At 37.2% G+C, this 144,179-nt stretch overlaps 1 pseudogene; it reads right to left on the reverse strand.

The window, feature by feature from the left end:
* Positions 1–79,086: 79,086 nt before the first annotated feature.
* Positions 79,087–79,611, reverse strand: LOC149155100 (dirigent protein 2-like; annotated as a pseudogene).
* Positions 79,612–144,179: the final 64,568 nt, after the last annotated feature.

Raw genomic sequence — 144,179 nt, forward strand, 5'->3', positions numbered from 1 at the left:
CATACTTATTATCTGTTGCATCATTTTACACAATTGAATCTAGCTTCATAGTTTCTACTGTTGTTTTCTATAACATGCTTTGGCATGTCCTTTACTGAAGTTTATATCTGCATCTCTCCAACACCTTTCTGTGACCTTCCTACTTTCTCCATGTCACCAGACAATGTGAGTATTCTAATTGATGTTACGTGAGAGGCACACTAGCAAGAATTTCACTCTTCGATGTTGAAAATGTTGAATAGATTCCTTGTCAAAACAAGGCTTCCGGTAGAAGGCCTTATTAGCTCATCATTCACGTCTTCATCTTGTAGTTTAGTTGTTTAAGGAAATAGTGCATTACAAAGGCCTTGTTTGGATTTTATACATTTAACATCATCATCATTGGACACAGAAATAATTCCTATTAAGAAGCTTGTACATTCAATGGACCACTATTTATGATTCGACCATGGGTGCTTTCCTTCATACTTTATATGCCATATGCCCTAGATGCATTGTTGAATGTACAACTAAAGAGTTGCTCAATGCTAAGTGTGTTTTATTAGACATTTCAAAATAAAATCATTGATTCTCCATTTGGTCATGTCTCCAAGATTGTTTCTCTTTGTGGATTTTTTGACTCTATGCTTTGTTGCCATTGTATACATTTGTTTTGCTACTATTTAAGAATCCTAGATAAAAAATACGCACGAATAGTGTAACATAGATTTTCACATTGAAATAGTATATTATACTATATTATAGAATACGTTCCCTAAGGAGATGATTTTGTTGAACTCCAACTAATCTAATCCTCATCTCAAAGAAATTAATTTGTATGCCCATCATCCTATTCATGGTGTTTGTGAATGTTAGTTGTGCATGCTAATGTACTATAATCTCAATTCAATCCTAAAGTTTCTTCCTTATTAGCAAAGCATTTAGCTAACTGAAATAATCACAACATTTTCACAAATAATCTAGTGGAAATTATCTATGACATATTTTATTTTCTTTTTTGTCACATGATGACCCATCTCCATCACTATGTTTTATGGGAGGAAACATCCTCTTTCTGTGGGAATTTTCCTACAGAGCATGGGATATTTTTCCCTATGCCAAGGATGATTGAGGAATGTCCTTGTAATCCATCAACTATTATAGGGATGTTGAGCAGTCCTCAAAGTAGTTGGGAGACTGTTCTCCTTGATAAACTCTTCTAATGAAGGATTGGTGCATCAACTCATGCACTTTTGGGTGCCCTGTAAACATAACCAACAACCCTCCCTTTAGAAAATATAACATGCCTTAAATTTTTTAAAAGAAAAAATTAGAAATGCAGCCAACCTAAACTAAAACGTGATCACTAACCTAAACCCTAACGCAATAGCTAACTCAAGTTTCAATTAACTTGTGGCCTTTAGGTTTTTCCTTTCTTTATATAAATCATTACATGTTATTCCAATTTCAAAATTTTTGAATCTGAAAGAGTAATAAGTGTTCAAACTTCATATTGACTTTCTACATTCCTTGAATCTAAAATTGGTCACCAATTGAAGTGGATGCCTCGTTCTAGCAAACAGAACCAATGAGCATACATGTGAAAATTTGAAGCTAGTGATAGAGAACTTAGATGTTTCCAATCCAAAGTGCTCCCACTATAAGGATAATTGTGGCTTAGGTTTCCCTACAACATGTTCTATTTCAAGTAAACCATAGGTCAATAGTAGAAATAACATAAGGACTAGATCCCTAGGGATTTTATACATGCCACTGTGGAATAAGAAATGAAGTCCCTACAATGTTGTGGGGGGTTTTGATTATATGGAGAACATGTGTTAAGTATGCATTGTGGCAAGTTCTAAACAAAAAAGATGCTATAATTTTTTTTGTGAAGTATTTCCATGTCTAGTTGTAGCTATTTGATCAAATTACCATAACTCCCTTGAAATGATCTATTGACTCTTATGTGTCACCTTAACTTAGGATTTCACAGTTTTGAAAGCTAAATATGTTTTGCATTCTTCATTTGACATTCCTTTTAAGACCTTTCAATAATTGTTCAAAATTTCATGTTGCTTGTCATTCCCTTAATGAATATCATTTGATAAGTACCATGCATTGTACCTACAATATTCCAATGAATAATACTTGTTCGGATATGCTCTCTAGTGTCATTATTTTATGATCTAGATTCCAAAGCTATTAGCAACACAAGGAAACTAATTATTGTTAATACCAGTTTGAATATCATCTTGTTGTTCTTTGTTTTCTTCTTCCTTTTTATCCTACACAAATTATAATTCACTAGAAGGAAACTTTAATATGACCAGTGAGAATACACAAGAAAAATATTGTTTTATCTATTTCCTTCATCCCTTACTCTTCCATGTGCAATTTTCATGTGCCTCACATTGCTTGGGATACTAATGGATATGAAAAGAAGTTTGTGTATGATTTAGTGGGATTATTAGGTGTATGCTATATTTGACAGATATTAATGAATTTCATGCATTACCTCATATGGCATGCAAATTATTCTACAAGTAGACTGCATGGTAATTATTTCCATGTAACTTAATTGATGCCTGTAATAGTAACATAACTTACTTCTTGAAAGCACTTACTTATTGAAATTACTCTTGTCGATACATATATCTATCTCTTTAATTGGATGAATTTTAGGATTAAACAAGCAACTAAGTAGGATGGTCAGAGAAGCAACTTTTCAATCATCTCACTGTGCCATGGATGTGCTTTATGGATTATGCCATCCTTACTTCTTTAAATAGTCTAAAGACAACATAATGGAAAGGAATTTCCTTTTTTAGTGGTAAGAGTACAAGCTACTGAGAGGTCACTTTTCCTCTCTTAATATCTTCTCAACTACCATTACACATGGTCAGTGCTATACATACATTTATATGATATTCATAGACAAGATTGTGCTTCAACTACTTTATTATATTAGATTATGACATATATTACCAATCAAAATCCTATTTGATTTCTTTAGAAAGTAGCATCATGTTCCTTCAATTGTGGAGAAGTGCATTGCATATTTTTTAGTTGCATTTCATGTCATCATATGGGACATGTTGATGAGTGGATGAGAGTTGCAGGAATTAATAAGTAACTTTATTTTTCAATACAATTTTGTCTTGTTATAATTCCTTGTTGTTGAACATATATATATTTATATGAATAATGAAAATAGATTGAGAATCAACAACATATTTACTCTTACTAATAATGTTTGTGTGGCTTTCTCCAATTTAAGTTTTCCATTTTTTCTTTAAAGGACAATTTAATAATAGAGATATTTGTTTCCAGTTTTAAAAACAACCCATGCCTCGGGGGTCCTAAATTGCAAGGAGGAGAAACATATGATTAAGGATGTTGATGGAAGTAGGTAGGATGCAAGGAAATTTTTGTGGATATGTCATTTTCTAAACAAGGATAAATTTCATTCTCTCATATATATTCTCCATGTTGGATTGAAAATAAAGTTCTATGGTTAATGTTCCTTTGTACGCAAATACATGTATAAAATTCCCACCAACTTCCAGACTTGCTCTATTGGTCTATGCAATATTGTAATTGAACTAGATATGAGCTTTAGTAAGAAATCATAGAAAACATTTCTAGGTACTATGTGTGAGAAGTACCAATTCTTTGCCATATATATTGATGTATAAGATATGAAAGCTAATAGACAATTAAAATCCTACTACATTAAATGCATGAGAACTAGTGCTCCTATTGTTATGTGTTCAGTTGCAATTACGATCTCTCTCTGAAGAAAATAATTTAGGTCTTCATTTTTTCTTGTCCTTGGTGACATCAAACATGGAATGTGTCTTCTATTTATCTCTAATGATAATTCTCAGGTTGGGCATGAAGTTGCTTGTCTCCAATTATAATATTAAATCAGCTAATATAAATGATGACGCAATGTTAAGGTAAATAAATTATTCAATTCAAAATAATCTTGTAGTTGTGTAGGAAGCAACATATTTTATTTGATTTTAAAATTAAGTGTTAAATTAATGTAGAGATTAATTTGTATGAAATTCCAAAATGGATGATCACATTGAAGTCAATTTTATAATTTCTTGTATTATTTATTGTTAATTTATTCCAAAAAGTCAAAAATTGTTTTCCTGAATTGTATGAACTGTGGACTAATAATATTGTGGTCTCATATAACTATGAGCTAACAATATATGCAACCACAAATATATGTAATAGGGGTTTTTCATCCTTTTCATTATTTCAATATGCATGTCATCTTGATATGTAGCTTGTGCAAATGATGTGGCATAATTTATTAATGAATAGATTTCATTGTAGAATCTAGGGAATGGTAAGCTATTTGAGATCTAATATTTTGTTTAATACATTATAGTATACGAGGCTATCCTATTATTGTATCCTTTTTACTTCATTTCATTTTATTTTAGACTTAGCTTTGGCATTTTCTAGGAGTTTTGTTTGCACTACCACATTGTATAACTAATCTACAACTTGAGTTTTTTAGCATGTAACTTAGTTAGCATGATTGTGCCTAAGATTTCCTTGAATGTTGAATACTAAGTTTAGTAAGGTGCTATTTTCTATGTTGTCGTTTTATTTTCTTTGTTTATACAGATAATCTGGCCACATATTGGCTACTATTGCCCAACTGAAGAAAACTTGTTTGAGTTTCTTTTATGGGGAAAAATGACATTGACAATATTGTTGATGTTGAGGTATATATCATATAAATAATTTATAGTCTACTTTAGTTTATATTCCAGTATTCATCTTCTTTCATGTCTTATACTCTACATTGTATCTTATTTCTTTTTTCAAAAAAGGAACTCAGTATTGATGGTAAGAAGAAGGAATTGAAGAAAGAGGAGAGAAATAACATTGAAGTGACAAAATGAAAATTAAAGAGAGAGAGAGAAGAGAACTCATCTAGCAGTACCCATAGATCCAATATCCTGCATAAGACACACACATAGAGACTGATTGTCAAGTCTTCATAGTTGGTGAATTGACCTGCAATGTCTTGACAACACAATGGCAATGTTTTGAAGTGATGAATAAATATTTAATGTGTAAATTGTACTCCAACCAATGTTAAATTGGAAATTCATATTGTAATACTTGCCATTTTATATAATATAATTTATGCGGTTGAAATTATTTCTAGTTGCACTTGGTATTATTTAGTATTGTAATTAACATATGTAACTTTTCGTTTTCATCTTAGATGAACATGTACATTGTATGCCTTTTTTTTTAGTTTAGTTGCAAAATCATATTAATTAATTTATGTTGATTAATAATGAAGACATAAAATCAATCTAAAACTACTAAATTAGTAGTTTATGTTGATTAATGATGAACATTAACATATGTAACTTTGCGTTTTCATATTAGATGAACATGTACATTGTATGCCTTTTTTTTAATTTAGTTGCAAAATAATATTAACTAATTTATGTTGATTAATAATGGAGACATAAAATCAATCTAAAACTACTCAATTATTATTTTATGTTGATTAATGATGAACACAAATAAAATGAATATACGACTAAATTAGTTACGTATAATGATTGTTAATGAAAGTAAATGAAATGAATATAAACTACTATAGTAGTCGTTTATATAATGAATATGAAACAACCAAAAAAAGATAAATGGCTACTGCAAATGAAAAATTTGTGATTACAAATCACGACTAAATTTTGTATACATATGATTATTAGTAGCTAATTTACAGTATCTTATAACATGACCAAAATTTAGTCATGTTTATTTGGTCATTAATTTGTTTCAAATGATGACAAAAAATTGTATATATATGATTACTAGTAGCTAATATATAGTATCTTATAACATGACAAACATTTTGGTCATATTTTGTTGGTCATTAATTGATTTTTTCGGGTGATCATTTAGTAATATATTTTGTTGTATATTTGGTCGTTAATTATGACAATTAACGACTAAATAAATGACTAAATTAATGACCAAATTTATGACGAAATATACTACTAGACAATAAATTTGAGACAACCAATTAATGACTACGCTAAAAATAACTAAAAGTGGGTCGCCTTATAACATACTATAAATTAGCTACTATTGGTAACCCACCGAAAGCTAGTTGTTTATACGCAAATTTTAGCCACTTTTTCAGTAATTGATTAGCCATTTTGTACTACTGGATATGCATAAAAGGAAATAAAAAGAGAAACCATGTCTACAAGGGAAAAATTCATTACCTGAGTGATGCATGACCCTTCCACTTTCGAGCACCAGTATAACGAATTCACCCAATTAATTCGGCATGAATAGAAAATTGACACAGAAGAAATTTAAAGTAACCCATGGTCAACTAAAGAGAGGTTGCTAATTGTTAGATTGAACTCAAATAACCCTATCGTTTTTATACTCCCAACTATCCATAATTTTCAACGATAAAAACAAACAAACAAGAAAATAAAAAATGCAAATGTAGGAAGTTACCCTAAACCTACATAGGCCTAACTTGGAGCTATCTTAACAACATAAAGGGAAAAAATGTAGACAAGGTCATTGTATAATTATACAAAAATCAAATAATTGGATACATAAGAAGGGTTCTTCCTACAAAAATCCTATGTCATAAATTGAAACCCCTAATACTCAAGTGGATTCAAAACTAACTTCTGATAACATTCAAAAGGACCACGTTAAAAACTAGAACAATTACCTTAAGCATACAATGCCAAGTGGAAGAGGTCCCTTCAGTATAGCATAATAACCCTTGCTCAACCAACTAGACGAGATGGAAGCAAAAAGGAAAAAAAAATGCATAAACTATTGGTGATGACCCATCCTACGAGTCGAAAAAAAGAAACCTCTTACCCATCTATTTATTTGAAACAAAGAAATGAACAGTTACAGAAAGTACCTCCACTTGGCCTGTGGAGGAGTGTGAGGACCCTAGAGTGTTGAACGCTCGCAAAATAGTGGCATATCCTGACGCTAAGCTTTGGATAATGGTGAATAATATAGTGGTTTCCAAACCTAAAACAAACAATCCTAAGGAATGTTATACAAGGTGGACCAAAACGGCAATAGACGAGTTCATAACTTTTAGATTATTTAAAGTAGAATAGCATGGAGAAACCCAAAATATCTTTACCTCGAGGAATTGCTCAACTTTGGTGTAAGCGACCAATGCAAAAATAAGATAGCTATAGGTGTTAAAAAAGCCAAAATCATGTAACAAGTGTGAAGAAACCCTTAGTTTCCATGGTGGGCTCCATAGAGCGAATAATGCCAAAAGGAAAATATGAATCACAAACATCGAGGGTTTAGAGTTAGTGTCACTTCAAATTAACCTTAACCTTTGGATGATTACCAAGTATTATCTACCATTGAATAGGGGTACAAAAGGAATTCAGATGGCAGTCACGTGAATTCGCAATGTGTAGCGAGCTCAGAGCCACCAAATGTAAACTCAATAAATGATCAAAACAATGCAAGAAGACAAGGTCATGCCCTAGGTTGCATTTCATTATTCCATCATCTATAAATCATATCAAAATATACAACTCAAATTAAGCCAAGGTATAATGTCCAATGTTGAGTGAATGAGAACTAAATATAGTGTTTAATTAATTAACGCATTTAGTGGCAACGAGAAAATAACAAAAGTAACCACTAGTTGAATTGTATCCACATGGGAGCCAAGGACACCTTATAATTCTAAGTAGTAACCATAAAAATATATCCATAGTGGTGTTTACATATAGGAGTTTGAAAATTAAATATATATGAACGAATGTAATAAAATTAGGTTACTAAATCTAATAATGCGGCTATTGACATTATTAAAAATACATATAATAGTGTAATTAAAAAAAAAAAAATGGTGATGAAAATTTGTATGTGACATATGGTATCAAGCACCAGTATAAAAACTTGGCCTGTGGAGAACCACCACATTTGGAAAAATAGATATGAGAAAAAATTTGATTCAAGTTTAAGATGTGAATAATAATTATGGGTTGTGTGAAATATAAGCTACTTCCGAAAAGGAAGGTTACAACACAACATGGTTGATAACCCTAATCTATGTCATTTTTGGAGGAGGTCATACCCCATGAAAATTTAGTTTATGGAGATTACTGGAAGTCTACAGCAGGAGATAGCTCACCTCAGAACCAATAATGAACAATTATTGAAGGCTAGGGAAGAACAAGAAAGGATGACAAGATATTTGAATGAAATATATGGCCATAGAGTGATAGAAATAGGAGAATATGGAGAAAAGGAAGAACCACTGAAAAGAAAAAACCTAGAGATATGAATAGAAAATTCTGAGAGTGGATATGAGTTAGATAAAACTTATCCAAAGATATAGAATAAGAAGAATAAAGTGGAGTTGCAAGGGGAATTCAAAAAAATAAAACCCACTACATTTGACATTGAAAAGGAGCACGATGTGGAAGCATGGCTCCTCAATATGACAAAGTATTTTAAAATTTATAATTGCGAGAGTAATTTAAAGACCAGGTTGACCATTTATCAGCTTCAAGGGAAAGATTATCCCTAGTGGGAGGAGGTGAAAATAGTGCATAATATTGAAGAAAATATAGCCTCCTCAGAGGAGTTCCAGAAGCAATTCCAGTTTAGATATTTAAATCAATGATACTATGATAATCGAGCAAAGGAATTTCATGAGTTAAGATTGGGGCAATCATCTATGGATGGGTTTGTACCTAAATTCACTATTTATTTGCGTTATGTTCCCTACATCAAGTAGGAGAAAGAAAAGAAAAAATGTTTTTAAATTCCTTACCGAGCTATTATAAAGAAAGGATTAAGTTTGACAATCCTAAAATGATGGACAAAGAAGTGTTGAAAACAAGATTGTGCTATTAGTGGTTTAAAAGTAGAGGAGAAGGTTCAAAATAATGGCAAGCTCGGGACAAAAACAATTTTTCAGTAGGGACAAGAAAAAAAAACTATGTATCTTAAAATTTTTGGAAGAGATCACCAGCGGATGAAATTCAACAGAGGGAATTCAACTCATATGACACAATCTCAAACTGGGTCCATGCCCATGGAGATAAATAATAAAAAGACAAGCGGGGTCAAAGATAGAGAACCGGTGAAATGTTGGGGGTGGGGGGAACCTCATTTGTTAAGGGATTGTTTGCATAACCCTAGGTATATTCAAAATATACAAGGAATACATGAAGCAACAAAAATAAATGATATTGCAAGGAATATTCTGAAGATTAGTTTCGCATTAGAGGATAGACAAGTGAAGCATCAATCTACTAGGATCGAGATTGAAGGTATTATTTTGAACCATTTTGTCTCTACCTTAATTGAACTTGGGGTTAGTCTGAGTTATGCTAGTCCTCAAATTGTAGAAAAACATAAGATAAAAGCTGAAAAAATTAAGAAAACATGGTTGATACAGCTAGCAACCAACACAAAAAGGAAGGTAATCAGCCATGTGAAATAGTGTCCCATAGATTTAAATACATGTTCTGCCTAAGTAAATTTAAATATACTTCCCATAGGGTCATATGATGTGTTAATAGGTATGGATTGGTTAGAAATACATAGAGAAGTAGTAAACTATTTACAGACAGCAGTGAGTTATGTAAACCAAGAAGGACAACCACAGTTAATAAGAGGAATACCAAAAGCAATTCCAGTTAGACAAATTTCAACATTACAATTGAAAAATAATGCTAGAAAAGGGTGTAAAATATTTGCAGTGCATGTTGAAGCTAATGACCGCAAATAGAAAATCAAAAAATAGAAGGGCTTCCAATTATTAGAGAGTTTAAGGATGTTTTTCCAGAGAATATTCCAGGCCTTCCTCCCCATAAAGACATACATTTCTCCATTGATCTAGTGCTAGAAGCTAACCCTGTGTCTAGAGAACCTTAACGAATGAGTATTCCAAATTTATTAGAATTAAAGATGCAGTTGCAGGAATTACTCAATAAAGGCTACTTTAGACTAGAATTTAACTCTGGGGGTGACCAATGTTATTTGTGAAGAAAAAGGATGCCACTTTTAGAATGTGCATATATTACCGGAAATTAAATAATTTGACCATGAAAAAAATACATGTTTCCCTACATTGATGATCTGTTTGACCAAGTGAGAGGGGTAACCATATTCTAAAAAATTTACTTGAGAATCGAGTATCACTTGTTAAGAATAAAGAATGAAGGTGACTATAAGACAACTTTTGATACCAGATATGGTCACTATGAGTTTGTAGTATTTCCATTTGGTATTACTAATGCACCAACAACATTTATGTGTTTAATGAATAATGTGCTTAGCAGGTACCTTGATAAATTTGTGTTGGTGTTTATAGATGACATTCTAGTGTATTCTAAAAATGAGGAGGAGCATAAATAACACTTGATATTGGTGCTACAAACTTTAAGAGAACATTATTTATATGCTAATTTTAGTAAATGTGAGTTCTACAAGGAATTCATAAAATATCTTAGCCATGTTATTTCAAAGGAGGGATTGTCTGTTGATTTAGAGAAGGTTAGGGCCATTTTAAACTAGTTCATACCTAAGGATGTGTCAAATTCCCGGTCCTTTATGGGAATTATTGGATACTAAAAATGATTTATTGAAGTTTTTTTTTAAAACTGACGTGTTGTTAGGTCCCTATAATACTAGTGTATTCCCTTACTATTTTTGTCTTTGCAGAAACTTATTGTTATTTTTGTGCCCATGTTTTCCCCATATTTTTATTATTCTTCCCCATAGAAGCCCACTATTGTTATTGTTGTGCCCTTACACTATTATTGTTATGTCGGCTCTTATTATATTGTGACCCCTAAGACTCCTATATATATAAAAGAGATCTTGTCATTTGTATCATCCGAGAATTGTTAATTTTTTGTAATGTAAAGGAGGTTTCCCCCTTGAATAGGGTTATTTTGAAGTCATTGATCTATCTTTTCTTCTATTTTGTGAGCTGGTTTCATAACATTTGGTACCAGAGCTTTGGATTCTAGGGTTCGCTGCTTCAAACAAGTCATCGTGGAATTTTTGCTATAAAGTCTTTTTACCAAGTTTTAGAAGCTGAAATTAAAACACATATGAGGCAAAATCATGATGCACCTCGGGTACAAATTTCAAATCTTTTCTCGCTATATTTTCGGAGATATCATCCAAGGAAGTTAGGGTTTTTGCAGGCTCTTGAATTATATTGCAAACATGTGATTGGGGAAAATCGTTATAACTTTCTCTCTAAGCATAAGATTGAAATTTTGTAAAAGGGCATAAATAGAAGATGGATTGTAGTGTTGTGTGTATCATTTCCAGGTCCGAAGGTCAAAGCAGGGACACGTGGCACTTGGTACAATTTCACTCTACATAACTAGTCTATAATCAGGCCATCGTGGGAGCTTTGGAATAACTCTTTCTTAGAGAATGAAATCTTGATCTGATTTGCGAGGTTGGAAAAAGAACTTAGAGAGATACATCAAGACTAAATTTTAGACCTTGGAGATCCAAAATTACAGAGATACACCAGATTCAATATCAAGCTCCTACAAAGCGAAAAAATGGTGTGTATTCTTTTTAAATTTTTGCATAAGTTTGGTTTGAAAAATTAGTTTGAAGGAATTAAAAGGGCATAGTGAACCATAATTATCACTAATTGATGCCCCAAAGAAAGAAAATGGAAATACCTAGTAAGCAACCTGAAATCTCTAGCATGACTCATGAAGAAGAGGAAGACATGCAACATGATATATCATAATTATGAGACCAAGTGCAACAAATTTCACTTTCACAAAAAGTAACAAAAGCTAAGATGGATGGTTTAAAGAAAGGAATGGAATCTATTATGAATGGCGTGGAGGTTTAGATGAATGACGTGGAAGCTAATATGGATGGTGTGGAAACTAAGATGGATGGTTTAGAAGTAAACATTGAAGATTTGAAGAAATACATGGAAGGTTTGAAAGGAGGTTTGGCAAAGTTGCTACAAGAAATGCTTCCTAACGGAGAAAAGGTAGTAGAGGAAACTCATAATGAGAACAAAAGAAATGTTAGTCATGATTTCATAGACTCTAACATTGGATTGAAGACCCACCATGTTCCAAAGATCGATATGAGGAATTTTGATGGCAAGGATTCTATAACATGGATACTACAGATGGAGCAATATTTCGATCTCCATAATGTGCAAAGCACACAAAAGGTACGCATTGTGACTTTATATTTGGAACCCAATCAATTTGTATGGTATCAATGGCTTTGCTCTCATAAAAAAATTGTCACTTGGGAAATTTTTATGGAAGACATGATAGAACATTATGAGGATACAAAAAGTAACACCTTTTTTAGCCAATTGATAAAACTCAAACAAAAGGGTTCAATGGTGGAGCACATTGAGGACTTCCAAAAAGTGAATATAAGGGTAAAATATATTCCTGAGGAGCATAAGATTGATGTGTTCATAGGGACTTTAAAGGATATCATCCAACATGAGATTTGCCTTTGGGAACCTGATTCATTGGAGAAGGCATGCAGGTTGGCAAGAAAAATTGAAAGAAAAATTATGGCCTCAAGGAAGACTAACACTAACATTATAATTATGGAAGTGTTTTTTTTTTTCTGAATAAAGACTAATTCTATTAAGATTATAAATTATAGTAAAATCAAGTTTGCATGCAAGCTAAGCAGAAAAGCAAGGGAGTCGAAGGTGAAAGGCTATCCACCTCGCTCCAAATAGACAAACAAGGAAAGGGCCATAGAGAACATGGGAATACAAAAAGCTAGAACGAAGTAGAGAGATCTACCCTGAGAGGGCAATTACTACCTTACAACATTTTTTGCCTTTTGTCTTGCTTACTTTGACCCATCCAGAGAAATTGTAGCAGATGGGCAGAATGATGAGATTCCGTTGGACGCTCCCTCAGTCGGTCCGGCAAACCCCTACGGCCCTCAGATCTCTCAGAAACGTTCTCATTTATCTTCGTCCTCAGACTCTGATAAGGATATTCCACCGCCAGGGTAGAATAGTATAAATATGGAAGTGTTATTCGTCCTAGCCTTCCACAAATTACAGGGTTGACACCACAATAGTTAGAAGAAAAAAATACAAAAAGGGATTTGTTACAGTTTTAATAGCAAATACACTAAAGGTCATAAGTGTATTGATTCAAAACCCAGTTGGACTATTGAATCCCATATCCATTACTTTTCTTGTTAGCTTGATATTTTTCTTCTACTTATTAATTGATGTGTGTGTACTTCATCAAACCACTACCAAAACATAAGAACAAGAACAAAATATGTTGGCTCTTTGCCAGGGCCAAAAATTCTCTTCTCTTGAGAGGAAAACCCTTTCGTGAATTTCTCTTATTGAATGTTCTATTGATCAATGCCAAACCCTAAACCCTTGACTAGGATATCTTCCAAGCACAAGTCAAGTCCTCTCGTCTTTTGTCCACTTTGTTCCCCGGGACATAGGCTTTCTCCTTCCGACACTTTTCTCCCCAACTTTTTTCTCCTTATTTTTTTCTTGTATTGGGATAAACCTTCCATGGGTGAGACTTCTAGATGAGGTGTTCCTCTTATATCCCTTGCTTAAGTAGACTTCTTCAGTGAGATCCTTCTTCATGTATGGGTGTATGACTGTACTAGTGTTCTGTTGCCCTAGTATTCTTATGTGTGAAAGGTACCCTCAGTGACTTAGGGTCATTCTAACATCACTAGAGAGATAGGATCCTTCGCTAGGCTTGGGAGTCGTTGTAGACTTGATTTCTCACCCAAACAATGATATGTCATGTAATATTTACCAGATGTAAACATATCCTCTTCTTTTCCACATGTGTGATTGTTTCTAGCCCTAGAAACAATCCTCTTCTCCTTGGCCTTATTCCTTCTTCCTTTATTTGTGAGGGTCTCTTCTTCTCTCTTTGAGGGAGACCTTATAGGCCTAGTGACTAGCATAAATACCAATGAATCTTGAACTTAATTCTTCCTTCGGCTAAAACCGTAGTCTATCCTCCTTATCCTCGCATGTGTGACCATTTCTTAGCCCTAAAAATAGTCCTAACCTTCATTGTGTTTCCTCCTTTCTTCACTGCACTTTTGGAGACCCTTTAGACTTCCCTTAACATCCTTTTTCTTGGCTTATCTCTTCATTGATTTCATACCTTGATCTTCGTTATCTTTGGAGGAGTGGAAAACCTCTATATATAGAGGATTGTCCCTCCTTTAGGTTGACTTGTAGGATGACTAGCTGTCCTTAGGCCGACTTGACTATTTCTTCAATATTTCATTTGTTTTCCTTCTTGAGGATAACACAAAAACCCAGTTGGACTGTTGAATCCCCCATCCATTCCTGAATGGAAATGAGAGGTGATATAATTATACTTTATTACAACATTTCCAAAAATAAGACAACAACATGATTTCATCATGGTGGTTGTGGACACACTAAGAAAAGTATCACACTTTATACATGTACAGTCTACATATGGAACAACTCAGATTAGAAATATTTTTATGAAGGAGATTTTCCAATTCCATGAGATACCAAAAATGGTAATATTTGATATGGATGCTAAATTCACTTTCGAATTATGGAAGGATTTTTTTGGAGGAATGGTAACCCAACTTAATTTTAGTACTTCCTATCACCCCCAAACTAAGAGATAGACGAAGAGAACTAATTAGATTCTAAAGGACATGCTAAGAATGTATGTCATGGATAGACCAACTAAATGGGAATATTTCCTACATACCTAGAAGAATTTACCTATAACAATATTTATCAAGCTTCCATAAAGATGAGTTCCTTTGAAGCCTTGTCTGGTAAGAAATTCCACACACCTCTCAGTTGGAGCCAGCCAGAAGACAAGCTAATCTTAGGATAATATTCATTACAAGAAATGGAAGAAGTTGTACGAACTATTAGACAGAACATAAAAATTGCACAAGATCGAAAAAAATGCTATGATGACTCAAGCAATACTCACAAACAATTTCAAGTCAAAGAGAATGTATACAAAAGAGTTAAACTTAGGAAAAACACTTTGAGGATGGGGACCTGCGCTAAATTAGACCCATGGTTTTGTGGTCCTTTTGAAATTTTGGATAGGGTTGGACCAATGGCATATCAACAAGCCCTTCCTAGCCACATAAAATTACACAATGTTTTCCATGTATCTTTGTTACAAAAATATGTCCATGGTAATTCTCATATAATTGATTGGAACTTGATACAGGTGGAACCAGAAGAATATTTCATGGTAGAACCACTTCACATATTAGATCGGAGAGAGATATTGCTCCAGAATTGAGCGATCACTTAGGTTAAAGTTCACTCAAAGAATTATACACCTGAGGAGGCCACCTAGGAAATGGAGAACAAAATGGAGGAGGCATTTCTAGCACTATTCCAAAAGGAAGAGAATCATATTTCTAGCAACTGATGGTAATGTTCAATAAAAGGGGGGGAATATGTAACACCCCTCTTTTTTCTATGTTAATGTTGATTATCAATGGACATGGACTATTTTTAGATAGGATGGCTAGGGAAGCCATGTTTATACTTGTGAGATGACTTGATTAATGTAATTATGGTGATGTAATTAATCAGTTGTTATGAATAAATAATAATGTTGGAAATTACTCAGAAAAGGAGCACTAGAGTTAGAAGATTTTTCTTGCATGCTTGAAATAGTTGTTGGTGGTTAAAGTCAAGATGAATCTTCCCTAAAAATCTCGTAAAAAATCCCTAAGAGGAAATAAAAAAATGTATTTTTATGATGGGAGATAAATATTGTATTAAATCACTTAGTTAAAGAAATATACCAAGTTTGAGTTAAATAAAGCATTGTGTGAAAAAAAAGGCAAGATTTAAGAAAAAATGATAGAAACTTTTTCGAAAAAAAATAAAAAAAGCCTATGAAAATAGGTTGGTAGACCCAAAAGAGGGACATTTCTAAAATATACTAGGAAGAAAATTGATAAAAGAAAACCACTGAGAAATTAGTGGGGTTGTTGATTCTAAGGGCAAGCAAATCTTAGCTCGGGGGAAACTCGTAGGCACAGTTCATGGTCGAAAGGAACGTGCTCGATTCTTGAGTGATTTTTAGGCATCAACTATGGTTAGAATATTGGTTTCACTATTTTTTGTTATTAGATAAATTTGATAACTGTTAAATATATTCTTTATGTCCTATTTGTCAATTGAAATTAATTTTGGGTAGATGAATGTGGAATTTCTGAAGGTGTCTTAGTATGGATATTGGAATGAGTCTAGCTAATATGTGCATAAAATATATTCCTAAATATCTGTTGATAGCGGGTATGAATTATTAGTGTTGTTGATGTTTGCATATCAAATACTCTTAAATAGGTATGTATAATTGGTAAGATAGCCTAGAAAGAGACCTAGAATTAGAAATCATTGTATGTTGTAAATTTTTTTATACATGAAAATACATGCATTTTGTGTTAAATTGTTTTATCAAAATTAAAAGGAATTAAAATGTCTTAGGAATATTATCATTGTGTTATTTTGTTAAAGATTATTGTGCATGAATATAATAGAATTGAAGAAGTTAACATTTCATTCATATAGTGACATTCGGCCCTGCACTTGGAATGCATGGGAACACATTCCTATTCCTTTAGAGTAATATAGGAATTGGGGAAGGAACTCAGGCTATGTTCATTCTTAGTGTGGGTCCAATAAGCCATACAATTATCCATGGAAGCCGACACTGAGAATATTATGGCTAACTAGAAACAACATAAGAACATAGGAATAGAGGAAAAATAGCTACTATTGCCCGACCATGAATATCGTTAACAATTGACAAAATGTGCATGCAACCAGGTTTGAATAGAAGGAAGTCTTTCACTAATAATAATACATGTCAAGATTCAGGTATTTAAATTGAATGCTTCTAATGTTAGGTGAAACACATACAGACATAGACATAGATATATATCTATCTATACATATATATATACATACATACACACATATATATATATATATATATATATATATATATATATATATATATATATATATATATAGATATATATATATATATATATATATATATATATATATATATACATATATATATACATACATATATATATATATATATACATATATGTATATACACATATATATATACAGATATATATATACATATATATATATATATATATATATATATATATATATATATATATATATATATATATATATATATATATATATATAGATAGATAGATAGATAGATAGATAGATAGATAGACAAGAAAAGTGAAGACCCATAAAGATTTACCCTAGAATGTTAGTCATGGGACACTAAGAGCAGTGAGCATATAAACCATAATTAAAAAAAAAAAAAAAGACCTTCAAGTAGGTGTAGGCCTGAAGACCTAATATTGACGCTCAGAAGTGTGTCGTTCGCAAGACAATATGAAATAAACCAGAATAACCATAGGGGAATTGTGCTTAGTTTTTAACATAGATTGTCTAAAAATGTATCAAATGCGAAGGAGATATTTTTGGTAAAGAACAACAAAGTACAAATATTTTGATAATGCATCAGTCACAAATTTAATTATGTAGATTTACAATACCACATTTTAAAATAATTTAGTTCCAAAAATGGCAACAAATCCCATTAACAAAAGTAGACATAAGAGAGCATATTTTATGATTGGAACTAAATTATCAAACTGAAATGAGTCTATGGAAGCATAATTAGAGAAAAAAGTAAAATAATTTCAGTTTTTTTGCCCAGTCAATGTGTAGTTCATGGGGTTGCAAAAACCCTCTGAATAGAAAATAAATAATAACACTTTTCTCGCAGTAGAGAATCAAAGTTACAATATATAACTTTGAATAAATAAACTGGTGATATATGGAAGAGGAAACGATAAAATATAGAGTGGCACTCCACAAAATCATCATGATTATAGTCCTCAAGATAGAAAATAAAAATATCCTATCCACCCCTAGAATGGAACTCGTTGTGTGAGTGACTAGTAGCTAGAGATTACACCTTGTCAAACAGAAGAAATTTTGAAATGTAGTGCCATGTTAGGTCTCTATACTACTATTGTAGCCCCTTATTGTTATTGTTAGTGTAGTCCCATTATTACTATTTTTGTGCCCATTTTGTCCCCATATTGTTATTATTGTGTCCCATAGAATCCCACTATTGTTATTTTTTTTTCCCTTACATTATTATTGTTATGTAGGCTCTGATTATATGGTGACTCCTTAGACTCCTATATATAGAAAGGATATCTTGTCATTTGTATCATCCAAGAATTGATCCTTTCTTGTCATTTGTATCATCCAAGAATTGTTCATTTATGTAATGTAAAATAGGTTTCCCCGACGAAGAGGATATTTTTTAAGTTGTTGACCTATCTTTTTGTGCGTTGCTTGCATACCATTTGGTATCAGAGCTTTGGAATCTAGGGTTTCGCTTCTTGAAACAAGTAATCCGGGAATTTTCACTATAACTATTTTTCTACGAAGCTTCAGAAGCTAAAATTACAACCACTTGGAGCCAAAATATTTCTAAACCTTATGTACGAATTGCATATCTGGTCTCCCTATAGTTTTAGAGATATGATCTGAGGAATCTAGGGTTTTTGCATGCTCCAAATTTCCATCTCAAATAGGTGACCTAGGGAAAAGTGTCATAACTTTCTGTCCAAGCATCTGATTTGAATTTTTTTAAAAGTGACAGAAAGTGGACAGACTCTAGTTCTTTTAATATCATTTTCAGGCCTAAGTTTGAGCTAGTGACACATGGCACGTTGTACAATTTCACTCGACTAAACTAGTCCATAGTCGACTCATTGTGGGAGATTGGACATAACATTCTCTTGAAGAATCAAAATGTAGTTTGACTTTTGGAATTCGAAATAATTCACATAGGGCTACCAGAAGACTGAATTTAAGAACTTGGAGATCCAAATTTACAGAGATATAACAAATTCAATATCGTGCTGCTACAACACTATTAAAAAAGTGTGTATTTTTTTTTTTTTAAATTGGCATAAGATTTGTTGGAAAAATCTTTTTGAAGTGATTCAAGGGGCATAGTAAACCATAAAATAGCATTGTTTGATTCAAAAATGACTCGAACCAAGAAAATGGAAACACTTAGTAAGAAGCCATAAAGCTCTACTATGATGCTTGAAGAATAGGAAGAAATACAACATGATATATCAAAATTACGAGACCAAGTGTGACAAATTTCGCTCTCACAAAGAGTAACCAAAAATGAAATGGAAGCTAAGATAGATGGTTTGAAGAATGTTATGGAAGCTAATATGGATGGTATAGAAGCAAAAATGAAAGGCAACATGGAAGAATTGAACAATGGTCTAAAAGATGATATGGAAGTTTTGAAGGAAGGTTCGACCATGTTTGTACAAGAAATGATCCCTAATGGTCAAAAGGGATTAGATGAAACTCATTATGAGAAGAAAAGGAATGTCAATCGTGATTCCATAGACTCTAACTTTGGATTGAAAACCCACCATATTCCAAAGATCGATATGAGAAAGTTTGATGGCAAGGATCCGATAACATGGATACTATAGATGGAGAAATATTTCGATCTCCATAATGTGCAACACACACAAAAGTTATGCATTTCAACTTTATATTGAAAACCGAATCAGTTTATATGGTACTGATGGCTTTGTTCTCATAAACCACTTTTCACTTCGTTATTTTTTACAGAGGAAATGATAGCACATTATCAAGATATAAAGAGAAACACCTTCTTTAGCCAATTGATAAATATCAAACAAAATGGTTCAACTATGGAACAGATTAAGGACTTCCAAAAACCTAAATATCAAGGTAAATGGTATTTTAGAGGAGCATAGGATTGATGTCTTCATAGGGACCTTAAAGGATAAAATCCAACATGAGGTTCATCTTTGGGAACTTGAATCATTGGAGAAGGCATTGAGGCTGGCGAGAAAAGTTGAAAGAAAAATTATGGCAACAAGGAAGTCTACCACTCACCACTATAAAGATGGAAGTTTTTTCTCTCCTACCCTTTGTTGGGTGTGGGATACCCCAAGGGATGTTTTGGGGCTTAGAGCCCATATTTCGGTCAATCTTGTAATTCCGATGTGAAGTCTCCGCATTTTGTGGGTGTGGAGTGCGTAGTTTGTTAAAGAGTCATAGGGGCATGTGAACTTATAGCAAGCATAGTTTTCATTTCAAGCTTGTGTAAACATGAGACTGAATCCAAGCAAAGTTATCAATGGTTCAAGCTTGTGTAAAAATGAACCCATGCCCAATTTTTAACCCTCATGACCACCTTTTTTATCCATTAATTTGTACTAGATGAGCCTTGGTTGTTTCATTCCATCGCCACCATCTCTTTGGTCGATCATATGCTTTCACTTGGTTGTTTGTCCTTTCCTGAAGGACCGCAACGATGAGTGGTTTTATTAGCCAACCTCTTGACCATTACATGTTTTGAGCAGTTCCACCATTGTTGGAACTAGTTTCTATCCTTTATACCACTCATTCCTCCAGGACGAGTCACCTTTAAGCTATTTTCTAACTCGGAAAGATGAAAATATTGCTGAGTATTTTTCCCTTTTTTACTCGTTAAAGAGAATAAAAATGGGGGTCCACTTTCAGCTCATTTCCAACACTTAAAAAAAAAAATGGTTGAGCCGTTGTCATTTCGAACTCGTTAACGGATGCGCAATGTCATGCACCCAGTATAAATTTACCCCTTTTTTGGGCTTGGAGGCACTATTTATGAACAAGCTATTCCTTGGCTAAAATGGTCAAGCGGTTCTGTCAAGTATTGTTTTCTACCTTTTCGGGCTTAAGAGACACAAACGTAGGAAAAGCGACAATGAGGATAGTTCTTTTCTTATGTCAACCTCGTTAAAAAACTAAACGAAGGAGAGATGAGGACAATTCCTTTCTTGTGTCAACCTCGTTAAAAAATGAAACAAAGGGTTCGAAGCATAGTTCCTTGTCTTGTGTCAAGCTTGTTTAAAAATGAAACAAGGGTTTGGAGCATAGTTCCTTGTCTTGTCAAGCTCGTTAAAAAATGAAACAAGGGTTATGAGGATAGTTCTTTTACTCTCTCAACCTCATTAAAAAATGAAACATCTCCCATTTCCAAATTGAGTCTTTGATTCAGATCTTGTAAAATCCTAGTTGAGTCTTTCCAAGATCTCAAAATTGAACCATCATTCCATCCACTTAGTTGAATGAAATGAAGCTTGGGGGCATGTACCTAGATTTGAGTCATTATGCCAGGGGCATGCGAACTTATAGAAAGCATATTTTTTCGTTTCAAGCTTGTGTAAACATGAGACTGAATCCAAGCAGAGTTCTCCATGGTTCAAGCTTGCGTAAAAATGAACCCATGCCCAATTTTTAACCCTTGTGATCATCATTTTTATCCACTAGTTTCTACTAGATGAGCCTTGGTTGTCTCATTCCATTGCCACCATATCTTTGGTTGATCATATGCTTTCACTTGGTTGTTTGTCCTTTCCTGAGGGACCGCAATGATGAGTGGTTTTATTAGCTAGCCTCTTGACCATTACATGTTTTGAGTAGTTGCATCATTTCCAAAACTAGTTGCTACCCTTTAAACCACTCGTTCCTTCAGTACAAGTCACCTTTAAGCTCTTTTCTCAATCGTAAAATATGAAGAGATTGCCGAGTATTTTTCCCTTTTCTACTCGTTAAAGAGAATAAAATTGGGGGTTCACTTTCAGCTCATTTCTGACCCTTTAAAAACGAAAAGATGGTCGAGCCCTTGTCAGTTTGAACTCGTTAACAGATGCACAATGTCGTGTGCCCATTATAAATTTACTCATTTTCTGGGCTTGGAGGCACTATTTACGAACAAGGTACTCCTTGGCTGAAATGGTCAAGTGGTTCTCTCAAGTATTGTTTTCTACCTTTTTTAGCTTGAGAGACACAAATGTACGAAAAGGGACCATGTGGAGATTTCTTTTACGTGTCTTTTTCAAACTCTCTAAATATGAAAAGACTCCGAGCTTTTCCTATGTCGGAGTCGTTAAACCCTGATGACATTAGACTTGTCATTATGATGAGATTGAGCATCTCCTTCCTAGGGTTGGCTAAACACTGACTAGGTCGGATCTGTCCGAAGGAAAAGATTACATTATAAGCATATGTTATCCCCTTCAAGCTTGTGTTTCAAAAATAATTTGGGTACTCACTAGAAATGGTGGGGGAAAATTTGGAAGTAATCTATTGGTTGTATTAATTACGGCAGCTTGTCACTCTTGAACATTGACACTCTTTCTACTTCGTGTCAGGGTGGGATATCCTCACTTTATTGTTGGCATTTTGGGTTTTGGGTCATCCATTTTGCCTCATTCCATCTGATCCCTGTTGCATCGTCATGACCTTTGATCCCTTGGTACCAAAATTTTTCCATACTCCTGAGTCGTGTTGCTAATATGTTCAAGAGCTTAATCCTTCTGTAGTTTGTTCCCTTACACATCTTCCTCTGAATCTCTATTTCATCAACATTCATCTTGTTCCTTTGTCTCTTGTCGATGGTGCAGGAAATATTATGGCCCTCCTTCGACCGATTGCTTCCTCTCGACCTCAGCTTATTATCCGGGAAGTTGATCTAGAGACTCCTTTCTGGTGCCTTAATGGCAAGTTCTCTGCATTCGATGACAAGATTTCATCATTGGCTTTCGATCGAGTGATTTCACGGGTGTTCGACATCGTGGATTATACTAGCTGGTACCTTGAGGACCGTTGACATTACTAGTGGTATCTCTTTCACTTGTTAATGGTTTTCATCATTGATCGGTAATCAAGCCATTTTTCTAGTATGCTTGACTTCAGCACATCTATTCACATATTAGAATTTTTTCCATGATCGGGTTGGGATTCAAGACCCTGGGCTCAGATTAGACAAGTCCAGGTTGCGCGGATTGGTTCATGATTGTATACATGACTCTTTTGATTGGATGGTTGCAACCATACCCGATTTTTTCATATGGTCCTTTTGATTGGATGGTTACGTCCATACCACATATCATTTATGTTTATCTTCTGGATGGATGCGCCCATGCCTTATGCACATGTATTTCCTTTCACTATGTACTCATGTATGAAAGATATTAGTTGTACTTGAATTTGCAGGTTCTCCGCAAAGGTGTTCTGTTTCAGTTATGGATTTGTAAAGAATTTCACCGCTCCCACTCTCTCGGCCTTCATGCTTTAGGGGGCATCTATTACATAGTAATTTTTCACCGACCCCACATTCCCTAAATTCCGGACACTTTCGGTTCATGTTATTGACATTTGCCTTGTGTCATGTTGCAAATTATGTGTCAAGGTCTTCCTTATCATCTCAAGAAGATTATCTTAGTTTGCTACACCTGGAGCAGACCCTTTTTTACTTGTGTTTCTGGGTCGTTGCGGGACAGTAGTTGTTCCACCCGCGAAGATGGCCAAGATTGCACTAGCCCTAGTGAAGTCTTCACTCTATCTCTGTGTTGCACCAACGACAAGCTACTTTTGGCAAGTTTTTTAAACAACTCGTCGAATCTTCAAAGTATAATAGCTTGACGGGCGGTCCTAGGGTTGGTTGTTGGATTAGATGAGCTCGCATCTCTCTTTTGGGATAGTTGTTCCACATTTTGTGAAACCTCTCTCAAAGAGATAAGCTATTTCTCCCATCTTTTATGGAAGCTCCTCCTCCTATAAATACTTCCTCCATGATTGAGATCAGCTAGCTTCAGAGTCTAAGAATTCAATAGTAAGAGTAGAGAGTTTTGCTAGAGTGTCAAAGTAGCCTGCACTGTAACTTATCTTGGGATGGTTTTGAGTGGAGTTAACTTGATTATAAGAGTACTCTAGCATTATCCTTCGAGTATGAGAGAGATTTGTTCATATTTTGGGAGACAGTATGCGAGTGAATGCTTGTGGGGACATGCTGACAAGACCCTTCGAGGAGGCTTACGATGTCAAGGCTTGGTTGTAAGTTCTACTTTGATTTATATTAATACAAATCAATAGCTTATTTCCTATATCATGTGTCTAAATATGTAATGATAGCTTGAAGCTCCTTGACTCTTTAAATAGATAGTTTTTGTCGTACTCTATTACGTTCGTGGTTGTGTTCTGTATGTTGATTTCAGGTACAAGTGATTAGAAGAACGAAAGCTGGAGAAACACAACAAGACCTCCATCGAATGACGATTTGAAGGTAAGCCTTCATGGCATCAAATTTCTAAGGAAATTTGCTTTGGTATTGTCTTCATTGTGGCTAGACCAACTCTAGGGCTAGAGGGATTTCCTTTGTCCATAGAGGGAACTTGTGACACAGGCAAGTTCCCTCTGTGGACAGATGCAACCCCTCTAGCCCTAGAGTGGGTCTAGTTACAACAAAGATAATACCAAAGAAAATTTCCTTAGAAAGTTGATGCCATGAAGGCTTACCTTCAAACCATCGTTCGATGGAGTTCCTGTTGTGTTGCTCCAGATTTCATTCTTCTAATCACTTGTAACTGAAATCAACATACAGAACACAACCACGAACATAATAGAGTACGAGAAAAGCTATCTACTTGAATAGTCAAGGAGCTTCAAGCTATCATTACACACTTAGACATACGATATAGGAAATAAGCTGTTGATTTGTATTAATATAAATCAATGTAGAACTTACAACCAAGCCTTGACGTCGTAAGCCTCCTGGAAGGGTTCTGTCAGCATGTCCCCCCAAGCATTCACTCGTATACTCTCTCCCAAAAGATGAACAACTCTCTCTCCTACCCGAAGGCTAATGCTAGAATACTCGTATAATCAAGTTAACTCCACTCAAAACCATCCCAAGCTAAGTTACATGAGAAGCTACTTCCACACACCAGCAAAAACTCTCTACTCTTACTTTTGAATTCTTGGACTCTATAGCTAGTCGATCTCAGTCATGGAGGCAGTATTTATAGGAGGAGGAGCTTCTATAAAATATGGGAGAAAGAGCTTATCTCTTTGAGATGCTGCACAAAAGGTGGAACAACTATCCCAAAAGAGAGATGCGAGCTCATCTGATCTGTTAGCTCTGCTACATAATCCAACATTTGAGGATCAAATGTAGTCCTGATTGGGTTGTTTGCGCACAGAAGGATGCCCAGAGATAGATACAAAGTGCCCCAAAAGCCTTCAAAATCCTCTTAAGGCCTCCACCGATCGAAATGGTTGCAAAGGAAAAGCCCTTGGGAGGGCGGAAATACATTATCTGGAGGCAAAAACACTCTAAAACCATGCAAAAATCAAAATCGCAGGCTTAAAGGTCCGAATTCATATCAGCCGTTGGGTCTGGCCAATCGACGGTCCAGATCGCGTCGGCATATCGCAGTCGGAATAGGTGGGCAGTGGCAGCGACAAAGGAGACCTCGCCGATGAGCGATCGCCGATATCACATCGGCGAGTCGCAATGGAGGACTTACAAAGAGGTCTGGGCTTTTATTTTTTGCGATGAGCGATCACCGATATCGCATCGGCGTATCGTATCGGTGCTTTCAAAAGGGGTAGGGCCTTTCGCACATATATATATTTCCGACCCGATAAGCCAGACCCGATGGTGTTATAAGTTATTTCTGATAGATTATCGGGTCCGCAGTGATATCATTATCGGCGTTTTTAAAAGGGGCGGGGCTTTTAAATAAGACATACCTCCAACCCAATGGGTCGGACCCGATGGCATTATGAATGATTTCTCATAAATGTTCAGGTCCGTGCTAAGGCCTTTTCAATGATTTTGGGTGCATTTTCGTTATATAACGAAATATAAGGCAATATAAGGAAAACCGCTCAAGAAAACCGCCAGCCTTATCGGACCGCTTTTGCTCAGCAAGTGGGTTCCGTACAAGTGAGTTCGATGCAATAAAAATCTACCACGCGTCCTCTATGCGTTTCCAAAACAGCCTTTCTATCGGGACATAAAGGACAGTCAAGAAGAGGCTTTCGATATTCACCTCAACCGTTTGATTTCTTGAGGGCAGATCAACGGTTGATGGACAACAACCTACCTGCAGCAAATAAATGTTACCTGGAGTAAAAGTTTGGTTGACCAGCATTTCAGAAAAACGTTAAATGAAGTTCAATGGCATTTGTAAATGTGCAGAGGCGAAGCAGCATTGAGCTTGTGGAAGCAGAAGCCGTGAAGGGAACCATGCCTGAACCTTTTAGAGTCCAAATTGAAGCAGTAATGGGTGGGAATACTCAATTTGGCAGCGTTTTCACTGTTTATAAGAAAACAGTCATGATTGAGCCATTTTATTGTTCGACAACTGCATTTAATCAACAGTATGGCCGAGGAGGAAGCAGGACACCGCCGATCAAGTCAGAGCATTCAATGGTAATTAGTTTCACTCGTATTTCACTCCACCTACCCAAGGAGGACCTCAGAGCACCAGAGAAGGTCAAATCCATTTAAAACACAGTCAGATTTGTACCAGAGGCCCATTTCTAAGTGTAAATGTGGTTGGTGGGCATTTATTGGCTCCTCCACGCATGTTTAGTAGAGATATTTTGTAATGTAACACCATATATACCGAGAAGAGAGATGTAACCATGTTCAGGAGTGTTAGATGAAGGTGACTCTGTTGTAAGGTTCAACTTCTAGAGACTGTAACTACTTTGTAACCTGCAGCGTTTGGTCTTCATTTCCAGCTAATACAAGCTTCTTTTGTTGTTAATTGCTCACTTTCCAATTCTCTTTCTTGTTCTAGGTTGTGCCTATTTGCATTGATTCATGTTCCGTTAATGTTTAGCATTAGAGGGGCTGTCATCCCACCTCTGTGTTAGGATTTAGCATGTATCATTGAACGTGTATGCAGGTTTCTGTTGTTTAATGCATAGAGAGCTGTCATCCTGTCTGTGTATTAGAAACTAGATTTACAGACCTTTTAACTGGTTGCAGCCGGCCATCACAGGGTCCTGTGCATCTGCTGGTGTGGTCAGTCTTCTCCATTATCACCTTATCCTCAAACTGTGAGTAATTGGTGGTTAAAAGCCTTGTAGTCTAGGGGTGTTCACCCATGTCTGGGGTCAATCATAGTAGAAGTGGTTATCTGGCTTGAATATGCAGCATTTGTTTCATTCATCCACCATTTATCCAACTATTTTGTTGAATTTGTAATGTTTCCAAGCATCATCGATATGAAACTTAGGTGAGTTTCTTGGGGTGATAACATGATCCAACAACCAACTCTAGGACCACCCATGAACCTATTATACTTCGAAGCTTTGACAAGTTGTTTAAAAAACTTTCCAAAAGTAGCTCGTCGTTGGTGCAACATAGAGACAGAGTGAAGACTTTGCTAGGGCTAGTGCAATCTTGGCCATCTTCGTGGGTGGAACAACTATTGTCCTGTGATGACCCAAAAACACAAGTAAGGAAGGGTCTGCTCTAGGAGAAGTAAACTGAGATATGCTTCTTGAGATGATAAGGAAGACCTTGACACATAATTTGCAACATTAGACAAGGTAGATGTCATTAACATGGACTAGCAGTGTCTGGAATTCAGGGAAAGCGGGGTCGGTGACAAATTACTATGTAACAAATGCCCCCTAAAGCATGAAGGCCGAGAGAGTGGGAGGGGTGAAATGCTTTACGAATCCATAACTGAAATAGAACACCATCATGGAGAACCTACACATGCAAGTACAACTGATATCTCTGATACATGAGTACATAGTGAAAGGAAATACATGTGCATAAGGCATGGACACAGCCATCCAGAAGATAAACATAAATAATCTGTGGTATGGACGCAACCGTCCAATCAAAAAGACCATATGAAATACTTAGGTATGGTCGCAGGCATCCAATCAAAAGAGTCATGTATACAATCATGAACCAATCCGCGCAACTTGGACTTGTGTAATCTACGCCTAGGGTCTTGAATCCCAACTTGATCATGGTACAAATTCTAATATGCGAATAGATACACTGAAGTCGATCATACTAGAAGAATCGCTTGATTACCGGTCAACGATGAAACCATTAACAAGCATGACAAGGACCAACTATAATGTCAGTGGTCCTCAAGGCACCAGCTAGTACAATCCACGAAGTGTGAAGAATGATCTAAAGTCGAACACCTATGAAATCACTCGATCGATAGCCAATGATGAAAGCCTATCGTCAAATGCAAAGAACTTTTCATTAAGGCATGCAAGCTCCAAGGTACCAGAAAGGAGTCTCTCTATCAACTTCCTGGATAATGAGATGAGGTCGACAGGAAGCGATCGATGGAAGGAGGGCCATAATATTTCCCACATCATCAACGTGAGACAAAGGAACAAGATGAATGTGGATGAAATAGAGATTCAGAGGAAGATGTGTAAGGGCACAAACTGCAGAAGGATTAAGCTCTTGAACATATCGGCGACACGACTCCGGAGTGTGGCAGCATTTTGGTACCAAGGGATGAAAGGTCATGACGATGCAATAGGGATCAGATGGAATGAGGAAAAATGGATGACCCAAAACCTGGAAGGCTGACAATAAAGTGAGGATATCCCACCCTGACACGAAGCGGAAATAGGGTCGATGTTCAAGAGAGACAAGCTATCGTAATTAATACAACCAACATATTACTTCCAAATTTTCCTCAACCATTTCTGGTGAGTACCCCCATTATTTTTGAAACACAAACTTTAAGGGGATAACATATGCTTGTAATGTAATTTTTCCCTTCGGACAAATCTGACCTAGTCAGTGTTTAATGAGCCCTAGGAAGGATAAGCCCGGTCTCGTCATAATGACAAGTCCAATGTTGTCAGGTTTTAACGAGTCCGACATAGGAAAAACTCGAAGTTTGTTCATATTTACAAAGATTGAAAAAGACACTTAAAAGAAAACTTGACATGGTCCCTTTTCATAAGTTTGTGTCTCTCGAGCCCGAAAAGGTAGAAAACAATACTTGAGAGAACTTCTTGACCATTTCAGCCAAGGATTACCTTGTTCGTAAGTAGTGCCTCCAAGCCCGAAAAAGTGGTAAATTTATACTTGGCACATGGCGTTGCGCATCAGTTAACGAGTTTCAAATGACAAGGGCTCAGCCATCTTTTCATTTTTAAAGTGTCGGAAATGAGCTGAAAGCGGACCCCCATTTTTATTCTCTTTAGGAAGTGAAAAAGGGAAAAATACTCGGCAATATTTTCATCTTTTACAAGTCATAAAAGAGATTAAATGTGACTCGTCCTGGAGGAACGAGTGGTATAAAGGGTAGCAACTTGTTTCAGCAATGGTCGAACTACTCAAAACATGTAATGGTCAAGAGGCTGGCTAATAAAACCACTCGTTGTTGGGTCCCTCAGGAAAGGACAAACAACCAAGTGAAAGCATATGATCAGCCAAGGAGATGGTGGCGATGGAATGAAACAACCAAGGTTGATCTAGAAGAAGTTAGTGATTAAAAATGGCGATCACGAGGGTTAAAAATTGGGCATGGGTTCATTTTTACACAAGCTTGAACCATGGAGAACTCTGCTTGGATTCAGTCTCATGTTTGCACAAGCATGAAACGAAAACAATGCTTTCTATAAGTTCGCATGCCCCCGGCATAATAACTCAAATCGAGGTACATGACCCCAATATTCATTTCATTCAACTAAGTGGATGGAATGAAGGTTCAATTTCGAGATCTTGGCATGACTCGACTGGGATTTTACAAGATCTAAATCAAAGAATCAATTTGGAAAAGGGAGTTGTTTCATTTTTTAATGAGGTTGACACTGTAAAAGAACTATCCTCATAACCCTTGTTTCATTTTTTAACTAGCTTGACACAGGACGAGGAACTATGCTCCAAACCCTTGTTTCATTTTTTAATGAGCTTGACACAAGACAGGGAACTATGCTCTGAACCCTTTGTTTAATTTTTTAGCGAGGTTGACAGAAGACAAGGAACTATCCTCATCTCTTGTTTCATTTTTTAATGATGTTGACATAAGAAAAAGAACTATCCTCATCTCTCCTTGGTTTCATTTTTTAACGAGGTTGACATAAGAAAAGAACTGTCCTCATCTCTCCTTGGTTTCATTTTTTAACAAGGTTGACACAAGAAAAGAATTGTCCTCATCTCTCCTTGGTTTCATTTTTTAATGAGGTTGACATAAGAAAAGAACTGTCCTCATCTCTCCTTGGTTTCATTTTTTAACGAGGTTGACACAAGAAAAGAACTATCCTCATCTCTCCCTAGCTTCATTTTTTTGCGAGGTTGACACAAGAAAAGAACTGTCCTCATATCTCCTTGGTTTCATTTTTTAACGAGGTTGACATAAGAAAATAAGTCTCCACATCTCTCCTTGGTTCCATTTTTAACGAGGTTGAGACAAGAAAATAATTGTCATCATGACCCCTGTTCATGGACCATATGAGAACATGGCTCCCAAGAGGTCTTCACTAGACGGAAGGACCACGCTCTGAGAGGAATACATGTCATTTGGTACCGAAGATAGATCGGGTTCCAATGCCCTGAGTACATAATGTACTATACCATCTGTGTGATCATTAGCAAATGTGGAGATGAAACGGGTAGCCACATAATTAACCTGTGGTGGGGAAGCAGTTGCTTGCAAACAAGAGCTGATAGGGGATGACGGTTGTAAAGGAGCCGCCTAGTGACCAAGGAATGACAGTTGATCAATGGTCACTATTCGCCCTTCATGCAAAAAACAAACCGCATAGAAAACTGAAGAAGCAAGACCTCCCATGAAATAAACATAGTCACGTCCAAGGAGGAGATTAAAATCTAACGGACCTTGGACTACCATCACGTCTATATAGATGGTCTTTCCTCCCAAAGTAATAGGGAACTGTAAAAGGATCCCTAAGGGTTGACTAGTTCCTCCATTGAAAGCCAACAGATTCTGGGTGATAGGCACAAGCTATGGGGAGCCCAAAGCTTGCCAAGTAGTGGAAGACATGATGCTAACAGATGCACCTTCATCTAATATAGTGCCAGGTACTACCATATTATAGGCTTGTACTATAATTTGAAAAGGTATATAAGATGGGAGGTGGAAAGTAGTCAAGTCATTCCAATTGAAAGAAATGACAGAACTACTTGGTGGGGGAATTATATGATTGCCCCCATACTCTATAGGAATAGAAGAAGGACTCTCCTGAACAACTGGGATGGGAGGGTCACTCTTCGATTCGTGAGAATCTGAAGAGACGAGAAGAACATGAGTAGTATGATCACCATTCTCTTCTGGAACAGAGTGAACAACTGGTGGCAAAGCCAAGTTGTCACTCTTACTGACCAATAGGTGGTCGGAAATAGACATAAGGGAGTCAGGCTCAGGAAGAGTAGGATGGGCAGGAGATGAATCCAAGTCAATCTCTTCACCAATCAGGGGAGGGTTAGAAGAAAGCCTCTGGTAACCAATAGGGAGTTTGGGTTGAGGAGATGTAAGGTTTTCCAAAACTTTGGAAGCTTTATCCATAAGGGGACAAAGGTGAAGAAGATGCTCTCCTTCACATAACCTACAGGGAAATCTAATCTTCCCTTTCTTCTTACCATCACTAGCCAAGAGTGCAGCATTGACATGATCTCCAGAGGTCAATGGGGATGGTCGATCCAGATTTTGAGACCATACCTCTAAGACTCTGGGAATGCCAGGACAGTCTCGGAGGAGATGGTCACCCTTACACAACCTGCAAGGGAATTTGACCTTCCGTGGAGGATCAGAGGGTTTTCCGATAGGAGGTGCATTTGAAGTAACAACTGCACAATTGTCCCCTTGCTTAGTAGACTTCTTCTTCTTTGTATTCTTCTTCTTCTTCTTAACCTCCTGGTTACTAGATTTGAAACTTTCACCAGGCGAAGTAGAAGAGGAAGGTGAAGAAACAGGGGAAGAAGGCGAGGGGTTAACCTTAGAATCATCATGTCTTGATTCGAATGGAGGAGACAACAAGGCAGGAGTTGAGACACTTGGGATCACTGAGGTCAAAAATAACTAGGCAGGTAAACCAATGGTTAACCCAGGGAGGGACAACATTTCCATATAAGGAGCACCAGTGTTTCCCAAGGAAGGGAAAGGATGAGGATTCCCTTTCAAGGGGAACCCCTGACTGGTAGACTTCATAAATGTTTCCATTGGAATTGACTCTAACGAATTACTAAGGAAGTCAACTTTTACTAGGAATATTTTGTGGGAAGTTAATTTTAGAACACTGAAACAAAACTTTTCCTTTTCATGTTTTAAGAGTCGATAAAAGGACAAAAGGTGACTCTATCTCTTTTGATTGGAAACGAGCACAAACGTACAAGTGCTCGGATGATCCTTTTACTTTTAAAGAGTCGAAAAGGAACAAAATTGACTACTATGGAATTCTAGGCAAAAGGTTTACGAGGCAAGCATGAAATGCAAAATACCTCCCGGCGAACCAAGAAGTACGAGCAGGCTATCTCCATGAATGTTGTGTTCGGTGTATCACGTCTGCAAGGCGACCGAATAAGCTTCCTATGGATAAAAGGATTACAACCCAGTGGGGTATCCCATCATATACGTGATGTTACACGGAGCACAAATCCATACTAATACTTGTCGAATCATAAAAGGAGGAATCACCCAACCTTAGTGAAAACAACAACCACTAGGTTTAACGACGCTAGAACACATCTCTACCCTAGACCTCTATATGTAAGCATTAAGTTCCAATGCAATTTTAGATTAATTCAATGAATTGTATTTGTTAATCTTGAATTAAAATTTCAGTTTCAAGGCCCTACCGAATGTATCTTCCAAATCTCCTAGAATGAAACTAGATGAGTGAAGAAACCATTTCTTTTCAATGAATGACTAACTAAGGCAAAGTGAGAGGTTCATTTCAAAGCAACCAAAGCAACAAGAAAGCAAATGCATGCAAACCAACTAAGAGGAAAGAGAAATGCAAGCAACCTAATCAAGAAAAAGAACAACACAACTTTTGCTTTTCAATTTATAAATGGAAAGAACTTACTAATGCAAAACGTTGTTCATATTTCCTAACACTAGATGAATGAAGTATTTTCATTTTTTTCAAATGAATAGCAAGAAACTAAATTCAAAACTCGAAAACATAATAATTTTAAGCTTCTTCAAATGAAATCATTCAATGAATGAAGAGAAGCATTTCGCTCTAAAATCAATCAAAGACTTAAAACCAAGAAGATGTTTCTTTTTGCAAAACTGGAAAGATTTTCTCACTAACTGGGAAGCAATGTGATCTATGCCAAGTGAAGGAGGGGAACAAAACAACCATGGCTTGAAAACTTTGGTAACCAAACATCACGTACCGATCAAGAATATAAAAGAAGAATAATCATTAAAGAGAAGCCTCAAAGTAAGCAAGGGATTGTGCCAAACACTGCCCAAAGATCAAATGAGCAAGTAGCCCAAAAAAACCAATGTTTCAAGAAACCCTAAGACAAACAGACCACACGGTTTGAATGAAGAAGTTTCAAGGGAATAGAACTCGAGATTAGATATCCTAGTAATCAACAATTTGACACATAGTAAAAGGCAGAAGAGAAGCTTAAATGGACAGGACACACTGGCCCATCTGCAAGCAAAACTTCAAAATTAAAACCTGCAAGAATCGTTGCGAGCATAAAATGAACAACATGTGACGACAATAAAACATCTCACCTCCCTAACCAACGACTTTGGTGACATCACCACTGAAGTACACTAGTTAACGACACCGAGCCGATTTTAGAGTTCTTCGTGACTGTGAGGTGACTTAATCGTTCCAAACAGCAGAAGACGCACCTAAACGGATAACGCAGGTGTGATTATCTTCCCGACTGTTACAAAATAAACTGCGACGACCTTAAACCAAAGGAAAAAGTTCAAAAACTAACTTACGGAAGGCTAGACCTATCACTCAAGACAAAGGGAAGACTATGAAGAGTAGTCAAAACTACCCAGAACATGAAAGATCCATCCCCAAATGTAAAGGAGACAATAAACCAATAAAAAACTCAATCCAAGGGACAAAAAATAAATTGATCCCCAGTGGATTCGCCAACTTGTGACACATGCAAGTTCCCTCTGTAGGTAGAGGCAACCCCTCTAGCCCTAGAGTTGGTCTAGTCATAGCAAAGACAATACCAAGGAAAATTTCCTTACAAAGTCGATGCCATGAAGGCTTACCTTCAAACCGTCATTTGATGGAGTTCCTGTTGTGTTGCTCTAGCTTTCGTTCTTCTAATCACTTGTACCTAAAATCAACATACAGAACACAACCACGAACATAATAGAGTACGACAAAAATAATCTACTTAAAGAGTCAAGGAGCTTCAAGCTATCATTACGTACTTAGACATACGATATAGGAAATAAGCTGTTGATTTGTATTATCATAAATCAAAGTAGAACTTACAACCAAGCCTTGACGTCGTAAGCCTCCTCAAAGGGTCCTGTCAGCATGTTCCCCCCAGGCATTCACTCATATATTGTCTCCCAAAAGATGAACAACTATCTCTCCTACCCAAAGGCTAATGCTAGAATACTCGTATAGTCAAGTTAACTCCACTCAAAACCATCCCAAGCTAAGTTACATGAGAGGCTACTTCCACACACTAGAAAAAACTCTGTACTCTTACTATTGAATTCGTGGTCTCTGAAGCTAGTTGATCTCAGTCATGGAGGAAGTATTTATAGGAGGAGGAACTTCCATAAAATATGGGAGAAAGAGCTTATCTCTTTGAGAGGTTGCACAAAAAGTGGAACAACTATCCTAAAAGAGAGATGTGAGCTCATCCAACAACCAACCCTAGGATCGCCCATGAAGTTGTTATACTTTGAAGCTTTGACGAGTTGTTTAAAAAGCTTGCCAAAAGTAGCTCGTCGTTGGTGCAACACAGAGACAAAGCGAAGACTTTGCTATGGCTAATGCAATCTTGGCCATCTTCGCAAGTGGAACAACTATAGTCCCGCGACGACCCAGAAACATAAGTAAAAAAGGGTCTGCTCCAGGAGAAGTAAACTGAGATATTCTTATTGAGATGATAAGGAAGACCTTGACACATAATTCTCAACATGACACAAGGCAGATGTCAATAACACGGACCGGTAGTGTCCAGAATTTAGGGAATGCAGGGTCAATGACAAATTACTGTGTAATAGCACGGGATCCCCCAAGGGATGTTTTGGGGCTTAGAGCCCATGTTTTGGTCAATATTGTAATTCCGATGTCAAGACTCGGCATTTTGTGGGCACGGAGGTCGTAGTTTGTTAAAGAGTCATAGGGTTGTCCGCCCTTAATTTTTTTAGTGTAATGTCAGTTGTAGAGATCTACCCATGATTCGCGGACCATGGGATTGTATAAATAGAGCGAGGCTCTAAGTATAGCATAAGGAAAATAAAGAACATATGACATGTGCAAGATAGATCTGAAGTGTAAGGTCTAGTTTTGGGTCGTAAAGTAGGAGAAGGCTCTACAACTGAGTGCGTAGAGGACTAGTAGTTTGAGATGTGTGCATGGACCCCTGCAGCTGAGTGTAATAGATGGAAGTATTAATAAAGAGAAGTGTCCTACCATTTATGTGTATTCATTTCCAGTTTATGCATCTGTTACATTGGATATACATTACACTTTTAATGCTTATATGATACGCAAATGTGTATAACTATGTTGATTGAGTGAACGCAAGTTAGAATAACTATTTACGTGAAGATAAGTAAGTTCTGTTAAGAAGATAAGTAAGATACGCAGTGTAGTTTGGGGAAATAGTGTAGTTCGCTGCCATAGCAACGCGAAAGCATCTCAGCCCTGGTTAGGGCTGTGCGAAAGACGATTATAATAGATCATGATGGTATTGAAGGTTAGAAGAGTATGTGAAGCAACCTGCATGAAGGTAGGAATATTTGGACTAAATCAACATCACAGACATCTCAAGCGTGCAGAAACTTGGTTCTAGCATCCCCCCATACTGCTTCGAGTGAGACTTTAATCTGCGCTCCACAAGCTGATGCTGAAAGGGTTAGTAGTGTAGGGATTTGTTTGGCTAAATAACTCCAAACCTGGGTCATCTCCCATAAGCCAACAAATGGTTCCGTTGTTGGGACCGGAATCTGCATAGAGATGTCTGATGTTGTATCATTGGAATCCAACTAAGAAAGAAATTGAAACCTGCGACTGTCAAAAGAAGAGTGGCTAGAAAATTACCTATACACAGAGATCCAAGAAATCTTTTTCACGTCCTTCCCTACCGAGCTATACGAGTGGATTGTGCAGCTAGCAGATAGACAAGGAAGGTGGAAACTTGACGGTCCTATTGTGTGGACCCCGGAACTAGTGCAAAGATTGGAAGCATCAGAAGATAAGATCGTGCACGTCATTGATCATTGGCTCGATCGTATTATAGGAGGATTCATTATTGAGTTCGTAGTCAACACCTTAGTCAGCTATAGCGAGGCGGAGAGATTTTTTGTGAAAGCACCGCAAAGTAAGTACATAAAGTCTTTGAATACTTGGATTAAAATGCTATTGTACGAAAGTAGGGTTATGCAGTTACCTTCATGTTCAAGGTTACACGAAGTGGAAAATCTTACAGGAACGAAGGAAATAAGGGACCAGAAAATAACCCCTTGATTTCACCTCTGCGAGGGGACAAGGAAGAGCTCGTGAAGGTCTCACCGCAATGTGCCATACATTTGACAATGCAAAGAATTCCGCGAATACAACCTCCACCCACACCACCACCGGATTCACCGCCATCACCTCCATCTTCAACCGTACCAACTCCACCACCATCACGACTCAATATGTCAAGCACAATGAAGTTGCCTATGTTCAATGGTTTGGGAAATGAGGATCGAACCAATTCTGGTTCATTATAAAGGCTCTATGGGAAGCGGAAGGTTTTATAGATGACCATATAAGGAAGGTGACGTTGGTTGGTGCCCTACAGGATCATGCGCTGACCTGGTATATTAAGTACTCCAATGATAACCCGAATGAGAGAGTCACGGACATCCGAGCAGTGCTAAATAGAGAATTTATCAGGCCTATGTCTGAAGTGCAACCGATCATTGGATTTAAAGAAATCACAATTCTACTAGGAGTGACACCTTGGGAGCTAGATCAGAGTCTAAAATGTATGATTCATGAAGCCAATATGAATATGACGGATGGAAAGCATCGTGAGTGGTTTGTAGCTTCCCTACTACCACATTTAAGGAATGTGCTATCACAGCAAAAGATAACAAGTCTGGTAGAAGCTTTGGAGATTTCCATGAGGCTTCATGAGACCCCGATGTAGGATCCTAATTTGGGAGTTCAGCAGATCCATGCGCAGCTGAAGAATCTGTACCTTGAGATGCAGAGTTTGAAACAAGATAGGACGGTTCAACTAGAAGTGCATGAAGAAGTGTGGTGCATAAAATGCAAGAGCCAGGTTCATGACAAAGACCACTACCCAATTTTTACAAATTACTTCACACGAGGAGGGCCGATGCCTTTAAGGCTGGAAGCTCAAGCAAGACCTAGTACGGTGCGTTCTTTGTGGTGCGCGATCTGTTAAATAGTAGGAAAACATGCCAACGACAATTGTCACTTGTTAGAAAAGTATATGCAAAATTTTCAACAGTTGTTCTGCAACTTTTTTAGGTCGGTGGGACATGATGAGAGCACTTGTAGAAATTATGAGTTGATGATGGATAGAATGGCCACCTATAGAGTTCAAGCCGAAATGTGGCCCCTTGACCAGAATGCAGGAACGGTGGGAACAGGGTTTTAGGGGAACAAACGAGGCAGAGTGGTGAGCTCCAGTATTGCAGCAATGATGCTGCAACTCCTGGGACTCCCTACTTTCCTTTTATCAACCCAGTAGTTCGTAACAAACTTAGAAGCGACAGTGTTGTATGCACAAGTACTAGCTCTTACTGCAAGCTGTCACTTGATCAGCTGGCACAAGTTCACTAGGAGCTTAAGCCAACTTCTATGAGTTATCAAAAGAAGCTTTTAACTGTGATGGAAGAAAGCTAACTCGAAAGAGGCTATTCTACTTGCAGAAAGAAGATGAAAACTGAAAGGAAATGCAAACCCTAGCAAACCCTATTTTTACCCACTAACCCTACTTTTGCAAGAAAAAGAGATGAAACTACTAAGATGGATGCCATTGACTACTGAAAAGGTAAAATTCATGTATTCAAGCTACCTCTAAAGGAAAATGTGGAAAGATCATCATTTTGTACTTTTGAACAATTTTATGGAGAATTAGTATGCTTGTGTTTTAACTATTTGTGACTGTGCGGAGGTTTGGTGGCGAAGGGAGATGGAGTTGGCTTTTGCAAGAGGTTGGGGAGGTGTGGAGAGGACCTAAGGAGTCCTTATTACCCTTATAGGGACATCCACTATGATCATACTTCGAAAAATAACTCGCATGAATTTATACAGGAGGCTACAAGGGATCTACAGGAAGTTCTACAGGAGGAGGCTGAAAGTGGTTTTTGGAGGTTTGAAGGTGGAAAAACGGCGGGAAAAGGGAAATTAAGGCTGGATGGAGGCATCAAAGGGTCTAGGACTTTGTCAATGAAGATCAGACATGAAAGAGATGGTTGGATTTGTTCAAAGGTCAAGGAAGAAATTTTTCACAAGAACGTAGAAATTAGGGTAGTTTGGGAAAGTATGGCGAATGAGTGGAGGAAATATTGAGAGATGGACTAGAGCAGGTTGTGTGATGGAAGAATGATAAGCTAGATGGTTCTACAAGTGAGCTGCACACTTACTTTTCAAAACTGTCCCAAACAAGAATTAAAAAAACAGAGTTTTACCTATTTTCACCTAATTCTGACCTAAAAACCAGAAAAGTGTTGAACAGAACTTTGTGGATAGGAAGTTATGCAAGAAATCCATGGAAACTGAAGAAGAAAGCCATGGAAATTGAACAAGAATAGATCTAAGCATGTAAATACAACTGATATCAACTGCTCCAACTCGAAATCCCACACTAGCAATTGCATTGGAAAGCAAAAATAGTGTTTTGGTTGCAGCAAGAGTGCCTTGGTCTCAATTCATGGTCCCAAGGAGGGAGAAAGGAAATCAAGGCCTGCTTGGTAGCCTTTTTGTCGATCTTTTTCTATTATTGTAGCAAACTATCTAATCAACTTGAAGCAAGAACAACTATTCTAATCATCAAAAACAACGTAAGTAACAAATCAAGATTTAACCTAAACAACAGAAATTATTTCATGAATGTAAGAGAAAAAACATATAAATACACAAAGGAGGTGTTGGAAACTTGGGTTGTTCCCAACCCCAAGAGCTACAGCCCCCTAAGAAAGATCAATGCTGGTTCAAAGCTGGGTTCATCTTCATTGATCAAAAAATAATAGTTACATCACAAAATTGTCTACAAAAATAGCTCGAAAATGAGCTGAGTACAAGGCTGCACTAATGTGTGAAAATAGACTATCAAATCCGTAACCTACTGAGGCTTGAAGCCTTCTTATTTCTACAAGTGAGGACTCCCAACAGTCCTCCTAAACATTAGGAACTCGGCTGCCTAAAACTGTAGATAACAGCAACTTCACTAGACCTGCTTGGCTGCCCCTTGGAATCATCATTTGTGGTTGTTGTACTCCGAGCTCTTGATGGAGAAATAAAGGAAGGGGTCATTTAATGCAGGAGACGCCCCTCCTATAAGTCCTCAGCCCTGTTTCTTCGAGTTTGGATGCCAATCTACTCATAAATGCTTGGTCTTGGTCCAAAAATGTCCAAAAATCTGCAATAAACACTCATTAGACTTTGTGGTAAAGTGATTATCCCCATTCACTCAATTGACATAAATATATTCAAAAACATTCACAAAACTATGAAGAAAGGTTGATTAAATGAAAATAATAGGCATAAATGAGCCCATACAGTTACCCATTTCTGGGGCTCATCATCACCCCCCTGCTGAATGGGTTGCTCATCCTCTGAGCAACTAATCCAGTTCTTCATCTTTGATAGCTCTAACAGCTTCCCTGACATCCCAAGCCTTTGAGCTGATGTCCTCTTGTCTGTCATGAAAACTTTCTTTTCTGTCCACTTCCTCGCATTGCTTTTGTTCTTCCTCCTCCTTAATTCCTTCCAACAGTCCTAGCAACAGTGGAGGACTGTATCCAGTTGGCTTTCAAGTTTTTCATTGATTTTTTATATAAGGGCACCCTTCTCATAGCTTCTCTCATTCTGGTTTGGGAGTGATACTGCCTGAACTTTAGGCTATGGGACAAGGTATTCCATCTTCTTGTGTAAGCATGAAGGCAGTGATCACCAAACAGTGTCCCCATATCTTCAAAGTGAGAAATAGCTTGTGCTTGCCTTTCAACATAGTCAGGTGCAATCTGAGGTTGTCTAAAAAGTGCTGGTGGGCATATATGAGAGCTGAGGGATCTTCTAGTTCTGCCCTTATCATGAGGGGCTCACTTGGCTCCCTTGTCATAATCTTCTGAATTTCTACCGCTCTCTTTTCCTCATGGCTCAACCAAGAAGCGATAGCCATGAGTTGTAAGTCTCCTAATGCAGTGTTTGGATCCCATAGATTCATGTTAGGAAGTGCCAGGTTGTGTAAATAGAATTCTGCTAACTTGGCTTTATCTTCAGCTGAGCTACTATCACATAAACGCATAAGCTGATTATAATTCTGGAATGGGATTGTGCCCCTTTCGGCCAATGTTTTAATTTGTAATTGGAGCCATTGGTATTTAAGATACAATGCATAGGATCTAGTTGGTTGTCTACATTGCAAGGATTCCATTGCCCAGCTGGCCATGCAGGCCATTTGGGCTTCTTTTTCCTGCAACTGCTGTTTCAAAATTTGCACTTCATCTGCTGCCTGAGACTCTTTTTCTTGCAGCTGTTTCATTAGCATTTCAACATCAACCTGTGGCTCTCCCTCGTACTGTTGTTTCTCTGTTGCTTCATTATCTAATAGGGGACCTTCTTGCTGTTGCTACCCTCCCAAGATGGACAACCTATCTCCCTTATGAATTTCTTGTTGCTGTAATTGATTTCTCAGCGGTCCATTTTCTTCCTGTAGTTGGGCTCTTCTGCTGCTCTCTATGTGCCTTACCATGGCTAACTCCCCTCTCAATTCCTTCAGCTTGTCCTCCATGTGCCCTATGTCTTCAACTCCCTTAGATTTAGCAATTTGCATCCAGGTGTGGGTTTTGACCCTTTATTTTTCTAATTCAAAGAATAGAGGCACAACGAATTTTTGTGGGATGATCTTCCCACGTTCTAGCAGATTGTAATAGGAGCCTAAATTAGGCTGAGGGCTTGGTTCAGGTATTTCTTTGGCCTTGCCTTCCCCTTGTGACTGTTCTGCTACCTTCTCTTCTAATTTTTCAGTTTCTTTCATCTTGGCTAGTGTTTCCTATAGAGATGTTTCAGCTTCCTGTAGAACTGCTTTGGAGTCCATCAACTTGATTCTTTCCTTCCAGGTGGATGTTTTCGGAATTCCTCTCTCATAGGTAATAGAGATCTTGGAGGGAGATTCAGCCTTCTTTTCAGTAGGTGTATCCTCAATGACAATTAGCTCCTTTGATGGTGGTTGGGGCTAGCCCACTTTAATCCTGGTGCTCCTTCTGGATTTAAAATACATAGAGGTTTGCCTTTTTCTTTTTCCTTTTTGTTTCGCTGGAGTGCTTAATGCATCAAGCACAACTGCTGCTTCGCTTACCAATGTTTTAGGGGATGTTTCTTTCTGCTGTTGTCATCTCCTGCAGCCTTTCCTATGTCTACTGTTTTTGCTTGTGTCTCTGCTATCTCTGGTGGTGTCTTCTCTTTTTCTTGCTAGGTCACTACCTTGCCTATGGCAGTTTTCTTTTGGGCTTTCTTGGGCTTTTTCTTCCTAGCCTTTGTCCTTTTTCTCTTATGTCTTTTTGAGGTTGTCTTCTTTTCTGCCTTACGCTCAGCAGTAGTTTTGTCAGATTTCTCCTCTTCTTTCTGTTTCTCCTCTGTTTTTCCTTTTGTTTGAATATCTTGTGCTTCCTCATTACTGTTATTCTCAAGTTCTTCGGTTTGCTCCTCCTCTTCACTGCTGGTTGGGCTAATGTCCTGGGTCATAGTTTTGATGTCATCATCTCTGGACATATTCCTGAAAATTTCCCAAGCTATGGGAATGGTATATGTGTGTAAGGCATCTTCTACTAATAGTTTGATGAGACCATGGTGGGTCAGCTATTCTAGGACCCCTGCATTTAGCTTGGTGCCACATTGTATCAAAGACTGGAGGAGGAAATATGGGAGACTGAGTTTTCTACCTTGAGGTAGGTCCATCCCATATCTCAATTCATGCAACAACCTGAAGTGATAACCATAAATTATGCTGAAATGCCCTTCACATGTGATATACTTCATTATTTGGTAGCTGACTTCACTCCATGGAGGAGGAAAGTTTGTCCTTCTGACCCCATTTTTATCCTCTACAGGATGCTCCTCAGGCTAAAAAAATGTCTTCTTAGCAACCTATCCCAATGTTTTCTACTCCTCGCTCCAAGGGAGCCCAAGTGGAAGACTTGTGATTCTACTGATGAAATCAGGCGTAAGCTCTAGGGTCAGACCCCTAAAACTGACTATAGCATGTGTTTTCGAATGAGGTCTTAGGGACATCAAAAATTCTTCCATCACCTCCTCATCATATCCTTGAATTCTTTCAAAGAGGGGTATCTAGTTTGTCCTGGTGAAGAGGGCTACCACCTCAGGGTGCTCATACAATTTGCGGGAGTTAAAAGTTTCTTTTCTCATGAAACCTCCTGGAATGGTGTTGAGTGATTTTTTTTAAAAATGCTCATGTGAGAAAGCAGGGAAAATTGAAAACAGAGGGATAGCTGAATTTTGTCTTTTTCTGAAACAAGATAAGGAATTTCCCATGTGCTTTCTCCTTACACCATCAAATTGCAATATTTCCCTTGTTTCAAACTGCTCTTATCCTAAATTTGATTCTCTACTTTTGGAAAGAAATTTTTTTTTTACAGAACAGAGGATAAATAACACAGGGTTTTTTAAGAGACTAGACATATATGCAAATTTGGTTTTCTTCACACAGGCTGGTTTCTACGGTTGCATGTGTTTTCTTTACAGAAGAATTTGATAAAGGAGAAGACAGACTTTGAATGTAGAGAAGAAAATAGAGAATAGTGTAGAACTCAGGGAAAATATGAAGGCAGACTTTTAAGCTTCACTCTCCTTTCTTTTAATCCAATGCTGTGTTTTTAATCCACCACCTTATACAAATAAGTCATATGCAGAGGGGTTTCCCCAGCCTACCTCATTTCAAGCTAGAATTTTGACAAAAATCATGGGTTCTCTTTCTGCGGGGCTATTCTCTGCCCTTCCTGTAGAAATTTTCTCGTAGAAATCTTCCAGCTCCTATAGAATGCAGCGGTTCTCCTGTAGAGCCCGATAGGCGGGAGGGTTTTGAAAATCTGGTAGAAAACTGGTGGAGGACTACTGGTTTGCAACTCTGGAAGTGGTAGGTGAGTACTGCAGTTGAGAATGTCGTGAATGAAGAATGAAACAAAGGGTGGCAGAGGCTTCAACCACACTATCCTTTAACATTTGGTGTAATCCGTGGTGAGGAGGTGAGGTGGTCGGATGGGTAGGTCATCCCCATCCGGACCGTTGGTCCTAAATCACAGTCATAATGGTTCTGCATGCCACCTCACCACCATCACCTCCCTTAGGCCCATTATATTTCGCCACCACTACCAGTCCCGAATGTTTTTTCCCGAATTGACATACCACACGTGCTGGCTGCGTATCTGATTGACAGTTTGAATTTGACGGGGCTCATTTGAATTCCATGAGGGTGCGTAAATAAATGAGGGTGGCCAGTTAGATGGCCACCGATTCCATTTAATTGACCATTCCCATAGTTCATGCAATTTTGAAATATTATTCATGCAATTGAGGAATAGGTTTAGGCACTTACCTGCTCAATCGTTGTTGTGTTATGCATATTTCAGACTTTGGCACTTCATTTCCTCGTTGTTGTTTCTGCTTGTGCTCTGCATGCTCAGCCTCAGGCTTTTGCTAATGATCTTCCATTCAAGCATTTCTCCTTGCATGTTTCATACGTCTGGCTACACTGTCCTTGTCTCTGGAGTATGTTTTTCAAAGGGATTAGCTACTACAGGAATCCTGTAGGATTTCCTATAGATGCTTCTCCTCCTGAAATTCAAGCTAATATTTGAATAGGGCTAATACTGCTGAAGAAGGTCTTGGCTGAAAAGAAATCACAGCTGGAAGGTATCAGGTAGGAATGAGTAAAAATGCTGCTGCCTTTACTTGTCATCAATATTTTTTTTTTGGTTTGTAGAATGAAAGAAACAGAATTTTTGTATGTGGTTGTGGAAGGACACAAAAAAATGAGTGGAAATGTAGGTGTACAGGGATGGAATGGCGAAATAGGAAGATGGATGGTGGTAGGGAGGTTCACAGACCTCATAGACAACTTTCCAACCCTTGGGCACTTCTGTGAGATTGATTTGGGCCTTTCTGTAGTTTCTACAGGATCCTCTTGTAGAATACACAGAGTTTCCTGTAGGATGCGAAATTTTAGAACAAATGAGACCAAAACTTGGGAAAGCATAATGGTGATGGGGTGATGGACTGTGAATGATGCATGCAGCCTAGCCATGTATTTTTCCTCTTATGCGACCCTCCTGCAACCTGCAATGACCTTCCTGCAACATGCAATTTATTCAAAAGAAGTTAGGGTTTTCTTCTTCTTTTTTTTCTTTTTTTTCTTTTTTCTTTTTTTTTTGAAATAGTTGGGGTGCCTCCAGGAGGTTTTCACCCTCACTGCCTGCCTCGGGCACCTCCAAGCAGTTTTCACCCAGGGATATTTTATTCCATTTTCTTTTTCTCTATTTTTTCTGTTTTTTTCTTCTCTCTGTTTTTTTTTTTTTTTTGGTTTTTTGTTTTGCTCAGGGTGTGGGTGGAGTTGAGACAGGGATCTGCTCCACTACCAACATTGATTTACCTAGAGTCTCAATGAACTCCTACTTGGAAAGGGGCTTCTTGTAGATCTCCAATCAATGCCCATTGATGAGCATGGGGATGGCTTCTTCATCAATGGTCCGAATAAGGACTGAACCATTGTCATTCCATTTTTCTACTGTATATGGTCCCAGCCATCTTGTCCTTAGTTTGCCCTTGAAATCTTTGTATCTCAAATCATACAGCAGTGCCCAATAACCTGGCTAAAATTGTTTCTCTTTGAGGTGTCGGTCATGCCATATTTTTCTTTGAAGCTGGACTACCTCTGAGTGGACAAGGGCTTGCATTCTCTGTTCATCTAATCCATTTAGCTGAAGCAATCTCTGCTTTTGTGCATGGCTGAGATCTAGGTCCAGCTCAGCTGCCATCCTTAATGTGTTATATTCAAATTTTATGGACAACAAAGCCTTCTTCCCATAGACCAGCTCATAGGGTGTGAAACCTGTGGTGGCTTTCCAAATAGTGTTATAGGCCTAGGTGGCTTCAACCAATCGGTCTACCCAATATTTTCTACTGCTGCTCACTACCTTAGTCAAAATCCTTTCCAAAGCTTTGTTAGTGACTTCCACTTGTCCATTTTCTTGCAGATGATAAGGGGTGGAAGTTATGTGCTTAATCTTCTGATGTGTGAGTAGGTCTTTAATAAGATTGGAGATAAACTGACTTCCTTGATCTATGACTAATTCTCTTGGATAGCCAAACTTGTAGAAGATATTTTCCCTCAAAAAATCAGCTACTTTTTCTTCTATTGTTGCTTCGATTGCCTTTGTTTCTGCCCACTTTGTCAGGTAATCCATGCACACAATGATGTAAGACTTCTGTTTTGAAGGAGGGTTGATAGGACCCACAAATTCCATGCCCCACTTCTCAAATGGCTTGAAAGTCACTTGAGGCTCCAGGGGCATCTCATCCTTTCGAGTAGGTTTCCCCATCCTTTGACATCGGTCACATTGGCTGATGTATCTCCTGATATCTTGATGAAGAGTGGGCTAATAGTAACCTGCCTGCAGAATTTTGAAGGCAGTCCTCTTTGCTGCAAAGTGGCCCCCACAGGGCCCATCATGACAGGTTAGGAGGATGTCGAAAACTTCCTCCTTCCTGACACATCACCTCAAAATCTGATATGGGCCAAGATTAAAAAGATTGCCCCCAATCCAAGTGAATGGGGCACTTTTCCTCACGATCTTACTCTTCTCTTTTAAGGACAGGTGTCGCAAAAACTGCGTTGAAACCAAATAATTTGCTATATCAAAAAACCATGGAGAGAGTACTGAAATAGCAAATAGGTGTTCATCTAGCATTTGATCATCCACCATTCATTCTTCCCCTATAGGCAGATCTAGTCTAGACATAAAATCAGCAACAACATTTTCCTTACCTAGATTATCAACAATGGTCAAATCAAATTATTGTAATAAAAGTAACCATCTAATGATACGAGCATTTACATCAGGTTTATTCATCAAATACCTAATTGCAGCATGATCAGTATGTACGAATGTTTGATAGCCAGTGATGTAGTGTCTGAAATTGTTTAGGGAATGGACTACAGTCAAGAGCTCTTTTTCGGTTACAGTGTACTTTAATTCTGCTTTGGACAGGTTTTTACTGACAAAATATATGGCATACGGTAGCTTCTCTTCAACTTGTCCTAAGGCTACTCCTATAGCTTTGTTCGAGGCATCTATGTGAATGTGGAAAGGTAGGGCCCAGTTTGGACCTCTCAAGATTGAGGCAGTTATCATCTTACCTTTCAAGGCATCCAGAGCCTCCTGATAATTGTCAGTCCATATGAACTTAGCATCCTTTCCCAAAAGACCAAACAATGCAGAGGCTAGCTTACTGAAATCCTTAATGAATCTTCTATAATACCCTGCTAAGCCTAGAAAACTCTGAACATCTCTTACCTTTTGAGGAGGTGGGACCCTTTGAATGATAGCAATATTGTTGGGATCCACTTGTAATCCTTGCTGAGAAATTGTATGACCTAGCATGGTCCCTTTAGTCGTTAGGATTTCACATTTATCAGGACTGAGGGACAGGTTCAGTTCAATACACTTGGCTAAAACTTTCCTCAGGTTAGTCAAAGCTTCTTGGAAGTTAGAACCATAAGTGGTAAAGTCATCCATATAGATCTCCACTGAATCATGAACCAGCTCAGCAAATATGCTCAGTACTGCTCTCTGGAAAGTGGCAGGAGCATTGCACAACTCAAAGGGAAGGACTCGGTAGGCAAAGGTACCCGATGGACAAGTGAAAGTGGTTTTATCTTGGTCTTTCGGGGTGATTTGGATCTGGTTGTACCCACTAAACCCTTCTAGGAAGGAAAAGAACTTCTTCCCTACCAGGCCATCTAACACTTGATCTATGAAAGGCAAAGGGAAATGGTCCTTCTTGGTGGTCTTGTTAAGCTCTCGATAATCTACACAGATTCTCCACTTCCATTTTTCTTTGGCACTAGCACCAAAGGAGAAACCCATTCACTGTCAGAGATGGGGTATATGAATCCTACATCCAACAACTCTTGCAGTTCTTCTTTGACAATTTCCTCAAGGGCAGGATTCATCCTCTTTTGAGGTTGCCTGACTAGTTTACAAACCTCTTTAATGTAAATGTGATGTGTACAGACTGAAGGGTGGACTCCCTTCATCTCTTTATAGCTCCAAGAAAAAGCATCCAAATGGCTTCTCAATAAGCTACACAGCACTTTCTCCTGAGAGGTGGATAGGGATGAGTTGATCTTCAAGGTTCTTTCTGGGCCAAATTCCACATTCTTAACTTAGAGAGAGGTCGAATCAGCCACACAGAGATCAACTAAAGCGTTGGCTTGTGTTTCTTCCACCAACTCTTCTAATGGCAACACACTGGGGGGCAGATTTTGAATCAAATTCTTAATAAGATCGTCCTCAGTTTGAGGACCCCCCTTGGTAGCTTCCACTGTGCACAATGGTGTGTAGTAGACTTCATCCTCATCTTTCGACTCCAACCAGAGAGGTAAGTCGTGTTCTAGCAAACGTTGGGCAGGAGGATATAGGACTAGCTGTTTGGACAGCTGCCCATTCTTGATGGTCATGCTCCCAGCTTGACAACTGATGTAAGCATCTGCAGTAGCTAACCAAGGCCTTCCCAGGATGAGAGGATACCTAGTGAGCTTTGCCTTTGGCTGAAGAACCAAGAAGTTAGTAGGGTACTCCCACAAATCAATGGAGTCCATGACATCTTCCACAATCCCCTAAGGAGTCACAGTGGAGCGATCTGCGAACTGTAGTATTGTTGAGTTCTTTCTTAGCGAACCCTGAAGGTTGAGTTTGAGCATAGTATCCCTGGTCATTACGTTAAATGTAGCCCCTAGATCAATCAAGGTGTGGGGGATTATGGTGTCATTGATGTGGACATCGACTAGAGGACTCACAAGGTCCAGATATTTTGGACAGATTACCTATCCCAACATCAGGTCGGACAGTTGTCCTATGACATTGATAGTTGGGGCATCTCTCTTACGCCTGCCTGGGTGCCTGAAACACTTCTCCTTGATCAACTTGTTGTAGATTGCTACATGTTTTATGGCCTGGAGAAGTGGTATTTTTACACATAACTGTTTTATTTCTCCCAAAACTTCAGTTTCTTCTAGGGTTGGTTGTGTGGTTCCAGTTAGTCTCTCAGGAAAGGGTGAAATGGATTTTGGTTCACATTCATGTTTCTCTTCCTCATCCTCCTTAGGAGGAGGTTGGCTGTCTGGGAGGACATTCCCAGATTGTAGGTTGATCTCCTGAATCTCCATAGCATAGGTAGAACATGTTGTTTCTCCAGTATCCTTTGTATCCTTTGACCTACAGTAGTCCCGGTCTTTGTTGTTAAAGGCTTGTTGCATCTGAGCCCAAGTTGTGATACTGTTTCCAGGTAACCCCATGAACCAGTGTAGTGCTGCATCCTTGAGGGTAGAGGGAAAGACTTTCAATTTTTGCTCGTCTTCTGCATAGTCATAGGTTCGACAAAGGACAACAAACTCAAACAATAAGGTATCAGGGTCTTCAGTAGTTAATCCATGGAAGTGAGGTAAGGCTGAGGGACTTATGTTTTTCATCTTTGTGTCCCCATTGGTCTCTCGGATGGGAAAGGTACCTTCTATTCTCTCCCCATTTCCTCTACCATTTCTGTTTTCAGCCATGGTCTCAAGATGAATGGTGTCTTGCTCTTCTTCTGTTATAGGATCTTCGTATATCTCTGGAGGTTCACCTATAGGTTCTTCTGGATCACCGCCACCAATGAAGAGAGAAGGGTGACTTAGTGATGTGGTGGGGGTGTTGGGTAGGAATTTTCCTGAATTGTCTCTGTTGCTACAAGCCGTGAAAGGAAATTTCTTTTTGGGTAATTTTTTTGTTTCTTTTTTTTTTTGTACTTGCAAAAACTGAAATGGATTGAACAGAAAATTGCAACTAACTAAAATAAACCTTGCTGAAATGAAAATTGTAGAATTGAAATGAAAGCAGGAAAGGACTAATCTATTTTGCTGAAATGAAATTGCAGAATTGAAATGAAAGCAGGAAATAGCTAATCTACGCTTACTGAAATGAAATTGCGGAATTGAAATGAAAGCAGGAAATGTTTAATTTACTTTTGCAGAATTGAAATGAAAGAATGAAATTTCTAATCTAATTTTGCAAAATTGAAATTGCAGAATTGAAATGAAACAACTACTCTACTCTTGCTGAAATAAACTACTTAGTAGAAGGTTGCAGTAGAAAATAGAAGAAAAGCAGTAATCACAAAATACTCTGACGCTTCCCCGGCAATGGCGCCAAAAATATGGTGAGCTCCAGTATTGTAGCAATGATGTTGCAACTCCTGGGACTCCCTACTTTACTTTTATCAACCCGGTAGTTCGTAACAAACTTGGAAGCGACGGTGTTGTATGCACAAGTACTAGCTCTTACTGCAGGCTGTCACTTGATCAGCTGGCACAAGTTCGCTAGGAGCTTAAGCCAACTTCTATGAGTTCTCAAAAGAAGCTTTTAACTGTGATGGAAGAAAGCTAACTCGAAAGAGGCTATTCTACTTGCAGAAAGAAGATGAAAACTGAAAGGAAACGCAAACCCTAGCAAACCCTAGTTTTACCAACTAACCCTACTTTTGCAAGAAAAAGAGATGAAACTACTGAAATGGATGCCATTGACTAATAAAAAGGTAAAATACATGTATTCAAGCTACTTCTAAAGGAAAATGTGTAAAGATCACTCTTTTGTACTTTTGAACAATTTTATGCAGAATTATTATGCTTGTGTTTTAACTATTTGTGACTTTGTGGAGGTTTGGTGGCGAAGGGAGATGGAGTTGGCTTTTGCAAGAGATTGGGGAGGTGTGGAGAGGAACTAAGGAGTCCCTAGTACCCTTCTGGAGACTTCCACTATGATCAGACATCGAAAAATCACTCACATGAATTTCTATAGGAGGCTGCAGGGGATCTACAGGAAGTTCTACAGGTGGAGGCCGAAAGTGGTTTTTGGAGGTTTGAAGGTGGAAAAACGATGGAAAAAGGGAAATGAAGGCTAGATGGAGGTTTCAAAGGGTCTAGGACTCTGTCAATGAAGATCAGACATGAAAGAGATGGTTGGATTTGCTCAAAGGTCAAGGAAGCAATTTTCCACAAGAACATAGAAATTAGGGTAGTTTGGGAAAGTATGGCGAATGAGTGGAGGAAATCTTGAGAGATGGACTAGAACAGGTTGTGTGACAGAAGAATGATAAGATGGAGTGTTGTACAAGTGCGCTGTACACTTACTTTTCAAAATTGTCCCAAGCAAGAACTAAAAAAATAGAGTTTTACCTATTTTAACCTAATTCTGACCTAAAAACCAGAAAAGTGTTGAACAAAACTTTATGGACAGGAAGTTATGCAAGAAAGCCATGGAAACTGAACAAGAACAGATCTAAGCATGTAAATACAACTGATATCAACTTCTCCAACTCGAAATCTCACACTAGCAATTGCATTGGAAAGCAAAAACAGTGTTTTGGTGGCAGCAAGAGTGCCTTGGTCTCAATTCATGGTCCCAAGGAGGGAGAAAGGAGATCAAGGCTTGCTTGGTAGCCTTTTTTTGGATATTTTTCTATTATTGCAGCAAACTATCTAATCAACCTGAAGCAAGAACAACTATTCTAATCATCAAAAACAACCTAAGTAACAAAGCAAGATTTAACCTAAACAACAGAAATTATTTCATGAATGTAAGAGAAAAAACATATAAATACACAAAGGAGGTGTTGGGCACTTGGGTTGTGCCCAACACCAAGAGCTACAGCCCCCTAAGAAAGATCAGTGCTGGTTCAAAGCTAGATTCATCTTCATTGATAAAAAAATAATAGTTACATCACAAAATTGTCTGCAAAAAGAGCTTGAAAATGAGCTGAGTACAAGGCTGCACTAATGTATGAAAATAGACTATCAAATCGCTAACCTACTGAGGCTTGAAGCCTTCTTATTTATACAAGTGAGGACTACCAACAGTCCTCCTAAACTTTAGGAACTTGGCTGCCTAAAACTGCAGATAACAGCAACTTCAGTAGACCTACTCGGTTGCCCCTTGGAATCATCATTTGTGGTTGTTGTACTCCGATCTCTCGATGGAGAACTTGAGGAAGGGATAATTTAATGTAGGAGACACCCCTCCTATAAGTCCTCAGCTCTGTTTCCTCGAGTTTGGCTTCCAATCTGCTCATAAATGCCTGGTCTTGGTCCAAAAATGTCCAAAAATCTGCAATAAACAGTCATTAGACTTTGTGGTAAAGTGACTATCCCCATTAACTCAATTGACATAAATATATTCAAAAACATGCACAAAAATATGAAGAATTGTGGATTAAATGAAAATAATAGGCAGAAATGAGCCCATACAGTTACCCATTTCTAAGGCTCTTCATCAACCCCCCTGCTGAATGGGTTGCTCATCCTCTGAGCAACTAATCCAGTTCTTCATCTTTGATAGCTCTAACAGCTTCCCTGACATCCCAGGCCTCTGAGGTGATGTCCTCTTGTCTGTCATGAAATCCTTCTGTTCTGTCCACTGCTTCCCATTTCTTTTGTTCTTCCTCCTCCTTAATTCCTTCCAACAGTCCTAGCAACAGTGGAGGACTATATTTTAGACCAATCCTGTTGGCTTTCAAGTTTTGAATTGATTGTTTATATAAGGGAACCCTTCTCATAGCTTCCCTCATTCTGGTTGGGGAGTGATACTCCTTGATCTTTAGGCTATGGGACAAGGTATTCCATCTTCTTGTGTAAGCATGAAGGTAGTTATCACCAAACAGTCTCCCCATATCTTCAAAGTGAACAATAGCCTATGCTTTCCTTTCAACATAGTCAGGTGCAATCTAAGGGTTGTCTGTAAGGTGCTGGTGGGCATATATGAGAGCTGAGGGATCTTCTAGTTCTGCCCTTATCATGAGGGGTTCACTTGGCTCCCTCGTTATAGTCTTCTAAATTTCTACTGCTCCCTTTTCCTCATGGCTCAACCAAGAAGCCATAGCCATGAGTTGTAGGTCTCCTAATGTAGTGCTTGGATCCCATAGATTCATGTTAGGAAGTGCCAGGTTGTGTAAATAGAATTCTGCTAACTTGGCTTTATCTTCAGTTGAGCTACTATCACATAAATGCGTAAACTGATTATAATTCTAGAATGGGATTGTGCCCCTTTCGACCAATGTTTTAATTTGGAATTGGATCCATTGGTCTTTAAGATAAATTGCATAGGATCTAGCTGGTTGTCTACATTGCAAGGCTTCCATTGCCCAGCTGGCCATGCAGGCCATTTGGGCTTCCTTTTCCTGTAACTGATGTTTCAAAATCTACACTTCATCTGCTGCCTGAAACTCTTTTTCTTGCAGTTGTTTCATTATCATTTCAACATCAGCCTCTGGCTCTCCCTCTTGCTGTTGTTTCTTTGTTGCTTCATTGTCTGCTAGGGGACCTTCTTGCTGTTGCTGCCCTCGCAAGATGGACAACCTATCTCCCTTATGAATTTCCTGTTGCTGTAACTGCCTTTTTAGCACTTCATTTTCTTCCTGTAGTTGGGCTCTTTTACTGCTCTCTATGTGCCTTACCATGGCCAACTCCCCTCTTAATACATTCAGCTTGTCCTCCATGTGCCCTATGTCTTCAAATCCTTTAGATTTAGCAATTTGCATCCAGGTGTTGGCTTTGACCCTTTCTTTTTCTAATTCAAAGAATAGAGGCACAACGAATTCTTGTGGAATGATCTTCCCACCTTCTAGCAGATTGTAATAGGAGCCTAAATTAGGCTAAGGGCTTGGTTCAGGTATTTCTTTGGCCTTGCCTTCCCCTTGTGACTATTCTACTGCCTTCTATTCTAATTTTTCAGTTTCTTTCAACTTGGCTATTGTTTCCTGTAGAGATGTTTCAGCTTCCTGTAGAACAGCTTTAGAGTCCATCAACTTGATTCTTTCCTTCCAGGTGGATGTTTTCGGACTTCCTCTCCCATAGGTGATAGAGATCTTGGAGGGATATTCAGCCTTTTTTTCAGTAGGTTTATCCTCAATGACAATTAGCTCCTTTGATGGTGGCTGGGGCTTGCCCACTTTAATCCTGGTGCTCCTTCTGGCTTTAAAATACATAGAGGTTTTCCTTTTTCTTTCTCCTTTTTGTTTTGTTGGAGTGATTAATGCAGCAAGCACAGCTGCTGATTCCCTTGCCAATATTTCATGGGATGTTTCTTTCTGTTGTTCTTCTCCTTCATCTCCTGTAGCCTTTCCTATGTCTACTGTTTTTGCTTGTGTCTCTGCTATCTCTGGTGGTGTCTTCTCTTTTTCTTGCTGGGTCCCTGCCTTGCCTGTGGCAGTCTTCTTTTGGGCTTTCTTGGCCTTTTTCTTCTCAGCCTTTGTCCTTTTTCTCTTCTCCATTTTTGAGGTTGTCTTCTCTTCTGCCTTAGGCTCAGTAGTAGTTTTTTCAGATTTATCCTCTTCTTTCTATTTCTCCTCTATTTTTCCTTCTATTTGAATGTCTTGTGCTTCCTCATTACTGTTCTTCTCAAGTTCTTCGATTTGCTCCTCCTCTTCACTGCTGGATTGGCTAATGTCCTCAGTCAAAGTTTTGATGTCATCATCTCTGGCCATATTCCTGAAAATTTTCCAATCTATGGGAATGATATATGTGTGTAAGGCATCTTCTACCAATAGTTTGATGATCCCATGGTGGGATAGCTATTCTGGGACCCCTGCATTTACCTTGGTGCCACATTATATCAAAGACTGGAGGAGGAAATATGGGGGACTGAGTTTTCTAGCTAGAGGTAGGTCCATCCCATATCTCAATTCATGCAACAACCTGAAGTGATAACCATAAATTATGCTAAACCTCCCTTCACACGTGATATACTTCATTATTTGGTAGCTGACTTCACTCCATGGAGGAGGCAAGTTTGTCGTTCTGACCCCATTTTTATCCTCTACAAGATGCTCCTCAGGCTGAAAAAATGTCTTCTTAGCAACCTATCCCAATGTTTTCTCCTCCTTACTCCAAGGGATCCCAAGTGGAAGACCTGTGATTCTATTGATGAAATTAGGTTTAAGCTCTAGGGTCAGACCCCTAAAACTAACTATAGCATGTGTTTTCGAATGGGGTCTTAGGGACATCAAAAATTCTTCGGTCACCTCCTCATCATATCCCTGAATTCTTTCAAAGAAGGGTATCCAGTTTTCCCTGGTGAAGAGGGCCACCACCTCAGGGTGCTCATACAATTTGCGGGAGTTCAAAGTTTCTTTTCTCATGAAATCTCCTGGAATGGTGTTGAGTGCTTTTTAAAAAAAATGCTCAGGTGAGAAAGTAGGCAAAACTGAAAACAGAGGGATAGCTGAATTTTGTCTTTTTCTGAAACCAGATAAGGAATTTCCCGTGTGCTTTCTCCTTACAACATCAAATTGCAATATTTCCCTTGTTTCAAACTGCATTAATCCTGAATTCGATTCTCTGCTTTTGGAAAGAATTTTTTTTTTACAGAACAAAGGATAAATAACACAGGGTTTTTTCAGAGAGTAGACAGATATGCAAATTCGTTTTTTTTCACACAGGATGGTTTCTACGGTTGCATGTGTTTTATTTACAGTAGAATGTGAGAAAGAAGAAGACAGACTTCGAATGCAGAGAAGAAAATAGAGAACTATGTAGAACTCAGGGAAAATATGCAGGCAGACTTTTAAGCTTCACTCTCCTTTCTTTCAATCCAATGTTGTGTTTTTAATCCACCACCTTATACAAATAAGTCATATGCAGAGGGGTTTCCCCAACCTACCTTGTTTCAATCTTGAATTTTGACAAAAATCCTGTGTTTTCCTTCTGTAGGGTTGTTCTCTGCCCTTCCTGTAGAAATCCTTCGGCTCCTGTAGAATGCAGCAATGCTCCTCTAGAGCCCGATAGGCGGGAGGGTTTTGAAAATCTGGCAGAAAACTGGTGGAGGACTACTAGTTTGTTGCTCTGGAAGTGGTAGGTGAGTACTGCAGTCGAGAATGTTGTGAATGAAGAATGAAACAAAGGGTGGCGGAGGCTTTGACCGCACTGTCCTTTAACTGTTGGCGTAATCCGTGGTGAGGAGGTGAGATGGCCAGATGGGTACGCCATCCCCATCTGAACCGTTGGTCCTACGTCATGGTCATAATGGTTCTGCATGCCGCCTGACCACCATCACCTCCCTTACTCCCGTTATATGCCGCCACCACTACCAATCCTGAATGTGTTTTCCCGAATTGACATACCACACGTGCTGGTTGCATATTTGATTGGCAGTTTGAATTTGATGGGGCTCATTTGAATTCCATGAGGGTGCGTAACTGAACAAGGGTGGCCAGTTAGCTGGCCACCGATTCCATTTAATTGACCATTCCCACAGTTCATGCAATTTTGAAATATTATTCATGCAATTGAGGAATAGGTTTAGGCACTTACCTGCTCAATCGTTGTTGTGTTATGCATATTTCAGACTTTGGGACTTAATTTCCTCATTGTTCTTGCTGCTTGCGCTCTACATGCTCGACCTTGGGCTTTTGCTGATGATCTCTCATTCAAGAATAGCTCCTTGCATGTTTCATACATCCTGTTGTGCTGACCTTGTCTCTGGAGTATATTTTTCAAAAGGATTAGCTACTATAGGAATCCTGTAGGATTTCCTGTAGCTGCTTCTCCTTCTGAAATTCAAGCTAATATTTGAGTAGGGCTAAAACTGTTGAAGAAGGTCTCGACTGAAAAGAAATCACAGCTGGAAGGTATCAGGTAGGAATGAGTAAAAATGTTGTTGCCTTTATTTGTCATCATTTTTTTTATTTTTTTTTTGGTTTGCAGAATGAAAGAAACAAAATTTATGTATGTGGCTGTGCAGGGACACAAAAAAAACAAGTGGAAATGTAGGTGTACAAGGATGGAATGGCGAAATAGGAAGATGGATGGTGGCAGGGAGGTTCACAGACCTCATAGACAACTTTCCAACCCTCGGGTCCTTCTCTGAGATTGATTTTGGCCTTTCTGTAGTTTCTACAGGATCCTCCTGTAGAATACACAGAGTTTCCTGTAGGATGCGAAATTTTAGAACAAATGAGACCAAAACTTGGGAAAGGATAACGGTGATGGGGTGATGGACTGTGAAGGGTGCATGTAGCCTGGCCATGTCTTTTTCCTCTTGTGCGACCCTCCTGCAACCTGCAATGACCTTCCTGCAACCTGCAACTTATTCAAAAGAAGTTAGGTTTTTCTTCTTTTTTTTTTCTTTTTTCTTTTTTTTTTTTGGGATAGATGGGGTGCCTCCAGGAGGTTTTCACCCTCGCTGCCTACCCCGGGCACCTCCAAGTGGTTTTCACCCAGGGATCTTTTATTCCATTTTCTTTTCTCAGGTTTTTTTTTTTTTTGGTTTTTGGTTTTGCTCAGGGTGTGGGTGGAGTGGAGACAGGGACCTGCTCCACTACCAACCTTGATTTACCCAGAGTCTCAATGAACTCCTACTTGGAAAGGGACTTCCTGTAGATCTTCAATCAATGCCCATTGACGAGCAAGGGGATGGCTTCTTCATCAATGGTCCGGATAATGACTGAACCATTGTCATTGCATTTCTTTACTATATATGGTCCCAACCATCTTGTCCTCAACTTGCCCTTGAAATCTTTGTATCTTGAATCATACAGCAGCGCCCAATCCCCTGGCTGAAATTGTTTCTCTTTAAGGTGTCGGTCATGCCATATTTTTCTTTGAAGCTAGAATACCTCTGAGTGGATAAGGGCTTGCATTCTCTATTCATCTAATCCATTTAGCTGAAGCAATCTTTCCTTTTGTGCATGGCTGAGATCTAGGTCCAGCTGAGCTGCCATCCTTAATGTGTTATATTCAAATTCTATCGACAACAAAGCCTTCTTCGCATAGACAAGCTCATAGTGTGTGAAACCTGTGGTGGTTTCCCAAGTAGTGTTATAGGTCCAGGTGGCTTCAACCAATCGGTCTGCCCAATCTTTTCTATTGCTGCTCACTATCTTAGTCAAAATCCCTTCCAAAGCTCTGTTAGTGACTTCCACCTATCCATTCGCTTGCGGATGATAAGGGGTGGAAGTTATGTGCTTAATCTTGTGATGTGTGAGCAGCCCTTCAATCAGATTGGAGGTAAACTGACTTCCTTGATCTGTGACTAATTCTTTTGGATAGCCAAACTTGTAGAAGATATTTTCCCTCAAAAACTCAGCTACTTTTTCTTCTGTTGCTGCTTTGATTTCCTTTGTTTCCGCCCACTTTGTCAGATAATCCGTGCACACAATGATATAAGACTTCTGTTTTGAAGGAGCGTTGATAGGACCCACAAAGTCCATGCCCGACTTCTCAAATGGCTTGAAAGTAACTTGAGGTTGTAGGGGCGTCTCATCCTTTGGAGTAGGTTTCCCCATCCTTTGACATTAGTCACATTGGCTGATGTATCTCCTGATATCTTGATGAAGAGTGGGCCAATAGTAACCTGCCTGCAGAATTTTGAAGGCAGTCCTCTTTGCTGCAAAGTGGCCCCAACAGGGCCCATCATGACAGGTTAGGAGGATGTCGAAAACTTCCTTCTCCCTGACATATCGCCTCAAAATCAAATCTGGGCCAAGTTTAAAAAGATTTCCCCCAATCCATGTGAATGGGGCACTTTTCCTCACGATATTGCTCTTCTCTTTTAAGGATAGGTGTCGCAGAAACTGTGTTGAAACCAAATAATTTGCTATATCAACAAACCATGGAGGGAGTACTGAAATAGCAAGTAGGTGTTCATCTGGCATTTGATCATGCACCATTCCTTCTTCCCCTACAGGAAGATCTAGTCTAAACAGAAAATCAGCTACAACCTTTTCCTTACCTAGCTTATCAACAATGGTCAAATCAAATTGCTGTAATAAAAGTAACCATCTAATGATACAAGCATTTACATTAGGTTTATTCATCAAATACCTAATTGCAGCATGATCAGTATGTACGAATGTTTGATAGCCAGTGATGTAGTGTCTGAACTTGTTTAGGGAATGGACTACAACCAGGAGCTCTTTTTCGGTTATAGTGTAGTTTAATTCTACCTTGGACAGGTTTTCACTGACAAAATATATGGCATACAGTAGCTTCTCTTCAACTTGTCCTAAGGCTGCTCCTATAGCTTTGTTTGAGGCATCTGTGTGAATGTTGAATGGTAGGGCCCAGTTTGGACCTCTCAAGATTGAGGCAGTTATTAGCTTAGCTTTCAAGGCATCCAGAGCCTCCTAATAGTTGTCAGTCCATATGAACCTAGCATCTTTTCCCAAAAGACAAAACAATGGAGAGGCTAGCTTACTGAAATCCTTACTGAATCTTCTATAATACCCTGCTAAGCCTAGAAAACTTTGATCATCTCTTACCTTTTGAGGAGGTGGGACCCTTTGGATGATAGCAATCTTGTTGGGATCCACCTGTAATCCTTGCTGAGAAATTTTATGACCTAGCACGGTCCCTTTAGTCATTAGGAATTCACATTTATCAGGACTGAGGGACAGGTTCAGTTCAATACACTTGGCTAAAACTTTCCTCAGGTTAGTCAAAGCTTCTTAGAAGTTAGAACCATAAGGGGTAAAGTCATCCATATAGATCTCCACTGAATCATGAACCAGCTCAGCAAATATGCTCGGTACTGCTCTCTACAAAGTGACAGGAGCATTTCACAACCCAAAGGGAAGGACCTGGTAGGCAAAGGTACCCCATGGACAAGTGAAAGTGGTATTATATTGGTCTTCCGAGCTAATTTGGATCAGGTTGTACCCACTAAACCCATCTAGGAAGGAAAAGAACTTCTTCCCTACCAGGCCATCTAACACTTGATCTATGAAAGGCAAAGGGAAATGGTCCTTCTTGGTGGTCTTGTTAAGCTCTCGATAATCTACACAGATTCTCCACTTCCATTTTTCTTTGGCACTAGCACCAAAGGAGAAACGCATTCACTATTAGAGATGGGGTAGATGAATCCTGCATCCAACAACTTTTGCAGTTCTTCTTTGACAATGTCCTTAAGCGCTAGATTCATCCTCCTTTGAGGCTGCCTGACTGGTTTACAATCCTCTTTAATGTAAATGTGATGAGTACAAACTGAAGGGTGGACTCCCTTCATCTCCTTTTAGCTCCAAGCAAAAGCATCCAAATGGCTTCTCAATAAGCTACACAACTCTTTCTCCCGAGAGGTGGATAGGGATGAGTTGATCTTCAAGGTTCTTTCTAGGCCAAATACCACATTCTTAACTCGGAGAGAGGTTGAATCAGACACAGAGAGATCAACTAAAGCATTGGCTTGGGTTTCTTCCACCAACTCTTCTAATGGCAACACACTAGGGGGCGGATTTTGAATCAAATTCTCAATAAGATCGTCCTCAGTTTGAGGACCCCCCTTGGTAGCTTCCACTGTGCACAATGGTGCGGAGTAGACTTCATCCTCATCTTCCTCCTCCAACCAGAGAGGTAATCATGTTCTAGCAGAGGTTGGGCAGGAGGATATAAGACTAGTTGTTTGGACATCTTCCCATTCTTTATGGTCATGCTCCCAGCTCGAAAACTGATGTAAGCATCTGAAGTAGCTAACCAAGGTCTTCCTAGGATGAGAGGATACCTAGTGAGCTTTTCCTTTTGCTGAAGAACCAAGAAGTTAGTAAGGTACTCCCACGAATCAATGGAGACCATGACATCTTCGACAATCCCCTCAGGATTCACAGTGGAGCGATCTGCCAACTGCAGTACTGTTGATTTCTTTCTTAGGGAACCCTGAAGGTTGAGTTTGAGTATAGAGTCCTTGGTCATTACATTAATGGTAGCCCCTAGATCAATCAAGGTGTGGGGTATTATGGTGTCATTGATGTGGACATCGACTACAGGACTCCGAGGGTCCAGATATTTTCGATAGATTACCTATACCAACATCAGGTCGGACAGTTGTCCTATGACATTGATAGTTGAGGCATCTCTCTTGCGCCTACCTGGGTGCCTGAAACACTTCTCTTTGATCAACTTGTTGTAGATTGGTACATGTATTATGGCCTGGAGAAGTGGTATTTTTACACAAAACTATTTTAGTTCTCTGAGAACTTTAGTTTCATCTAGGGTTGGTTGTGTGGTTCCAGTTAGTCTCTCAGGAAAGGGTGGAATGGCTCTCGGTTCACTTTCCTGTTTCTCTTCCTCATCCTCCTTAGGAGGAGGTTGGCTATCTAGGAGGACCTTCCCAGATTGTAGGTTGATCTCCTGAATCTCCACAGCATAGGTAGGGCATGTTGTTTCTCCAGTATATACCTGCTAGGCCTGTCTGTTATTGGGGTTCAGGTTCAGTTGAGTAGGTATTTGGGGTTGTCTTGGAGGAGTAGGAGATAATGGTTGTGGTTGAGCAGGTGGTGGAGGCAAAAGAGTGGGAGGAGAGTTGTATTGGGGCCTCCACCCCTGATGAGGTGCATTCCACTGAGGTTGTGGCTGAGCGTGAGAATGAAACGAATGAGCAACTGGTTGAGTATGTTATTGACATGGATACGACCAAGGAGGGGGTGTGGACCAGGAAGGATGAGTAGGGCAACCCCAACAAGGCATCGAAGTGGCTTGATTGGGGTTGTAATAAGTCTAGGATGTCCCTTGCATTCCCTGCTAATAAGGTATGGGTCCATGTGGCCTCCTTTGGTTCATCAAGTAGAGTGGTTTAGTGGCTCCTTTAGCCCCTTGGTACATAGGTTTAAATCCGGGTAAGGATAGGCACTGATTTATAGGATGGTCTTCTTCACAGACAAAACACACTTCTACAGAGTGCAATGGACATTCGTTCCTAGGATGCTTTCTAGTGCATCTGGGACAAAAGATGGCCAAAGCCCTCTCAGCTTCCTCTTGCTTCTTTTGGATTCACAAGGTATCCATTTGCATGGAAATAGTCTGTCTCATCTCGCTTTTGAAATCTTCCATCTGATTTGCAAATTCGTTTTTAAGGAATGAACTAGATAAGGGGGTACTGGCTAAAAGTTGACTTCCCCTACCTCTTTTTCTGGCTGCCCTAGAATGGTTTCTAAACACAGTCTTTATGTCATCATAAGGTAGCTGGTAGATGTCTCCCCCAGCCAGCAAATGGAGGGTATCTAGAAGGTCTTCAGGGACTCCTGTGAGCAGAACCAACTTCAAAGATTCGGGGTCAAATGTGCACCTGACCCTTTTATAACTGAGTTAAAACCTCTCTTCATAGTGTTCTAAAGATTCATCACTTCCCATGGTCATTCGAAATATTTCTTCCTTTGTATCCTTTGACCTACAGTAGTCCCAGTATTTGTTGTTAAAGGCTTGCTACATCTGAGCCCAAGTTGTGATATTGTTTCCAGGCAACCCCATGAACCAACGTCGTGCTGCATCCTTGAGGGTAGAGGGAGAGAGTTTCAACTTTTGCTCGTCTTCTGCATAGTCATAGGTTCGACAAAGGAGAACAAACTCAAACAAGAAGGTATCAAGGTCTTTAATAGTCAATCCATGAAAGTGAGGTAAGGTTGAGGGACTTATGTTTTCATCTTTGTATCCCCATTGGTCTCTCGGATGGGAAAGGTACCTTCTATTCTCTCCCCATTTCCTCTACCGTTTCTGTTTTCAGCCATGGTCTCAAGAGGAATGGTTTCTTGCTCTTCTTCTGTTATAGGATCTTCGTATATCACTGGAGGTTCACCTATAGGTTCTTCTGGATCACTGCCACCAAAGAAGAGAGAAGGGTGACTTAGTGATGTGGCGGGGGTGTTGGGTAGGAATTTTCCTGAATTGTCTCTATTCCTACGAGGCATGAAAGGAAATCTCGTTTTGGGTAATTTTTGTGTTTTTTTTTTTGTACTTGCAAAAACGGAAATGGATTGAACATCAAAGTGAAACTAACTAAAATAAACCTTGCTGAAATGAAAATTGCAGAATTAAAATGAATGCAGGAAAGGACTAATCTATTTTGCTGAAATGAAATTGCAGAATTGAAATGAAAGTAGGAAATAGCTAATCTACGCTTGCTGAAATGAAATTGCGGAATTGAAATGAAAGCAGGAAATGTCTAATCTACTTTTGTAGAATTGAAATTGTGGAATTGAAATGAAAGCAGGAAATGTCTATTCTACTTTTGCAGAATTGAAATTGCAGAATTGAAATGAAACAACTACTCTAGTCTTGCTGAAATAAACTACTTAGCAGAAGGTTGCAGTAGAAAATAGAAGAAAAGCAGTAATCACAAAATACTCTGATGCTTCCCTGGAAATGGCACCAAAAATATGGTGAGCTCTAGTATTGCGACAATGATGCTATAACTCCTAGGACTCCCTACTTTACTTTTATCAACCCAGTAGTTCGTAAAAAACTTGGAAGCGACTGTGTTGTATGCACAAGTACTAGCTCTTACTGCAGGTTGTCACTTGATCAGCTGGCACAAGTTCGCTAGGAGCTTAAGCCAACTTCTATGAGTGCTCAGAAGAAGCTTTTAACTGTGATGGAAGAAATCTAACTCGAAATAGGCTATTCTACTTGTAGAAAGAAGATGAAAACTCAAAGGAATTGCAAACCCTAGTTTTACCCACTAACCCTACTTTTGCAAGAAAAGGAGATGAAACTACTGAAATGGATGCCATTGACTACTGAAAAGGTAAAATACATGTATTAAAGCTACTTCTGAAGGAAAATGTGGAAAGATCATCTTTTTGTACTTTTGAACAATTTTATGCAGAATTATTATGCTTGTGTTTTAATTATTTGTGACTTTGTGGAGGTTTGGTGGTGAAGGGAGATGGAGTTGGCTTTTGCAGGATGTTGGGGAGGTGTGGAGAGGACCTAAGGAGTCCTTAGTACCCTTCTGGAGACTTCCACTGTGATCAGACTTTGAAAAATCGCTCGCATGAATTTCTACAGGAGGCTGCAGGGGATCTACAAGATGTTCTACAGGAGGAGGCCTAAAGTGGTTTTTGGAGGTTTGAAGGCGAAAAAATAGTGGGAAAAGGGAAATGAAGGCTGGCTAGAGGCGTCAAAGGGTCTAGGACTCTGTCAATGAAGATCAGACATGAAAGAGATGGTTGGATTTGTTCAAAGGTCAAGGAAGCAATTTTGCACAAGAACGTAGAAATTAGGGTAGTTTGGGAAAGTATGGCGAATGAGTGGAGGAAATATTGAGAGACGGATGGGAGCAGGTTGTGTGATGGAAGAATGATAAGTTGGAGTGTTCTACGAGTGAGCTGTACACTTACTTTTCAAAACTGTCCCAAGCAAGAACTAAAAAAACAGAGTTTTACCTATTTTAACATAATTCTAACCTAAAAACCATAAAAGTGGTGAATAGAACTTTATGGATAGGAATTTATGCAATAAATCCATGGAAACTGAACAAGAATAGATCTAAGCATGTAAATACAACTGATATCAACTTCTCCAACTCGAAATCTCACACTAGCAATTGCATTAGAAAGCAAAAACAGTGTTTTGGTGGCAGCAAGAGTGCCTTGGTCTCAATTCATGGTCCCACGGAGGGAGAAAGGAGATCAAGGCTTGCTTGGTATCCTTTTTGTGGATCTTTTTCTATTATTACAACAAACTATCTAATCAACCTGAAGCAAGAACAACTATTCTAATCATAAAAAACAACCTAAGTAACAAAGCAAGATTTAACATAAACAACAGAAATTATTTCATGAATGCAAGAAAGAAAACATATAAATACACAAAGGAGGTGCTGGGCCCAACCCCAAGAGCTATAGCCCCCTAAGAAAGATCAGTGCTGGTTCAAAGCTGGATTCATCTTCATTGATAAAAAATAATAGTTACATCACAAAACTGTGTGCAAAAAGAGCTCGAAAATGAGCTGAGTACAAGGCTACACTAAAGTGAAAAAATAGACTATTAAATGGCTAACCTACTGAGGCTTGAAGCCTTCTTATTTATACAAGTGAGGACTCCCAACAGTCCTCCTAAACTTTAGGAACTCGGCTGCCTAAAACTGTAGATAACAGCAACTTCACTAGACCTGCTCGGCTGCCCCTTGGAATCATCATTTGTGGCTATTGTACTCCGAGTTGTTGATGGAGAACTCAAGGAAGGGGTCATTTAATGTAGGAGACACCCCTCCTATAAGTCCTCAACCCTGTTTCTTCGAGTTTGGCTGCCAATCTGCTCATAAATGCCTGGTCTTGGTCCAAAAATGTCCAAAAATCTGCAATAAACACTCATTAGACTTTGTGGTAAAGTGACTATCCCCATTCACTCAATTGACATAAATATATTCAAAAACATGCAGAAAACTATGAAGAATGGTGGATTAAATGAAAATAATAGGCAGAAATGAGCCCATACAGTTACCCATTTATGGGGCTCATCACCGAGGTGGAGGAGGACCTAGAAGAAGTCGCGCACAGTTGATTTGTTACAATTGCAGAGGGCCAAGACATTATGCCTGTGATTGCATGAATCCAACACACTCGTCATGTTTGTATTGTAGATTGTTTGATTGTGAGACAGAAGATTGTGCTACGCTGATAACGAGGATATGCGACAAAGGAATGCTACTGCCTCCCCCAACTCGGAACCTGCAGATGATGAGGTATGAGCTGCACGAGGAAGATTCAAATGTGAACATTGTGCTCCGAAGTGGAATCACGATGGGAGATCAAAAAGGAAAACAACCAGAAGATAATACTTGGGTTCGCAAAGCTCCGACGAAAGAAGCAGAGTTTGATTTGGAGCACACTCGGGAAACCTTCATGGAAGCTAAGAAGAGTTTCGTCGATGGCTCCACTTCAGGAAGCAAAGATAAACTAGAGCCAGAGATGGACCCATCTATGCTCAAAACATTCCTGGAAACAGGTATGAAGTTAATGCGTGACAGTAAGGTGGTGAAAGGGTTATAGGAACTCATCAATAAATGTTCTGGGACCGCACCACGAGAACTAGATGTAGTCCAGAAGATCAGAAAGCATAAGACAAGAACGGGAAGAGAGATGAGACTGACCGCGCATATCAGAGAATACGAGATGGACCAAGTGATTTTGGATTTGGGATCAGATGAAAATGTTATGCCAAAGTAGACATGGGAACGAATGGGAAGACCTGCACTGTAGTGGTCTCCAATTCAGCTGCAAATGGAAAACTAGTAGAAAATAATACCCATGGGGCGATTGTAGGGAATAACTGTGGATATTTAGGGAGCAAGCACGCTGGCGTATTTTGAAGTGATAGAGATTGTTGATGATAACAATGCCTACACCGCGCTCTTAGGAATTGACTAGGCCATTGACATGAATGAGGTAATCAATCTGAAGAAGCGTAAAATGATTTTTGAAAAGGAGTCACTGCGCATAATTGTACCCTTGGACCATGCTGAAGGTTCGTAATATACGGAGCCGGTGCACGACTATGAAAGTGATGATGATTTGAATTGCATCTATAAGATAATAGCGCGAGACCAAGACTAGGTGAATCCCACCGCGGATGGGCGGATTTCATGTGAGTGCAAGAGCTCCTGTACCTCATATTCTAATGAAGAAATAGAGCGATGGCAAAATAGGTTACATGAGGTAACTATACTAAATTGCAATATGATAACCAGGTCGCTGTGCTCCGTGTCGACAAAAGTAAGAGATCTACCTACTTATGATGGTTTAAGTGAGGTATATACCTTCTTGGATAAATTTGAAAGAGAGGTACCAGAAAAGAAACACTTCCAGGCCTTGGACTGGGTGTTGTGCACTACAGTAGCGAGATGGTGGGTACGTAGAAAGGAAGCTTTGACAATTGGCGCAAATGTAGGAGATTAATCCACACATGGTTTGGGAAGCCTAGGGTGTGACTGACAGACAAGTACAATGGACGGGATGATATGCGCGTGCATCTGGCTAAGTGGGCCCCGGCCTATGGAAAAAATCCCCAACCTGTGCAGATGCACATGTACTCCGCGCTGAGAGACTTGATTAGTAAGCATGTGTTGGGGGGTGGAGCTTGTAGATGGCTCTTAATGTTGGGAAGAAAATATGCAAGAAGAGTAATCGCACAAAATATTGTACGCGCAAAAGAATTCAACAAGGTATGCAACATGCTGAACAAGGTATGCAATGCGTAGTGAAGTGATTGGGACCTGTGCGTACCAGCAGTGTTATGGGCGTTTAGGACGACATGCAAGAAACTGATTGGATAGACACCTTTTAGGCCTATCTATGGAGTGGAAGCTATAATTTCGATGGAATACATCATGCCTATTCTGTGCATAGTAGTGCTCACAGGTATGATGGATCATGGATCCCTGGAGGAGAAGCTCGTGCAGTTGGAGGAGCTCGAAGAAGAACGATTTTTGGCTGGTTTTCACCAGCAGGTACAAAAGTAGAGTGAAAATGCATGGCATGATCGACATATTACGTTGTGCACATTCAAGGTGAATGATTTAGTGCTATTGTATGATAGTAAGTTTGATAAATTCCCAGCGAATCTCAGAATTCATTGGTTGGGACCGTATGTTATTAAGGAGATCACAGATGGTGGCGTGGTGCAGTTGGTAAAGTTAAATGGAGAACCTTTCCCAAGAAGATTAAATGGCAGTATTTTGAAGCCATATACAGGTGGCTTGGCCATCTGACTGACCAATGGAAGCACAGTCTTAGCACTCCAGGCAACTGAAAGTAGGCACAGGACTATAAACTACTCCGCCTCGGAGTTGCACGATGTCAGGACTATGCACAGTAGCAAAGTGTCACAAGGTCCATGACAGAGCGAGGGTAGCTGCGCTGCCGCACAGGTTAGATGGAAAGTGACCGTTATAATCACTATTCACAATGTGATACTTGGTTTGAGACCAAATGGAGCAAGCGACAGGCATTTAAGGCGAATTTTATGGGCTAGATTCATGAAAACCTACCGCCAATCGAGCATTAATGGGCCAAATGTGGGGGGAATGGTAGAATTAAAATTCAAAAGGCGCTATAAATTACAAAGGGTTGTCCAGCAAACAACACTTGGAAATTTAAGAATTGAGTGGTTGCACGCCCAGATATTCATGAACTGAGATTTTTTTGATCTTTTGAAAGCAGATTCATTGCTTGAGCAATTACTAGAGACCCTGAGAGAATTGTGGAATTGCACTATGGAAACAGTTGAAGAAGCCATGGATATTGGAGAAATGACTGTTGAGGAAGGTGCGTAGGTGATTACCGAAGTATAGGCCCCAGAGAGCACCAGGATAGTCGCTGAAATCTGTCAATCACCATGCACAGCGAGACCTAAGAAAGACATGCAGGCCATGGTACCAGTGCACGTATCACCTAGAAATTCGATGAGGACTAGGCTCACCATGGAAGAAAATGGGAAGGCTATCAATTTGGAGGCCGATGAGGAGGAAGAGTTCAAAACAATCCTGGTTGAGGAGGAGGATGTAGAGATGGAGGTAGAAACCCAGGGTGCAGACCCTCTAACCAGGCTACCTGCATATGTTCCTCCACAGAAGGGTAAAGAAAAGGTGCCCAGAGATAGAGATGAGAGTAATAGCTCTCTGTAGACCCCGATGCTCCCTAACAACATTATTTTTGAAGGAGCGCACTTGGGATGGGTGCCCATACTAAAATTTGAAGATTGGTACCTCGCAGATGACGAGAAGTTCCCACATTTGGCAGCAACGCAGCTAATGCGCTAGAAGAAAGATGCGTTGACTAGAATCATAGAGTTGGAGCCGCGCAAATGACTAAGAAGAGTTGAGAAGGCATGATTGTTAAACCTGCTCTAGGTTCTACATTACCATCGCACCCTAGTGACCATTTTTGTCATTAGGCAGTTGCTATTCTTGGTGCATGATTGGTGCTTGTGGCTGGAGGAGCCCATCCCCATCACAGACCATTTGATTCACTGAATTACCTAGATCCCTTGGAAAGGGGAGGACCCAGCAAACATCTCGGAGGGAAAGAGTGATCATTTGGCCATCGCGGAGGCCATGAAGAAGAAATTTAAACTAGAGAATAAGAAGCGAAGATACGCCATTTCCAGCATCAACAACCCTGTGGTCAAAGTTGCAACGCAGATTTTGGCAAGGAAGGTGATGTGGAAGTGTCGCGCAGATGAGGTGCTTGTGCCGGTGGTTACACTGGCAGTGCAGTGTGCAGAAGGTGTCCAATTTAACTCGGCAAACTATTTGTGCGAAGAATTCCTTAAGAACTTCTGTGAGGCACAAGAGTAGGGAAAAAGTTTTCACTATGCGTGGCTTCTGTTGTCAATAGTGCTGGTGGCATGGGAATTGCCCGAAGATAGCCAGTTCCCCACAATCGCGCAGGACCCTCTGGAGGCAGTGAAGTATGCTTCGTTGTGGGAAAATAGGGATGCACAGATGATATGGGAGAGAAAACGCTTCTGGGTGCTCATGGAGATGAACATCAAAATGGGAATTAATTGTGAGCCGCGGTTATCACCCAAGGTCTACAACAGTCTGTAGAGCTTTACGGAGTTCAAGGTAGATTTCCACCATTTCTAAATCAAGGTGCGGAAGGACCCCATGAAGACATGGTGCGAGTTACCCTATTTGGTGATCGATGACATCATCTTCATAGTCCTTGATTCGTGGCTGCCTGAGTGGCATGCTCTAGCTGGCTCCGCGGTGGAAGTAGAGAATTCCGCTGCATAGCAGAAAAAAGGAAGAGGTAAAACTGTGGATGGCGCAGTTGGCAGAGAAACCTAGGAAGGAAGAAGTAGTGGCTAAGGCCCAGGTAGCGTGCAATGCTGCAAAGTTGGCAGAAGAGCAACAGAAGACAGCAAAAGAAGAGCACGAAGGAAAGAAGTCGACTTCGCCTGAGCCAGAGACCGACACAAAACAAGGTGGTGTGGACCCACAGACAGCATCCACCTAGCTCAAAAATCCATGCCCAAGAGAGCAGGTAGGGCTGCGAAAGAAGTCGAAGGCTTCAAAGACTTCATTTAACCCAATCACCCTCACTGAGGGGGATCTCCATGATATTGGCGAAACGGTAAGGGATGTCACCATGAAGGCCCTCCAATAGTTTGAGGAGGAACACCAGTTGGTGTTGGGGGCTCTCCTGGAATGAATACAGGAGTTGCAGGTGCTTAATCCACAAGCTGGGACTGTGTCAACTAGCCTCGCAGTAGGCACGTCTGCGGCCGAGGAAATGATACGCGCCCGGATGACCAACACCATAGTGCTGCCAGTTGGAGGACTTGTTACAAAAACTGAGGCCGATAGGTCTATGGTAAGTGGGTTGAAGGGAATGAGATTAAACGTGTTTGCGCTCCCTTAGGAGACACTCTATATTTTGCAGGATGGAGTCACTATAGAAATACAAGCCAGGGAGGGTCTCGTGCTCCAGGTAATGAGCAAGCAGTGCATCAACATTGAATAGTTGAGCCTGCAACGTGACGAGGTAGTGGCGCAGAACAGAAAAATGGTGCAGGTGGTGGAGGAAGCCTACCAGATGGTCCCGGAGTTGGCCATCCAAGCAGAAGAACTAGTGGAGGCGTGCGTCCGAAAATTAGCAGTAGGGGTGTGTGAGGCAAAGGAAGAAATGGCCACGGTTCAGCTAGAATTGAAACTTCAGATAGTAGAACTGAAATTGAAGGCGCAACATTCAACTCCACTGGAGGTTAAGGAACAACGCACCACCACAATCACAATAGCAATGGCGGCAGTTAACAGTACCGTGATAAACTACACAAAACTGTTCGAGCAGTCGTTTGAGGTCCTCACCAGTCTCTAAGAGGACCTGAACATAGAGCGCCTCGAGACAGTGGCACGTGAGCTGCAGTAGAGATACGAAGAAGTAAAAGGGACTATGTAGATGGTTTCCCTTGCATAGAGGCTCACAAGGATGTAGCAGGCTAAAGTGCTCAAGGAGCAGGTGGATGCTGCTCGGCATAAGGAAGCAGTTTTGAAGGCGCGTCTATAGCCATGGATTGATTAGGTGTATACCATTACAGCCTCCATTAAAGCAAATCTTGCACAATTGCAAGCAATCGAGGAAAGGATTTAGGGAAACAGTTCAGCCACAACAGTCACTGAACAACGCGTAGAGGAAGTACAGTAGGAAGCCACTTAGTGCACTATCGACCTTGCAATGATCCAGTCAGTGTTGAGAGGTCTTCGTGCAAAGATCTCTGCACCACAGAGTAACTCAAGGGCAAGTCACGATGTTTGTGTTGGGGGCTTGTTGGGCACGGGATCCCCCAAGGGAAGCTTTGGGGCTTAGAGCTCAGATTTTGGTCAATATTGTAATTCCGATGTAAATACTCCGCATTTTGTGGGTGCAGGGTGTGTAATTTTTTAAAGAGTCATAGGGTTGTCTGCCCTTAATTTTGTTAATGTAATGTTGGCTGTAGATATCTACCCATGGTCCGCAGACCATGGGATTGTATAAGTAGAGTGAGGCTCTAAGTAGTTTGATAGCATAAGGAAAATGAAGAACATATGATGTGTGTGAGATAGATCTGAAGTGTAAGGTCTATTTTTGGGTCGTAGAGTAGGAGAAGGCTCTGCAGCTGAGTGTGTAGAGGCTTAGTAGTCTGCAGCTGAGTGCGTGGATCCCTACAGCAGAGTGCGCAGGGCGAGTCGAGTCTGTAACAATTGGAAGTATTAATAAAGAGAAGTTTCCTACCATTTCTGTGCATTTATTTCCTATTTATGTATCTGTTACATTAGATATACATTGCACTTTTAACGCTTACATGATGCGCGAATGTGTATAACTGTGTTGATTGAGTGAATGCAAGTTAGAATAACTGTTTATGCGAAGATAAGTAAGGTCTTTTGAGAAGATAAGTAGGATACGCATTTTAGTTTTTGGAAATAGTGTAGTTCACTACTATAGTAGCGCGAAAGCATCTCAGCCCTGGTTAGGGTTGCGCGAAAGATGATTATAATAGATCGCGAAGGTATTGATTGTTAGAACAGTACGTGAAGCGACCTACGCGAAGGTAGGCATAGTTGGACTAAATCGACATCACAGACATCTCAAGGGTGTGGAAACTTGGTTCTAGCCTCCCCCAATACTGCTTCGGGTGAGACTTCAGTCCGCACTTCTCGGGTTGATGTCGAAAGGGCTAGTAGTGTAGGCATTTGTTTGGATAAATAACTCCGAACCTTGGTCGGCCCCCTATAAACCAATACCCTTCCACAAACCTACAAGGTTGGCACCACAGCAATTGGAAGAAAAAATAGTGAAAGGGGTTTGTTACAGTTGTGATATCAAATACACTAAAGGTCGTAATTGTGTTGAGAAGAAACTATTTTACAAATATTGGGTAAGAGGAGGAACAAAAGGAACAAGAAACATCAAAAGAAGAGGATATACACTAGGAACCAACCCCAGATAAAGATTAAATGAATCCGACCATATATTGTAATGCATTGGCAGGAATTACCATTCCTCAAACTCTTAAGATAGAAGGACATATCAAGAAGAAAAAGGTAATAGTGTTGATTTATTCAGGTAGTACCCATAACTTTATTCATTGAAAGATTGCCAAGGAATTGAATTGCTTCCTATATCCATCACCATAATTTCAAGTGATGGTTGCAAATGGAGCAACTATAAATTGCTCTGGAAAGTGCCATAATATGACATTATCAATAGGGGAATACGTATTGAATAGTCCAATGATGTCCATTCCAATGGGTGGTGTTGATGTTGTACTAGGATTCCAATGGTTACAAACTTTGTGGACAATAGATTTTAATTTTCAAGAATTTTTCTGGATTTTTTTTTTTAGGGGAAAGGAAGCAAAATTAATTGGTATCATAGGGAAACAAGGAAATATAATTAGTTATAATGGCATGAATAAGCTTCTAAAGTAATGAAAACAAGGCGTAATTGCACAATTATTCTCACTAGATGTTCAAACATCAAAATCATCTATTTCTCCAGATCTCCAAAAAGTCTTGGTAAATCATTCTAAGGTATTTGTGACTCCCAAAGTCCTCCCACCTATTGTTTATCGTGATCATTCTATTCATTTGATTCTAGGAAGTGTTCCTCTAAACATCAAGTCTTACAGATATCCATATGCCTAAAAAAGTGAAATTGAGCATGTGGTTGCAGAAATGGTAGAGGCTAGTATAATTCAACCATGTCAAAGTTCTTTCTCTTCTCCAATAGTATCGGTGCATAAGAAGGATGGATCATGGCACATGTGTTCAGATTCTAGGGAGCTCAACAAGCTCACTATTAAAGATAAATTTCCCATTCCTGTCATTAATGAATTTTTTGCTAAATTACATGGAGCAATTTACTTCACCAGGTTGGATCTTTTTTCAAGATAACATCAAATTAGAATGAAGATTGAAGACATTCTAAAAACAACATTTATAACTCTTTAGGGTCATCATGAATTTTTGGTTATGCCCTTTGGCCTTACCAATACACCCTCTACATTTCAAGGTTTGATGAATTCCATTTTCAAACCCTTCCTTAGAAAATGTGTGTTAGTATTTTTTGATGATATACTAATCTACAACATGTCTAGGCAGGATCATGTTCGACATGTTGACAGGGTTCTCAAACTATTGGAGGAGAATAAATTATATTCAAAAACCTCCAAATGTTTCTTTGGAGTACAAGAACTGGAATATCTAGGTCATATTGTATCTCACGAGGGTGTTATGGTAGACCTTAGAAAAACTAAAGCCATTAAGGAATGGAAAATCCCCACAACCATAACACATCTTCGAGGATTTCTCAGGTTGACAGGATATTATCCCAAGTTTAATAACAATTATGGGAGAATATCAGTACCTCTAACAACATTACTGAAGAAAGATGCATTTTCTTCGACTCTAGAAGCAAGTAAGGCCTTTGAACATCTTAAAGAGGCAATGTGCCAAGCACTAGTCTTACCTACGCCAGACTTCACAAAAACCTTTATTATGGAATTTCATGCCTCAAGGAATGGAATTGGTGCTTTTTTAATACAAGAAGGAAGATACATAGATCCCATTTTCATTGGAATTTTTTTGACGAAATTATTTTCTTGTCTGGGTATTGAATTAGCTCGTAACTCATCTTATCATCCTCAATCTGATGGGAAAACTAAGATAGTGAAAAAACGTTTAGAAGGATATCATCTTTTCTTTGTATCTAATAAAAAAACACAATGGGTCAAGTGGTTACCTCTAGCTGAATGGTGGTATAACACTTCCTTCCATACTGCAGCAAAAATGACCCCATTTATGGAACTTTATGGATATCATCCACTGTCCATCACATCATCTTAAAGATAAAATTTTAGTGTTCAAGTAGTGGAAGATCACATCAAGCATCAACAACAAGTTCCCCAACTCTTAAATGATAACCTTACTTTGGTGTAGAATCAAATGAAACAACAGGAAGATCAACATCGCAATGAAAGAATTTTTTGGGTAGGAAAATGGTTATATTACAGCTACAACCATACAAACAAATGTCCCTCAAGCAAGCTAAGAAGGATAATAAATTATCACAAAGCTATTATGGTCCTTACAAGGCGTTGAAAAATATTATAACTATGGCATACAAATTGAAGCTTCCTGCATCTTCCCGAGTGCACCCTATTTTCCAGGTTTCATGCTTAAAGAAGGCTATATGAGAAGCACCAAGTTCAAATGATATTTCCATTTGATGATGAAGGAAAAATCATATTGGAACCTGAAGTGGTCATAGAAACAAGAACCTGACATCTACGAAATCGATCAATTTCATAGTCTCTCATGAAGTGGAAGAACTTACCCGCTGAAGATTCCACATGGGAGGATGATAATTTTATACAAAAGCATCCATAACTACTCAAGCATTGAGGACAACACTTTTTCGAAGGAGAGGGGCATGTTAGGTCCCTATATTACTAGTCTGTCCCCTTATTTTTATTGTTAGTGTAGCCCCATTATTACTGTCGTTGTGCCCATGTAGTCCCCATATTGTTATTATTGTGCCCCATGGTAGCCCACTATTGTTATTTTTGTTCCCTTACATTATTGTTGTTATGTAGGCTCTGATTATATTGTGATTCCTTAGACTCATATATATATAGAGGAGGACTTTTCATTTGTATCATCCAAGAATTTTTCATTTATGTCATGTAAAGGAGGTTGCCCCCAAGAAGAGGATATCTTTAAAGTCATTGATCTATCTTTTTGTGAGTTGGTTGCATAACATGTCGACCTAGGAAAAACGAAAGTGATTGTGAAAGAGTTGCTTCCATGCTAAAAGGGGGAGAAACAAGTATAAATATCCTGAAAATGGTGTTCCCAAGGCTCGAACCTTCATGCCTGTAGAAATCCCACCATCATATCATTAAACCTAGATGGATAATGATACACATAAAAGGAAAGAAAAAGAGAAATCATGTGCACAAGGGAAAACTTCGTTACCTAAGTGATGCGCAACCCTTCATCCTTTCAGAACCTGTATAATGAATTGACCCAATTAGTTCAGCACATATAGAAAATTGGTATGAAAGAAATTTAAAATAAACCATGGTTAACCAGAAAGAGGCTACTAAATATTAGAGCTCACATGAGCCGAGGGTTTTGGGACTAGAAACTATTTATAGTTTCCAACGATCAAAACAAAGAAACAAGAAAATCGAAAACAAAAGTGTGGGAAATTACCCTAACCCTACGTAGGCCTCATTTGGAGCTATCTTAACAACATAAAGAGAAAAATTTATATACAAAATTATTGTCTAATTATATGATAATCAAATAATCGGATACTAGAGAAGGGCTCTTCCTATAGAAATCCTCTATCACAAATTCAAACCCCAAATACTACTGCGTGTTCAGAAATAACTATTGATAGTAGTTAGAAGCACCACATTACAAATCAAAACAATTACCTAAAGAATACATTGCCAAGTGTGAGAGGTCTCTTCAGTATAGCTTAGTAACCCTCACTCAACCAACTAGAGGAGCTCAAAGCAAAAAGGAAAAAAGAAAAAACCAATAAACTATTTATTAGGAAGAATATTACGAGTCTAGAAAAAGAAGCCTCTTACACATCTATTGATTTGAAACAGATAAATGAAAAATTCCATAAAGTACCTCCACTCGGCCTCCAGAGGAGTTTGAGGACCCCAAAATGTTGAATGCACGAAAATAATAACATAGTGCGATGATAAGCCCTAGATGCTACTGAATAATGTAGGTGTGTTCAAACCTGAAACAAAGAAGCCTAAGAAATGTTATACTAGGTGGACAAAAACAACAAGAGACCAGTTCATAACTTCTAGATTATTTAAAACATAATACCATAGAGAAACCCCAAATTTCTTTACCTAGAGGAATTGCTCGACCTTGCTATAAGTGACCAACACCAAAATAGGACTACTACATGTGGAAGGAAGTTGAAATACTGTAACAACTGCCAAGAAGCCCTCAGTTTCCATGGAGACACTCGACAAAGTGAACAAATAAGAAAGGGAAAAATGAATCACAAACATCAAGATTTTGGGGTTAGTGTCACCTCAAATTAACCACTACCCTTGGATGATCATCAAGTATTCTCCACCGTCGGTTACGGTCACAAAAATAACTCACATGGTGGTCACATGAATTCACAACCTGTAGCTAGCTCAGAACCACCAAATATAAACTCAATAAAAGAGAAAAACGACCCAAGAACACAAGGTCATGCCGTAATTTAAATTTCATTATTCCCTCATGTGTAATTCATATCATATATATATATATATATATATATATAACTCAAATCAAGCCAACATATAATTTCCAATGTTGAGTGAATTAGAACCGAATAAATCGCACAATTAATGAATGCATTTAGCGGTAGAGAGAACATAAGAAAAGGAACCCCTAGTTGAATTGTATCCACATGGGAGCTAAGGACACCTTATAATGCTAAGTAGTAACCTTATATATATATATATATATATATATATATATATATATATATATATATATATATCTGGTGTTTAGATATAGGAGTTCGAACATTAAAGTAGTTGAATTCATGTAATAAAATTAGGTTATGAAATCTAATAGTGCGACCATTGACATTATTAGAAATATCTATAGTAGTGTAATTAAAAAAAAATTGGTGACTAAAATGGGTACATGACATCATATAAAGATAAATGGACCATGTTTGGGTAGTTATGTGCTTTCTACGTGTGTGGTGTCAATAAAAGAGGCATATCTCCATACTTTGTATAAATTTTATTTATGCATATGAAAAGATGTTTGAAGCATCACTAGTAAAGATTTATTATTGGTTTTGATAAATATTTTATATAATCATGATATCACAGTTTAATGATGGTAGAAATTACAAGATATGATTGTGACTTATGAAATGGGTGGATTATATTTAACGTTATAACATACAATGAACTATTGGTCCATGCAGATTGAGGGAAATTCATTTGCAAGATGATCAACTACAGGGAACAACTAGAGTACAAAGACCATTGTTCAATGATTTGTGAGGTAAACAATATCAAGATTAATGTAGTATCTTCTAACTAGTTATGATGAAGTTAAGATGATATTGTTTTGTAATATTTTTAACAATGGTCAAGTGATGGTCTCCATTATAGCCATTGAGTTAGGGATGAACATCTTCATAAAACGTTTATTAACATAAATGTTTTATTGATTTTTCCCTTTTGGGTTTCCACAATATATCGGTGTTCATTGATGTGTTTTCCTATTATGACATTTTATTGATGTTGCTACCTTTACATGACGTTTGACACTGACACTTACATAATCAAATATGTTATTAACTAGCCTAATTGAATGAACAATGATAACTGTGCAATGTCACAATTGGAAGCCTTATGTAATATGCTAAAACAATGCTTGTTATGTTATGTAACTTACATGAAATTTACTAGATGGTGTCAAATACAAATCAAAATATTTTGACAACTTAAAATTTGCACCATATAAAATTTCTTTTAATGAATTAGTTATTTAATATTTTAGTAATTTTTTAATAATAAATAAATATATCAAAATGTAATATTTTTTTGAAATATAAAATATAAAATGTAAATAAATTTTAAATTTTTCCGAATTATAAAATTAAACAATGATCATATTGAATCATATCACTAAATAAATATTTTTTTTTTAAATATAAAAATAATAATATATAAAATCTATCACATTAAAATCAAAATATAGTATAAGAAGTGATAATCACTTATAAAAGTTACCCACTTATAAAATTATATATTAAATATTTTTATCTTTTTAGCAATGATAGATAAATTGATTTTTTTTTTTATCTTTTTATTTATAAAATATAATGATAGATTTTAGCAATTTAATTTATATTTTTAATTTTCAATAAAAAGAATGAAAATTTAAATTTTATATTTTTTCTAGTATTTCATGCTCATGAGAAAAATTGATATAATTTATTGAATCTTAGAAAAATTAAAAAAATTAGAAATTCTTTAAAAAAAAATTATGCTAAAAATAACATTAAAAATGGTACTCAAACATCACTATGCTTTTTCTTAAGTAAAAATTAAAAAATACTTACAATATGACAAATATTTTGAAATTAAAAAAAAAATCATTATCATTATAAATTACCATTATATCTAATGGTGTCACGACAATGAAATTAAATTAAAATCAAATTAATTTAATTTTAAAATAATATAGTAATTTAGTTTCCTAATTACAACCATTAATATAAAACTTATTTGCTCATAAAATAAAAGATCCAACTTTATTTATCAGTTAATTTAGTTTGACTATGAAAATCGTTTACATATTTAAATTTAGCATATATTTATAAAATATATATATATTCTTAACAATTAAATTAATAAAATTAATAAAAAATTATATTTTAATTTTTAATTAAATTTTGATAAAAAAATTCACTCTTAATAATTAAATTACTAAAATTAATAAAAAATTATATTTTAAATTTTAATTAAATTTTAAGTAGAATAAATAGTGATGGGGTGTTTTTTTATGTCACTTTGTAATGTGAACGTTATTGGTAAGAAATATTAAAGGTTGATTGACCCAACACTAAGGGCCATCGTTAATGATTTTGAAGACTTAGATACCACTGTAAAAAAACTAAGTAAGAAAAATCTAACCATATTAAAAATTGATTAGCCCAAAACCAACTGTCATCCATAATGATTTTGACGTCTTAGTTTGATCTCCACAAAAAAAACAACTTAACCAAACAAAAATTACCTATATTCCTAAATAATAAAAAAATTAATAAAATCTACTCTGACTTCTCAAGAACCTTACTCACAAGTCACAATTATTTTTTTACAACTTATATATATACTTTAAAGACCAATCGGATAACAATGTGGAACCGTTAAAATTAACGCCGGAAACGCACCAAAGTAGAACTGTGGAGATGCTGTCATTTTTCTTACAGTAGCACACAGACTAACACCAAACAAAAGAGAGACAAAGTATCGCCGGGCCCTGCGGCCTCATTTATTTAAGGCGCTAACAGAGACGTAAAAAGAGAGAAATAAAGCAGGTATGAAACGTTCATGATAACTAATCAGTACGAAATGTTGTGTTCAATCGGACAACAACATTCTCGCCAGAAGCGGATTCAGTGGTAGAAAATACATAGCCACGAGCATATCTGAACTGGCCTGTTCCTCCAACCACGGCAAACTCACGCCGAGGCCGATCGAACCTCTCGATTCCTTGAATCTGTAGGGTGCTGCCGTTATACTCCATATTCAGGAAGGAGATCGTGAAAACCATTAAAAATTCCAACCCATTTGTATTAATGAAACTTCCTTGCGCCCGACCCAGAAAGTTGTCGCCGTGAGAGTCGGTGACTTGTGGGTGTTTGGTGATAGGGTCGCTCATTATTACTACGGTTCCAAATTTTCCCGGGTCAGAAGAAGAGCCATTCAATCCTGCAACTGGGATCGAGGTCACGTTGCCTCCCGCCAAATTATCGTGCATGTAGAACACAATATTCGTCTCTGTTATCCTCGCAGCGGCCTACACGAAGACGATGACGACGGTCGCCGTGGCCATTGCCGGGAGCAGAAGCCCGGAACCCATCGAACTGTACTGAAAGCTCTTACAAATATTGATCGTATAGCACGGTCTGTATTTCTGTAAAGAAAGATTATATCGCTAATGACTAAATAGCTAGCAAAAAGAAGAAACGACAATTTCCAGATTCTAAATTCAAGATGATCTCTGTGCGCAATATCGACCTCCGCGTCAAGATACTCTTCTTTTGTTTCATATGAACTGACAGAGCTCTGGGTTGTGATTGGGATGACGAGAGGGTTGGTATTATCAGTAATGAGTACTTTTGTCTCATATGAACTGACACAGTTGTGGGTTGTGTTTGGGATGACGAGAGGGTTGGTATTATCAGTAATGAGTACATGATGGTCGCTATAGTGTTTCACTTGTGACGAATCATCAAGGGTGAGTTAAGACGACAAAGTATAAGTCCCACTAACCCTCATTTATGCAGTACGGAGTTATCGTATTTTTAAAATCGCTGAGATTAATTTAGGACGCTTGTCATTTAAAAGTAAAGAGAAGAGATTTCAACGGTATTTCTTGTTCCAGATTGCTTAAAACGAGTAAAACATACCAGAGATCCAACCACGTTTCCTATTGGCCTTGCCAATGTCTAAACAAGGAGATGGAGGAATAATACAATAATGGACAGGTAGATGATGGACCATTAAGAATATTTGTATGTGATTAGAAATGATATTTCAATTTCAATTTCAATTCAAGATGATCTCTGGGCTCAAAATCGACCTCCGCGTTAAGATACTCTTATTTTGTTTCATATGCACTAATTCCGAGTTGGGATGGGTATGACGAGTGAATTGGTATGAGCTGATGCTACATTGTTATAAGCTGATGGAAAGAGTCTTGATAGAGACAGAGTTCAGGTGTGTGGAAAAGCCTAGGATAAATCCAACATAGAGGGGCAATGACCCAATGCCCAACCCAATTCGAAGTCGCCAATGGATGAACAGAGTAGTGTATGTGAATGGGACTTGACACAAAAGGAAAAAGATTGTATACAGGATGGCAAACCACCAGCATGGCACTCAGACCAATGAGACTCCAAACATACAAATAGTTTTGAAGAAGATTATCCATGGGAGACCGAATTGAAATGTACCTTGATAAGACAAGGGACCAGCTGAGGGAGTCTAAAACATAGATTTTTAAAGCCACTAAGCTTGCACACCTTTATTAATATGTCCACAACCCTCCACAATTTCATAACTTTGAAGTAGGGAAGGCTGGTCAAATGGGCCAATTTGAGTCACATTGCAGAGCTCGAGATTGTTCAAGAGGGGTGGATAAACTTGATGGTGGAGCAGTCAAGCCAAAATTACTGTAGCTAGCCACTTTGACCAAACAACTTAAGAAGGGAAACTTACTTTGCATTAGACAACAAAGGTAAGAAGGGAAATGATGTCATGATCTTCCTAAGTGAAACATAAAATAAGAAATAGCCCAAAGGTAATGCGTTCCAAGAGTATTATGTGGGTAGTAGTTTCCAAATAAACTTATTGTCCCCATATTTAGCATTCCATATTTTCTTCAACAAATCTTTCCCTCCTTAGATCCACCTCCACAATAACTTAGAGCCAAGGACAATGTCTCTCAATTACCTCCATAATAACTTAGAGCCAAGGACAATGTCTCTCAATTTCAACACTGCTTTTAGCTTCGATAAGCATAGATTTTCCTACACTACTAAGGCCCATTTCTTTTCCTAGTGTGTTTATCCCCATACAAAGGATCTACACAATTGCTTGATCAATTTCAAGATGCCTTTGGGAACAACTAGTGTGGATATCGTGTAGATTAGATGTGCCATGAGGATTGATTTGAGCATGACTAGTCATTCTTCTATATTGAATGACTTGAAGGTTGAGTCACTAAGCTTGTTGGTTATCTTGAGAAACAAATTCTTCTAGTGAATATCTAAGGGATTTACTAAACATGGTTGCACCTAGGTAGTTGGCTAGAAGTGTATTGTGCTATAATCCCAAGAGTCTAGCAATATGGCCTGAATGCCCTCATGATTATTGAAAAAATGAATATGATATTTTCTATGATTAATGGACATACTTAAGGCTAGCATAAAGTCTTCCAATAATTTCTTAAATATATTTTCTTGCATTGTTGGGACCCCATAAGCATGGTGTCGTCAACATATTGTTCATGAGAGACTAGTTTACTCTTAGCCCCTTGCATTTATGTTTTCACACTACTACTAAGAGATGAAAACCAAACCCTTTTTCTACTACAACAAATAGAAAGGTGGAGAGAGGATCTCCCTTCCAAATGCCTCTAGATAAAGGAAAAGTTCAACTCAGGAAGCTAATAAGGATAATGGAGGAGAAGGGGCATGAGATGAGCGAGCCAATTGATCTTGTCCACTTTTCCAAAAAACCAAAGGCCTAAATAACTTGGTGGATGTAACTTGAACTAAGCCAATCTAATACTTTGGATAAGTTGAGCTTGATTTTCATGTCCACATTCCTAATATTTTTGAGAGAATGGGTAACCTAATGTACCACTATGATACCATCTAAAATTTTTCAACCCTTTACATGTTTTGATTTCTATGTGGAGATGAGAAATGGCACGAAAGGTTTGAGATTACCGGAAATAACCTTAGTGATAATTTTCTAGATGACATTACATAGGGCTACCTAACAAAAATTGCTACGATGAGCTAAGTCATTGGATTTATAAAGAAGAATAAAGCGGGTCACATTAAAGACAAGTAGAATAGAGGATGAAGTTTTTAACTCTTCCACCACTTTGAGAATGTCAACTTTGAGAATATGCTAGCACACTTGGAATAAGCCAATAGTAAATCCATCTAGGCTAGCTGCATTGCTATTTTTTTCATTACCTCCTCTACTACAATAGCAACAATTACCTTCCTCATTAGAACCTCTTTTTTCTCTCTATTTATTAATGACACAATGTTTGCTATAATTTTATTGATCACTTGTTGAATGTTTGTTGCGATATTTTAAAAGAGAGGTGTAGTAATTAATGAGATCCATTTCTAAATTGTTGTGCTTTCTCATCCTCTATCCTATTGAGTTGACGAAAGGGAAGATTTGGTTATGGTGTCTACATTTAACCATAGAAATGTGAAAAATGTTGAGTTTCTTTCTCCCTCTCTTAACCATTGAATGTGACACTTTTGTTTCCATAACATCTCTTTCGTGGTTCTATGCTCCTCCATTTTGTCTCGTGTAGTTACTTCCTCATGGATGAGGTTTTCCAACATGCCTATTTAGAAACATTCTTTGCTGAATACTTTAGTTTGGCCTTGAATATATTTTGAACTCTTCCTTATTCCACTTTTTAATGTGGCCATTTAGTATTTTGAGCTCATTCTAGAATAAATATGTGGCTTTAATTCCTATGACTTTAATTTTTTACACCATCCAATGATATTTTGTAATACAGAAGGATCCCTTAGCCAAAAACATTCAAACCAGAATGGGTAGTTGAGGGGAAACTTTTAATATCCATTTCATTGTGGATTGACCAATGGCTAGAACCCACAAAAGGTAGAATGGAGGTCTCCATAGAAATATCTCATTCAAGAAGGAGTTTTGACATTATAAATCTATCTAACTAACACAATTTGGTGTTTTCCATGGCGCGTTTTGTCCCAAGTGTCGAGACCATTTATTATTGTGTCCACGTCCATAATCGTTAGCCTCTATATCATCAAATTGAAATGACATGAATTGGTTTCCAATATATGGATTCCTCCTTTTTTTCATCTAGGATCTTGATCATGTTGAATTTTCCTCACACGATCCAAATATCATTCGTGTGAATGCCTTCAATGAAGGTTAAGTTCTGTAGAAACATCAACCCTTCTAAGGTAACATGAGGCCCATAAACCATTTTATGATAGATTAATCCATATTTATGGAGGGAGTGAAATGAAAAAACATATTTATAACCAAAACAAAAAGATACAATGAAACTTCTCCCCTGCTAATAAATGAAAGGTGTTGAAACATTAAAAATGCATAATGAAACAAACTAGCACGAATGGTGGTAGCTTAGCTCTGAGGAGAGATGTGATGGCTACACACCTCCACCAAAGTGAGTTACAATGAGGCGAAAATGTCCTTTATAACATCAAAAGCAATGAGGAAACCCTAAAAATAAAAAATAAAACCTAACCCTAGGAAATGAAAGACCAAAATCCTTGTGGGCGCCAATAGGGTTAGTTGCTACGTCAACTTCCCAGGGTCATAACTTCTACATAGAATATCTATTTGGCATGCATGCTAGCCCATTTGAAAGTTCCGAATGAGAATTACACATTTAAAATTTACCTAGGGTCTACCTATGGCAATATTTGAGTTCCTTGGTCACATCAAGAAAACATCATTTAGGGCCTTGAAATGGCCCTGAAAGTTTAGTACCCAAAATTTTGTAGAAAAACTGCCAAGATGGAGAACTATACATCGAGGTAGTGGAGAAGTTATATGGCCACTGATATGCACCTAGATTATTCCTGCACCCATAATAAGTAATTGTATCCATTTTGGTGAGTTCCTCCATTAGGTGGGGAAACTTGTGTTGAATTTGATTCACGGTGAGCCACTTTCCTTGGTGAGGAAGTTGCCCATCCTTCACGACTTTGTAGAGTTAGATGTGCTATTCGTAGGTATCAATTATCTTGGTGTAAATGATCTGATCCATTGTATTCTATCTAATGTAGTGAATACTAAGCCCTATGTACTCCAGTTTCTTATATTCCTACAACATTTCCAATAGAGTTGGATAATATGGTTGAAGCATCTCCACGTTGAAAAGTGGGTGCAAGCTAAGGAATGGGGGAATGCTTAGTGAAAAATCATTTTCACTCATGACCTTTGTTATTGTGTACATCCCACATCAGAGTGGTCTAAGGTTCTGTCAACGGTGTTGGAGGTCACCAACAGGGAAGGGGGTCTCCCCAATGTGAAGTCCCATCTAGACCCCACACCATTTGGAGTAATATCCCCAATCGGAATAAAATTAGTTGCCAAAAGTGGTAGTTTAAGAGATATGCCTTGTCTGCAATTAACACATAAGATGACATATTCATAGCTTTGGTGACAACAAGTGTATGAACTCTGTGAAGTATCAAATGTAATGTATGAAATATTCCATCACATAAATGGAAATATGTGAGCCCCTTGGAATCAAGTAATAATTCTAACTTAGAAGAGACACATGAGCGATACAAAAGAATCGTTAGTTATCCTAAGAAAAAAATCACAAGATAACAAGTATCGTAAAAACATCAACAATGCACATTGAACAAGATACATACTAAAGCGAACGAATTATTTCATTAGCATTAGCATAAATGAAACAACATAGATCACAAATATATAAAGAATAGTCATACTACATCAACGACATATGAATGAAGGCATGGTGGATTTGGGAACTTCTTATTATAAAGTGGAAGTTCCAAGCATACAACTACATTGATAAGTCACTAGCCCCACTAGTGGAATGTGAAGCCAACACTTGCTTCTCCAAAGAACGATAATATTCCAATGCTAGAATAGAGAAGCCAAGGCTCCCAATCTAAGCTTCATACCCTTTTATTAAGTTATGAGGGTTCCTTTATAATAGATGAGATGACCCTCCATCTCCCTTTGTGACCTTTTAATTTCCCCCTGACTCTTGGATGTAATGACCCTAGGTTAAAATTTTATGTAGTAAAGTTAATAAAGGAAAAATAAGACCAAGGTCATGGGACACATATTCCAAGTTGGATGTTGGGAAAAGTATCCTAGTGGGAATCACTTTTTGTCTGTTATGGCTAAGGGAAATTGGCAAAGGCAATGGCAAAGGCTTTTAAAAGGAGAAATGCATTATTGGCATTTATTTTATGAAATAATGGAACATAGGAGAAAAGGGAGGTGAAAGGTCAAATGTTGCATGTAAGGAGTAAATTGAAGGAAAATGAAGGAAAATGAAGCAATTAGACCCATCAGTAATAAAAAGACATCAGAGCATCAGTTTGGGGCCTTTTGTCAGTTGAGTTTCGGAATTAGTTTAAGAGAGGAAAAGAGCACCAAGAGAAGAAGGAAATCAAGCAAGCAAAGGAAGGACAAGGAAAGAAAAGGAAGGAAAAGGAAAGCAAAGGAAGAAAAAGGAAAGAAAGGGAAAGAAAGGATCAAGGAAGGAAAGTTGGATCAAGTAGCTTCAGTAGGAATTTTGGCAGATAACATGTTGCATGTATGATTTCCTACCCAGTTTTAGCATGCATGGTATATGCATGTCTATATTTGGTTCATTTGATGTCAGTGGCATGGATGTTGATAGGTTTTGACACTGGGTTTAGCCTTGCCTTGCCATTTCTAGATAGACATGGTGTGATGAGATTCATTCTTAGTTGAGTTTTGGATTTCCAGAAGGTTTTGGATTCAGGGGAGTTGGTCTCAGGAAAATCCAAAGGGTTTGGGGTGAAGATGGTTTTCTTCGGGAAGCCCTCAACAGGTGGGTGGAGACAATAAAATTCCTCAAAGGATGGTGAAGGAATTCTGAGGCATCCAAGCTTGGTTTAGCTTTGTGATATCAAGATTGGTTTAGGTGATATCACAGTATTGTGAGGATGGAGGTGATTTAACCTCTAGATTACCTTGGTTTTTTCTGGATTGGTTTATCCCATGAGATGCCACATTCATGCTTGGAATATGGCACGAGGGTGATTGGTTGAAAGAAAGATTGGGTTCAACCCAATCTATGGTTGTGTTGTACGTGACAAAATTTCTGGGTTTTACACCTTGTGGGGTTTTGGCCCTAGCTTGGAAAGCCTATATCCTTGTGTTCTTTATCTCTTGTGATCTTCATGTTTTTATATTTTGGTAATTTGTTAATGGAAAAAGAAAAATGCAATAATAATAAACAAGCCAACAAATTCATATGTAATTATCATGTAAAGAGAAATCAACCATAACTGCATAAGCCCCTTGATTTCTCAACAAAAATGATTATGACTTATTTTATAAAAGTGGGTCAGTTCATATAAAAGTAACTTACTTGTAAAACTAAGTTTACAGGAAAACTTGTAGAAGAAAAAGAGGTTTTTCCTTAGCAACCCCATTTTGCATCGTCACCACAGAGAAAACTTCTAAATGTAGCGTGGAACTTTCATTAACTTTTTCATCGTTCTTAAAAAGAGCATACTTTTGAAATTCAAAGTCTATCTTCAATGCCAATTCTTTTTTAAACTATCTATTTTTAAGAATATTTCAATACAAATAATCAATTTATGCTTTTGAAGCCATATTATAACTAATCGAAGTAATGTTTTACTTATCACTTCAAACCACTTCTCATGGAAATATATGGACGATGTACTACAATTAAAGGACATTACAATGGGAAAATAATTTTTCCCCACTAATTCCTCAAAGAAACCCAAATGGGATAGAAAAAGCAATGAAGCATGTCGATTAATAGAAATGTCCATGTCTAATGATGTATAGTTTTACCTTAAAAATTTGATAACCAATATGAAGCTTAGGAAAAACTAGTAATTGTATTTGGTAAACACAATAAGATTCAATCACACCAGCTTGATAACAAATTGATTTCTTTAAATCCTTGAGATTTCTCTTACATTCAATATTATCTCTCTAATTCAAAATGCTTGGACTTTTACTTGAACATTGTAAAATAGAAAACAAGGATGACCAATCTATGTATGTTATTCTTGGTAAGATTTGTAGTGCATATTCCTTTTTTGTATCCATTACCCACTAAACCATAGAAGCTCTAGAGGACGCTAAAAAATCAATGCCTCTTGAATATTTTTGTGATTCTTTGACTAGAGAGAAACATAAGCTGTTGCATCTTGGAATGGTCAACACTACATGTACATCAAAAACATCTTCATGGCCGAAAAATATGATAAATTGAAGCATCTAAAGAAGAAATATCCTTGCAATAAGAAGAAAAACAAGGGTCTCAAACCCTCTCAGCGAGCTTCTACTCCCAATGATGACAAAGGATCAAAATCAAAAAGTAAGATGACTAACAAATATTACAATTTTTGTGGAGATGTTATATAGAATCTACATGTTCTAAGAAAAATGAAGACCTTATAAGTAACAATAAGAAGCTCAACATCAATCTCAATTATTCTTCTTTTCATGGACATGCACTATTTGCTTTTGGATTTTCCTTTAATGCGGCATCTATTTCCTCTTCTAATGAGTGGCTTATAAATTTTGGAGAAACTTACCATATGGCTAATGATAAAGCCATTTTTTATGCTATTAATGAATGTAACACCAAACAAATATTTTTCGGTGATGATAGATATTTAATCTTGTATGGTTCTAATACAATTCAGCTAGTTGATGATCATTTTAATGATGTATTGTTTGTTCCAAGTCTCTCTTGCACCCTTCTATCAATATATCAAATCACTAATTTCATTGAAGGTAAAAAAATAAAGTTTTGACCTCACCAAATTTTGATCAATGATATAAAATATCCTTACCATGTCCTAGAAACAAGAATTTTCAATGATATTACCAAGTTGTAAAGATTTGAAACTTGGATCATCATCTCTTCCATTAATTTTTATTGCTCATATCAATGAATTGAGCAAATTTTGGCATGAGTGAATTGGTGATCTACACTATTAGTGTGATATGTAACCAAAATATGGTGATTGGCCACCTCATTTGTTGCATATATGGTGCTTGTGTCTATTGTGTTCTTGACAAACATCAACAAGACAATTTTGTTAAGTGTGCCACTTGGTACGCCTCAACATCCTTGCAACTTGCTCATAGGTGAACTATGTGATTTGCTTCCTTCTAGGTCTCTCTGTAGGTTCAAGTATTTCTTAACTTTACTTCTCCACATGTACTTGGATTTATTTCATAAACCCTAAGAGATAACTTTTTGACACGTTTTTGGCCTATAATGGCCCATGTAGAAATATTTTTTTGAAATCAACTACATTAGTTAGAGCAGATAATGGAGGAAAAAAGATGAATATGTTAACAACAAATTTACAACTTACTGCATTGTAGAGGGCATTCAAATGCAACATATTATTCCATATACACCATAGAAAAATGGTGTCATTGAGAGAAATAATCACTATTCCTACTCAACAATTAACCAATTTCTTTAAGTGTTCATCATGCAACAAAAATAACATTCAAATTATCTTTCTTATATGCAGCGGAATCATAAATCATCAAACACACAAGTATACAAACATATACTTTGGAGGGGACACTCCTGGTTAAGTCTTCCCAATAATATATGAAATCTGTAATTTACTTCAATTACAATATTATACAACTTTACATCAGTCCTTGCAGCCACCCAAGGTTGGCCTGTACACTTTTCCAATTTTGCCCTGCAGTTGTGCCTAGGTCATGTAGCACTACCCACTGTGTTTTCGTTGCCACCTATTCGCACTGCCTAACTAGAAACCCCAAGTTTTGTTCTGCCCAAAGTCATCGTGCAACACTCCACAGTTCTTCCGAGCATGTGCACTTCTGTCGATTCTGCCTACATCAAGACATGGCGTTCATCTCTACCGTTTTTCTTGTCATGTGTTACCGAGCCTAGTACCATCGGCACACATCCACCTGCGCCCTACCTATGGCCTGCACAAGATGTGGTACCAAAAAATGCCTCCACCTAGTTTAGAAGTCTGACATCATGCCTACCTACCTACCTATCAGGGAAAATTTTAAGAACCACCATAAATTTATATGTATAATAAATGGGCGAATCCCCATGATACATAGGAAAAATGGGAGGCAATTTTATCACTAATATAATATGTATATATGTTTTTTTGGCGAATCTCTCACCAGATTATATTATCTTGTAAAGTCATGGCGAATCTTTCACTAAATTATAAAATCTTGTAAGATCTTGGAAAAATTTTCACTGAATAATAAAACATTGTGAAGTCTTGGCAAATGTTTTGTTAAAGTATGAAACCATATATGATAATAATAAAACATATTCATTAAACTGTAATATACTAACATACTTGTTTGGAAAAAATAAACATAATTTTCACTTCCTACAAACAATGTTGCAAGTTTTAGTGGCCATGTTTGTCATGGTAGGAGAGATTAATGTTTTCTCTACCACTTTTGTCAAGCTACCACTTTTGCCAAGCTATCAAATTTCTTTCTTATTCCATAGACTCCAACTGCGAGATAAGAAAAAACACATCAAGTTTGTTTACCCCAACACGCCAACAAGTAGCAAGCCCCAACTATATAATATAATGAAGTAGTAGGTATCCCAAAGGCTTGAAGCGGATCTAATTGAAAGAAGTGACCGTTGTCAGAAGCCTTCCAATCAATATATAAATATATAAATGTAGATTTATTATTATTTTAATTGGAAATCTTCAATTAAATAATAAAATTTAATTACGTCTCTCCCAATCTAAATTTCTTATTAACATAATTCACTACCTTCATACCATTTTTAACAACGTTGTAACATGTGGATTAATTTCCTTTTTGGTGCACAATCTCCGCCTTTTAGGACAATGTGGTGCAGTGGCCCAACCCCTACAGATCATTACAACAAACTAAGAATAGCAGAGAAGATGAAAGGTTGTACAAACAAGCATATTTTTCAAACAACTAATCCAAGATCAGTACCTTAACCTTTTCATGAAGATATCATATTGAGAATGTTTGAAAAATGGTGGGAAATCTGGGCAGTGACTATCTCTCTTCTGCGAGGGTGATGCAGAAAGAGTTAAGATTTCATTGTTTTGAATTTTTTTTGTTAAATTAGAAAAACCAATATTAATGGACATATCGGTATTTTTTACTAAATTTTGTGAAGTGACTAAATGTAGCTTTAACCATTCACGTTAAGATTTTTTATACAATATAATTTCCAAAGTATATTTAATATCTTCATTATCATAAAAACCAACCTATATCCATCTTAACTCCACATCTACCACTCTTAGAGGGATGAAATCTATTTATCCCTCCCAGCACTTGGTAGACCCGGAATTAAGATGGATCTATCTGATAGAATTTCCCCTTTAAATAATCTATGCTCACATGAATACCATGGTATTACCATGGGTCAATACCATGGGTTATCATAAACCTGTAGCTTAAAAACTACTATTAGTAATTTATAAAAATTAATAAAATTAATAATTGATTTTTATTTTATTTTTTTATTTTAGCCAAGTTAAAATGTTTAAGTAACATTAAATTACAAGATCCATTTTTACTCTTGATCTACCAAGCCCCGAGAGAGATCAAATATTTTTTCACTCTATGTTAGTTTGCATATCACGATATTTGATCCAGAGTAAATATGGATCTATGCTAGTTTAATTCCCCCCTTTAAATAGGGTGCATTCCATGTGAATACCATGGGTCAATACCATGTGCCATCTTTATTTTTATTAATACTAATATTAGGGTTAATAATGTTTTTTTGCGTGGTATTAATAATAATTTGGGGCATGGTATTTGGCCCATAGGCTTCACCTAAATATAACACGTTTTTTGAGTGTTCGTAAATATAACGTGGGTATGGAGTAAATATAAAAAAAGTTTTATTTATTTACCATATCTCCACTTTATTTATATTTTTCTTTATTTACACGCTTGCGTGTTCATAAATATAAGGTGACATATGGAGTAAATATAAAAAATTGTTTTATTTATTTACCATACCTCTCGTTTATTTATATTTTTATTAATTTACCATACCTCTTTTATAAATATGGTATTTGGCCCATAGGATTCACTTAAATGAAACCTCGTTTTTGAGCCTTCTTAAATAGAAACAGGGTTATGGACTAAATATAAAAAGAGGTTCTATTTATTTACCATACCTCTAGTTTATTTGTATTTTTATTTATTTACCATACCTTTGGAGTAAGTATAAAAAGAGCTTTTATTTATTTACCATACCTCCACTGTATTTATATTTATATTTATAACTATCATAAATACATTTTTTTGAAAATGAGGGAAAATGGAAGATTGTAACTGCTAATTTCAAGGGCTAAATTTACTTTTTTAACCGTCTCCCTTAAAATAATGTGGGCCAACCTCCATAGCTGATTTTTTTATAAAATAAATTTGAGGCGATTTGTAACAATGTACTATGATACAAAATATTCGCCCAATAAAAATATAAAACCCCTTAATTTAGCCCAAGGGTGAAAATTCGCCCCTAAAATTTTCCATACTACCTATTTACCCAAAACACAATGCGTTATGTTCTGCTCAAGTTCACCCACCCAGGGCGAGTGCATGGGCGAGTTCACAAGTCGGGGGCAAATGTACTACAAAACCCTACCACCTACTACACGCTGCTTCTTGTTGGCCTGTGACTTGACTCAAATGCCCTTTTCCCTTTGGTCTTCTCCTTAACGTCACACTTCACTTTGCTTCATAGGTTGAGCGACTTGCTTGGTGATGTCCAAACTCCTGCAACTCAACTCCATATTTATACGCACTCCACTAAATGCTTTTCACCCAAGAGACGTGTCATTTGGGCTACCCATGGGTCGACCCAACATGCAGACGGTCTACCTACCAACACAACACGCACATGATCCATCGAGTCGACTAACCAATCATTCAACCAAATCCAATACTTCGCTCACCCAAGGTGACTAACTCATCCACAACCCAACTTTCCTGTCGCACAACTTTCCTGTCACATGACTCGCCCACCAGCCACCTCCACATGGTCATTCATCGCAATGGGCAGGCGCCCGCCCACCGGTGCGCCTCCTATACATGTTCTCCCACCCATCGCATATAACTGACCAAGTCACCTTTAACCGATGGTGGAGTTACACAAAACTGAACATCTCGCCTCCTAGTTTCCTTTAATCTAACACTCCACCCCAGTCACCTTTAACCGTATGACAACGCCCATCACACATCTAGGCATGCCCGTACTATCAGTTCATTTTTTCGTCCCCCTTGGGAACGCCTGACTTGAAGTGTTGATAGTAGGGGTCCCTAGTGAGGCAACAAATATTTAAATCTAGGGAGCCTAGTAGAGACAACCTTGTGCTCAAAGTATTAAAGTTTTGTGTTCCCTATGTAGCTCATGAATTTGCATTGTTACCTCTCTCCTTGCTTCATTATGTTCAAGAAAAAAATTGTTGAGAAAAAAATTCATCTTCCAATACAACCCTATTATGCACAAATACTGATTTTGGAGCCCCGAGGTGGCACCCAGGTCTAGCACCAAATCATCCATTGAATAAAAAGCATCCTCATTAGTATGTTCATCAAGATTTGTGTGCATTTTATTGGAGTGGGGGTCTGATCATGAAACCACGAAGAAACATTATGGGCTCTCAGATTGCCACAAGTATTCCTTCCTACTTGAGAAGAGGAGCCTATGAGGCTTCTCATTTTGTCATGCAACATTGTTATAAGCTGGTAGAAAGAGTCTTGATAGAGTTCAAGTGTGTGAAAAACCCTAGGATAAGTCCAATAGAGAGGGGGCGTGACCCAATCCCAAAGAGCCAATGGATGAACATAGTAGTGTATGTGAATGGGACTCGACACAAAAGGAAAAATATTAGTTACAGGCTGACAAACCACAAGCATGGCACGCACACCAATGACACTCCAAACATACAAATAGTTATGAGGAATAGTATGGCATTAGAATAAAAGACTATGAGGGGAGGAGAGTTTACTAAATACTGGGACCAACCTAGTACCTACCCTAGAAATGACAATCCAATCACACCAATTGACAATGTAAACATTGAAACGGGAACTAATATGATTACCCATTTCATAGAGGTAGCAAAAAAATGACCCGATTTTAAAAAGTGGCGATGCAAAATACACAATTTGTTTTTCAGAGCATATTTTTGACACTTTAAATTTTCTTCTGTATCAAATATAAATATTTGTTTTTAAATGTTAGTGATTTTCATGGTGATTTTGAAACGTGTTGATGCAACATCAACCCTTTTTTTACGGGGCTTATTTTTGACAATTTAAATTTTTTAATGTATTAAGTGTGGATACCTTTTTTTTTTCAGATGGCTTATTGTTTACACTTTAAAAATTTTTATGTCCATTTTTTTTTTTAAATCATGATTACTTAACAAATTTTCTAGTTGTTTTATATTTTTTTTAAATGTTGATTACTTAAAAAAGAAAATATATATATATATATATATATATATATATATATATGACCAAAAAAATATACAAAATGTAAAAATGAAAAAAATTATCTAGTAAACCATAAAAGAATTTGGAAAAAAAAAAACTGAACTTAAAAATACTATAAAATTAAGTAAAAATAGGAAAATTTAAAAAATTATTAACAAGAAAGGAAAAATTAAATTAAAAACAAACTATATTAGAAAAATAGAAACTTACCAAAAAAATAAAAATAAAAATTTAAAAATTATTAAAATTAATATTAAAAACACTTAAAAAAAAACAAAAATATATTCAAATTAAAAAAAAATCCAAAAAACAATTAAAATTAAAAAAAAATATATATATATATATTCAAAAAAAAAAACAGAAAAACATTTAAAATTTAAAAAATATATATGTTTTTGATTGAAAAAGAACATTTAAATTTTTTTATAAAACTATATATTTTTTAGTTGAATAAAAAGACATTTAAAATTTAAACAAACATATCTATTTTTGATTTTAAAAAAATAAACATTTTTTTAAATATATATTTTTTATTTAAAAAAAACAAAAAAAATTGTGCACATTTTTTAGTTTGAAAAAAATACACAATTAATTTTTTCTTAAAAATATATATTCGTTCATTTTGGGATTCAACTGCGTTAAGTAAGTCATTCACGTATGACCATTTCCATGAGAGGTAGTCGTAACTGACTAATTTCTCATGATTTTTGAATAGTTCACTTAGCACTCATTGCATCGAGTGATGCTCACAGGGGTGAGAAGTGGGATTGAAACTAGTGAAATGAATCACATAGCATCAATCATCACTTTCAGGGCTTGCACCTGGTAACCAGGATATCCCAGGAGGTCACCCATCCCAGATCGTCTCTGGCTCAAGCGCGCTTAACTATGGAGTTTTCCCCACAATCAAGCCCACTTAGCTTGCTACCCCATTTGCAAAACTTTAGCAAGTATTGTGCCTCATGAGCCATTCAAGTAGAGATCCCTTCACTCTTTTTGAATTTAAGTATTAGGGGGTTTACGCAGTGCATTATATTAGTTCATTTTGGGATTCAACTGCGTTAAGTAACTCATTCACGTATGACCATTTCCATGAGAGGTAGTCATAACTGACTAATTTCTCATGATTTTTGAATAGTTCACTTAGCACTCATTGCATCGGGTGATGCTCACAGGGGTGAAGAAGTGGGATTGAAACTAGTGAAATGAATCACATAGCATCAATCATCACTTTCGGGGCTGCTCCCGGTAACCAGGACTTCCCAGGAGGTCACCCATCCCAGATCGCCTCTGGTTCAAACGCACTTAACTGTGGAGTTTTCCCCACAATCCAGCCCACTTAGCTTGCTACCCCATTTGCAAAACCTTAGCAAGTATTGTGCCTCATGAACCATTCAAGTAGAGATCCCTTCACTCTTTTTGGATTTAAGTATTAGGGGGTTTACACAGTGCATTATATTAGTTCATTTTAGGATTCAACTGCGTTAAGTAACTCATTCATGTATGACCATTTCCATGAGAGGTAGTCGTAAGTGACTAATTTGTCATGGTTTTTGAATAGTTCACTTAGCATTCATTGCATCGGGTTATGCTCATAGGCGTGAAGAAATGGGATTGAAACTAGCGAAATGAATCACATAGCATCAATCATCACTTCCGTGGCTTGCACCTGGTAACCAAGACATCCCAGGAGGTCACCCATCCCAGATCACCTTTGGCTCAGGCGCGCTTAACTGTGGAGTTTTTGCCACAATCAAGCCCACTTAGCTTGCTAACCCCTTTTGCAAAACCTTGGCAAGTATTGTGCCTCATGAACCATTCAAGTAGAGATCCCTTAACTCTTTTTGAATTTAAGTATTAGGGGGTTTACGCAGTACATTATATTAGTTCATTTTGGGATTCAACTGCGTTAAGTAATTCATTCACGTATGACCATTTCCATGAGAGGTAGTTGTAACTAACTAATTTCTCATGATTTTTGAATAGTTCACTTAGCAGTCATTGCATCGGGTGATGCTCACAGGGGTGAAGAAGTGGGATTGAAACTAGTGAAATGAATCACATCGCATCAATCATCACTTCCGGGGCTTGCACCCGGTAACCAGGACTTCCCGGGAGGTCACCCATGCGTAAACCCCTTAATACTGAAATATATATTTGTTTTTTAACAAAATAAATAGCCCATTTTTATTTAAAAAAATATGTATTTTTATTTTAAAAAAAAATTAAGCGATTTTTTTTTAATAGATATTCAATTTTTTTTTTCAATATGTCTTTTTAATTTTTTTTTAAATTGGAAATATTTAAAAAAATTAATTTTAAAATTAAAAAATACGTATTTTAAAAATTTGCATAATTTTATTTTTAATAAAAATATATATTTAAAAAAAAATTATATGGTTATTTTTTTTTTTTTCAAAGTTCTTTTTTTTTTTCTTATATATATATATATATATATAATGTTTATTTAGGGAAAAAATCTAAAAATGCACAATTTTTTTTTAAGTAGAAAATATATATTTTTAAAAATTTTAATTATTTTTTTGCTTTTCTTTTTTATTAATTTGACTATATTTTTGTTTTTTTATTTTTTTTTATAGTCTTTTCTTAATGTTTTTAAAAAAATTCTATTTTTACTTACTTAATATATCTATATATATATATATATATTTATTTTGCATTTTTTTTCCAATTTTTTTTTTTGTTTATGACATAAAAAAAAATTACATTTTTAAAATATGTTTTTCTTATTATTTATTTCTTTATATTTCTTAATTTTTTTTTATAGTTTTTTATTTATTATCGTTTATAAGTTAATTTTGTTTTTTTTTTACATTTTCATGATTGTTTTTTTTTTTCTTTTGTTAATTTTATTTTTCATTTATGTTTGTCTTTTCTATATATTTGATTTTTTTTTTTTCAATTTTATGTTTTGTTTTTAATACATATTTTTATTTACGTTTTGTTATTTTTTTTTTTTACTTTTTTTTTGTTTTTGTTTTTTTCATTGTTTTATTTATTTATTTTATGTTTTCATTTTTGTTTTTAAATTTTAATGTTTTTCGGAGTCATGATAAAATATTTTGTTCCATTATTTGAAAATGTTGAAAATTTACCCTGGAAAAAAAATTGTTATTCCAGCATCAACACTTTACTTTTCGAGGATGTGTTTTGCAGAATTTTTGGACAAAAAATTGGTTTGCACTGCCATTTTTAGAACATGTTCAAAATATGCCCTAGAAAAAAATCTTATTTTAGCATCAACACCTTTCATTTTGAGGGTGTTTTTTGCACTTTTTTGCACAAAAAATTGGTTTTCATTGCCATTTTAAAACATGTTCAAAATTTACCCCAGAAAAAAAAGTGTGATTCCAGCATCAACACTTTTCATTTTTAGCATTGTTTTTCATGCTTTTTTGGGGTTTTTTGGGCTAGAGTTCCCATTTTGAGTTTATAGTTCCCGTTTCAAAGTTTTAACCAAATTTTAGTGAAATCAAATGTTTTGCATGGTCGATAGAATAGAAATGTACCTTGATAAGATAAGGGACGAGTTGAGGGAGTCTGAAACATAGATTTTCAAAGGCACTAAGCTTGCACACCTCCATTAATATGTCCACAACCATCCATAATTTCACAAATTTGAAGTAGGGTAGGCTTTCTCGTAGGTGAAATAGGACAATTTGAGGGAATTTCATAGCTCGAGGTAGTTGTAGAGGGGAGAAGAAACTTGGTGTTGGGGGTAGGCAAGCAAAAAGTACTGTAGCTAGCCCCTTGAACAATGGCAGAAAAAACCTGAGAAGGGAAAATTACTTTGCACTAGACAACAAAGGTAAGAAGGGAAATTTTGTTATTATCTACCTCATTGAAACATAAAATAGCAAATAACCCAACCATAATTCCTTCCATAGGAACCTCGAGAAAATTCAAATGTACTGATATTTTCCTCCATAGTGAAGGCATAATGTGTGTTCATGTCAGGTTGAATTCTTTGCAAGGAAAGGACAAATGAATGTTTGGACAACCCTACAATCTCCATCTATTTCCTAGGGTGGTGGTGAGGGCTATGTCTCATCCCACTCCTCTTGCTCATTTAAAGCATCACTTGCTAATTCGGTGTTCCTAGGGATGCCACCTTGATCAAGGCCATGTAGATCGCCCTTCAGGAGTTTCAGATAATTCTCCTTCAATCCTCAGTGGGTAATATCCTCCTAGGATTATGAATATTCAACTTTGTCATCACAACCTTTATTCAACAGCACATTAGAAAGGTTTTTTAAACAAACATGAGATGGAAGAATAGCTAAGATTTAATTCATAAGTTTTGTAGTTAAGGAGACATATATCTCTAGGTGCCAACGGGTAGTGATTTTCTTCAAATTGGTTTGATTCATCTATTTTTTGATATCTGAGATTACCAAATTGGAATCCCCTTCCACTACTAGCTTGGAGAACCCTTTATGAACTGCAATGAGAAACCCTTTCAAGAGCACAAGAAACTCAAACTAAATTCTTTGAAGCATGACACAAGGGGCCATAGAAAAGAAATAGAAGACTTCCTAAATCATCTCTAAATAATCCTCCAAAGCCAACTTTTTCAGGATTGTCTTTGTAGGATCCATCAAAGTTATGTTTGATGAAACCTTCTGAGAGGGGAGGACCAAGAGATTGGAGAGGAAATAACATGGGTGGATATTAAGGGGTTAAGTGAACGTTGTTGCGAGAGGTTCATTCTGACAAGAATGCAAAGCTGTAATCAATATAATGTTGAACACTAGGTTGAAAGGATAGTTTCTCTAATTTTGATAATGACCAAGGACAATATCATGTTTGTAGAGGAGGAAAAGGTTCTAAAACGTTTGGTGTTTTTCTCCTTCTAGACTAGCCATAAAAGGAAGCCTAGGAGGAGAACCAAAGCTTGGTTGATGAATAGGTTGTGAAAATTGGATCTATTCCAATTATCAATTATTTCTAGGAGATTGTAAGTTTTCCTATGTAGCTTTCCAAATAATCTTGAAACTCAATCACATAGATCTTACACAAAGGAGAAGTAATTGGAGAAGTGTTGTGTAGTCTCCTTAGTTGAGAAATAAAGATAGAAAATGGAAGGCCCTTGATATAATATACAAATTATGTTTTCCCAATTCATAGCTTGCCTCACCAATTGCCATAGGAAATGGGCTACTTTTGGCTAAAGCACCTCTAGCCAGATTTTTTTTCCATGTGCACTATCAGGGAAGGAGATGAGGATGATAAACCAAGCCATATACCTCCTTGATTATGAATGTCCCAACTAGTTTGTGACTCCATTGAATCTTGTTCATTTCATTCATTACAAAGATACTCCTTTTGAGTAGTAGGTGATCAAAATTCTCCCATCTATTCTCCATATTTAGAATTCCCTAGCCTCTTTTTAGCTTCCAAATTCTCTAGTTACAAATGTTCCATTGCACCATTTTCTTGTATTCCACCACTAGTCAATATCATTGTTGTTTCTTCATTGCAACACTCGTTTCCCAATTTTCTACTTAAGTATGTCATGGTAGCTGCATCTAGGAGTCTTCTCAAAAGAGGGTAGTTCAATGATCTCAAATTTCCTAGAAGTAGTTTTGTTGAATCAACTTCATGTTTTTAATAACAATATTCCATATCGAGGATATGTGGAATGAGTATTATGTGGGTAGTAGTTTCTAAATAAATAAATTCTCCCCATATTTATCATTCCATATTTTCTTCCACAACTAGACTTCCCCTCAAATCTACCTCCACTACAATTCAGGCCAAAGGACTCGATTAAGGATGTCAGGGTCTCTCAATTCCAAGACCTCTTTTAACTTTTGTATGAAATGATTTTCCTACACTACAAAGGCCTAATTATTTTCTTAGAGTGTTTCTCCCCATATAGAGGATCTATACCACTGCTTGATCAATTTCAAGATTCCTTTGGGAGCATCTACTATTGATATCATGTAGACTGGAAGTGCCATGAGGATTGATTTGAGCATGACTAGTCATTATTTTATATTAAGAGATTTGAAGGTCCAATCACTAAAATTTGCTACTTATATTGAGAAGATATTCCTTCCAATGAATATATAAGAGATTTACTAAACATGGGTGCCCCTAGATAGTTTTCTAGAAGTGATTATGCTAGAATCCCAAGAGTCTAGTAATATGGTCTTGAATGCCCTCATGATTATTGAGAAAATGAAAACGATATTTTCTATGATTATTGGACATAACTGAGGCTAGCATAAAGTCTCCCTTCAAATAATTTCTTGAATATATTTGCTTCTTGCATTGTTGAGACTCCCATAAGCATGGTGCCATGGACAAACTATTAATGAGAGACTAGTTTACTATTTCTAGGAATTCTTAGCTCCTTGAGTTTATGTTTTCACATTGCTACTGAGAGATGACAACCCAACCCTTATGCTACTAGAATGAATAAAAAGACAAAGAGAGTATCTTCCTTCCAAATAACTCTAGCAGAAGCAAAAGCTCAAGTCAACAAGCCATTAAGGATAATGGAGGAGAAGGGGCATGGGGTGAGCGAGACAATTGATCTTGCCCTCTTTCCAAAAAACCAAAGGGTTAAATAACTTTGAGGATGTAGCTTGAGCTAAGCCAATCAGATTATTTGGATAGGTTGAGGTTATTTATCATGTCTTCTTTCCTAATATTTTTGAGAGAGTGGATAACCTCATGTTCCACTATGATACTATCTAAAAATTTTAAAACTTCTACATGTTTGGATTGCTCTATGTAGATGAGAGATGGGAGGAAACATTTGATATTACTCGAAATAACCTTAGTGATAATTATATAGATGACATTACATAGGGATACGAGAAAAAAAGGATGCCATGAGCTATGTCACTGGATTTATGAACAAGAACGAAAAGGGTCACAATAAAGGCAAGTAGAATAGAGGATGAGGTTCTTAAATCTTCCACCACCTTGAGAAGTCAACTTTGAGGATATTCTAGCACACTTGGAATAAGTAAATATTAAATCCATCTGGGTTATGTTCCCTTTTCTTTTCCATTCCCATTACTGCCTCTACTACATTAGCAACAAAGACCTTCCTCATTAGAACCTCATTTTTCTCTCTATTTATTAATGAAAAGATGTTTGCTGTAATTTTAATGATGGTCAGTTGACTATCTTCATTGAGATATTTTAAAAGAGAGGTGTAATAATTAATGAGATCCATTTCTAATTCTTTGTGATTTCCAGTCATCCATCCTATTGAGTGACCAAAGGGAAGATTTCATTGTGCTCTCTAGATTTTATCATAGACGTGATAAAATTTTGAGTTTCTTTCCCACTATCTTAAACACCGAATGCCAGACCCTTGTTTCCATAACATCTCTTCCATGGATCTATGCTCCTCCAATTTGGTTAGTGTAGTTGCTTCCTCATGGATGGGGTTTTTCAACATGCCCACTAGAAACATTCTTTGTTGAATACTTTTGATGTGTTCTTTGGGAATTAGTATGGCCTTGAAGATATTTTTGAACTCTTCCTTATTCCACTTTTTAATGTGTCCCTTTTGTATTTTCATTTTTTTTGGATAAATATGTGGCTTTAAGTCTTATGACTTCAATTTGTTCCACCATCCATTGATCTTTTGTAAGACAAAAGGATTCCTTAGCCAAAAACACTCAAAGAAGAATAGTTCAGGCGAAACCCATTAATATCAATTTCATTCTAGATTGGCCAATTGTCAGAATCCACACAAGGTAGAATCCAGGTATCCATATAAAAATCTCATTCACGAAGGAGTTTTTGAATTATAAATCTATCTAACTATGATGCAATTTTGTGTTTTCCATGGCACTTGTTGTTCCAAGTGTGTTCACGTCCATAATTGTTAGCCGAGCTATATCATCAACTTGAATACATGTGAATTGGTTTCCAATATATGGATGCCTCCCTTTCTTCATCTAAGCTCTTGATCATGTTGAATTTTCCTCACATGGTCCAAATATCATATGTGTGAATGGCTTGAATCAAGGTTAGGTTTTGCAGAAACATTGACCTTTCTAAGGTACTTGAGGCCCATAAATCGTTTTACTAAGGATTAATCCATATTTATTAATGGAATGGAATGAATGTTTTGTAGAAACATTGACCTTTCTAATGTAACATGAGGCCCATAAATCGTTGTACTATGGATTAATCCATATTTATTAATGGAATGAAATCAAAATACATATTTATAACTAAAAAAAAGTTACAATGAAACTTCACTTGTACTAGTAAATGAAGGGTGTTGCAACACTAAAAATGCATAATGAAACATACTAGCATGAATGGTGGTAGCTTATCTTTGAGAAGATATGTGACGGCTATGCGGCATCACCAAAGTGAGTTACAAAGAGGTTAAAAGGCCCTTTATAACATCAAAAACAATGAGGAAGCCCTAAAAACAAAAAAACCTAACCATAGGAAATGAAAGACCAAAAGCCTTATCGGCACCACTAGGGTTAGTTGGTACGTCAAATCCCACGGTCATAACATTTTCATAGAATATCTATTTGGCATGCATTCTGGCCCATTGGAAAGGTCCAACTAAGAATTACACATTCCAAATTGACCTAGGGTCCAGCTATGCCAATAGCTTAGGTCTTTTGCCATGTCAAGAAAACATCATTTATAGCCTTAAAATGGCCCTAGAAGTTTAAGACCCAAGAATTTATAGAAAAAATACCAAGATGGAGAACTATACATTGAGGTATTGGAGAAGTTATATGGCCACTCATATGCACCTATATCCTCCCCCACCCCCATAAGAAGTAATTGCATCCATTGTGTTGAATTACCACATAAGATGGGGAAACTTGTATTGAATGTCATTCCTGGGGAGCCACATTCCTTGGTGAGGAAGTTTCCCATCCTTCACACTTTGTAGAGTTGGATATGTTGTTGGTAGGTATTCATGATCCTAGTGTCAATAATCTGCTCCATTGTAATCTATCCAATGAACTGAATATTGAGCCAGGTGGGGGCCAATTGCTCAAATTCCTCTGACAGGCCCATATGAGTTGGATAATATGCTTGAAGCATCTCCACAATGAATAGTGGGTGCAAGCCAAGAAATGGGGGAACGCCTAGTGACAAATCATTTTCACCCACCACCTTTGTGATTGTGTACGTCCCATATCAGAATGGTGTTATATTCTATTGATGGTGTTGCAAGCCTCCAACAAGGAAGGGGGTCTCTCGATTGTGAAGTCCCAACTAGACCCCACATCTTGTGGAGTAGGATACCCTATCGGAATATGATTGATTGCCAAAAGTTGTGGTTTCAAAGATATGCCTTGGCTTAAATTAACACATTAGATGATATATTCATGACTTTGGTTACAACAAGTGTATGAACTATTTTAAGTATCAAATGTAACGCATGAAAGGTTTCATCACATCAAAGGGAAATATGTGAGCCCTTTATAATAAATTAATAGTACTAACTTAGAAGACACACACAAGTGATACAAAATAATCGTTGTTGGGTGTGAATTTTCACCTATTTTATGCATCTTGTTTCCCCGGTTTTCATCCTCTTATCATCTAGGTCCATGAATCTTTACATGATTAATCACCCTTTTTCTCACTCTTACAACCTATTCCACTGTTATGTTATTTTTCCATATTTTAATGAATAATATGATACTTTATTCCTTTTAGTGGCTAACTGGGGTGAGCATTGGAGGAATGTTTTGGAAGTTCTTCCCCTTTTTAGGTGTTGCTCATGGGAACAAGTGTTAAAATTAGAAACTAACGCAAAACTCCATGTGGGTCATATTATTAATGGAAGCTGATATTTTTTTTGGATCCCTCTAATCGAGAGGTGTGGGATAGATCTAAATATTCATGGAGATATGAATTTATTTGTGTTATGGGACAATTTGTCAAGGTCGGCGAGCAACCAAATAAACCCCACTTGTGCTCAACGTTTTAGTATAAATAGAGGTGGCCTTCAAGTCATTTCAACACACTTGGGATCTATTCCTCTCTACTTTTCCTTGGGTTTTAGTAGGAGGATAGATCCTAAGGGATAGCGCTACCCTAATCTAGAGGGTAGAAGCCAGAACTGTCGGGAATAGCTGGAATTGTTGGAACTGCAAGAACTGCCGGGAATTTCCAGAACTGTCGGAACTGCCAGGAACTGCTAGAACTACCGGGAAAAGCTAGAATTTCCGGAACTACCAGGAACTGCCGGAACTGATGAGGAAAGCTAGAACTGTCGGAACTACTGGGAATAGTCGGAATTGTTGGAACTGCCAGAACTGCCAGAAACTGCCGGAACTGCTGAGAATAGTCGAAATTGCGGGAACTATCAGGAATCGCCAGAACTGTTGGGAACAACAGGAACTATCGGAACAGCCAGGAAAGCTGACGTAGAGGGTAGAATCCGGAACTGCCGGAATTGCCGGAACTGTGAGGAATAGCCGAAATTTTCAAAACTTCTGGAACTGCCGGGAACAGTTGAAATTGCCAGAACTATTAGAACAACCTGATCATCTGTCTCCAAAGGAGAGCACCATGAAAGGGACAACTAACTAACATTGGGAGAGTTGTATGGTACTTAGCAGAAAATACACCAAGCATACAATGTTACAACTAGCATGCAACAACAAGCATGCAAAGGACAACAAGCATGCTAGGGACAACAAGCAAGCAAGATGCAGCCAGCACATAGGTCAGTATGGAAACAGGGTACATCAACGGTACATAATGTAGTACAGTGATGGGTACAGTCATGATTAATGAAGCATGATGAGATGCAACATAGTGATGATGGATGCAGCATGGTGCAACACAGTGAGGTGCAGCATGATGATGAAATGTAGCACAACGATAGGTGAAGGAGTCACCTTGGAGAATCAATTGAAGTAGCATGTCTTCAACTGATCTCATGTATCATCTTCTTAGAGATGATCTATGCTCTTATCTAGATAAGTCAAAGTGTTGACTTCCATTGTAAACGTACTATCTCTCTCTCTCTGCTGAAATATTGAAGAACATATAAGAAGAATTGATCAAGGGTTTCCCCACATTGGGTTTGTCCCTGGCTAGTGCCACATCTTGTGTCCTCTTGTCCTGGATTGTCTTCTGTGATTTATATTTATGTTCTATCTGCAATTTACTTTAATGTTGATGTGATTGCTAATCTGGAGAAGATATTAAGCTAACTATGAAAATTGAAATAAATTGCTCTAAGCATAGAACATACCTAAAATTAACATGGTATCAGAGCGGAGGTGAAGACAATGCCAAAGCAAGAGTGAAATTTCAATCACCAAAGACAATTGGGAAAGGAAAAAAGGATCAGTGGATTCCTCATCCCTCTTCAAATTCACCGAGCGTGAAGTCGAAGCAGAGAATATTATCAGAATAGCACAATAGAAGTTTCTGATGGCCTACCTAAAGATCACTTCATTGGGAAGTCCGGATCTAAGGGTGGAAGGAAATGCAGATGCCTTGGTTGCATTAAGTTCAGCCATTATGCGAAGGAGTGTCTGAATGGCAGAGACACATCCCTTGATGAAGATAACAATCATTCCAAGGACATCTTCAATGATCAAAGGAATGACAAGTAATGTTGGTCATAAAGGAAATGGCTGACTCTTTAAAGAAGGCAAGGAAGCCCAGGTATAAAGAATCAAATGTTGTTTTTGATCAGATAAAGAAGCGTTATCTTGTATTGGCCCTCTCCTTCAGATTCTTTGGGAATCTGGCTTATTGATTGTAGTGCTTCAAGACACTTCATTAGATAGAAGGGTACACTCTCTAATTTGGTAGAGATGGAAATAATCGTGGGATTATACTTGGAGCCGATGCCACCTATCCTAAAAAGGGTGTAGGTAATGTTACACCTCAATTGAATGAGGGTAACTCGATTCATTTACAAAATCTCTTTTATGTACCTGATCGCAAGAAGAGCTTGGTGTCCATTTCAGCAATGGAAGTCAAACGTTACGAGGTGGCACTCATCGATGGAAAGGTACATGTTTGAAAATAGAATTTTCAAATATGTTTTTGAGTTCAGGGTTGTATGAAGTTGCACTAAGTCCACTGGGGACCATCTCCATTGACACATAGCACCGGATTCCTGTGAGTCAGATGGTGACAGGGATGCCTGAATTCAAAAAGAGCATGAAAGTACATTTTTGAGATGTACCGAAGGAAAATCTTACAAGGGGACCATTCCCCTCATGTAGCAGGTCCATAGGTTTGGAACTGTTAGAGAATTATATATTACAGAGCAATGGAACACATAAAATATTGTAGAAATATAAACACAAAAAACACATAAAATAAGAGAGACACAAATATACGTGGTTCAGCCAGTTTGGGCTACGTCCATGGAGAAATAGCCAATCCTTCTTTTTATATTATCTAGCAAACTAAAGAGATACAACCTATAGCAGATCCGTTGTAATTCCCTCTTCACTCTCAATCTTCCCTCTCTTCCTCACTCAGAATACAGATATCCATAGACACAATACAATTCCCTCATATATAGTGAGCGGTTGCCTTCTAGGGCAAAAAATCCTAAATTAAACATAACTTCTACTGTCATATATTCACCTAAAGAATGGCCCATATAGACTACGAAATTACAACATTTTACAAGGCAATTTTACATCTATTCTTAGCTTTGGGGGTGCTGCCTCCGATTCCCCCACCAAGGGGGGCTCCCAAAGGTTGCAACCACCCCACCTGGAACCCCCCTGCAGTGAATATTTTACGGGCGGCATTGCCGCCCCATTACGAACTGGGGTCCAATGCGGTGATACCTTTGAATGCAGAAGATAATCAGGCTCCACACTCAACAATCTCCCACTTGGATACTGATTATAGCAACTCCATCGCTGCTTCATTTGCTGGAAAATGACTCCACTTTGGAGCTGGATATTTCTCATCTTCTTCATCATACTTGAATACTAATTGAAACTGAGAAATTTCTCAGTTTCTCCCTGGTTACAACTTTTGTTAATATATCTGAAGGATTCTTGCTAGTGTGTATATTTTCCAGCTTCAACCATCCATCTGCCAATGTTGACCATATGAAATGGTACTTGAGCTGTATATGTTTAGTCTTGGAATGAAACACAAAGTTCTTTGCAAGATGTATGGCACTCTGGTTGTCACTGTATAACTTGCCCAACTCCTGCTTACCCAATTCATCCATAAACCTTTGTCACCAAATCATTTCTTTACTAGCCTTTGTAGCAGCAACATACTCTGCTTCTGTTGTTGAGAGTGCAACAACACTTTGCAGTTTTGAGACCCAACTAACAGTTGTTCCACCTACAGTAAACACGTACCCTGTTTTGCTTCTCATGTTATCTCTATCACCCACCATATCTGCATCAACATATCCTTGTAGAGAAATGTTTGAACCACCAAAGCATAATTCTTGATTTGTGGTACCTCTCAAATACCTGAGAATCCACTTCACCACCATCCAATGTTCTTTTCCTGGATTTTTCATGTACCTGCTTACAACTCCCATTGCATGTGCAATATCAGGCCTTGTGTAGACCATTGCATACATTAAGCTTCCAACTGTTGATGCATATGGAACTTTAGACATATGAGCCATTTCTTCCTAAGTCTTGGGACACACCTCCTTACATAGTTTGAAATGGATAGCCAAAGGTATACTAATTGGTTTTGCATTCTGCATATTAAACTTTTCAACACCTTTTCTATGTACCCACTTTGAGACAATGTTAATTTGCAATTCTTCCTGTCTCTAGTTATTCTCATACCAAGGATTTGTTTTGCAGCACCCAAATACTTCATTGCAAATGAGTTTGCCAATTTTCTTTTGAGCGAATTTATTTCCTGCATGTTAGAACCTGCAAAAAGCATGTCATCTACATACAATAACAATATAATATAGCTGCCATTATTTTTCCTTTTGAGATAAACACAATGGTGAGAGTGACATCTAGTATAACCTTGTTCAGACATAAACCTTTCAAATTTTAGATACCACTGCCTTGGAGCCTGTTTTAAGCCATACAAGCTCTTCTTCAACCTGCACACTAGTTTCTCCTTCCCTTTTACCTCATATCCTTGTGGCTTCTTCATATATATAACTTCCTCCAAATCCCCATGGAGAAAGGTTGTCTTTACATCTAATTGCTCAAGATGCAAATCTTCAGCTACTACTAGACTTAAAATAGTTTTGATTGAAGTCATTTTAACAACAGGAGAAAATATCTCATGAAAGTCTATACCATTTTTCTATGCAAACCCTTTCACCACAAGTCTAGCTTTATACCTTTTTCTACCTCCATCTTCTTCCTTCAGCTTGTAAACCCATTTATTCTGCAATGTTTTTTACCTGCAGGAAACCCGACTAAGTCCCAAGTCTGGTTATGTGCTAAGGATTCCATCTCTTCTTTCATGGCTTGCTCCCACTTCTTCCTGGTTTCTACCTGCACTGCTTCTTCATAACATTTTGGTTCACCAGAATGAGTCAACAATACATAATATAATGAAGGAGAGTATCGTTCAGGGGGTCTACTTATCCCGTTACATCTTCTAACACCACTTTCAGGTGTTTGAGGTGCTTTTTGTTGTTGTGGTTGTTGTTCTAGCTGTTGATCATTATGATTTTTAGGCACCATCACTTTTCCTGTGATCTCGTCAAGCACTGTGTATTCTCTGTTTTTTTTTTCTTGTTTCCTTTCCTGCAACTGATCCTTAAACAAAACCTTTTCATTGAATATGACATCTCTACTTCTAAAGATTTTGTGTTTTTCATAATCATAAAAGCAATAACCAAAATCATTAACATCATATCCAATAAAGGTACATTTCTTTGATTTTGCCTCAAGCTTTGTTCTATTTTCTTTATTAATGTGGACAGAGGCTTCACAACCAAAAGTCTTTAAAAAGAGTAGTTTACCCTTTTACCTGTCCATGCCTCCTCTGGAATACCACCATCCAAGGAACTTGAAGGCCCTCTTTTTATTAGATAAACAACAGTATCTACAACATCTACCCAAAATTGTAAACGAAATCCTGCATGCAATCTCATGCACCTTGCACGCTCCATGATTCTCCTGTTCATCCTTTCTGACACATCATTTTCTTGTGGTGTTCCTGGAACTGTCTTCTCTCTACGAATTGCATTCTCTGAACAAAACCTATCAAACTCTTTGCTGCAATATTCACCTCCATTCTCATATCCGAGACACTTCAACCTTTTTCCTGTCTCATTTTCAACCAAAGCCTTCCATTTCTTGAAAGTATCAAATACATCATATTTATTTCGAATACAATAAATCTAGGTTATTTTGGTTGCATCATATATAAAAGTAACATAATAATGAGAGCCACCAAGAGATGATACCCGAGCAGGTCCCCATACATCTGTATGCACAAGCTCTAATTTTTCGCTCTTCTTTTCTTTCCCAACTCTAAGGAATCTCACTCTCTTCTATTTTCCATAAACACAATTCTCACAGAATTTTAAATCAACATGCTTAGAATCTGGCAACAAATTTCTTCAGTGAAGAATCTGCATCCCCTTCTCACTCATGTGCCCGAGCCGATGATGCCACAATGCTGTATCTTCTCCTGTAGAGGTTAAAGCATTAACAGAATTAGAAATACCATTGCATAAATACAATGTACCGACCTTTCCTCCTTTCGCTATTACCATGGATCCTTTAGTGACCTTCCAGGTTTTATCTGTGAAAGTAGTTACGCAACCTTCACCTTCCAACTGCCCTGTTGAAATCAGATTTTTCTTTAGATCTAGAACATGCCTTACCTCCTTCAATAGCCACTGATTTCCATTTTTCTATTTTATGAAAACTGTACCCATTCCAATGATTTTATAGGGTTTATCATCACCCAATCAAACAAGTTCAAAATCCCCTTGAACATAATCATAAAAATGTTTCCTATCAGGTGTGGCATGGAATGAGGCCCTTGAATCTACCACTCAGTCATCAATAATATTTTCTAATGAAAGAATCAAATCATCTTGAAACACATCACCTGTTACATTTTCTTCATGATTATTTTCTTGTTGCACGTCTCCTTCTTTTTCCTTTCGAGACTTGCAGTCTTTCTTCAAGTGTCCTTTCTTCCCGCATTTCCAGCACACTGTCCCTGATCTAGACTTGTATCTGCCTTTTCTTGACTTACTGTGATATTCAGGGCTCTTTCCTTTTTCCATTTTTCTTCCCCTAGTCTTTGCAGTCACAACATTTCCTGATGTCTCACCGAAGCTTTTCCGTCGCATTTCCTTGCTAAGGATTGCAGTGTCAACATCATCAAACTTTAAAGTACTTGATCCAGAGACAGAGTAAATAATGGCCATAGCTAAACCATTCCAACTTTCTGACAATGAGCACAGAAATAACAGAGCCCTAACTTCATCATTAAAAGTTACCTCTATAGAACTTAACTGACTGGTAACTGCATTAAACTCATTTAAATGATCAGCAACAGATCCACCTTCTGACATCTTCATATTAAATAAAACGCTTCATAAGAAATACCTTATTTGAGGACGAGAATTTTTCATATAGTTTGGCCAATGTCGACATTAAAACCTATGTTGTCGTTTCCTTTGAAATATTAAACACTACCGACGCCGCTAGGCACAGACGTATTGTTCCAAGTGCTTTTCTATCTAGAATATCCCATTCTGTGTCTGTCATACTCGTTAGCTTCTTTGTCTTTCCGCTCAATGGTTGGTATAGATCTCTCTGGTACAAATAATATTCCATCTGCATCTTCCATAGCTGGTAGTTTTGGCCGTTAAATTTTTTGACCCTAAACCTACCATATTTTGGCATTGCTCCCACTCGAACCAGGAACCCTTCTCTCCTACGAGTTTATCAGCCTAAAAGACCTTCAGCACTGATACCAGTTGTTAGAGAATTATATATGACAGAGCAATGGAACACATAAAATATTGCAGAAATATAAACAAAGAAAACGCACAAAACAAGAGAGACACGGATACACGTGGTTCACCCAATTTGGGCTACATCCACGGAGACACATCCAGTCCTTCTTTTTATATTATCTAGCAAACTGAAGAGATATAACCTACAGTAGATCTGTTGTAATTCCCTCTTCTCTCTCAATCTCCTCTCTCTTCCTCACTCATAGTATAGATATCCATAGACGAAATACAATTCCCTCATATATAGCGAGGGGTTGCCTTCTAGGGAATGAAACCCTAAATTAAACATAAATTTTACCATTAGATCTCCGCCTAATGAACGGCCCAGATTGACTACAAAATTCCAAAATTTTACAAGGCAATTTTACATATATTCTTAGCTTTGGGGGCGCTGCCCCTGATCCCCCCACCAAGGGGGGGGCTCCCAAAGGTCACAGCCGCCCCCCCTCGACCCCCCCTGCAATGAATATTTTACGGGCGATGTTGCCACCCCATTACGAACTGGGGTCCAATGCAGTGATACCTTTCAATACAAAGGATAATCAAGCTCCACACCCAACATGGAACAACCTGAGGGGTTTGAGATTGATGATCAGGAATCTCACATATGTAGGTGGAAGAAAGTCCTCTATGGCTTGAATTAAAACTCCCTGGGCGTAGTATGAGAGGATTGATAGCTATTAGATGAAGCTGAGATTCATTAAGAGTGAAGCCGATCCAAACCATTGTTTGAAGGTTGTGGATGATAGACTTCTCATACCAGCACCTTATGAGGACGACCTATTTCTGATAGGTGTAGACCCTCTCATTTTCAGAAGTAAGAGGGAGTTCGACTCTGGATGTGGAATGATAAACTGCAAGCCTATGACTACCTTGAGGATCTTAACTTTCAGAAGTTATATGGTAGTGATGTTAGACCAGATTTGGGAAATCCCTCTGAGTTTCGTAAACTCATTCGCGTTCATGTTCTTGGTGAACTTCCGTCCGGATATATGTTTTTCAGTTAGCATGTTGAGCTCATAGTTGGTTGAGCCTCACTGGATTGGTGACAATAATATTCTGAGATATCTTCGAGGCACAATCTCTCATGGATCTAGATACACTACTAGAAATATGAAACTACATGATTATTCGAATGCTGACTGGGTAGGCAGTGTGGAGGATCATTAGAGCACTTCTCAATGTTGGTTCTCTTTGGATTCTGTTTCGATATCATGGATGAGCAAGAAGAAGAAGTCGGTTGCTATAAGCACCGTCGAGACCGAATACATAGTTATGAGTATGATCTTGTGTGAAGCTGCATGGTTGTAGAAGCTCTTAAGTGAGCTATTTGCACACATGATGAATACCACTGTGATTATCCGTGACAACCAGAGGGGGGATTCGATTATTGAGGAATCCCGTATTCGATGATTGCTCCAGTAGATAGACATCAGATACTGCCTTATCTGGGATGTGGCAAGTCAATGAGCAAGGGGGCTCCTTCGAATTAAGACTGATGTACAAGTCACAAACATTTTTTCAAAGCCCCAGAGAAAGGTCAAATCTATGACTTTTCCGAACAACTTGGAGTCGTTGAGAGACCTTCTTATAAGGGTCCTGCATGTTGCATGCATTGAGCTCTGGGAGCTCTAGGGGGCTTGGGGTACTCACTGGAGCAACATACGATCACAGGGCGACTCACCCTCCCCTGGTGGTGTGCTATGTACAGGATGATAGGTTCAACCTTCCACTATGATACCCCATGGTGACTGTGGAACAAGATGATTAGTTCTCCTGTGGACCAGGATGATTAGTTCTCCCGTGGCAACTGTGGAACAGGATGATTAGTTCTCCTATGGGCTGGGATGATTAGTTCTCCCATGGAAACTGTGCAACAGGATGATTAGTTCTCCTGTGGGCCGGGATGATTAGTTCTCCCATGGAAACTGTGGAACAGGATGATTAGTTCTCTTGTGGGCTGGGATGATTAGTTCTCCCATCACAACTATTAAACAAGATGATTAGTTCTCCTATGGGCCGGGATGATTAGTTATCCCGTGGCGACTGTGGGGCAGGATGATTCATTCTCCTGTGGATAGGATGATTAGTTCTCTTGTCGAGGCATCCTACTCATGCATTCTGGGACTCATGGGAAGTACCTCTCATTTGATCAATGAGTAGGGAAATAGGGTTAGGGACCCTAGTACTACTATCGATGGACGCATTATTGTATCTAACGTACTCCCTATGCTAGGATGAACTCCATTGATCTGGGATCAATGAAACTGATTTGGGATCAATACGAGTGGTTTGAGACACTCTCTTGTGATATTGATCTAGGATCAATAAAACTAACTTCGGGTCAGTAAGAGTGATGTGAGACACTCTCTTGAGATGAAACTGACTTCGGGTCAGTAGAGAATGGTATGAGACATTATCGGTCAATTCTTCTTCTTCATGGTTTAGTAGAGCAAAGCAGAGAAGAGAAAAGTAGAGTAAGGTATTGCAGAGCACTAATGGCAGAGATAGTAAAGTTGGACATATGGATCAGTGGATGAAGTTCTCCCTAGTTGAGAGGGAGTGTTAAAATTGGCAACTAGGGCCAAACTCCATGTGCGTCATCTTATTAATGGAAGCTGATATTTTTCTTGGATCCCTCTCATCGAGAGATGTAGGATTGATCTAAAGATCATCCGATTCTGATAAGTGTTCATGGAAATATAAATTCATTTGTGTTATGGGACAATTCATCAAGGTCGGCCAGCAACCAAATAAACCCCACTTGTGCTCAACATTTTAGTATAAATAGAGGTGGCCTTCAAGTCATTTCAACACACTTGTGATCTCTTCCTCTCTACTTGTCTTTGGGTTTTAGTAGGAGGAAAGATCCTAAGGGATGACGCTACCCTAATCCAGAGGGCAGAAGCTGGAACTGTCCGGAATAGCCGGAATTGCCCAAACTGCCGGGAATTGCCGGAACTGCTGGAACTGCGAGGAAAAAGTCGGAACTGCTAGAACCGTTGGGAACTTCTGGAACTATTGGCAAAAACTGGAACTACCAAGAACTACTGGGGAAAGCTAGAACTTCCAGAACTGCTGGGAATAGCCAGAATTACTTGAATTACCAGAACTGTCGGGAACTGCTGGAACTGCTGAGAATAGCCAGAATTGCTAGAACTGTAGGAATTGCCAGGAATAGCCGTAACTGCTAGGAACAACCGAAACTGCCAGAACAGTTGGGAAACCTAACATAGAGTGCAGAAGCCAAAACTGCCAGAACTGCCGGGAAAAGCCGGAACTGCCGGAACTACTGGGAATAGCTAGAATTGCGAGAACTTCTGGAACTGCTGGGAACAACTGAAATTGCTGAAACTGTCGGAAAAACCTAAGCATCTGTCTCCAAAGGAGAGAAGCATGCAAGGTGTTGTACCTCTGGGAAGTAGTAGGTCAGCTACCAATGCCAAAGCATCTAAAATAATTGTTTTGGGGTTTTTGGTTTTAGTTTTGGAAGACCAATGAATGAAGACGGATGTAGAATTGAAATACTTAATCCTTTGGAAAATGTTAATATCTCAGTAAAAGGCTACTATAAAGCTTTACACAGTGATATAGATAAAATAGTGGTGAGAAGAAGACAGAAAATAATATGATTATCACAGTTTCCAGACTGTAAAACAAAACAATCATAAGTATGAAAAGCTTTTAAACTATGTTACAAAGATTCAAGGCAATATACTTAAGCTTACAAAAGATGTTGATGATTTATTGATTAGAGGGGATTAACTAAATAGACAGTTCATTAATCCATTCTCTTAATAGATGATCACTTCAGGAGCTTATAGGAATAAATTGAGACACAATTATTCCTGTCTAGATAGTTGTATAAGTCATAAGCATATGAAGAAAAACATAATGATTGATAACTGGAAAAACTTACAGGATAACACAAGCTGTGTAAAACCAAATTCAGAATCCTCTACTTTGTATTAAGGTTCCAGAAAGGCTAAGTACATCATGTGTCTAGAAAAGCTTCCTTCAAAGGTGCAACCAGGCAGGGAAAATTTTAAGAACCCCCCCTAAATTTACATATATAATAAATGGGCGAATCTCCATGGTATATAGGAAAAATTGAAGGCGATTTTATCAATAATAAGATATGTATATATAATTTTTTGGCGAATCTCTCACCAGGCATGGCGAATATTTTACTCAATTATAAAATATTGTGTTTATTGAATACACAAATGAAATCATTACATTTCTTTAAAATACCTTTTGAAATCAAAATTACCAAAATTACATATCGATAACCTAGTGGGTGTAGGATAAAATTCACCTGTGCCATTCACAGAAGGCATGATTAAAAACCTAATACTATATATAAAAGCAAGAAAAATTCAAATTCATCACTTCTAGGGACCTCGTAACCACCCTGCCAATACACAAGTATGTTCCTATTTGCAATTAGAAAAATTACCCAAATTACAATCTATTTACTCCAGCATATGTTAGAAAGTTATAGAAGGATGACTAGTGCAATAAATCCATTCCTTTTAGCCCTGGATTTGTTTCAGTTTAAAACAGAAGTATACAAATATACTTGTCCAATGTCTATGCTTTAACCATTCACCTTAAGATGTTTTTACAATATAATTTCCTAAGTCTATTTAATATCTTCATTATCATAAAAACCAACCTATATCCATCTTAACTCCACATTTACCACTCTTAGGGGGATGAAATCTATTTATCCCTCTGAGCAGTTGGTAGAACTAAAATTAAGATGGATCTAAGATGATAGAATTTCCCCTTTAAATAGTCTATGCTCACATGAATACCATGGTATTACCATGGGTCAATACCATGGGTTATCATAAACCCGGAGCTTAAAAATTACTATCAGTAATTTATAAAAATTAATAAAATTAATAGTTGATTTTTATTTTATTTTTTTATTTTAACCAACCTAAAATGTTTAACATACATTAAATTACAACATCCATTTTTACTCTTGATTGGATCAAATATTTTTTCACTCTATGCTAGTTTCCATATCACGATATTTGATACCTCTCCGGGGTTAGTAGATCCAGAGTACAGATGGATCTATGCTGGTTTAATTCTCCCATTTAAATAGGCTACATTCCAAGTGAATACCATGGGTCAATACCATGTGCCATTTTGGTGAATACCATGGGTCAATACCATGTGCCATTTTTATTTTTATTAATGCTAATATTAGGGTTAATAATATTTTTTTGCATGGTATTAATAACAATCTAGTCCATGGTATTTGTCCCATAGTATTTTTCCCATAGGTTTCACCTACATATAATGCATTTTTTGAGTGTTCGTAAATATAAGGTGACTTATGGAGTAAATATAAAAAAATGTTTTATTTGTTTACCATACCTCTCGTTTATTTATATTTTTATTAATTTACCATACCTCTTTTACAAATATGGTATTTGGCCCATAGGATTCACTTAAATAAAACCTCTTTCTTGAGCCTTCATAAGTAGAATGAGGGTTATGGACTAAATATAAAAAGAGGTTTTATTTATTTACCATGCGTCTAGTTTATTTATATTTTTATTTATTTACCATACCTCCACTTTACTTATACTTTTATTTGTTTACATCTTTGCATGTATATAAGGTGACTTATGGAGTAAATATAAAAAATGTTTTATTTATTTACCATACCTCTCATTTATTTATATTTTTATTAATTTACCATACCTCTTTTATAAATATGGTATTTGGGCCTTTGGCCCATAGGATTCACTTAAATAAAACTTATTCTTGAAAATGGGCGAATGGATTCACTTAAATAAAACCTATTCTTGAAAATGGGCAAATGGAAGGTTGTAAATCCTAATTTCAAGGGCTAAATTTACCTTTTTTACCCTCTCCCTTAAAATAAGGTGGGCTATTTGAGGTGATTTGTAAAAATGTGCTATGATACAAAATATTCGCCCACTAAAAATTTAAAACCCCTTAATTTCCCCAAAGGGCGAACATTCGCCCCTAAAATTTTCTATGCAACCAGGTTCAAAGTAGAATAAACAGTCGCAACTTAATAAGAAATGAACAATGAACCTTAAAGATTGAACCCATAACAACTCGAGAAAAGGGTTTTTTATACAATAATGAAACTAAGAAAATATCCTAAAACTGATTGAGAATTATTCTAGGAAAGGAAAGATCTTCATGCAAGATGATAGGGGTAGCTATTGAACTGCTTCCTGTTGTCCCTTTTATTTAGGTTGTGCTGGCTTTGTTGTTTGATATTTTTCCCTTTAAGTTGATTGATTGTTTATATCCTTTACACTGGTTATTCACTTCATTTGATCTTTCATCTGATACTCTCTAAACTCTATGAATATCCTTTGACCCTGCTGAGTAACCTTTACTGTGTTCCTCTTTACCTTTACTGTGCATTTAAGGTTTTTACTGTGTTTTTCAACAGTAATATCTTCGTATTTTTCTTCAAACTATATGCAGGCTTTTTCTTTGTAAGCCTGGAACAAGAGTTTTTACTTGCAAAACACAGAAATTGTTAAGAAAACATAGGTGACAGAGAAGGACATCAATGGATTTATTGAGCTTGAAAGGATATTGGAAGGAGTCCAGAGCGTATCAAAAGGTAAAATAATGGTTTTATTGGTCGCAGAAGCTTATGGAGGCTTCACTGTGTAAACGGGCAAAACAAAGCCAAAATGGTGATTTCTGCGTTTAAATGGAAAAACAAGTTTCTTTTTTAAATATGGTGCAAAGTGAACAGTGGTCATTTTGTCGTAATGCGGGAGGTGGCTTTTGTTTTCATCGCATCACTTATAAGGCGCAGGCGGTTTTGGGAGGGGTCATCCGATATGGTCTAGAGCTTGACACGTAGCAAGGGGAGGTTAGTGGAATACTGCTTTTCGAGCGGGTAATGCTCGGACAGAGAGCCAACTCGAAATTGCTAAGGATCGTTGGATTTCAATGCATTTGATCGAATGACGGTGGAGTGAAAGAACAACACGAAGGTAAGAGGAAAGAGAAAAGGAGGGGCCCACGATTAATCATGGTGGTATGGATTTATTATGGTTTATGAGTTAGGTTAGCGGTTAAATGGATGTTTACGTTAATTCTTTGTTAAAATCATAAAAACATTTTAACAAAGAAAACCTTGACAAACACGGTATCACGGACTTGAAATTGTATGAATTCGGACGAATAAATGACATCGGGTCTGGGTTCATCACATATCGCAATCGCATTTTACTGAAGGAAGGCCCATCGCAAAGGAATGTGATAGGGGCCAGACGCGATGCGGAAATAAATCATGGATAATAGTGTGATCGGGTTCGAGTTCTCATCGCATATCGGAGATCGCAATGGCGAAAGGTAATGCTTTTAGCCGAGACTTGCGATGGAGGAGGATGCGAAATGGGTAATGAATTATGAAATATATTGCGTCGGGTCCAGGTCCATCATGCATCACATATTGCAATTGGAGGAGAGTGCATTCATGTTGAAAGGCTTGTGATTTTCCAATATGTGATATGTTATGGAAATACATAGTTTTATAATAAAACTAATGGTTTCGAGATATTTTAATAAAGGGAGGTAATATATATGGGAAAGGGAACTTTTATGGGTTTAATACTATAAGTTAGCGTTAATATGAAACATGAGCGGAAAGGGGAAATACACTAAGTATAAAGCTTTTTCATGGGTTATTTGATTTTTATATATACATCAATACTTAGGCTAAACATCTTTTTGTGGGTTTTGTGGACAAAAAGGGGATTTAACATAGGGTTTTCACTTTTCCTAGGCAAAGAGGATTTTGACCTTAGGAAAAGGGGTTTTTATGGAAAATGAATGAATATGAACTGTATGAAGGTAGGAAGGGGAAATTACTAAATATAGGGATGAATGGGGATGATGGAAGTTAATTAATTGATCTTGTAGACCTTCATTTGCTTTGTGGAATTGCATCATGGACATAAAAGCATATGGTAAAACATGATAAATGTACATTTTGTCCAATGAATTATCATACTTCTACAAACTTTCTTCTACTTACCCTTTTCTTATCCTATCATTTTTTCTTCACTTAATGGATACATTTAAGCTAGCAAACCCTTTTCCTTTCTGTTTATTTAAAAAAAAAAAAACCTATCTAATTCTAACCTTAGAACCTCCAAGGGCTCAGATTAAACTTATGAGCACCTTATTATTCTCTTCCTAACTACTGATCTGCCAAGATTAAATAGTTTGGCAAGATCTTTATTCTCTAACTATAATATCAAATTTAAAGCATGAAGCAATCAAGATTAAACTATTTGACTGTCATGGGTTGTGGCATTTATGACAAGATGCACACAACCATTATTTTGCAGAAAAATAGTAGCGGCATTTACACTTGCTCATTTTCAGAGTTTATTTGTTTTCTTTTCTTTCTAACCTAACATTTTCTTTTTGTCTTGATTTTTTAGGACATCTAACCTAACATTTTTTTTGAGATTGACATCATTATCAAGATATTTTCAAAAACATTTTATTCACTATTGTTATGTCCATATCGTAACTTAACATTTTTTCAAAATATTTTTTATTTTTTGACTATTTTATTCTACCTTATCAAAACTAAAAAATGCTACAACATTGGCTCCATTTGGGGACTTCTTTCTCCTATAGAATGCAGAGAACCTGCAGATCCATGTGCCTTCTCCTTGGGCTATGGAGTCCTTGCTGTAAAAAATCACACTGACATCTTCAAAAGTAAAAGAAAACCAGAGTATTTATAATGATAACTATTTCAACTTCTTAGTACTGAATGTAAAGTTTGAGAAACCTTCCATTTACAAGATAAGTGGAATATAGCCCCTCAAGATTCTGCAGCACAAAAGTTTTGTTACCCTTCACTTCAGCAATTACTAAAGGTCCAAACCATAGATTGTCAAATTTTCCATGCTTTCCTTTCTCTTCTCTCATAGCATCCCATCTTAGAACTAGATCACGTTCCTTAAAGTCCCTTTCCCTGGCTCTTCTATCAAACAGGGCCTTCATCTTATTTTGATATTTCTTCAATTTGTGTTGAACTTCATCTCTGTTTTCATTATGTTCAATAATCTGATTTATTCTTCTTGAAAAATCATCAGGTTCATCTGTTGAATACTGTAGGAGTTTTAAAACAGGGAAGGCCAAATTGGTAGGGAAGATTGCATCTTTCCCATAGACTAATTGAAATGGATATTTTCTAGTTGATCTCTTTGGAGTAATTCTATTTACCCATACTGTATAAATCAAATGTGAATCCAGTATGATCAGCTATAGCCCTTTTGATTACCTTTACCAGACTTTTCTTTGATGACTCTGCAAGGCCATTACCTTGAGGGTAGTATGGAGTTGAATGATGTAATCGAATCTGATATTTCTAGAAAAAGTCAATCATTTTAACACTAGAAAATGTTGTTGCATTATCAGTGACAATTTGAGTTGGGCAATCAAATCTAGATAAGATATTCTCCTCAATAAACTTAATTACTACTGAATCAGTAGCATTTCTGACTGGAATTTCTTCCACCCATTTTGTAAAGTAGTCTGTTGAAGTGAGGATCCATCTATGCTGATTACTTGAAGTAGGGTGAATCTCTCCAAAAAAATCTAATCCCCATTGAGAAAAAGGTGTTGAAACTATTGATTGAATGAGTGGAAGAGATGCTAACTTTTGTTTACCAACAAACATTTGAAAAGGAACACAAACTCTGACCTTTGCCTCTACTTGTAAGAACAATGTGGGCCAAAAAAATCCTCCCCTCAGAATCTTGTATGCTGTTGCTCTCCAAGCATAATGTCCCCCAAAAAATCCTGTATTAAACTGATCAATGATTCCTTCAGTTTCTGATTTTGTTAAACATAATAACAAAATATTCAGTGGATCTTTCCAGTATAAATTTGCTTTTATATTGTAGTACTTGACTGATTTTAACTTAAGGGTTTTACACTGGGTTTTGGAGAACGACGTTGGACACTCAAAATAGATCAAGAAATTTACAATATCTTGATACCAGTTTAACAACAACAATTTTTCATCAATGTGTATAAGACTGATCTACTCTGAAGGTAGAGGTTCTTATGGATTCTCCCCTTTAGGATGAAGGGAAGGTTCTTGTGGATTCTCCCCTTCTACAAGGACAGAAGGTTCTTGTGTATTATTCCCTTCTATTTCTAAAACATAATTGATTCCAAGTACTTTGTAGTTGGATTCAGTTAGAAGCTTGGCTAATCCTTGACCTTTTACTAGCTTGGTAGTCTTGATAGTTAGATCAAACTCCAAAATTTGAGTGATCCATCTACCTCTTTTCCCATCAGTGTCTGGTTGGGTTAGGACAATTTTCACAACACTATTAGGGACATAAGCAATAATAGGTGAATGTAAGACATACATCCTGAATGATTTCAGGGCTTGAATGAGGGCATAGGCTTGCTTCTCAATGATGTCATACTTAAGCTCAACATCTCTCATAACCTTGCTGAAAAAGGCTATGGGTTGGTCATAGGAATCTTCATTTTTCTGTAATAGAATGACAACAAGGGTTGTTTTAGAGGCAAAAGAGAAAATAGTAAATGAATTAGTATAATTAGGGTTGGCTAAGGTGGGAGCTTCATAGATAGCTCTTTTTATTTGTTCAAATGCATGCCTAGAAGAGGTAGCCCATTTGACTTCATGGTCCTTTTGGAGCATGTCAGTTATATCTTTTACAATCTCTACATAATTTGGAATAAACCTCCTTAGAAAATTAATATTGCCTAGAAAAGCTTGAATCTCCTTCTTGCTTCTAGGTAAGGTTAATGATTCAATGGCAGATACTCGTTTGGGGTCAATTACTACTCCCTCCTTTGAAATTATACGGCACAATAGTTTTCCTTCTCTGACAGCAAACAAGGACTTCTTAGGGTTCAATGATATTCCAAATTTTCTACACCTGTCAAAAACCTTCATCAAGTGATTTAGATGCTTCTAATTAGATTTAGAAAAAATAGTTATGTCATCAAGATAAATAACGACAAATTTATTTACCTGACCCATAAAAGCTATGTCCATAGCTCTTTGAAATGTTGCTCCAGCATTGGTTAAGCCAAATGGCATCTCAACATACATGAATGTACCCCAGGGTGTAGTAAAGGTTGTCTTCTCTCTATCTGCTGTATCAACATTCACCTGATTGTAACCTGAAAAACCATCAAGCATAGAAAGTCTTTGTTCTCTTGAAACCATTTGAAGTAACTGATCCATTTTGGGCAAAGGATAATTATATTTTAATGGTTCCTTGTTCAAATTTCTAAAATCCACACAGAGCCTTATTTCTCCATTTTTCCTTCTAACAGGAACTAGATTTGCAACACAATTAGAATATCTAAGAGGGAGGATGATATGAGCATCTAGCATTTTCTTAATCTCCCATTCTACAGTTGGTAGAAGGGATGTATTTATCCTTCTAAGTTTCTATTGATAAGGTTTTGCTTCTGGATTCAAAGGAATCTTATGCTGTATTAATGAAGTATCATAGGTCTTTAGATCAACATAAGTCCAAGCAAAAACATCCTTATAATTTTGCAGTAACTTAAGCTATTGAGCTTTGATCTCAAGGTCTAGAGATGCACATATTTTGATGTTTTTGATATCTTCAGCAGTTCCAATGTTAATCTCTTGTATGTCATCTTCTGAAGAAATGGACTGAGGGTTTCGGAGGACATCATTTTGATCAAACAATCTTTCTAAAGGAATGAGTCCTTTTGGAATAAAATTATTAGATAGTTGAATAATGTCACAATTAGCAATTTGGGTTTTAAAATCTGAAGTACCATTTCCATCTGCATTTTCATTTATTTCAGTTCTATCTTCATCAATTTGTAGAAATGAAAAATCATCTACTACCTGTAGAAATGATTTCAAATGTTCATCATCTTCAAATATTTTCCAATGTTTTAGATTATCTGGGATAGATGGCCTATAATTGACTTGTATTTGATAGAGTACATCAGTATGATCAAGAATTTTAAAATAGCTAGTAGAGATAGCTAAGGCATATGCATGAATATTCTGATCTCTAGGAATATGAGTCAAATTAAAAGCATCAAAGAATTTTTCAACTGAATCCCATGCTTCATTTTGGTAGGACCTATGTCTAGCGTGCTGGGCTTGGAAAACATTTCTTACTTGCTTAACAATAAGTTCTGAATCAATAAAAACAATTAAGTTTTGAACTTTTAAGCTTTTGGCTAATTGTAATCCTAAAAGGAAAGCTTCATATTCAGCCACATTATTTGTAACTTCGAAGTCTAATTTACATGATTGGGTTATATTTTCTTTTTCAGGTGAAATTAAAACTACTCCAGCTCCTGCCCCATCTTTCATGCAAGAGCCATCAAAGAAAAATTTCCAAATGTTAGTTTGGTTTGGTTCGGAACTTTCAACTACCTCTTCAATTTTGACTTGAGTTTTATGTTGGTTTGAAGTGAGTTGAAAAAAACCAAAGTCTTGATATATTGCATAAATTGGATGGTTCCTTGGCTGGTCAGTCTTACAAACAGTATGTACAAATCTTACCTCTCTATATAATCTTAATTGTTCTCCTCCATAAACAGGAATAGTAGCGTATGACATATCCATCTGTAGAGTTCCCCCTAATTTGGCACAACAAGACCTAGAAAGGAGCATTCCAAACTTGGGAGGGATATCTGTGACAACAATATCAAGTACTACACTTTCTAATGGAATTTGGGCAAGGGTAACCACTAGATCCTTAATCAATCCCAAACAGGGCACCCTTTTAGAATCAAAAGTGTACAGGTCATGGTAGGATTTAGTTATGTCAAGTTTCAAATGGTCCATGATAGATTTTGGCATAAGGTTGTGTGATGCTCCTAAATCAAGCACACAATTATACAACATGGAATCATTCGTTTTAAGAGTTACATAGAAAGGAGGGACTATCTCATCTATCATGTCTGAACTAGGGCCAAAAACTACTGTTGGATTTTCATCTTGTAGACATATGACATCACCTTGAGCATCAACTGAGGTATTTTGTATCCATTTTGTGACTTGGATTTTGTATCCAGTGTTTTTAGAAAGTTCTGATAGTGGAATTGGGATCTTAACCCTCTCTAATTCTTTTTCAACATTAAATGTAGTCAAAATGTTTTTACCAGTTTGGGTAGGACTGATCTAAGAGCTGAATAAGAGTTGTTTGAGCTTCAGTATTTTTGGTACGTGGTTCAATTATTGGAGTTCCTTTTGGAGGTCTCCCAGGACCAGGCCTAGGCCTAAGATCATACCTCTTGTTTAAATCTGCAATTAAAAATTCAGAGAAAGCGTGATATTTAGAGACCTGTGAAGCTTCCTGATCTTCTTGAACTTGATTTTGTTGTGAGAGAGGAATGATGGTTGTTTGATTGGAATAAGAATCCATACTATTAATATATTCAGTAGTTTTCATAGTATTATCATCAGGTTGTTGGTCATCTAGCAATAGAGGAGAAGGAACCTGTTGATCATTGCTAGGTCTCTGAAGAATTTGTAGTGGTGGATTTCTTTTATACTGGCCTTGATTTTAGTTTTGGGGTCTACGAACTGTTTGTTGTATTGTCCTAGGTTGGGTCTCAATCTTTGAAATCATATTTGATAGGTTTATAAGAAGAGATGTTATTTCATCTATTTTTGAGTCTTCTGATTTAGTTTTAGAGGAACTAGAGGCTTATTGAACAGATTTGAGTTTTCTTTGGGCGTTTTCTTCCTTAAGTTTTAAAGAAGTTGAGGCTACCCTATTTGCTTCTACTTCTATAGTGTTTTTTTTCATATCTTCAAGAGTTCTTGAAGTTCTCTCTCGTAGCATAACAGAAAAGTCATCATCAAAAGCTTTAGAAAATCTAGACTTAGTTGTTGCTATAGGGGGCTTACAATCAGCAGGCATTTTGTGATAGAGTTTATTGAATCTTTTGATAAAATATGATACTGGTTCACCGAAGTTCCTCTTAAGCTCTTCAAATTCTATGAGGAAGTAAAGAGGATCCTTTTTTCACACCCCATTGATTTTTAAATATGGTGGTAATCTCTTCCCAACTTATAATGGAAGCTACTAGTAACTGCCTAAACCAATTCCTCACATTTCCTTCAAGTGACTGTACAAACAATTTCATATAAATGTTTTTTTGTTCAATGTTCATGTTGTGTGTAAAGTCTAGGAAAGATTGAATATGTTCCTCAGCTGAGGGACCAGTTTCTCCATTATACTTGGGAAGGTATTTTAAGTATCTAGCTGGGAATGCATGAAGGTTATTAGGTAAGACTAAGGCAACATATCTAGCCTATACAATAGGTCAGTAAGCAATGACAGCAGGTGGAGTATGTGGTGCTTGAGGTATATGAGGTTTTCCAGGTGGAGTATGAGGTGTTTGTGTGGATGTAGAGGATGAAGAACAAGCAGAGGAGGTTGATTCAGGGGTTGATGAACTAGTTGGAGGTAAAGGAGGAGGAGATCTCCTGAAAGACTTAAAAGGAGTCTTAAGAACTAACTTTGGGACATGTAAAGGAATACCTTATTTTGTTTCAAAGAGATGATTGGTATATATAGAGAAGGTCTCCTCAGATTGTTTAGAAGAAGAAGCTTTAGGTCGGTCAAAAATGTAAGGAAATGGATAGGTGGTAGGGGATATGAAATATGTGGGTTTGTATTCTGGTAGATCAACACCCAAATCAGATTTAGTTCTAGGTGATCCTGATGGTAATGTGGGTATTGGATGAGATTCTAATGAATGAATAAAGTAAGCTTACTTAAAATCAACTTCTCCATTTAGAAGTTCAACAACCCTAGGTGATAAATGCGAGTAATCAGGATCATATGGGATATTACTATAGGGGTCAAAGGATTCTAATTCTTTAGACTGTAGGAATGAAGAGGAAGAAGAAGATGGTTGGTGTCCCTTTTTAGAACTGGCTTTTCTCAGAAGCCTTTCAGGATCTGACAGAGAACTAACTATGTCAGCTTCTGAACGAGATCTGGTATGTTTAAAAGGTGCCAGCTTGGGAGTGTGGAGTCGCCTAAGTGAATGATTTTAACCTTTCTAAACCTTTAATCACCTTAAAGGAAAAGAATGAATGAATATCGTTGTCCCAAGGGAAACTTAAAAGAAATTCGAATCCCCGACAATGGCACCAGTCTGATGTTGTACCTCTGAGATAGTAGTAGGTCAGCTACCAATGCCAGAGCATCTAAAATAATTGTTTTGGGGTTTTTGGTTTTAGTTTTGGAAGACCATTGAATGAAGACAGATGTAGAATTGAAATATTTAATCCTTTGGATAATATTAATATCTCAGCAAAGGGATGCTATAAAGATTTACACAGTGATATAGATCAAATAGTGGTGAGAAGAAGACAAAAAATAATATGACTATCAGAGTTTCCAGACTGTATAACAAAACAATCATAAGTATGAAAACCTTTTAAACTACGTTCCAAAGATTCAAAGCAATATACTTAAGCTTACAAAAGATGTTGATGATTTATTGATTAGAGGGGATTAGCTAAACAAATAGTTCATTAATCCATTCTCTTAATAGATGATCACTTCAGGAGCTTATAGGAATAAACTGACACACAATTATTCCTATCTAGATATCTCTATAAGTCATCAGCATATGAAGAAAAACATAATGATTGATAACTGGAAAAACTTACAGGATAACACAAGTTGTGTAAAACCAAATTCAGAATCCTCTGCTTTGTATTAAGGTTCCAGAAAGACTGAGTACATCAAGTGTCTATAAAAGCTTCCTTCAAAGGTGCAACTAGGTTCAAAGTAGAATGAGCAGTCACAACTTAACAAGCAACGAACAATGAACCTTGAACATTGAACCCACAAAAACTCGAGAAGAGGGTTATTTATACAATAATGAAACTAAGAAAATATCCTAAAACTGATTGAGATTTATTCTAGGAAAGGAAAGATCTTCATGCAAGAAGATAGGGGAAACTATTGATCTGCTTCTTGCTGTCCCTTTTATTCAGGTTGTGTTGGCTTTGTTGTTTGACATTTTTCCCTTTCAGCTGCTTGATTGTTTATATCATTTACGCTGGTTAATTCCTTCATTTGATCTTTCATCTGATACTCTTTAAACTCTGTTAATATCCTTTGACCCTGTTGAGTAACCTTTATTGTATTACTTTTTACCTTTACTGTGCATTTCAGGTTTTTACTGTGTTTTTCAACAGTAAGATCTTTGTATTTGTCTTTAAACTGTAAGCAGGTTTTTTCTTTGTAAGCCTGGAATAGGAGTTTTTACCTGCAAAACACAGACATTGTTAAGAAAACATAGGTGACAGAGAAGGACATCAATGGATTTATTGAGCTCGAAAGGATATTGGGAGGAGTCCAGAGCGTGTCGGAAGGTAAAATAATGGTTTTATTAGTCATAGAGGCTTATGCAGGCTTCATTGTGTAAATAGGCAATACAAAGCCAAAATGGTGATTTTTGCGTTTAAACGGAAAAACAGCTTTCTTTTTTAAATATGGCGCAAAGTGAACAATGGTCATTTTTTCGTAATGTAGGAGGTGGCTTTGGTTCTCATCGCATTGCTTATAAGGTGTGGGTGGTTTTGGGAGGGGTCATCTGATATGGTCTAGAGCCTGACACGTAGTATGGGGAGGTCAGTGGAATACCGCTTTTCGGGCGGGTAATGCTCGGACAGAGAGCCAACCCGAAATTGCTGAGGGTCGTTGGATTTGAATGCATTTGATCGAATGATGGTGGAGCCAAAGAACAACGTGGAGGTAAGAGGAAAGAGAAATGGAGGGGCCCACGATTAATCATGGCGGTATGGCTTTATTATGGTTGAAGACTGAGATTAGCAGTTAAATGGATGTTTAGGTTAATTCTTGGTTAAAATCATAAAAACATTTTAACAAAGAAAACCTTGACAAACATGTATGGTGGACTTGAAATTGTATGAACTCGGATGGATAAATGACATCGAGCCTAGGTTCAATGCATATCGCAATCGCAGTTTAGCGAAGGAAGGCCCATCACAAAGCAATGTGATAGGGGTCGGACACGATGCGGAAATAAATCATGGATAATAGTGTGAATGGGTCAGGGTTCTCATCGCATATCAGAGATCACAATGGCGGAAGGTAATGCTTTTAGCCAAGACTTCAAATGGAGGCGGTTGCAAAAAGGGTAATGAATTAGGAAATTATGTTGGGTCTGGGTCCATCACGCATCGCATATCGCAATCGTAGGAGAGTGCATTCATGTTGAAAGGCTTGCGATCTGCCAATATGCGATATGTTATGGAAATACATATTTTTATAATAAAACTAATGGTTTCGGGACATTTTAATAAAGGGAGTTAACATATACAGGAAAGGGAACTTTTAGGGGTTTAATACTATAAGTTAGTTTTAATATGAAACATGAACGGAAAGGGGAAATACACTAAGTATAAAGTTTTTTCATGGGTTATATGCTTTTTATATATACATCAATACTTAGGCTAAACATCTTTTTGTGGGTTTTTTGGATAAAAGGGGATTTAACATGGGGTTTTCACTTTTCATAGGCAAAAAGGATTTTGACCTTAGGAAAAGGGGTTTTTATGGAAAATGAATGAATATGAACTGTATGAAGGTAGGAAGGGGAAAGTAATAAATATAGGGTTGAATGGGGATGATGGAAGTTAATTAATTGATCTTGTAGACCTTCATTTGCTTTGTGGAATTGCATCATAGACATAAAAACATATGGTAAAACATGATAAATGTACATTTTGTCCAATGAATTATCATACTTCTGCAACCTTTCTTCTACTTACCCTTTGCTTATCCTATCATTTTTTCTTCACTTAATGGGTGCATTTAAGCTAGCAAACCCTTTTCCTTTCTGTTTATTTAAAAAAAAACCAAACTATCTAATTCTAACCTTATAACCTCCAAGGGTTCAGATTAAACTGATGAGCACCTTATTATTCTCTTCCTAACTACTGATCTGACAAGATTAAACAGTTTCGCCAGATCTTTATTCTCTAACTACAATATCAAATTTAAAGCATGAAGCAGTCAAGATTAAACTATTTGACTGTCTTCGATTGTGGAATTTATGACAAGCTGCACACAACCATTATTTTGTAGAAAAATAGTAGTGGCATTTAGACTTGCTTACTTTCAGAGTTTATTTGTTTTCTTTTCTTTCTAACCTAACATTTTCTTTTTGTCTTCATTTTTTAGGACATCTAACCTAATATTTTCTTTGATATGGACATCATCATCAAGATATTTTCAAAAACATTTTATTCACTATTCTTATGTCCATATCCTATCTTAAAATTTTTTCAAAATATTTTTTTATTTTTTGACTATTTTATTCTACCTTATCAAAACCAAAAAATGCTAGAAAACAAGGGACACCTAACTAACATTGGGACAATTGTATGGTACTTAGAAGCAATTACACCAAGCATACAATGTTGCAGCTAGCATGCAAGGGAGAACTAGCATGCAACAACAAGCATGCAAAGGACAACAAGCAAGCTAGGGACAACAAGTAAGCAAGATGTAGCCAACACATAGGTTAGTATGGCAATATGGTACAACAATGGCACATAATGCAGTACAATGATGGGTACAATCATGATTAATGAAGCATGATGAGATGCAACATAGTGATGATGGGTGTTGCATGGTGCAACACGGTGAGGTGTAGCATGATGACGAAATGCAACACAATGATAGGTGAAGGAGTCACCTTGGAGAATCAGTTGAAGTAGCATGTATTCAATTGATCTCATGTATCATCTTCTTAGAGATGATCTATGCTCTTATCTAGATAAGTCAAAGTGTTGACTTCTGTTGTAAACGTACTACCTCTCTCTCTCTACTGAACTATTGTCTTGGCTTGTCTTCTGCGATTTATGTTTATGTTTTATCTGCAATTTACTTTAACGCTCATGTGATTGCTAATATGGAAAAGATATTGAGCTGATTGCGAAAATTGAAATAAATTTCTCTAAGCATAGAACAAACCTAAAATTAACAACAAGGCTATGAAGTAAATAGGAAGCGTCAACCAACTTCAGAGCAGGGTAGAGAAGTTCATTGTTACACCCTGCATGCTATTACAGGTTGCTATTACACATTGAATGTTGTTACAGGTTGTTGTTACACTACACACTAATACAGAGGACCACTCTTACACCAAGGGTGTTGTCTCTAGTGATTTCCGTTACATCCTGAACCACCATTCACTCACAGGATGTTGTTTCACTGGAGTTGGCAAATTTGTGGGTACTTTTCCACATAACAGTTGTCGGGCATTTAGGAGCTTTTTCTTTTAGAAGCAATAGACCCAAGTGGTTTCAATCCTAACCAATATATTTGTTAAGTTTTTGTATTTAGAAAAAAAAATTAACTCCTTTTATTTTTGATCAGCATGAGAATCGTGAGATTCACATGGCTCATCTATTCCTAAATTCAGGTAAGTAATAATTATAAAAGAAACTTGATTTCCTATGTACAAGGAGAGCATATAGAAAATCACTGTTACTCTACTTCTATAACTTTGAATTATTTTTAATATTAAATCACTACGATGATGTTGTTACTTCTTTTCATCTGATTCATTAATTAAGCTCGTGTTGTCCCTGTGCCCCTGCTAGGGAGGAAGGGCCCTTCTCTTTAGTAGGGACTGCAATAGTAGATGTAGTGTACAATATTGTTTTGTTTATTGTCATATGGTTTTCTCCTATTGTTGTAAAAATGGTGAATTAAATTTGCTTTTGTTCTAGATTATATTGTGCTATTACACAGGTTTGATTAACATAATGATAGTGACCAACTTGTTTAGTTACTGTGTGGCAGGCCCTTACTCTGGTAGTTGAGAAGTGCGATTTCAATTCTATGGAGTGTTTTCATTTCTACATGAATGATTTAAGTTTTGCAATTTGATTCAACGTCATATTTTTCTATGCTTTCCATTTTTCATTCTTGGTTGTAGTGTATCGGCTTAAATAGTGCTAACTCTATTGAAACAGCAAGACCTACCTTAGGTTGACAATTAAATGTTGCAGTCACGGTCAATTAGGATTGATTAAAACAACACTACATTTTTGTGTCATTGTCAGGGATGGCAGTTGACGATACCATCAGCCAAGTTGTTTGTTTGATGATAGAGTGATCCTAGTCCACAATCGGTAGGTGGTAAGACTATTATGAAACCAGCTCACAAAAAGATAGAAAAGATAGATAAACGCCTTCAAAATAAGACTCTTCGAGGGTGCAACCTCCTTTACATTACACAAATGAACAATTATTGGACGATACAAATGACAAGACCTCCTTTCTATATATATGAGTCTAAGGGGTCATAATATAATCAGAGCCGACATAACAATAATAATGTAAGGGCACAATAATAACAATATGGGGTCTACATTGCACAACAATATAATAAGGGGGTTATACTAATAACAATAGGGGGTTACACTACTAGTATAGGTACCTAACAAAGACGAGAGGTGAGAACTTGCGCATCACTCTAACATACTTGGGTGGCCTCGCCGTTGTGATCACTAGGGAACATAGGGCATGGTATTTTGGTGTTTTATTTAGCATGTCTTCAGATCTTTAGTTGTTGGGTGGTAAGACGAGAGGTAAGAAACTGCGCATCACTCTAACATACATGGGCGGGCTCACCAGTGTTAAAGGTTGAGACACTTAGAGTGTGAATCAATACACATAAGGTCCATGTGTGCAACTGTAGGGACTATATAAATACCAAAACTACCCCCCACTCTAATAAGTCACAGGAAAAACGGGTTGTAAAAAGGAAAGGAAGAGTGTAGATTTGGGAATTAAAACATTTATCTAGGAACTAATCTCTAAGGTAGAAAAATAAAAATCAACCTCTCAAAGGGATGCAAGGAAAATAGGGCTACAAAAAGCCGTCACTCCCATAACAAGGGCATAAACCTCTGATTCATCTATCTTGGGGCCATATCATTCTAAAGCTAGCACCCGCACTCCCAAGATCAAGAATCCAATTCATGAGCAGCAGGGCGAGGCTGGTAGCCAGATCTTTAAGACCAAATGAAAAGGGGAAACTGAGGGGGAACATCAAACACCTAAGACGGGAGAACACATGTTGGTTTATCAATATCTAGATTTAGGTAGTGTAGTGAAACAACCAGCGTTGACGATACCTCAGCCATCAAAGAAACCTGCAAGACCATCACAAGAAAAGTTTGAAGAATGTATGTTACAGCAAGGGTTAGAGGTATTAGCCATGGTGGACAACAATGAAAACAATGTTAAAACAGATGCTACTATTACCACCTTTGAGTTCCCAATCGGGGAGATTGGAGGTGAAGATCCTATGAAAAATATTCCTCTATCATCCTTACCATCCTTCAAGAGGATGAATGTGGAAGTTACAAACACCTTTTTATTCGAATTTGATGTCTTATGTAGAAGTTATGACTACATCTCAGATGCTCGGAAACTGAAATTATTTCCTGCTACTTTAAAAAGGGCATCCTTGAGATGGTTCGTGGGATTGGGCTCCGCTTCTATTCGAACATGGAACGATATGAAGGAGATGTTCTTATCAAAGTACCAAGACTATTGCAAAACCAGGGACCTAAGGCAGGAAGTATTCAGAATGACGTAGAACGAGGATGAGATCCTCGAAGACTATGTAGAGTGGTTCCACTATAATTTGAAAAGGTCTAAACATAGTGATTTAGACCATGAAATCTTGAAGATCATATTTATTAGAGGAATGAGGGATGACTTCGTTGACACCCTGAACCTACTAGGGAAGGGGGATATATCACAGGAACCATTCGTTGGAATTGTAAAGCTTTGTCTAATATGTTCTAGAGGATCGTCTAATGGGAGAAGCACAATTCGAGATGCCTCTGCCCAAATACAAAAATTTGCAGGAGGAGTAACCAAAGAAGAAATTGGGAATTTGTTTGAAAATTTCATGACCAATATCCTCAGTACTCTATCTGCCCAGATAATGACAACACAGATCAAGAAGACACAAGCAAAAGATGATACACTTTTGGCAGTGTTCTGTCCAAATTTTGGGAAGAAGCATCCCTTGAGGGAATGCAAATTGAACAACATTAGCTTGTGTAATATTTGCGAGCTGGAACATTCGATAGGTCAATTTCTGGAGCTTCCTAGACTAAAGGCAGTACTTAGAGAGTCAAGCGAGGAGGTGAAGTCATCTTATTTCATCGCACCAAGGAGGCCATGGCAACCACGACCTCTAGGTATGTGTCAAGATTTTTCCTCTTTCAATTCGTGGAACAATGCATATAATAATCAACAATATCCATGGCAATATTCTGCTCCTTCCTCAGCACAGTTTCCTGCACCATGGAACCAGTGGTCTCCATCTCCCTCTATCCAATATCCTCCATCTCAACCATACCATTGGAACCAGAAATGGAGAGGGAATGCCCATAATACAGCTTTACTTGGACTACCAATGCAACAACAGCTACAGTTACCTCCTTTCCAAATTCTGGCTTCTACATCGCCTGTGCGACCCCAACTACTTGTGCAACATCACCCAAACCCGAACAATAAAGTAGATTAAGACATAGAGGCTCTGCCTACCTTCCAAATCTACCTTATTACACTTGTGGGGCTTAATGAAATTCAATTTCGATCAGGTAAAGTAATCAAACCAAATCACTCCCCTATCATTACAGAGGAGGAATGTGAACCTTCCAGAGGAGATACCGTAGGCTCTGAGGTGACTGTTGTACCCATAACGACTGATATAGAGGAATTTGTTATGTCTATAGCACCCAACCCTCGAAGGATTGTTACTGCTGTAACAACCAACTCAGGGAAGGTTGATACACATGTATCAGCTGACACGACTACTCTAACTCAGAACCCTCCGTATCCTTAGAGATTGGTTGAACCTGGAAAAACTTCACAGCTGAATTTGATTTTCTTAGGGAGTTATAAAATTTTCATGTACGAATTCCTTTGTTGCAAGCCCTTAAAGAAGCACCGATTTATGCTAAAACAATGCGGGATTTGTGCATGAAAAAACATGGGAGGAAGCCTAAATACCTTGCTACCATACATGTGATGGTGAATTTATCCAAATTAATGTCTGGTCAGACTCTTCTAACTAAGTATAATGATTGAGGAAATCCTACAATTACTATCTACATTAATAATCAGCCCATAACTAACACATTTATCGACCTTGGGGCTTCCATTAATGTAATGACAAGGACCTCTTTACCACCCTAGGGCTGCAGGGGCTTAGACGTACTCCTACTGTACTTGAATTAGCAGACAGATCCCGTGTTAAACCCGAGGGGGTGTTAGAGGATATAGTAATTACAATAACTTCCTGGAGATATCCAGCTGGCTTTCTTATCTTATAACCCAAATCCAATTAGAGGGGACATCCTCTGGTCCTAGGGAGACCTTTGTTGGCCACTGTAGATGCATTTATAGGCTACAGATCTGGATCTATGGTGATCTCGGATGGCTAGGAAACAAAGAACCTTAATATTTACACCCCAAAACCAAATGTGGATTTATACAACCCTTGGTGGGATGAGTTTGAGCCCGAATTAGATATTTCCCTACCACTCCTCACTCTGGGGAAAGCCCAGTATTTCAAGGATGAGACAGAAGATGATATCATTAATGGTTTTATTAGTAACTCACTTTCTGTCGCTTCCATTAAAAATTCGAATGAGGAAGAAGAGGTAGAAGATATAGATTTTGAACAAATGAGAACAACTCTGAATACTGACAACAGTCTAATTGAAATAGAACCAGGAAAGTTTCTAAACTTTAACCCCAACCTGACTGCTGAGCAAAACTGACTACTATTATAGCTATTACAAAAATACAAAAGGAATTTGCATGGGATTATAGGTATATGAAAGGGATCCAGCTTAACCGGTACACTCACCGTATTTATTTAAAGGATGGCTGCATAGTAGTAGACAACTACAGTGCCACATGAACCTTGCACTAAAGGAGGTAGTGAAGGAAGAATTACAAAAACTCATGAGTGCTAATTTTATTTATTTGATATCTCATGGTCAATGGGTGTCTCCACTTGTCATCGTTCCTAAGAAGAATGGCAAGTGGAGAGTCTGTGTGGATTATAGAGAACTCAATAAGGCCACTCAAAATGACCATTTCCCTTTACCATTTATAGATGAGGTCCTTGATACCCTTTCCAGAAAAAAATCTTTTCAGTTTTAGACGAATTTAGTGGCTACAATCAGATACAGATTTACCTGGAAGATCAATATAAAATTCCCTTTACTTTCCCCTGGGGAACTTTCGCATATAGAGTACTCCCTTTTCGAATTTGTAATGCACCAACAACCTTTCTGAGGGAAATACTGGGAATTTTGTCTGATTTGTTGAATGATTGTCTTGAAATATTCATGGACGATTTTACACCTTACGAAGATTCTTTTGGAACAGCATTAGCTAATCTGGAAAAAGTTCTGGAAAGTTGTGTACAGACTAATGTTGCTTTGAGCACTGAAAAACTTAACATGATGATCACTGAAGGGATCGTGTTAGGACACTACATTTCTACTGATGGGATCAAGGTAGACCTTGCAAAAATAGAGGTAATTCTGAAAATTGCAACCCCTAAGATGCAAAAAGAGGTACGTAGTATCCTGGGGTATGCAGGGTATTACAGGAGATTTATAGGAAAAGTTTCAAAAATTGCAGTGCCATTATTCTCTTTGCTCATGAAGGATGTCGACTTTTTGTGGACAGGAAAGTGTGAGCAGACCTTTTTGAAGCTGAAATTTTGTGTATCAGTAGCATCGGTCTTACGAGGAACTAATTGGGAACCGTCGTTTCACATAGCTACGAATGCATATGATATTGTTGTGGGTGTTTTTTTGGGCCAACTGGAGGATAGGAAACCTTATGCTATTTACTACATAAGAAAAAATCTAACCCCGGCTCAGCGCAACTATACAGTGACCGATAAGGAATTCTTAGCAGTCGTGCATGCCATCAATAAATTCCAACATTATATCACTGGGTATCAAGTATTTGTACACACTGACCACTTTTCCATCCTTTTTTTAATGAATAAGCCAATTACCAATGGTAGACTTACACGCTGGTTATTGTTGTTACAAGAATTTGATATCACAATTGTCGATAAACCTGGAAAAGATAATGTAGTAGTTGATTTCCTTTCTAGGTTAACTATTGATTACAACTGCATTCCTACTAAGGATTATTTTCCTGATGAATATCTCTTTGTTATTTCTACTTACTCACCTTGGTATGCATATATAACCAATTATCTTGCTGCAGGGAATTTTCCACAGTATTTGACCTCTAAGGAGAAAAGGAAGATTATATAGCAAAATGCTACCTATACCTGGATAGATGGGAATCTCTATCGTACTAGATCATATTTCCAGATTAGACATTGTGTTAGAGAATATGATATCTTTGACATCCTTAAAGCTTGTCACGAGGAACGTTGTGGAGGGAACTTCACAGACAAGTGGATAGGGTACAAAGTCCCTTCGACAGGGTATTATTGGCTAACAATATTTCAGGATGTCAAGAATTTTATGAAGGGATGTGATAGTTACCAAAGGATGGGCCAACCACTGCAATCAGATGAGATTCCCTTACAACCCCAAGTCGTCTTAGAACCTTTTGAGAAATGGGCCCTAGATTTTGTGCGACCAATTAATCCTTCATCTAGGGAGAAATCTTACATTTTGGTCCGCACTAACTATGTCACAAAATGGGTTGAGACAAAGGCACTAACCAGAGCCACAGAGTAGGTTGTTTCAAACTTTCCATTTGAAGACATCTTTGTCTGATTTGGTATACCTAGGGAGATAATCATAGATGGAGGGCCCTAGTTTACATCCCATATGATCCAGAAGTTGGTTGAAAAATATAAAATCCATCATAGAATCACAGCACCTTATCATCCAAAAGAAAATGGCCAAGTTTAAAGCACTAACAAAGTTATTAAGGGGATCCTTACTAAGACTATGGCTAGTCACAGAAGGGACTGGGCTGACAAACTTCTAGAAGTGCTATGGGCATACAGGACTAAATGGAGGAATACCACGGGATTCTCACCATATAAACTTTTGTATGGAAAAAATACCTTATTCCCTATTGAGTTTGAAATCAAGACAGTGAGAACAACATTGCAGGTAAATTTCGATTTGGCTATAGCACAAAAGTAGAGATTGAGCCAGCTCAATGAATTGGAGGAGAAATGGTTAGCTGCTATACAACAAATAGATATTATCCAGCAGAAAAGAGCTAAGTGGAATGATAGATTCATTAAGAAGAAGAAGTTCCAGAAAGGAGATTGGGCTCTCTTATATGACTCAAGATTCAAAGAGTTCAAGGGTAAGCTCTGCACCAGATGGCTACGTCCCTATGAGGTAGATGTAGTCTTTGACAATGGGATTGTAAATTTGGTGACCATTGATAGTGAGAGGGAACCATTACTAGCAAATGGGCACAGTCTTCAGCTTTATCACAAACCTACTTCAAGGGATTCATTTGTCAACATTCTCACAAATTCGGATCTTCGGCTTATAGGAACAGGGGAAAGCCCCCTTGTTCTGCAAAAATTCTAATTTTTCCAATAAGTGTAACAACTAAAAATAAACCACTGTTGGTGACTGTTACACCTTCAAACTTAATATATATATATATATATATATATATATATAGATATATGTATATCTATATATATATATATATATATATATATATATATATATATATAGATATATGTATATATATATATATATATATATATATATATATATATAGATATATATATATATATATGTATATATGTATATATGTATATATGTATATATTTGTACATATATATATACATATACATATACATATACATATAAGTGTACATATACACACACAGATATATATATATATATATATATATATATATATATATATATATATATATATATATATAAACAATCTGGTTGTGAAAACCTTTTCTCGGCGCAAACATACAATTTATGTAGGAGTTGAAAACCACTTTGTGGCAACTGTTACACATTCTGTAATAGAATTTGTTATCTGAAAGCATGATTTACCATAATGTTGTTACATGACCTTGTTTTTCTTTGTGTTTTTATAAAAATTAATAATACATAATAGTCATCTTGGTTGTTACACCTGTAACAACTGACGACTTCTAGAAATAGTTCGAATAAGATATTTATTGTAAAAAAGTAGGCATCATCGTGGTTCTCATCATCAGAGTTACACGTCTCTCCACCAACGAATGTGCCCCATGTCACGTAGGTATGTCATACAAAGGTAATATCTTTATCTATTTTTATTCGATAATTATGGAAACTTAACACGATTTCCCTTTTGACGACCGAGGTCGCCTGTCACATTTAAGCTAGGGGGGAGTGAATCATATTGTAACGTGACCTTTGCATGACCTGTAATTATTTAAAATAAATCACAAATAAAGCCTGGTGATATGGTCATCATTGTCACTTAATGACAAATCATACCAAAAAATGGAAATGTACCTTCGACTAGACCTCCCATAACCTAGCCTTAACAAGGCAACATTACTATGTAGTACGAACCATGACTGTAAATCTTAATTTGAAATTATCACTTGTGCCACCCTACCATTTACCCCTGCTGGAGCATTGAATCCCCATTCAGAGTGCTCAGAGAAGTGGAAAAGAACATTTTTCAAGCTGTAACAACTATGTAGTGTGTTGACTACTCCGCAACTTCTAAAGGAAGGGAAAAGGAAGGAAAAGAACACTGAATTTATGTAGCGATGGGTGGAGAGACAATTCGGCATGAGCTAGGGTCGACAGAGGATCTGGAGAATAGCCCCGAGGCATGCCAGCTTTTTATGGATGCAAGTTGGTTCGAGTTCTTCCAGAGGACGGAGGGATCAAACAAGGCAGTTGCCATCGAATTTGTGAAGAATTTAGAGAGAAATTAGACAAAGGATGTGATTGCCCAAGTGCCAACATTACCAGTGGAAAGAAAGAGGTGGTTTAAGAGGAAATTCAATGACCCCTCCTTGAAAGGTGATTTCCTCGAAGAGGAGGAGCATCTGGTGAAGAAAGCGAGGTGGATTGACAGGTTGTCACTTCCCCAGCCATGGTTTGATGTTTCCCTTTACCTCATAAAGTACATCACCTGTGAGGGAAGGGAAACAATTGTGTTCAATTACCAATTTCCATTGCTAAATCACCTTCGACATCGACAAGTGATAAATCTTCCCTACTTCTTGTTGGGAAACATCAAGCATATGGTTGTGGCTGTGAAAATAGCTGCGCATACAGAAACATGTGTCACCAACCATGGCCTCATAAAGCTCATTGTGCTAGACACCCTAAGCCGACATGACAGGAGTTGGGAGGAATTCATGAGGAAAAAGGCCAGAACTACTCGCAGGAGAAAAATTGGGATGTCTGAGGAAGCTCCAGCAACAACAAAGGAGCAACCCGAGCCTTCGAAAGTAAGGGTTGGTAAGAGTCTGGTAGACAAACCAATTGGTGATAGGCAACCAAAGCAGAGAATAAGGGTTAGTGGGCACTCAGAGTCCCCATCCATGTCAAAGAAGAACAAAGAAGTAGTAGAGCAAAAGGACAAGGAGCAAGCTCAACCGAAGGAACCTTCCTCACCTAGTAAAAAAACAAACTGAATCATTGCTGTTAAAAATTGAAAAATTAGAAAAAAAGAATATAGAGCTAAGGGAACAACTAGCAGAGGTGAAGACAAACACTAGAGCTTTAGGGTTAGATACTTTGGCCGAGGCCGTAGATAAGGGCGGGAATGGAGATGTCTTGGGTGTTGTGAGCACGACTTGTGCTGAGAAGCTAGTGACAGTGGGGTTTAGAGTCTATGCAGCATACACCATCTCGAGGGAAACAAAAATTGAGACTTGGGAGGTTGACACACAAAAACCCATTGAGGACATTGTTTTTACACAAGAACCAGCAATGGAAATAACACAGTCCACATAAATTCATTTGGTAGCGGATACAAAGGAGCCCTTGGTTGACACTGTTGTTACAGAAGAACCAACAGTGGATACAGAAGTCAGCCAAGGAAAGAAAGAAGAAGCTGACACCCATGAGCCTGTGGTTGACATCGTTGTTACACAACAACCAACAATGGAGACAGAAGCCTACCAAGGGAAGATTGATATACAAAAACCTTTCGATGACACTATTGTTACATAAGAACCAATAGTGGCAATGGAAGTTGATCAGAGAGAAAGGGAAACTGTAACACAAAAATCCTTTGATGATGTTGTTATTACACAAGAACCAACAGCTGAAATGGAGCAGTTTTACCCTCCGGAGGATGTTACACACTCAATTTATATTGTATGTGGAAGAACACTGAGTCTTGATGAAGGATGGCGTTCCGAAAAGATATTGTTGTTACCAGACCTACAGAAATCGAAGTAGTAGATGCTCTCTCTACAAGAGGGGGTGATCTCGCTCAAGGCACCCAAAAGGATGATGGATTCCCTTAGCAAAAAGTGGTTAAAGGAAGAATGAGAGAGATAATGGGAAGCACAGAGGCACAAGGAAGCCATGAAGAAAAAGGATGAACAACTATATCTGTTACAGCGGCAGGTCTCAGACCTAACAAATGACAAGATAAAGCTTCGTGATCTTGCCCTGAACCTGCTAGCATGCAGGTGGCCATCCCCATCATATCCAGTGTTCCTTTGGGAATGATATTATTTATTTCAGTTGAAAGCAATTTTTGAGAATAGGTCTTATTTGGGTTCTTCTACCCGAACTTTTCTTGAGATTTTTTGCACTTGCGATTTGATGAACATAGCTTCCTTTGCAAGCTATTTTTTCATAATATTATGTGTGAGTATGTTAGCGAGTGTCTTCTTCTATATGGGATATTTACAGTTGCGAGCCTTTATTTTGTTTATGAGGAACCGGATTGAATGGCATGTAGGCATGAAATCAACAGAAATTAATGAAGAAAGGACAACATTATGGGTCAGAGCAGAACCAGGGATGGTTTATGAAATCAGGCTTGATTTTAACCTGTTCCTGAGAACTCCATAGATCAGGGAATAGTCAGCCATCTATAGGAAAAGGATTGTGAGGATTTATCTCAATCTGCATGCACAAATGAAAAAACACATATTTCATTAAATATGGAAGTATTCATTGGATCTAGAATTTAGAACTTTAACTAAATTAAGTTTTTCAAAATGAGGAATTAGAAAGTCACTTAATCCACTAATTTTAATGTAGATATTCACCATTTTTGTGTAAAAATTATCATGATAAACTTTATAAAACAAATTTATATAAACTTGCTAAAAAAAATATTTCACATTTTAATCTTGGATTCCTTACATTATCTATTTTAATATTTTTTATGGTTTATAGTAAAAAATAAGTTTGTTAAGGTTATTTTATGAAAATAATGATGCATATGTTACTATTGTTAATCCATTTAATTATAATCTGATATAGTAAATATCATGTATGTGAAAAGTCATGATTATTACTAAGGCAGTGTTGGCACAATTTAAAAGTCTATCACCTTTGCAACACTAGTTATATTATGGTTGAGGATTAAAAAACCCTCAAAGCATCGAGTTTATACTCGTATTAGAATTAAATTTCAATATATTTGTGACGGTACCAACCTTTTTTATTGTTTAACTAAACAAAATTATGATGATATTGAAACACTTCTTTTAATGCTTTTTCAACATATAAATAAAATTCGAAATAACTTTTAATAATATCTTTTTATCTCCTTATTTACCATAGTTGGTCTTAGTGGATGATAATCATCATTATCACCATCATAATTACATACTATTGTAGAAAGTTTGCACCATTTTAGAGTTGAGGAGAAAAATAAATTTATGATCAAATTAAATGTTGAATGTGAGTAGTAGCATAATTTATTTTTATTTATTAGTTGTACACTTATGTTAATAAAGAAGTTGATTGAGGCTCGCTTTATGAATAATAGATTAATATGCAAGATATATATTAAGTATAAAGTTATTTAATGACAAATGAAATTTTTGGTAATGTGTCCAATATATACCATTATTTAGAACTTTAACTAGATTATATTTTTTCGAAATGAGGAATTAGAAAGCCACTTAGTTCACTAATTTTTATATAGATATTCACCATTTTTTGTGTAAAAATTATCATGATAAACTTTATAAAACAAATTTATATAAACTTGAAAAAGAAAATATTTCACATATTAATATTGGATTCCTTACATTATCTATTTTAATATTTTTATGGTTTATATTAAAAAGATAAGTTTGTTAAGGTTATTTTATGAAAATAATGATGTGTGTGTAACTATTATTAACCGATAATCCGATATAGTAAATATCATGTATATGTTGATTTACGATTATTACTAAAACAATCTTGGCACAATTTAAAATTCAAAATAACTTTTAGTAATATCTTTTTACCTTCTTATATACCATATTTGGTCTTAGTGGATGATAATCATTATTATCACCATCATCATTACATACTATTGTAAAAAGTTTGCACCATTTTAGAGTTAAGGAGAAAATATTTTTTTAGGATCAAATTAAATGTTGAATATAATTTATTTTTATTTATTATTTGTACTTTTATGTAAGAAACGAAGTTGGTTTAGGCTTACTTAATGAATAATATATTAATATGCAAGCTATATATTAAGTATAAAGTTATTCAATGACAAATGATCATAGTAATGTGTCCAATATATACCATCATAGATCCATTTTAAGTGCAGATGTAGGGATCAAATTTCAAGTGCAAACACATTTAGAGTGAAAGATACAATGTGTTATTTTTAATTGTTGAAACTATATTTTTGAATGCTAAATAGAGTATATATACGAACAAATAATAATTTTAACCATAAGATTTTTTTTTCTATATATATAGATATATATGAAGTTGATATTGACATAAATTAGTTAACATAAATCTTCAATAGTTACTTTTGAAAATTATAAGATTTAAACCTCTGATTCACACATTTTTTTTTACTTCTAATTACTTTACAAAATATTCTTTTTTATATTTTTCTATTTAGAACATAATTTTTTTTTTAAACGGGCACAGACGGATAGACAAACTTACACATCCCCCATATTGGGCTGTAAAATGAGCCTCTCGTCTCAATTACTAATCATTTTAATGATCAAAATCAATCATGAATTAGAATAGTAACAAAGTAGTACAATTTGATTATTTTCAAATACAACAAGAAAGAGAGAAAAATGATTAAGATATTTATTACACATGTTTAGTTTTTATCCCTGTAATGTTTAAGGATACTATATTGAAAAGAACATATTAACATTCATCTAAAACTTAAATTCCTTACATTATTTCTATTACCATTAACATTTATATTTATGTATTAAATATGACCATGAATACTAGATTGTGTAAAAAAAATCTTACCTATAAAGTTATTTAACAATATATTAATATTGTTTTTCTTACTATTATTGACCATTTTAAATTGACACTAACTACTTTTCCTAAGTTGAGTACAAATTAATTATACTAGTATAATGTTGGCACCACTTCAAAATCTATAAGTAGAAATATTTTATAATTCTAGTTGTGTTGTTTAATGATCAAAATATTTTTTTTATAAATTAACATGCAACAAAATAGGGAATTTGATTATATCAATTATAATAAGGAAAATTAAGGAAAACTCACCTCAAACATTATATCAAGCATCTAGCATTTATTCATTAAGTGTTTAAATGGTTTATATTAAATATAATACTAATTAGGTACCCCATTGTTGTTTTAATATAACAAGTTTAGAAGATGTTTTTAGGTTCATTATTGAATTTTATTACGCATATTTGATATGGTGAGAAGTCATGCTGGTCAAATAAAGCTTTGAAAACTTAAATATTTTATGGCATTGTCATGTAATTTGTATAACACATGATTACATTGAACTATTAAATAATATAAAACTCCTTCAAAAAAAATATGAAGAGAATATTTATACAACAAATATGGGAAAATGTGTCTGAATGTATATTAATAGATCCTCCAAAAAAAAATTACATTTATGTATCATATAAACCTACTCTTAAGATAATCGCTCAAGTACATCAAGAATGGCTTCTACACCATATTTATTTATCTTGGTCTTCTTGCAATGTTCTTTCTTTGGCATCCATGCCCACACTATGGTATTAATTGGAATAGAGCCAAGTTCTTTGTCATCAGGATTTGGTACCCAATATTGCTCTAAAAATTTTCCATTGTATTTCCCTGACATAGGCTTCCACCAGTCAACCTTTGCATGAAGATTCTCACT

Source organism: Pinus tabuliformis, chromosome 9, assembly GCF_031772625.1.
Source record: "Pinus tabuliformis cultivar Carrire ecotype Pingquan chromosome 9, CPIR1, whole genome shotgun sequence".
Lineage (NCBI taxonomy): Eukaryota > Viridiplantae > Streptophyta > Pinopsida > Pinales > Pinaceae > Pinus > Pinus tabuliformis.